This window comes from Vigna unguiculata, chromosome 1, assembly GCF_037176805.1.
Source record: "Vigna unguiculata cultivar grain cowpea cultivar isolate G323 ecotype 2 chromosome 1, ASM3717680v1, whole genome shotgun sequence".
NCBI classification, from domain to species: domain Eukaryota; kingdom Viridiplantae; phylum Streptophyta; class Magnoliopsida; order Fabales; family Fabaceae; genus Vigna; species Vigna unguiculata.
This window is the reverse complement of record NC_140792.1, coordinates 29,495,764-29,598,949: the sequence shown is the minus strand read 5'-3', so window position 1 is coordinate 29,598,949 and position 103,186 is coordinate 29,495,764. Positions and strand designations below refer to the sequence as shown.

The window sequence follows — 103,186 nt, the reverse complement described above, 5'->3', positions numbered from 1 at the left end:
TTTAATAAATTATTATATTTAAAGGGTAAACTTGGTATTTTGAAATATGGACACAAAAAGGAGAATCTCCTTTACATATTGTTATAGATAAAAAAGAGATTCATTAGAATTTAAAAAATTGAAGTAAACAAACATTTAAAATATATTTTAATTTGAATATTTGTTTTCCTTTTATATTTTTTTGAAATATTTTTTAATTTTATCAACTAAGTTTCATTAATGTTGTAGTTTGCAAATTTAATAAATGTTTTGGTTCTCATGAAATTTTATTTGGTATTCTAATATAAAATGTAGACAATTATAATTTATTTCAAAGTATTTGATATGGAAGAAACAATCATCCTCCTAATATTGAATATTTCATAATATTATGTTTTCTTTATCGTAATTTTTTTCTCTTATAAAAATTAATATTGAAGTTATTATAACATGAGGACGGGTATGGGTACGAGATTATACCCGTTACCCGGTGGGGATGGGGATGGGACAAAAGTTTAATACCCGTTCGGTCTGGGTATGGGGATGAGGATGAATTTTTTCTGCAGGGATGGGTATGGGATAGCGAAACCCGTCCCCGCCCTGCCTCGTTGCCATCCCTACCGAAATGAAATACCCACCCCACTCCTGCACCACAAAAGGAAACCCAGACCCACCTCTTGCACCCCCTCTTGACCTAACCCTCTTTCCTTTCTCTCTCACGGTGCACTTCCATAATTTGTATTCCTCTACATTCACATCACAGTGGCCCTTCTCTCCTAGCAGTAGCAGCGCGGCCTCCACATCTGCCTCGACGTTCTCACCCTTCTGATCTCCTTTCTATTATACTTATATCAAAAAGAAAAAAAAATTATGTAGCGGATGTTGACACCCGTTTCAGAATTCTTAATTGCGGATGTCGACATCCGTAGAAGGTTTTTTTAAGGTTTGGTTTTTGCATTATGAATGTTGACATATGCTTCAGAATTCTCAATCATCCGTAGAAGGTTTTTTAAATTTTTTTTACATTGCAGATGTCAACATCCATAGAAGATTTTTTCATTTTTGTTTTGCATTGCAGATGTCGACATCTGCTTCAGAAATTTCTATTGCCGTTTCAGGTTTTTTATATGTTTTCTTGCATTACGGATGTCGACATCCACTTTAGAAATTTCTATTGCGGATGTCGACATCCGTTTCAATTTTTTTATATGTTGTCTTGCATTATGGATGTCGACATCCGCTTCAGAAATTTCTATTGCGGATGTCGACATCCGTTTCATAAATTTCTATTGTGGATGTTGACATCCGTTTCAGGTTTTTTATAAGTTTTCTTATATTACGGATGTTGACATCTGCTTCAAAAAATTATGAAACGGATGTCAACATCTGTTTCAAAGGTTAAAAAAAAAGGTTGCGAATGTCAACATCCACAAACAGAAGGAGAGCAAACGGAACGGGCAGAAATTTGGAAGTACAACATAGCAGAAGAAGTAAAAAGCAAAGCAAAGCAATAACTTCGGTAATTACTGCCAACCACCAAAATAGTTAAAGGTATAACCGTAATCAATACTAACATTTGGGATACTGAACAAATCATTTGTGGTGCAGAGAGAAGCCCATATATTCTTTCTCCACTTTTGTATGTAGGGATGGCAACGGGGCAGGGCGGGGACGGGTTTCACTATCCCATACCCATCCCCGTAAAAAAAATTCATCCACATCCCCATACCCAAACCCAACGGGTATCAAACTTTTATCTCATCCCCATCCCCACCGGGTAACGGGTATAATCTTGTACCCATACCCGTACCCGTTTTCTTACTACTTTAATATTAATTTTAATTAATTTTTATAAAATAATAAAAAATTACGGTAAAGGAAACATAATATTATCAAATATTCAATATTAGGAGTATGGTTGTTTCTTCGATATCAAATACTTTGAAATAAATTATAATTGTTTACATTTTATATTAGAATACCAAATAAAATTTAATGAGAACCAAAATATTTATTAAATTTGCAAACATTAATGAATCCTAGTTGATAAATTTTAAAAATATTTTTAAAAAAATATAAAAGGAAAAAATATAAAAGGAAAAAATATAAAAGGAAAAATATATTTTAAATGTTTGTTTACTTGAATTTTTTAAATTATAATGAATCTATTTTTTATACACTTATAAAAGTTATAATACATCACTTGATTAAAATGACGCAAAGAACAAATAATAAATATAATAATAAAATTTTAACATAGATCTTGTATCTTTTGAACCACAATATATGTTGGATGGTAGTAAAAAAATATTCATGGCAATTACATTAAATTTTTATATTGTAGTAAATAAAAATATTTATACAATTATAGTGAAAGAATTAAAGTATGATTGTAATGAGTTAAAAAATAAAAAATAATTAGATAAAATTTATCGAAACAGTATTCTACATAATAAAAATAAACAAAAAATAAAAATATTAAAAAATTAACAAATGTGTGTCTTATAAACAATTTGGAGACTATTGGAAGGAATTACACAAAGGAAAACAAATATATAATTAAAGGAATGATAAGATGAAAAATATCTTAGAGATTTAAGAAAACTTTTCAAATATCAACATATATACTCAATGGTTGATAAAAAGTGACGCAAAGAACAAATAATAAACATAATAAAATTTTATTAGAGATCTTGTATCTTTTAAACTCCAATATATGTTGGATGGTGATAAAAAATATTCATGGCAATTACATTAAATTTTTATATTGTAGTAAATAAAAATTATTTATACAATTATATTAAAAATATTAAAGTATGATTGTAATGAGTTAGAAAATAAAAAATAATTAGATAAAATTTATCGAAATAATATTCTATATGATGAAAATAAACAAAAATAAAAATATTAAAAAATTAACAAATGTGTGTCTTATGAACAATTTGGAGACTATTGGAAGGAATTACACAAAGAAAAACAAATGTATAATTAATGGTATGATAAGACGAAAAACATCTTAGAGATCTAAGAAAACTTTTTCAAATATCAACATATATACTCAATGGTTGAGAAATAACAAAAATTGTTTTAGCGAAATAAAAGAATTCTTCAAATGAAACAAAAATTAATAATAATAAGTAATTTTTTTTATATTACTTAGTAAATGAAATGTTTATGCTATTAAACACTTAAATTGTGAGTATTAAACATTCTCATGTGAAAGGAAAATATACAATAAATAAAAATATTAAAAAATAATAGAAATATTCAAATGTTAGACATAATTTTTTTTTAATTCACATGCATCATTTTAACATAATTACATAAAAGTTATGACAAGATAAAAAATATATTGGAGATGCGAATGAGTTTCATGACAAACCAAATATTTAGAAGAAATAAAAAATAGAAAGAATATATATATATATATATATATATAAATATATAAATATATAAATACATATATATATATATATATATATATATATATATATATATATATAAGGTTACTTAATTGATTGTGAATATTTTAATAATTTAAATGAGGATGGAGATATGGCGGAGACGGGTATTATGGCAGGGATATATCCATTCCCATCCCCATCCTCATACCCAATTGAAAAAATTGGGTATTCCTCATACCCATATCCATACCCAGTCAATGCAGGGATTCTCCGTCAAAACGAAGACGGGTTTGGACAATACCCACAGAAACATATTTATTTGCCATCTCTATTTATATGTTTATTCTTTCATATAACTTGTCATTTTAATTTTTTTAGACTGTAATTTAGGAGTTAAAGTGATTGTTGGATAGTGTAATTTGAAAATAAAAAATAATATTTAGATTGTATAATCTGAAAATTATTTTTTATTTTTGAATCTGAATGTGATAAAATATCCTTTAAATTGTACAAGCGTAAAATTAGAATTTTTTTATATAAAAATGTGGGAAGAAACTTACCAAGGTACAGGAACAAATTGCTCATTGTCTTGATTCAACTAATCATCTATACAAAAAAGTTTTTCCACCCTAATTATGTGCTTCGGGTATAGGTATTTTTATTAAAACAAAATATTTCTGGCAATTGATGTATATATATCGGCTGACTAATTAAAGATTTTAAAACTAGTTTAAATATGTTTTACTCAAATAATTTTTTAAATAATTTTTTATGATTTTTAATTAAATTATTTGCAGTCATTTAATTTTGTATGTTATTTTAATCTAGATTATGTTAGTGACGTGACGTAAATAATAACTATGTATTCAATATTTGATATGTGAATATAATTGACTAATATGTTATTTTAAAAATTTATTAAATGTTTAAATATATTTTTAGTCTTCTAATTTAAATATAATGTTTATTTTAATTTTTTTTTATCAAAAAATTTTATTTTTCAGTCATTTTAATTATATACAGTGTTATTTTTAACCTACGAGGTTATATAATAACAATGACATTGAAGGTGTGACAACGAGTAATTTATCCGATGTTACACTGATTTAATAAAGTGATATGAACCTTTTAAAAATTTATTAAACTTTTGTTAACTCGCACATTATTCAGAAGAATAATATTTTGACCATTCTGCATACATGAGTTTACTCTAAGAAACATTTAAGTTAATAGATGACAGAACAAACTTGGGTTAATGCCAAACACATTATTCAGCAACAAATATATATATATATATATATACTTTTCTTTAGCAACTAAGTTATCTTTTGCTGAAGTCGCTATTTTTACAATCTTTCCTTATTCTATAAGTACTTTCCTTAATTTATCAATGAGTTGGGATACTTGGTTTCAAATATAATTATGATCTATAAGTCTAAACATTTTTTACACTTGACAAGTCTAGGAGATTGTTCCATGTAGACTTTCTCTTTAAGATCATCATAAAGAAACAAAAATTTTGATATCCGATGAAGGAGGAGATGGTGGCCCAGAGGAATGTTGGTCATGCGACAGTTACATGAAGTCATGAACGATGGTTGTTGGAGTTAGAGAAAGATGTGGAGGAAGAAGAGATGGAGGAAAGGAAGAGGAAAGAGGAAGACAAATAAGAGGAAGAGGATGAGGATGAACTCGAGGTGACAATGATGGTGCTACGATGTGACGACACTGAGGAGGATAGGAGAAAGAAGATGAAGAATAAAGGAAAAAGAAGAGAAGGAGGAAGAAGTAGACCTAATTGCGTATTTTGGCGACAAATGTATTGATGGTTAGAATATGTCAGTAATTATCGACAAATGTTTACTAATAGATACTTATCAATAGATTCGAGACCGTTGGTAATTATTGACAGATGGTGAATCAATTGGTAAAGTTTACCAGCAAAGTTAGGATGGAGTTTTGATCATCAATAGTTCGTCAGTAAAGATGATTTACCGATATATTTTTGTTATTACCAACGAATTGTGCTTGTCAGTAATATTCAATTGGGTTAAATATGTTTTTGGTCTTTCAAGTTTAAGTGAAATTTAGAATTAGTCCTTCAAAAGTTTTGACCAATTTAGTCTTTCATATTTAAAAATGTGAATTTAGTCTTTTTAACCAAATTTTGTTAAGTTTATATGATGTTTCAAGCGCATTTCATTATAATATTTGAATTATTTATACCGTTTGACACATTTCCGCTTCAATGTTAACTCAAATATTATCATAAAATGCGTTTAAAGTGTTAAATAAACTTAAAAAAATTTGGTAAGAATGATTAAATCCACGTATTTCTAAAGATGGAGGACTAAATTGGTATAAAGTTTCAAAGAGGGACTAATTCCAAAGTTCACTGAAACTTGAGGGACCAAAAACATATTTAACCCTATTCAATTTTCATGTAGTGATACCCAATAATTTTTGTTCCACAAACTACCACAACAAGGCATAGAGCTAAAAATCAATTCCCTTCCACTGTACAACTTGCTCATAAGGTACATTACTTCCATCTTGTTAAAGGTGGTCAAGATAATATTGGCCAAGGAACCAAATTTAAATTGAGGTAGGCCAAGAGTGGTAATTTTTTCTATTTAGTTTCTCATAAGTAATGAGAAGACTTCCAAAAAAATGTGACAATAATTCCACCCTAGACATTTTTGAGGAAAAACAAAACAAAAGCCCTAGGTTTAACTAGGAAATCCTAAATAACCTTTAACCACACCAAAAAAGGGTAACCAAGGACCATATGAGGGAGGTGGAGGTTTGAAGGGCTTGGTTAAGCTAATGCAACGATGCTCTAGTGGGTGGAAGACGACGTGTGTGACGACCTAATAATCTTTTTTTTCTACTATTTATTTATTGCCATTATTATGTCATAGTTAATGCTTATTATTATTATTATTAGTATTATTTTCTATAATATACTTCTAAAATTTTGACACCAAATTCTACAATAACATCTAACATACTATATATATATATATATATATATATATATATATATATATATATATATATATATATATATATATATATATATATTTAACAGTATTGTAGGCATTTTATATTTACACAATTTGTTATATATTATATTTTCTATATTAGAAGAGAAAAGAATATTATTTATTTACAGTTTTCTCGTCGTATACTAGCCTTCAAACATGTGGAGGAAAAAAGTTATGAATATGATTCACTTGTACGGATAAAAAGTGACTCCAATATGTTCTTCAAAGATAACTGATGCATTGGAAGCATTTAGGAAGGTGATGGTAGAATTTTTCGTTCCTTGAAATGTTATCGAATTATTTACCGCATTTGTTTGTCATGCATTTCTTGGAAAGAATGCTACAATATCAGCAAAAAATGAGTCAAGCATGTTAGAGGCAGCATCTACGATGATATTATAAGATTTCACAATCATAAAATAAAAAAGTGAGACAAATATCACATAAAAAGTATAACATGTCTTAATAAAATAAAGTGAAAACTCTTCTAATCATTTTTTATATATATTTTTAATTTAAATTAAAGTATAGCGGATACGGGTATCCACGGGTACAAATACTATGATATTCGTACCCGCACTGTTAACAAGCGGATATAAAAATTATTCGTACCTATTACCCACGGGTATCCATTTATAGTATTTATTTTCTACCTGATGCAAATTTTATCCACAGATACCATCATATACAAACTTTTTAACATCCCTAGTTGAGACCGGTGAAACGGGATAAACCTTTTCTAATATCAACTTAAAATTAGAAAAAGAAAGAAAAATATATTATAGAACTTGAAAGACCTCTTTTATAATCTTCTATCTATAATGATAGAAATATTATACAATGAAAAAACGAAATATCAAAAAGACTACGCTAGAATCTTATACAAGGCACAATTCATATGTACAATACACTGGAATCTTAGATACAAAACTAGTACAATTCATATCTACATTAGGAAGTATATCCAAATATTAATACTTATTCTAACAACTATAATGAATGATAATTTATTAAACTAACAAGATAACGTTCCTTTAATATTTTTAGGTGTCAATTAATTATTATTCCAAAATAAATTAATTGTATAAATAATTGTGTAATTCCATTTTTCTAAAATAAATTATTTGTGTAATTAACAATATTTAAAGTTACAAGACAGTATTACACCTATATTTTCATTTGATATACTTTTTTTCCTTCTTTTCTTACATAGTATATTATATATCTATACCATTTCTTATTGATGATTAATTTGGTACCCAGATGGGACACTTTTTTGAGCTTTATCTTAAGTTTTTTTAATTCTAATTTTTTTTTTGATTTTTTTAACATGATCGCACCATTAAAAACATTAATTCAAATGGCAAAATACTTAATCTTATTTTTTATATATTTTCCCCCAACTTATTTTTTATTTACAATTATTTTCGTGTGTTTCTTTTCCCATAATCAAACAGAAGATTAGAGTTGGGGCAGTGGGCTTGACTTTTTGCCCACAAGAACCGCCAAAAAAACATTAGTGGTTTTGTTGGATTGTAGTTTAGGCCAGTCACTCGTTTTAGCGTCATACAACGCAACCTATTACACCTTTTCTTTTGGTATTACGTTTTAGATATTCTTCCATAATTCAAATCAAAAACCACGGTCGCAGTGATTTACACGATACACATACACTTTTAAAATCCTATTAAAATACATTCCTCAAAACCATGAATGTAATAATTAACTGTAAAACATATATTTTTATCTCGTTGATTATACATTAAAATCAAATATAGTTCAATTAATTAATTAATTTAGAATTTATTTATACATATAAAGAGAGATAAATCAGCGGCAAGACACAGCGGAACAGAACAAACCACTGTTTTATGTTTGGGTTTTCCGAAACCGAGTCACATAAAACCAGAGCCAACAGAAAAAAGATGAGTGACTCTGTTTATAAAGCTTTTTCACATCTTTCTCGATCTCAGACCCATCAAAATCAATTTGAACTTGAACAAAGACATTCATATCTGGATCTTGAATCTGAATGGCTTCGCTGGTGCTTCTCTTTTCAGAGCTCGTTCGGAATCACGAGTGGGATGCTGCAACTCTGTTAGCAGCATACCCTCCTCCCAATTTTACCATAACTTCATCATCTTGTGCTGTTGCTGCAAAAACAACACTGAAAGATGAAGGCTTTGTGCAGAAGAAATCCAAAGAAACTGTGACGGAAAACCCTTTGGAGTCGAGGGTGTGTGTGGATCTTGTATGGCCTTGAATCTTGGTCGTTGTCGGAAACTAATTTGCTCCAATGTAAAGTACTTTTTTGATCTTCTTACACGCAAAGTCTCTCTATGTTCTTCATTTATATTATTTCTATTTGCCGTGGTGAAGCCGATGAAGCTTCCGGTAACTTTGTGCACGAGTTAGGTTTACTCGTAATATTAGGATTTTTTTTCCTATTTGCTAAGATTTTGTAAAATAAATAAAAAGCACTTAAGAAGTTTTGTAAAATAAATTTCGGAAAATATGAAAACTCTGACAAAGAACAAGAATGTTGGGAAGTGTTCCAGTAGGTTTTGTTGATCTTTTGCATCTTTTATACACCGACTTCGTAACTATACTACTCCCATGTTCCATTAAGACAAGAAATAAATAAGGAGATTTTAATATTACTTATAGGAGGGTTGAGATTTCGTTATGGATGATGATTATGGGATGGATATTATTCTTATGGGCTGAACACTTCAGTGAAGTCTCACCTTTTTCTGGACATGCACCGCATCATCTTTTACTTAGATCACACCAGACTAATCTACATATATTAAATTATTGCTTAAATATAAAAAAAGTGCTACAAATATATAAGCATGATTTAAAACTACTAAATATTACATTTTTGCTTATACAACATTTTCTAAAATATTGTACATAAAAAAATATGGACTAAAAAAATTATGGCCACTTTATTATATTTTTTCCTTTTCTCAATTGCAAATTATAAATCTTCTTATTGTGTAAAATAAGAATAAGTCACAATTTTTTATTGTTGATTATACAGTGAATTTTATTTGTTTTAAACCTAGAGAGAATACAAAAATTACAAAAATTGTTGTCTATTTATTTAGCAATACATTAGAAAATATTGATAGTTATAAACAAACGTTGTTAAAATGTAGATAGTGTAGACCACTTCTTTAAAACTATGGTAATTTAACTTTAAATATTTTTAAATTACCATTTTGTGACACAATAATAATTAAATTATTGTAAAGTGCATCAATAGTCTTGTGGTAGATCAAGTCAAAATCAAATCATGGCACTTTGGTTCCTACAATCTTAAGTAGAAAGTGTTACACCTTAATAATTGACTATAATTTTTGGCTTAGTGGTAGACGCTCAATCCAATAATTATTATAAGAGCCGAGATCACGTTAATTAAATTATCATTGCCTAAAGAATACACAACATTTTAAAATGTGTTGCATAAAATTATTAAATAACATGTTAGATAAAAAGTGTGGTCATTATTTTCTTCTAAAGCAATGATTTTCAAAACTTTTGTTACCTTAGGAAAAAAACTGTTAACTTTAGGCAATGGTCATGATTGCATACTCCACGACTGAAAAATCGTGGTATAACCGTTGTCTAAAATTAAAGCCATGATATTTTTTTTTAACTTTAGGCAACATTTTAAAGTTGTTTAAACTAAAAAATAGTGTAGTGACAGATTTCTCTATTATTTCTGTTAATGTACCGATGAATATTGACAAAAAAAAAATTGAAAAGTCAAAATAACGCACTCAAAATTTATATATTTAATTATTGTCATTCATACAATAAAAATGAGTACATAATTTAGTATAACTACAAAAGAAATCACACATATATAAAGGATTGTCCTCACTACTAAAAAATACATATTTTTTGTCAATTTTTGTTTTTTTAAAGTTTTTTCGTAAGAAATACTCACAAATGTTGTTATGAAAATAATTTGCAATTATTTTTTTTTTTACAAAAATATTTTGACAACAATTTTCAAAGAAAATTTTTTAAGAAGTACTTGTATATTTTATAATTTTGTAAAATATAATTATTCACAAAGAAATTGTTTGTCAATTAATACTCTTTGAAAAAATGGCACAAAAAATGGGTTTTCTTGCAAAATTTTATAACAAATTGCAAGAAAAATCTCATGAAATATAAAAAAAATATAGTAGTGCCTTCTTCATATTCTAATGCATTCAAAGCAAAATTGGTCTGTATGAAAGGAAGTATCAAGTTTTTGGATTAAGATTGAAAATTGAATGCCAAGGTATTAGTGTTAAGAGCTACCTCAAAAACTTCATCTAGGATATTAACGTCCAAAATGCTGGGAATGATGCCAGCACCAAGTCCTTGGATCAGGTGCTTACCTTTTACGAGAAATAACACACATAAGTAATATCATGGTTCTCTCACACAAATATTCATTATTGGATGAAATTTGTTAAAATCATATAACTATGTTAGTTTGATTCTTGATTAACATAGACTATAAAAAAACAGTAGCAAACAAGAGAAAATGCATACCATTTTCAATGGAGAAAAATCCAACAGGGGAACTCTTATGCCTGAAGAGATTGGAGCAATTTCTGTCACCCATTTTAGATTGAAGGGGATTCTACTAATGCAGAGATCCACCTAATTTTTAGCTTAAAAAACAAAACTTCATTTGTTCAGCTGCTTCGTCTTCATATAGAAAAATATATTAAACTGAGCAAGAAAATCATAAAGCTTTCCAATATCCTCACCGACAATTTTTCATCTTCTAGTACAGGGAAGATTTTATTTTTCATAAAAGTTCCGTGATAATCTATTAACACTAATGACAATCAATTATACAAATGAAATCAAGATTTTCAAAAAAGATTGTAATAATCAATTATTCACTCCTAGTTATCGATTATACAACGAGAAAATATTTTCAGAAAAACTTCTATGATAATCGATTTTCTCTTGAATAATCAATTATTCAAGAGACTTTGAAAGAGAAAAGTCTTTAGGTTCTTGACCTAATTTTTAAAAGAGAAAGTATATATATGTTTGATAAAACCTATTTTGAAAATTAACTTTTGATTCAAAGGTTTAGTATTGTGATTGCAAAAGAAACTCTTTATGTTTATGAAAAGAGGCTTTGAAAAACCTAGTGTGGATAAAAGAATAACTTTCACCAAGTGAGTTTTCGAGAGATTGAGTGTTGCTGCTGTTGCAAGGAGAAGTCGTTCATCTTTTGTGTGACTCAAATGAGGTGTTTCATTCCTTGTGTTATTCAAGGAAGGTATCTTTCATCTCTTGTGTCTTCAAGAGAGGTGTTCTCTAAACCCTAAAACCTTTCTTTTGTGATTGTAAGTATGGTTTAATTTTAGTGTTGAGTTAATATCTCTTTAGAGAGATTAACAACTAGACATATGATCTTTTGATCCAAGCCAGTATAAAAATATTTGTGTAACGAATTTTCTCTTTTCCAACTCTTTTTACCTTACCGAAGTTATTAAAACAAGAGAAAAAGCTTTAATTGAGCAAAAAAATTTGGAGAAAATTTTAAAGTATCAATTTTTATTAAACAAACCAATTCATACCCCCTTGTTTATTTTCAATGTAAACATTATATTGCACAATACTAACAGATGAATGATAACAATTAAAACAAACTAATTGGCGTAACTAGTGCTATGAAAATTAACAAATTGTGACTCTTGATAAAGTAAAAAGTTCAACAACACTATAAAAACAAAACTAGCTAGATCCTTGTGATTAAAACTTAAGACTAATACACCATAAATTGAAATGGAAACTAAATGAATAAAACACAACATCACATTGAGCTGACAATTGCAAAAGAGAAGTCTATTAAACTAGAAATATGGAAAATAACAAAACACAAGTGAGTAAAACTAATAAAATACTAAATAAGCAAACCTATGGAATTAGTGAGAGCTACAACGTGTAAAGCTGAAATTTAAAGTTGGTAAAGATGTAAAGTAACATTGGACTAAGACGGATTCAACACAAATAAGCAATAACACAAAAAAAAAAAAGGCTTTTTATGTCTATTATTTTTTGCCTTTTTTGTCTGTTCTAGGCGAGACATAGATTCGAGAGCCGCCATTGCACTTTCAACGCCCTGGCTACCACATTACAAACCCCACCCAACATCCATTGGAGTACCTGCATTAAAGTGAAGAAAGCAGGAGGGAGGGAGGGGTTTGCTAGCACCTTTGCTAGGTTCTGTTTGTAGGAGCGTCATTGTTGTGTTTTGTGGGAGGGGATCGTGAGAATGAAAAATTAAGGGAGGGATTATAACAAAAAAAAATTACATTAGTTGGCCACGGTCTAATGTAAAATAAGACTTTTTCTGTCTGATGCCTACACATCATATGCAAATTTACATTTGTTATGGAGAATTAGATGTAAATTTACGTTTCATGTGTAGACATCATATGTAAAAGGAACCATCTTACGTCTAACCATGTCCCACTGATGTAAATCTTCAAGTAAGAATTCAAAATTAAACTAATAATTTTATTTTTATAAAAAAATAAAAATAAGTGGTGTGTAAGTTCCTTGGAGAAATGTTCCATACATGCTGGTCGTTGTTTTTTCTTCCTCCTTGTTACATATATGTTTACCCATTTTTGGTCTGTCCATTAAGGTTATTGTTTATCCCGTTGTTAGGACATAATTTAGTTCCCCAAGAATATTTTATTTTTCATGTATTTTCCTCGACAAGAAGATATAATCTTTGTTTCTTATAGCGTTTTGTTGCCATTCACCATAATACATTACGTCAAAACAAGCACTACTAATCAAACCAACACAGCTACACACAGTATTACTCTCACTCTCATAACAATGAATGGATTTTGCAGTTTCCAGTTAATAGAGAGCGACCGTGGTGGAGCCAAAAGTTAAAACTACCTTTTGAGAAAGACAATAGATAAACTATTAAATCTTATGTGACTTTTCAACATGTTCCCAGTTGTTGAAAGTGAGTCATAAACTATATTTGAAAAAAAAAGACATAAAAAATTATCTAATGACCTTAACCATTCAAAAAGATGAAGGGGAAAACATTGTTTTGTAGGATAATATACCAACCAAAGTGTGTGTTGATGCCTGCAGAAAACAGTGTTGTGAAATATATACTAAAGTAAGCACTGATCTGCATGTGTTCTATCAAAATTGATCTCTTAAAGCACATTTAGGCTACCTAGCCAAATTTTGAAATTGCTATTAACGAGGGTGTGATTTGAAATGGTAACAAGGAATCAGATTTAGGCTGCTGAGCCATCAAAGTAAAAGGCAAAAAACATCAAGTAGCACTAAGAGAAGAAAGCAACATTACAGTATTTAATGGATAAACTATGCGACCTTATTAGGTGGCGAAGTAAACAAAAAGGCCACAAAACCCACCTTGATCACTCAGACTTAAACGTATAAAATTTACATCTCGTTCATCACACCGGAATGTTTTTCCAAACGGCCAAACCCAATAATGAAGTAACAGATGTAATAATATAGTATTTGGAAACGCAACTTTCTCAGAATACACAGAAAACAAGGAGGGAAAATAAAATAGAAAACAATGAAAAAGCATCTAGCAGCATTACAATTTTATACTCATTCTTGTGGCAACAAACATCCATATATAATACTATCACCATACGTCAGGATTCATAATTAAAAAACAAAAGTCACCATTTAACAACAAATTGGCCTTTACAATGACAATGACATGCAGAAAGAAGACAGAGATCGGTTATCAGGCTTTTAACTTGCACAACTGTGAGTTGCTGAATAGAGACGCCGAATAGAACAAGTCACCATTGTTTTTTACAGCACCACTTGGCACTTTCTCAGTAATTTAAGCCGGCCCTTCATACATATACATACATAATCCATGCATGTAGCATATATACATATACCCTCTGTTTCCTGTTACACCTTCCTCAAAATCCTTCACCTCCTTTTCATGGCTTTTCCTTCTCCTTCAGAACACTGATCAGAGAGAGTGAGTGAGTGAGTGAGAAGTGAGAAAAAGAAGCATGGACAGGCTAATAAAAGTAGAACCCACGAACACTGTGTCAATAAGGATGGAGCCAGGCCAAAAATGCCACGGCAAAATCACCTTACGCAATGTTATGTACACGATGCCGGTGGCGTTCAGGCTTCAACCGTTGATCAAAACGCGTTACACTGTGAAGCCTCAATCTGGGATCATATCCCCACTAGCCTCGGTAACCGTAGAAATCCTCTACCATCTCCCACAAGGCTCCACTCTCCCTCACTCCTTCCCTCACTCCGAAGACTCCTTCCTCCTCCACAGCGTCGTGGTTCCCGGCGCCACCATCAAAGAACCCTCCTCCATGTTCGAGTCCGTCCCCTCCGACTGGTTCACGGCCAAGAAGAAACAAGTCTTCATCGACAGCGGCATCAAGATCATCTTCGTCGGCTCGCTCATTCTCGCGCAGCTAGTCCACCACGGCTCCATTGACGAAATCAGAGAAGCTCTCGAACACAGTGAAGCTTCATGGAAAGCCGTTGACTCGGTTGACTCAAACGGCGACACGCTCCTCCACGTGGCGATTTCCAAGAGCAGACCCGACCTTGTTCAATTACTCCTCGAGTTCAACGCAGACATCGAAGCAAAAGATCGTTCCGGCATGACCCCTCTGGAAAAGGCCTGCTCTTTGGGAGAAGAACTAACCGTTGAGCTTCTGTTAGCTCACAAGGCCGCCACGGAGAGAACGGAAACGTCGTCGTTGGGAGCGATTCATTTGTCGGCGAGAGAAGGGCACGTGGAGGTTCTTCGGCTGCTGTTACTCAAAGGCGCGAACGTTGACTCGTTGACCAAGGACGGCGAAACCGCGCTCCACCTTGCAGTGAAGCATGGCGAGAGAGATTTCGTGAGGATGTTGCTGGCGAACGACGCGCGAACCGACGTTCGCGACTCGCGAGAGGGTGACACGTGTCTGCACGTGGCGGCGGGTGTGGGGGACGAGGAGATGGTGAAGCTGTTGCTTAAGAAAGGGGCGAACAAGGACGTGAGGAACTTCGCGGGCAGGACTGCGTACGACGTGGCGGCGGAGAACGGGCATGCGGGCGTGTTCGACGCGCTGGGGCTCGGGGACGGGCTGTGCGCGGCGGCGAGGAGGGGGGAGGTGAGGAACATCCAGCGGCTGATCGAGGGCGGCGCGGTGGTGAACGGAAGGGACCAGCACGGTTGGACGGCGCTGCACAGGGCGTGTTTCAAGGGGAGGGTGGAGGCTGTGAGGGTTTTGTTGGAGAGAGGCAGCGACGTGGACGCGAGGGATGAGGAGGGGTACAGTGCGCTGCACTGTGCCGTGGAGTCCGGGCATGCTGACGTGGCGGAGGTGCTGGTGAAGAAGGGGGCGGATGTTGAGGCGAGGACGAACAAGGGCGTGACGGCGCTGCAGATCGCGGAGGCGTTGGGTTACGTTGGGATTACGAGGGTGCTGGTTAGCGGCGGCGCGGAGAGGGTGGGACACGTGGCAGAGGGAGAAGAAGTTGTGGAGTTGAAGAGGAAGAAGAAGAAAATGGGAAGAAGGAGGGAGAGATCGATTCGGGGGAGCTTTGATCGGTCAATGCCTTTGGCTGTGCTCTAGTTATGGTGTGTGTGTGTGTGCACAAAAATTGTAGATTTCTTCAACATCTTCTTTGCTTATAATCATTCAGTGCCATCACCATCACAGATCACAGAGGTGAATGACACTGGTATAAATCTTTTTCACTATTCTTTGTTTTTGCAGTTCATTACAAAAATCACATGCTCTCAACTACAGTTTATGAATTATGTAAGAATTAATTAATCCATGACGAAGCTACACCATAGCCACGGAAAATTTACAAGATTCATGTATAACTTTTAAAAACATTGCCACTGTTGCAAAGTTGTGTCTACGACTTTATTGTAAATAAATAGTGCTTTGACTGCACAACTTTTGAATTCCCAAAATAAAATCTTCTCTGGCCGATCATACTTTAGTGCTACTGAAGAAGTTATGTGATATAAATTATAATCTTGACTTTGATTAGTTTAATCCAGTTTTCTTTTTTTAATCGGACTTATAGTAAAGTTATGTAAGAGAGAATGCTTCAGTTAAACAACTATTTTAAGGTGTGTTAAAGGTGAAGTCGTGGAGGGATGCACAATTTAAGTGAATTTTGAAAATGACATTTTACCTTTTTGAAAAGGTATTTTTGGATTTTCTACAATAAACTTTCTAGAACATACAAAATGACCTTTTCTTCATTATGCATTCTCTCTTCTTCTTTCTCTGTAGTGTTGGCAATGACAGAAGCTACAGTGCTAGTGGTGATTGGTGCAACGAGAAAGAGTATCTTATATCTTTTTTTGGTTAGTATTGGGTGCATTTAATAATGATGGGGTGCCGGAGCAAAAGCCTTTAGAAGAATATTGATTTGTAGTTTGACCTAAGAAAAGTCCGACAACAAATCTTTAGTGTTCTTGGTTGGCCTATGAAAACGGCCCTGTGACATTGATTGGGCCCTGTGACATTCCTCTAAACCCATGGCCCGCAATTTCACAACATTAAAAGTCTTACTAAAATAACACCCACAATTCCAAACACAGTTCTTAGATACTTTATTTGTTTTTAATTATCTCAAATAAATTAGAGACCGAGAATAGTACCAAAACTTGCCTTTTTAAACAAGTAAGATTTCTCTGCTTTGCGAAAAATTCTCTCATATCTAGCCTTCAATTTTCTTTATTTAACTTTTGGATGTAACTCTAAAAATAAAATAGTTTTTATTTTAGATAGACAAAAAAACGTATATAAAGTCGTATTCTATTTTAAATGGATTGTCTCGTTCTAGGTATATTAGTTTCAAAAATAAAATTTGCATCACTTTTTAACGAATCATATTATATTTACGTGTAATTTTGCTATAATTATAAAGTCGTGCAACAACTCATACTTGTATAATTTTTATTTATATTTTAATTTAAAAATTATTGAAATGATGAAAATAGTATTTATCATGCGAATGTATTAATATTAAAATTTAACAATTTAGTTTTAAGATATGTTATATTCATCACATTACGTATGAGTTTTTTCTTTTCTATAGTCTTATAACTCTTAAAGTTGAATTCACCATGTATGATATTTCATTGAATTGTTAATATTATTTTCAACCCAAAATCTTAAAGTAATAAGTTTATTCATCTTTCTATTTATATACTACTCATGTTTTTTATTTTTATTTAATATTAAACTTTCATTGGAAGTCTTAATAGTTACTCTCTAAACGATAGAACTCCTTAATGTTACTTTAAGTTGATTATTGGTATTGATAAGGATTTCTTCATTGAGAGCTGAATAAAGAATTATAAATTGAATTTATTAACATATGACTCTGACTTTTGCAATAAATACGGGAAAAATACAAAAACAGCAGCAAGATAATGAGAAGATGAAAAGTCTTATATATAAAATGAAGATTTGTGCATGAAGTGGAGTTTTGTTGTTGGTTGTAGTAGTAAAACGTAGCACTCAGCGGTTGGTATCAAACATGAAGAAGAAGAAGAGAGAATGAGAAGTAGACGATTACCAACCACGCTATGCAAATTTTTATTCAAAAGTTGGGTTGGTGATCACTTTAGATATACACCATGCTGTGTGGAATGTAAACAAACACTTTGAAATTTTAACTTAGATTTTTTTTTTTTCTTTTTCTCATACCTACTCTCTAGTCACCATTCAACTTTTTGCTTGCCCTACAAGTCACATCTATTTGAAATTTAACTTCCAAATAAACCCAAGTCATGTTCAATGAAATCATGGTTGGTTGCATGACATAATATTTTGGTGACTTTCCTTTTGACTCAAAGGTTTTATATATCAAAACCTAACATAGACATTCATGTCATTTTCATTTTCATCAAGGAGTTACACCAATTTTTCAAAACCATTCTTAAGACAGAAAAATTAAAAAGAAAAGAAAATTAACTTAATTTGCAGAGGTTTTTTAATGTAATTTTAAATTCAACCACTTGTCATTTTATTATTCTGGTTATATATCTTTTGGATCTCATATCGTGTTTTACTTAATTTAAATTACTTAATTAGATGATTTGGTAGTGTTATTATGATAGATAATTTGATCTCATTTATTACTATATTTCCAAAATACTTGGAAGTGGGGAAGATTTTTACTACTCACAAGATACACTAACTTTAATTAAATATAGAAAAGAAAAAAATAAAAACATAGACAGAACTAAAGGTAAAAACACTTTGACTTCACGTGAAAAAAAAAAAAAAAACTTAAATGGTCGACATAAAAAACTTAAAATCCTTAAAAAATTCAATAGTACCTATTAAAATATAAACACTCCATGTACTTTTGTTTCTAGTGTTTGCATAGCTTTGTAGTTTTCAATAAGTACCCCACCAAAGCCTCTCTACCATAGTGAAGCAGAGGCATTAATCATAGTTTCTTGGTAGCATATTCCACCACTTTTGTTCCAAATTATAGCTTCAGGCAAATGCATGTGTTTCAACAACATTGAGATCTAAGAGTGCAAATTCTTCGTCCTCCATTGAAACTTGCTTAAGAAAAAAAAAATGCACACTTTCTTTTTGTAACGTGCATCAACTATTTCCCTGTAGGAGAACCAAACTACAACCAACTATATGAGTAAGAGGGTTTGTTGAACGTCCATTTTCATAATTATATTATAATCAGGTATATATATATTATCATTTATAGAATCATAAATTATTATATAATAAAATACAACATTGTTGTTCAACATACGTATGGACCTGGTTCCCTTTATGATATTACAAATATTGTGATAAGGAGATGCACTTCCACCTTACTAATCCCCTCCAAAATAAGTTACAAATGGTGACTAGACTATGACTTGGACTACTAAATTTTACTATTTTTACAAAATCATAATTTCTTCGCAAGCACTATACCAACATAATATTTGTTTGGTAGAATTTTTCATAATACAAATAGCATGCTCTGATTGCTTTTCCCTAACACAATGTGTAAGGCTCACTTACTTTACTACCTTTATTTTAAATGACTGCCCCAAATAAGTTGGGCCTAGGGTTGGCTCATAAGGAACCAAAGCCCCTAAACCAGCTGAAACACTTTCATTCTTCTCACTTTCAGAAAAATAGTCTCCTTTCTCTTAGAACAGTAACGTTCCTCTGCTAGGGTTTGGGGTTCAACTGAGTTCAACCCATTTCTTTCACTCATGTAAGTTACTTCTGATGCATACTCTTCTCTTTTAGTTTAATCTTCATGCTTGCCGTTAGGGTTCCTCGTAATAATCTCATGCTTCCTCTGTATTGAGATTTTTAGCTCTTAAATATGCTCTTGGAGTTGTCTTGCTCATTCACTTAAGGGTCGGGGTCGTTTTGACTAGCTCTTTCCAAGTAAGGGAAGCTAGGGTTTATGTTTTTAAAGTTATTTTGCCGATTTTTGGTCTGTTGTATGGTTGTGATGCTTGAATCAGGTTGTGAGTCGAATAAAAATGTATGGTGTACAAGTATGTTTGATTGATATGGCGCTACTCTTTTTTTGCACTGCACACTTTTCGTAAAATGAAAGTTACTACTTCGTCAACTGTTGGATCGAGCTGATATTTTAACAGCTGATCCTTAACACATAATTATTGACTTTGACTGGTCGGATCTTTAATTGGAGCCTGTAGTGAGAGCAGTTTTTATCGCAAGGTCACTGAATTTGTGTTGTTGACAACATTGCACACTTTTCGTAAAATGAAAGTTACTACTTCGTTAATCGTTGGATCAAGCTGATATTTTAACAGCTGATCCTTAACACATAGCTTTTGACTTTGACCGGTCCGATCTTGAATTAGATCTCTGTACTGAGAGCAGCTTTTATCGCAAGATCGTTGTAGTTTGGTTGTTTCTCTGGTCTTGTATGGTTATTACTGGCTTGAATATAATTGTTATATTAAAAGCATGTGATAAATGATTATTCATGAGTGATGTGATTTATGGATTTTGGATGATGGGTTTGGTATGAACTTGGCATGTGATTTAAATGAGATGGTTGGTATCAAGGAGACATGGTATTGATATGAAATACAAATATATATTCACTGTTTCGGAAGGATGAGTTGGTATGGATTCAACATTTGGTTATGAATGAGAATGGGTTGTAAATGTTGGCATGAGATATTGTGTATGGTAAACATTACTTGATTGATTGAACATGATTGATCTGTGGTCAGTGCGTAATTCCTTGAAATCTCTATGTGGGATTTTAGGGTCGTGCTTCAGTGGTCGGGACGTAATTCCATGGCTCCTGTTAGTGGGTGTCCATGGTAGTGCCCCATCTATATAATTTGGTAAGGATTCAAGGTAAAGATTTTATCCTGACACTCTAAGGAGTCAGTTAGTCTCACTTAAAGCGGACTGACTCCTGTGGTGAGAGTAGTAGGAGGCCTGAAATTCATTAAGGGTTAACCTTGTGTGTGAGGGAATTGATTCATTGTAACACTTGTAACACTTGTAACACATAGCTCGGGGGTGAGCAGAGGTATCCACCACAAGTGCGAGCATCCGCTGAATCCAACCAGATTATATGTATCCGAATGAGTCGAGTCGAGTCTTAGTGTATTGATTGGGAGGTCATACCATGCTTGGATGATGTATGTATATTGGACTGTGAAAGTATATCTGATTGCATGATAAAACTAATTTTGTCTTTAGCTTACCCTTCTATTGTTTGTTGTATGTTCTGTGGTGTGGTCTTTTCTTTTGCAATGATCATCAACTTGTTGATGTGAGCAGAGGTGAGAACTCCCCGTAATCATCAAGGTGATAGAGGTTTCGCTGCATAGTCTGCTTAGACTGGATCTGAGTTTACTTAGACTTTCCTTTAGGGCTATGGCTCGTGTACCGCTGGTCTTTAGGCTTAAAATTCTAAATGTTGTTGATTTATATTTTATACTTTGTTATGGCATCGTAGTGTGCCATTTTCTTATTCGGATTTTCTCTTGGATAATCGTGAGGAGTAGTGTCTATACTTCAGGACTTTGTTTCTAATACTATTCTGCGTGACATTCCTTTAATTAGCGTTATTAATTAAATAGGGTGTTACACAATGTAAGATTTATTTATGTAAATAACACACTTTTATTTCGTTAATTCTTGGAAGAATTGAATTTTTAACCTTTTTTTTCTTACGGTTCAACCTTTTGAAACATGTCAGTGTCGAACAATAAACTACAAGTCAGGAACGGCAAAATTGTCGCCATGGGTATATCACCACAATTACATGTGAACACACGCTTGCTTAACCAAGTATGTTGTCAAGATTTGAGAATCAGTGTCAACAAGTCGATCAAACATCAATATTACAACCATAAGCCTTAGATTACTTCTTAAATGAAAATTATTGAATGATACTCTCAAAATTACATCTATCAAAAAATAAAAGCCCATTAAAAATAATATAAATAGATGGTCCATGTAAGGTAGTTGAAATATTTTCATCTTCATTTATTACAAACATAATTTGTACTTGTTCTGGTAAAGGTGTGAACGAATCTTAAACCGAAAATAAAAGTAAAGAAATATCTCAATGTTTGCAAATAACACTCAGGTCAAAATAGTTTGTTCCTTGATCGTGGGAGTAACATTTTTATTTATAAGCAATTCGGTTTCAATTATGTAGATATAGATAATTATATCTTTTATCAATAATCTAAAAAATAATGGCAATATCCCATAATATTTTGTTATTGAAATCCTCTTATATTTCCTCGAGTATTTTCCATATATTGTTCTTTTGGAATATTCTCGGCCATCTCGAGACATCCTTCCGCAAAATAGTTTATTGCTTGACTTTTTGCTATGACATCGGCCTTTGGATGACTTACTTCTACGACTTGAACCATCACTTGGTACCTTGTCGCAACCTTGGCTTTCTAAGGATATCTTTCTATATCTTAGACCATCAAATGGCATTTACTAAGACGTCAACCAAATGCCGACATCCTTGATCTGGGAGGGTACAATGAGTGTTAGAGTACCTTGTACAAGTATAATTCAAGAAGACCGACAACACTGATGACACTACATTAATTAAGAAGACCAACAAGACATAATGAATCAGAGAATCAAAACTTAACCTTAACTATTTAAGAAATTTTTATGTATATGATTAAAAAAAATAAAAGTCCAAATATGATAGTAAAAAAATATGTTCAGAATTCGAGTTTTAAAGAATGGAATTCAAACCTATCACAATAAAAAAAATGTCTTATTTACATAAATAAAACTTACAATTTCTTTTCTAGAGAAAACATAAATGGAAGTTGTGCTATTTGCGTGAAAATTCTTGTTTGGTGACGTTTCCAATCAATTGCAATTGTACACTCAAAATTTTTGCACCAATTCATGTCATATTCCTCCATGCCTAACATGTAATTTTTTGGTTAATCTCTGATAAACTTTTTTTCTTTGTAGGTTTATTTAACTTCAAACAACTATGTCATAAAAAAATTACACATTATACATAACTTGTTTGAAGACCTGTCATTTCTTAAGAACAAGTTCCTATCATTTGCAAGATAGAATGACTTCTAATCTATAAAAACGGCACGAACCAAGGAAAAAAATAATTACATTTATTTTTATATTAAAGTTAGATAAAATAGTATCAACACTAATAAAACAATACCAAACTTTACATATACATGACATTTAATAAAAAAAAAAACTACGGATGCGATTCCCATCTGTAAATATAATTTAAAATAAAATAATTTTTGTATTATTCTTGTAAAAACCTAAAAATTAACTAAAAGTAGAAGTAATTTTTACAAATGAAACTTAGATATTTTATTATTAATGTGTAAAGATTATAGAAAAAAATCAATCATTCGAATTTTGTTTTAAAATGATCATTATTTCTCTAAAAACATTATTTCACTATTGTGTAAGATTCTACAGAAAAAAAAAAAAGTAAACACTAAAAATAGAATATAAGTATATTCTAAGAATAAAGCATATTTAAATTTAAAACTATATTACAATTAAAATTCTAAAATCAAATAAATATTTTAAGTATAAAATTTATTTTTAATTGAAACATACGAACAATCATGAAAATAATTTATACAAAACAAAAAATGCTTTTAAGATCATTGTGTGATGCTTGCGTATAATGCACTCTTTGACAGGAGAAGGAAAAACATAGAAAACCAGTAAGAAATTTGTCTATGGGCAGCATTAAATGAGCTTATTCAATACATAAATATAAATATCTTAATAATATTAAATAATATTTGTATAACTAACTATTGATACGATCACCGACTGTTTTTTACTTGGAGTGGGGCCCACGTCACGTGAGTGGTGAGCACCTCATATTGCCTAGGGTACCACCGACATTAATATGGTACCGACACCACAGAATATTAAACTGCAACTGAATCTACCCACATTTCCGTCACTAATTCCATTGTATTTATATTCTCTATAATATATTCAAATATAAAGAATTAGCAAATATTTTCTTTTATTATTATGTCAACTTAGTTTATAGTTGATCCAACATTATCCATCATATAGTATATAATTTTAGGCTTTCTCAAAATTTAGTTAGAATTATCAGTGGCCGGTTATCATAATACAACTTTATTTGCTTAATTTCACAAAACTTTAATTTTTGAAAAAAGTTGTTTAATTCACGCAAGTGGTTAAAGCTGTAGATTTATATTCAACTTTTACACTGGATTGAGTAATAATATTTTTATTCTTGTTTTTTCAAAGGAAATATCTCCAATGAATGCACATGGTGTATATTCTCTAAATATGGTAACCAACTTAAATTGTATCGTAATATATTATAATTTAAGTATTTCTCTTATTCTTTTACCATAGTTTTTGTCATGAAGCATATTTGATAAATTTGAGAATGTAAATTGCAATACTTCAATTGTTAATGTTAACTGCTAATGTTAATGTGAAGAATATTCATAGATTAACCAACAACACTCGGCGTTTAACAACATAGATCTTGTAATAATGAGATAAATGAGTTGTTTATTAGAAATCTAGATCTGAAATGGTTCACATTGATCCAACTTTAACTTTTAAGTTGCCTACATAGGATTACAATAATATATATATATATATATATATATATATATATATATATATATATATATATATATATATATATATATATATATATATATATATATGCCAATTGTGCCTCTTAAAGAATATTTGTAAATTCATAATTTTTTTTTGTTGATTAAGTCATTTCAACATCCAAAATTTATTTCTCACAGTCAAGATATTTGATCTAAAAATGGCTGAATAAATGCTCTTTCAATTGATAAATTCTTAGTAGCATCATTTTCTAAAATAAACATATCATCAACATAGATTACTATATAAACACACCTCCTAAGAGAAATTGAACATTTGTCTCACTTCATTTTAATCCAAAAATATACATAGTATAAATATATTTACCAAACCAAGCCTAAGTTGTTTGATCTAGTATACACAAGGTAACGTAACTTACTAATTACACCATACCCCCTAAGCAACAAATATATAAAGTTTCTTAATGTAAAATTTTTCCTTGAGATTGTCATATAATGAAAATTATTTTTAATGTCAAGATGATAAAATGGATAATGGCAAAAACATCCATAAGAAGGAAAAGTCTAATGTTATGTTTGGATGAGACAATTTAATAAAGTAATTCATTTATTTGAAAAGTTTTGAAATTCACTCAAAAAATAAAAAAATTAAAATTCCCAAGTTATGAAATTGGTCATTGTTAAGGACAAAAAAAATACATCTAAAGGGTCGAGTCGAGTTGGGCAAAAGGTCGAGTTGAGTCAGTCATGATCGAAAGTCAAGTTGGACCGGCTCGAACCAAAGTTCGAGTCGGGCCAGACTGAAGGTTGAACCGGGCCAAAGTTTGAGTCAGACTTATCCTGACTAAAGGTTCAACTGGGCCTAGGTTGGGTCAAAGGTCGACTCGAGCTAATCTAAGGCGGGTCAAAGGTTAAGACAGGTCGGGCTGAAGGTCGAGCCAAGTTGAAAGTCGACTTGAACCAAAAGTCAAAACTCGCAAATGTGGTAATGGGTAGGGGACATGGGTTCTAACTTCGCGAGAGAGAAAGACTAAGACAACAACTAAACTAAATCACTTTGACACACACACACACACATTGTTGCGCATTGCACTTCCACGTGAAATTTTTACAAAAGTCACACGGGTTGTAGGTTGGCCTGTTTTGTCCCGTGAGTTGGCCCATCAAGTTGATCAGGTCGAATTGTTGCAAGCTTGCGGATTGAATTTTCTATCTCGACCTGTGTTTTTCGGATCGGGCTGGCGGACCGGCCCGTCAGACCCGATCCTTTTTGGCATATATATGTAATTTTATTTTGCGTAATTTCTCTTATTAATCAATATTATATAGTTTATTAATTAACATTGATATATTTTATTTAGATATTTATGTTATAAGTTTAAGACATTTTATTTTAGTATTGTAAAAGTATGGTATATAATAATATTATTAAATTATTATTTGTTAAAATCAATCCAATTATAATTCGACATTAAATCTTGAACGGATAATTTGACAAAGTTTAATGACAGGTTTTGTCTTGAAAATATTAAGTTAGAGAGAATACTATACCAAATACTTTCACCAAGTTTAGTGAAAGATAGCTAAAGTTTTCAGTAGATCATTATAAACAAACATATAAAGATTATTGTCATAACCGTCTAAAAAATGTTCATCCTTTTCTTATTTCAAGTGTTTACCCACTAGGAAGCGTGATACAAACTATATTCCTTTATTTCAGAGGGTACATGTGGAGATTTTTGTGTTGGTACGAAATTGAATTACCTCTCTTTCACGTGTTACAAAATATTTTCTTATATGTTTTCTTGAAAATAATTTTCTTGTATAAATACAATATTAGACATAGAAATATATAATATATATATATAATATATAATATCTAATAAAATTCTTCTCTACTTTCTCTAACGCGTGCGCCATGTGACACGCAGGGGCGGAACTTAGTGTTGACATAGGGAGCCATGGCTCTCCCAACACTTTTTTTTTCTAATTTTTTATATATTTTTAAAAAATATTTTATATATTATAATTTTATTTATATTAATTTAGTTTAAAAAAACCTTTTTTAAATTTAAAAATTATGTTTTTCTTTTTTATTATAATTTCTTTTACTTCTTTATTTGGTTTTTATTTCTTTTTTGTGTCTTTATCTCTTTCTCTTTTTTTGTTTCTATTTCAATTTTCATCATCAATTTTTTATTATTTTTAAAATCAAATTGCACCAGACAAAAATTGAGGAGTAAGGAACATTTTGGATTGAACAATTTCTTCTTTTGAATAAATTCATTTTTTACTCTTTTTTTTTTCGAAGTAATATGTGCCTTTTTTTAAGCTTTAGGCATATCTCTATCGGTTAGAGATCATAAAATCATGTTTTAATTGTTCATCAAATTCTTCTTTGAGTAAATAGAGCTATTTTAGACTTTTAAGTCGTATAAGTGAAGAACAAGATTATGAATCTCTAAGATAAATGAATGTAATAATCTAGAAGTTATTATTTTTCTTAGAATATTGAGTCTTGGTTTTAAGATTTAGTTTAAGATATTCATAATTTAATAATTTTCTAAATAGGTGAGAGGTGACAAATTTATATTAAAAAAATTATGGCAAAGAGTAAAATAATTGATTTTTTTTTAAATGGAAGGCTTGTGAGGAAGATGAAAAAAGTACATTTATGTCATATAAACTTGAGAAACTTTATGAGAATCCAAAAATTGAAGAAAATGAAAAACAACTCTCTAAAGTTCCTAAAGTTGTATATAATGAATTTTTAAATGCTTTAGAATGTGATCCCAAAAAATAACTTTTGCTACTCTTTTTTAATATATTATTGTTAATGATAAATTTTATACTACTTTTTTATATATATATATTATTGTCATGTTTTTTGGATTCTATTGTTATAAGTGTTTGTTTTGAATAGAAAAAATGATGTGAAAAAATGAAAACTTTTTTTAAAAAAAAAAAATTTATATATAATAAATATAATTTGATCCCCTAACATTTTTTTTATTAAAGTTTCGTCACTGGTAACAGGTGTAATAATGGATGAAGACATTTCGTACCAAAAAACGAAAGGGGTTTCTTGCCACATGTATGTACCAATAAATCAGTCAAATAAAGGCATATGCTCTCTGTCCATGTATCATGCTTTGTTGCAGGGTTACAGGTTTTAAATTTATACTAAAAATAATAGAAATTCATTTTTTTACAACAATTATTATTAAAAAATAATCCTGAGTACTTAATTAGTTGCATGTATTAAACATCTCTATGTTTTAATTAAAATCTCAATTATTTACGTAATTAAATGTATTTTGAAATAAAATATGAGATCCAAATACTTGGAGGTAATGACTTTTGGTGGTCAACAAGGTTGACCAAAAAAACTATATGGGCATTTTAAAATATATAATTATAAAGTGTCTTAAGAGTTTGAAAAAAATGATATGATATTCATAAATTTTAATAGGGTTATTACATTAGAGACATATTGTATATCAAAACTCATTAATATATTAAATTAAGGAAAGTGTTTTCGAGTGGCTGAATAATAAGAGTTTGACTGTTTAGTATTTATAACGAAAAATGACGAGTTTAGAGTTTTTGATCTTAATGAATATATTATTTATCTCAGTTAAGCTCTTAGGAAGAGAGAGAAGCGTACTCCTATATAATATAATGTAGTGAATAGCTAGTTTAGCTTATTTGGATTGAAAATATGTTGTAATAATTGTAATATCTTGGTCATTATAATTAAAACTCCTTTTTTATTTAATTTTACGTGATATATTTAGAAGATTATTGCTACCCTAATATATATATATATATATATATATATATATATATATATATATATATATATATATATATATATATATATAAAAGAAAGTAATAAATATAAGTAAAATAAATTGTTAAATACAAAAATAATGAAGTAATTTTAATGTGAGGAGTTATATTTCTCTGCATTTCTCTTTATTTTAGAGAATGCTAAAATGTGTAACTCATGTATAAATTCATCATTTCAAATCAGTGCAAATAAACAGAACCAAACACAGTCATAATTTACTTTGCATTCGCATAAACAGTACTCAAACGTTACTTTCTTTTTTACAACTTCATATACTAGCTTTTTATTTAATAATTCAATTTAAATTTACTATATTAATTTAATATTTTATGGTCGAAGTACTTATTACGAACAAGCTAAATGAAACTTACCAACAAATATTAATAAAAATTCTATCAAAACATTATATATACCGTTTTCAAAAGTCAATTCATCGTTTTGAAATAAACAAATACCAAATCTACAAGTCTTAAATCAAAGTTCTTTAACTTCAAAGTTTAAACGCTAATTAACCATAAGTTTGAATAAGATATTTCATAATTTATAACCCATTTCATTTTGTTAAACAATTTAAATTTATTCAAATTTAATTTTTCTAAAAAAATTATAACAATTATTATAAAAGACAAAAAATATTTAATTATCAAACAAATTATTAATAATTAAAATATATTAATATTGATGATTTGTTTTAGTTGATTTCAAAGGATATTATTCTTTGGTCAAGATATATCAATTTTTTTCAATTATCTCGATTAATTGATGTTATTTTATGTTGTTGATTAGGTTTATTTTGTTAACTTTTTTTATTAATGTTGACTAAAATATTTTTCTCAACTAACATTAAAAAAATCTAAATAAATGTTGATTGAAAATTTTCAATTTAGAACAAAATATTTAGTTCATATATATACAAGAAAATAATATCTTTTTTATTTACCAGTAAAAACACATGTAATGTGTTTTTTTTATAATAATAATTTTTATTAGTATTATAAATATAAAAGAAAACATAAATAAATTTAATAATTTTAATATAATAATTCTTTTGATATAAAAATATCAATTATAAAAAACGGTTACTTAAAAGATAAAATTGAAAAAGAATTATTTTAATTTAAAAAATTATCTAAAGAATAAAAATAATAAAACAATTGTGTACTCCAAAATAGAAAATCTTCTCATATAATAATATAGATATTGTAAACATTGTCGAATACAATAATTAGTTATTATATTATTTATTTAATTGGTTACGTCTTTATTATATTACTTTTATTAAATAGATTCTTTATATTAGTCTAAAATACATCTTCTACATTTATTTATATGTTGGATTAAATTAAAGGACATATAATGTAATTACTTTTTTTTTCAGTTTAAATAATTAAGGGAAAATGTAATCATTTTACAAAAAATCACATTAATAGGATAATTGAGATAAATATTGGTTAAATGAATATTGTTGTTCATACATTCAATAAATCTTACATCGTTTCGAAGTCGACATAAGTGCAGTTTAGATACTCTTACCTTACTCCCTTCCACCCTCCGAAACATCTTTTGAAAACAAAATTGTAATAGGCTCCACACTGCTCCAAAACAAGACAACTCCCAAAATTCAATCATAATTAATGTTTTTATATTTTAATTATCACATCTTTATAATTTTTCCTCTTATGGTTTAACAACATTTTCAATTCAGATTTTGATTATATTATTCCTTATCTTTATCTTCTTTTTTATTTTCATTTTTATTTTTTATCTCTTATTTTATTTTGTGTGTATATATATATGTTTTATCTTTTATTTTATTTTTAATTTTATCACTTATATTTATTATTATTTTTTAATTGATTGATTACTAATAATTTACAAAAAATTAAAATATAATCAATGAATTAATTTGGGTTATTTTGTTAAGAAATTAATATTGCAATAAATTAAAGAGTTGATGATGGGAATTTATCAAATTAAACTCAATTACATATATTTTATTTATTATTTTATATCTTTATCTTCTTTATCTTACTTTTATATTTTTTTATCTATTATCTCTTATTTTATTTTCTATCTTTAACTTTTATATTATAACTTATTTTAGTTTTATTTATTATCTCTTGATTTTATATTTTTTTTCTCTGTCTTTTATTTTATCTATATTCTCATTTCTTTATTTTCTACCTTTCATTTCCTCTTGTTTAAATGAAATGTATTTAATCGGAGTAAATCATCATTTCCATTAAAGAGTTTCTTGTAAATATAATCATTTCCTTCCAAGAGTTTTATTGATTTTATATTTTTTTTCTCTGTCTTTTATTTTATCTATATTCTCATTTCTTTATTTTCTACCTTTCATTTTCTCATGTTTAAATGAAATGTATTTAATCGGAGTAAATCATCATTTCCATTAAAGAGTTTCTTGTAAATATAATCATTTCCTTCCAAGAGTTTTATTGAATACACAATCATTTCTCTACAGAAATTTATTCCTTTTTATAAACAATGGATATAGAAACTAAGATCTTCCAAAGATCATCTTCAACTACTTGTAATTATTGAATGAGTGGTAATTGTTCAAAAGGTTAAAAATGTCCTAATTTTTATGGGTGGGTCGACACCAAAACTTTAATAATAACAAGGTGAGTTCTTTTAATTTTTTTAGCCTTTTTCCATTAACATGTCAATACATATTAATTATATAAATTTTTCCTATGTTTTTCTTTATTCTAAAAGAAACATACCACTTCTTAAATTAAAAAGAAAACGATTAGATTTAAGATAACTTGTATCGTTCACAAATTTTGACAATAATGTTTATCTAATAATATTAACAATATGAGATTTTTTGTTTTTGCATTTTCTTCAAATTATAAATCAAATGGTGTATTCATTAATAATAATTAAGCCTTTGAAGTTTAAATTGTGGTAATTTTTAATTATGTTCTCGATATGGTGCCTCATTTTTTTAGTGAAGAAGACATTGGTTTGAAGCATGCTTCTCTTATCATTTTCGTTAATATAAAAATTATTTTCTATTATTATAATTATTATGTTACCATTATGTTATTAGTACTATTATTTTATTTTAATTTTTAGTCATATGTTAAAAATTTATATGTTTATTTCGTGTTTTACATTATTATATTTTATAATTTACTCATCAACTTTTATAAATAAACTTTTTTTAGAGGGATAATTCAAGTGTTGCAAGATTATTCCGTTGGATTCCACCTCCAAAAAGATTTATAAAGATTAATTGTGATGGAGCTTACACGTATTATGTAAAAAAGACGGTTGCTAGAGGTGTTATTAGAGATTCAGATGATGAATTTCTTTTTGTCTTCTCTAGTATTTGAAGGAAGGGTCGACTAACTTAGTAACAGAGACTGAAGTATTTGCCATTAAGTTAGGGATGGATATAACTATATCAATGGGATACAATAATATGATTGTTGAGAGTGATTCTCTAACCGCGGTACAACTTATTAACTGGAGATTCCTCCAACAAAGACATCCATTTATGCTCTAGTCTCTCCAATAATTCAGATGGATGCAAAGGTCGATTACATTAGTTGAAATCATGTGTTTAGAAAAACCAACTTGGTAGTCGATAATCTTGCCAAATATGGACTACCATTATCTTTGAACTCACCTATAATTCTTTTTAAATTTGCTCCCACTTTTCTTCTCTTTCCCTTGTGTATGGATAGGAAAAATGTTATTTCGCTTAATGTATTTTTTTCATGAATAAAATAAATTATTTTAATTTTTCTTACATAAAAAAATGTGTAGACCAAGAAAGAGAATATTCTTTATATAATAGTATCAATAATATAGAAGTATAAATCATAAACAATTATTTTACTCTTTAAAAAAATAAATTTAAATAAATAGTGATTTAAAGGTAAAATAATAAAATAATAATTTTAATTTAAAAAACAATTAATTTAAGTTAGTTATCATTCAAAGAATAAAAATATAAATGTAATTATTTTAATTTAAAATAACGTTTATTTACAACCTAAAATGTATACCAAAAAACTTCTTTTATATATTGGTGCAGATATTAATTATAAATAAAATAAAATAAATAAATTATATCAACATCAATAAAAAAACATTAGTCAACATAGACATCTCAATAATGCATTGACTTTATTAAAATTAATGATATTCCAAATAAAATTGAGTTAAAGGTATAATAGAAAGATAAGCCATGTAAATTTAAAATTATGAAGAAATTTAAATCCTTTCTTTTATAAATCTAGTATATTAGGGTGCAAACCATCTACTACTCTAATGGATTGCTCTCTTCGTCTCCATAAAGATTCGGGTGTATGTTATCTTATCTACTCTCTTACATACATTTGATTGGTTGATTGTTATTGTAGAAATCAAATAAATATATGAAGAAAGAGATTGTGCATTATTGATTGTCTAGAAAATGTTACAAGATGTGTGTTATATAATACACACAAAGCAAACTTTAGAAGCCACAAGTAAATGGGCCTAAAGCATGGGCCTATTCTAACATGCCCCCTTAAACTCACAATGTTATGACTAAATGCATTGAGAGTTTGTCAAATAAAAAATGAAAGTGTAAAATGAAGTGCAGCTTTGTAAACATATATGCAATCTAAAGAGCCGAAGGAAAAAATGGTAAATATATAGTGCCAAGTTGAAGATGATGACCAGTAGAGTGACAATTTGTTTCAATATTGTTGGTTCGATCATGAAAAATAGAGTTGCAAGCAATATGAATAACACTTTTATTGTCACAATGTAGAGGCGTATAATCTTTCAAATAGATACCTTTATCTGCAAGTAACCAACATAACCAAATAATCACATTGGTAGTCAAAGCTATGGCGCGATACTCAACTTCTCTGGACGATTGAGATGTAACATCTTGTTTTTTACTCTTCCATGTTATAAGTGTTGACATGAGAAGCCAAGGTGGTTTGTTTCTTGAAGATTTGATGAAGATTGAATGAAGCTCTTTTGAACTATCTTGAAACCATTAACATTGGAATGAAGCCTACATTGATGAAGGAAAGGAGATTTGATGATATTCATGTTGATCAAGGCTAGAACGTGTGCTCTCCACATTGTTACATCATTAAGAAAGTGTATTTGATGTTTGTAATTCATATTGTAGACCTTGTAGCATTAATTAGATGTATTTGGTCTTAGGTGTGTCTTTTAATCTGTTGAATGATTTTTCAACAGGTTAAAATGTCTCTTTTAGTCAGTTGAATGGTTTTTCAACAGGTTAAAAGGTTGGCTACAATAGTCTTAAACTGCAACAAATTCAATCAGTTGATTTAGTTTTTAATCGACTGATTTCACTTAAGTCAAGTGAAATCAACTGATTGATTTGGAAATTAACCCGTTGAATTTCGTAACAGTTTGACTATAAAAGTTGTGTTTTTCAAAAGAGAGGTAAGTTGATCATTTTTTAGCGTGAATTTGTTCGGAAACTTGTGGAAACTCTCTCCTTTGTGATCATACAGTTTGCAACAGTTGAAGATTGATCTTGGATCAATTCTTGAAGCTTTTGGCTTGGTTTGAAGCTTGGAGAAAGTGGTTTGTGGTAGGCTGGGTTGTGCTACCACTGAGGTTTGATCTTTCTCAAGCTTTGTGTGTGTGCCTAATGGTTTTCCAAGTCTGCAAGAGGGTTCTTGCTATGCTGGTGTGATTCTTTTGTGATTCAAAAGCCTTTTGTAGTGTTTTTGCATATTTTGAAATTGTAAGGGTGGATACTTTGTAAATCTTTTGAAATAGTGCAAAGTCAAGCTTAGGTTGCCTTGATAAACTGGATGTAGCTCAAATTTGAGTGAACCAGTATAAAAATCTCGTGGTTTCCTCTCTTCTCTAACCTTTCTCTCTTGCATTTTCATTTTAAAGTTTCAAGAACTTGTGCTTTAATCATCTTTTTCATGTTTTTGCATGCTTTCATGACATCTACAATACTGAGCATGTTTGTATAATCATTTAGAACTGGTCTTGATCATTCTTGTGCATTGTTCCTGGTTTAAAACTCAAATTTGCATTTCTGCATTTTTCCCAGTATTTCAGTCAATTGTTTTCCTGTTTCAATTGATTGATTATACTAAAACAAAATTTGTTTAGTAAAATCAATTTGTTAATCTGTTTTTGATCGACTGAAAGTATACTGTCCAACACCTTTTGCATCCTAACTTGGTGATCTAATTGATTCAATTAAAGGTGGTTTTTAGCTTGCAAAGATAGCTTAAATTTTTAAATAGTCAATTCAACCCCCCTTCTTAGCTTTTCAACCATTTCAAAACTAACAATAAGTGAATCACTAGGAAAAATACACCACCCAGTAGTGGATTTTTTATCATTACGATCACCATTCCAATCCGCATCACAATAGGCATGCAAGTCTAAAGATGATGTAGAAGAAAGCAAAAGAGACTAAAATTAAGTGCCTCGAAGATACCTGAGAATACGAAGAACAACACCCCAATGAACTGTCGTTGGAGCTAAAACAATTTGGCTACCAATATGAACAACATGTGCAATGTTTGGACAAGTCATAGTAAGATAAACCAGACTCCCAATAATAGTTCGATATAAAGTATAATCAGTAAAAGGAACACCATTTGATGAAGAATAACGTACACTTGTCTCAAGAGGAGTATTAACAATCTTGTTGTCAATAAGTCGATCACGTTCAAATAGGTCAGCAATATACTTGAACTGAAAGAGAAGATAACCTTTGGAAGTAGAAGCAACATCAATACCCAATAAGTAATGCAATGTTAACATAAATGACTTTGATACATGAAGATTTGGTGAAGATATTACATAGTAACTTGGTGAAGATATTGCACAATGACTTGATGATTGATGAAGACTTGACAAAGTAATACACACTTGAAGAAGTTGTGTGTTAATCAATCTTTAAGCGTCCATAATCTGGCTAATTCGTTAGGATCTTAAAGCTTGAAGATCGAAGATCGAAGCTCGTGAAAATAATGTCTCATCTTCAAATTAGAATTTTGATTATTTCAATAATACAACATTTAATATATTATCATTACATACCATCAAATTTATTATAATTCAAAATATTATCTCTTATCAAACAATTATTTATTTCTCAAATAATAAGACAAAAAAAAGTTCAAAACACATCAAATCAATATAAATTTAAGAAAATACCATCATATTAATAAAAATAAAAATATTTGACATATGATGAACCAAGTTAAAAAATTACATTTCTCGACTAATAGAAACTAGTGAAATTTTCTTTCTCAGGTTCAATGTATTTGTACTAATCTATCGATTGCCTTTCTTTTTATTGGTAAGGAGGAAATTGAATTAGAGGAAAATATAAATAAATATTACGTATAATAAGTTATTTTATTTTATTTAGGCTAAAATACCTTTTTCGTCCTCATTTTCGTAGTGTTTGTTGCAGATAGTCCTCATTTTGACAGAATATTTAAAATGGTCCTCATTTTTACTGAATGTTTAAAATGGTTCTCATTTTCGCAATTCGTGTTTTATTTAGTCTTTTTCTGTGACGCCGTTTAAATCAGTAACGGAGCACTGTACAGGTGGCACTATTTGTATTACGTTGCATTGGGATGTGTTACGTGTACTTGTACAAATGGCTAATTAATGTTAACTTTTTAATTTGGGAGAAATTTTGCAATTAGGGCTTAAGTTGGATTGCAGTCGCGCTGTTCATCGTTGGAGGCGATTTCTTCATATTCGTCTTTCTTGAGCTCGGATTTGCAGAGGAAGCAGCTAATACTTGTCATTTCATCGTTGGATTGCAATCGCGCTCTTTATTTCAATTTTCCAGTTAATCATCATCAACAAGGTAAGTGGGTTTAGAGTTTTCTAGATTGTGTTTGCTCGTGGGTTAGGGTTTCGTAATTCTATTTTGGGATTTGTTTGTGTTTGGATTGTTGTGATGTTCTGCATGGTTTATAAATTACCACACCTGTACAGTACACGTAACACACTCCGATGCAACATAATACAAACAGTGCCACATGTACAATGCTCTGTTACTGATTTAAATGACGTCACAGAAAAGGACCAAATAAAATATGAATTGCGAAAATGAGGACCATTTTAAACATTCGGTAAAAATGAGGACCATTTTAAACATTCTGTCAAAATAAGGATCATTCACAACAAACACTACAAAAATGAGGACGAAAAAGTTATTTAAGCCTTTATTATTTTGAAAAAGACTAAGAAAACTCAACATTATTTAAATATGAATTCTATTCATAAAATAAAATAATATTTAAAAAAAATCTTTAAAATATAATATTTATCACATGTCAAAACAGAATTTTGTAAGATAATCCGATCAAGTACAAATTCAAGCTGAGCTAGATTGAAAAATTGAAAATATTTTAGATTATAAATAAAAATAGATTGGACTCATTAAACCCATAAAGAAGAAATGATGGTTTGTAACTCACTTATTTTTTAAAAAATTAATTTTTTATCTTTAAACAAAAGACATATAATTTTATTGTATTTATTTATATTTTTGAGATCTTTTAAATTTCAATATCTGAAAAAGGAGAAAATTATTTTCTTTCTATAAATTTGAATATTTGAAAGTAATTAAAAATTATTTTTTTACTTTTATACGAGTTAATGAATTAAACTACTTAATCCTTCCATTCGTGATAAGTTAAAATTAATTGTAAAATTTGTGACTTAGTGACCAATAAATTTGATACCCAATTAACTTACTTTGAGATTATAGTATTTATGAATATTTTTATTATATAATTCAATATTTTCATTTGTAGTCGTACTTTCAACTTTACCGGGAATATAAGAAAAGCTGTGAAGTATTAATTATGAGATTTTATTGGTGTAATGACACTTATATTGCTTTTGTAATTACACCAACCCTCGCACGTACATGACAAAAAAAAAGGCACATTAATAAAATAATGAAAAAAAAAAAACCTTACTCACCTACCTAGTGTTGAAGCCGCGATTTTTACACCAAACGCAGGGCAATCTGGGTATTCCATCTAAAGTTGGCCAACTAAATAATAATTACCATGATTTTTAAAATTCAGTCTTAAAATAAATCGTGCAAAGAGGTTCTAATTGTGGGGCTCACCACCAATTCCCCACCAACCCCCTTCCTCTCCCACTCACTTCCCAAATACTCATTCCTACATTAATTAATTTACACAACTCAATTAATCAATAATCAAACATTTCTTTTCATTTTCACATGTCTTGTATTAATTACTATAATAGTCATAATAAAGTTGCTAAAACATGAATACTCATAAAATATAGTGATAAAAAACATGTAGAGATGAAATAAAAATGTTTGATTATTGTGCATGATTTTGTTGTGGAGAGAGTGAGGAAAGTGGTGGTTAATGAAGGTGTGGAAGAGGAGTGATAGGTAAAGGAAAATGAAGTGTTGTGGAATGAGTATGACCACACTTGTCACTCACATGTGGGTAGCGGATGAAGTAAGAAAGAAAAAGTGCATGCGTTATGGTTGTCTTGTGTAACAAATGAATGACAAAAATACACACCAAACCAAATCCTTTTCTTTTAAATAAATGTCAGCCACCAGTATTATTCTGTTGCTAATCAACAATATAGTGTTCAATTGTAATGAATTAAAATGTCCACAAGAATTCAACTCAATTCAACCTTTGGCCCAAGACAACTTGATTTGACATAATCTTAAGTCGACTGGATTTGATCTAGACAAGGACTAGCTTAGTTCAACTCGATTCAAGTTGGGCGAGCCCGACTTGTCTTTCAACCACTTGAATTAATACTATTAATTATTTTATCTCTTCACATTAATTGACTTAGGATTTCCTCCCTCACATTTATTAAATAAATATTTATTTATTCATTTAATTTTCCCTCGACCTTACATCAATTTATGGTGACTTGGCACGACCTTTGTCGTAGACCGACTTGACTGAATCTTTGGTCCGGCCCAAGTCTACTCGACATTAGGTTCTACCAACTTGGCTTGACATTAGATCCGCTCAACTCAACTCAACCTTTGACCCAACCTGACTCGAGTGAACTTTTAACCCATTTGGGTCGACCTCAGCGCAACTTAATTTTGAATTTTTATAAATAAAAAATTTATCCAATCTACATCCAATGCAAATCAAATTAAATAGATCATATTTAAAATCCAAAGATATAAATTTAAATTTAAACATAATACATTTTTGTAAACTTAAAATAATATGAATTTAAACAATTCTAAATTTAATTTAAAAAATGTATACTTTAGAGTAAAGATGTAATAATAGATGTTTCAGACAAAAAGAGGGTTGAAGTTGTTTGTTAGATGGTAAAGGAGTAGAGTTGGTGAAGAGGCTTGAGAAAACTAAGCTTATGATAAAGTTATAAGGAGTTTCATTAAAGTTATGAGTTGTGCTCTAAGTAAGTGTGATGAATTTAAAAGAGTGAAATCAATGAAATGGAATGAGAACAATTTTGAATTGTATGATTTTTTGGGCATGTATTGGTCAGAAGTCATCTTATACTCTGCTAGGTTTACAAACTCACATAGAGTGTCGTAGTCTAGGTGGTGAAAGTTGAAGGATATTCTTATGGCGAGATCAAGGGTAAGACCCTTTGTCTAGCAATGCCATAAGTTAACTTACCTTGTCCAGATGAATTTTATCGGTTTGTTAGGTCAGGTGGAGCCAGAGGCTTTATTACAATCCATTAAGAGGTTTTATGATAGGTGTAAGGCTTCTTATGTCCAAGTCAATGCATAAATCTGGATAATCGAGTCTAACTTATGTTTGTATGTGTTGATGAGATTGCCTTGTGATTTTGGAAATGATGAATCGCTAACTTGAGTGTGATATCTTATTGTGTGGACATTTTATGTATGAAGTTAGATTATGTATGTTTAAAGTTATCTTTAGCTTACCCTCACTTTGTTTGGGCATATCTTCTTTTGCGATGATCACCATTAATTGGTATGAGTAGGAGATGATGCTGGAGTGGATGTACTGCAAGATGTAGTAGAACCTCACATTTTAAATAATAGGATATCAAATCTTTCTTTTGTTTATGTATGATTATTTCTTATAAGATAATTGCGTATACTGTATGTTCAAAATTATGTTAACTTTTTTATATTATAAAACATTTAATGTCTCACTTTAGTGGTTTTATTCAATTCAAATGGAATGTTACATTTTATTGAAATATATATATATATATATATATATATATATATATATATATATATATATATATATATATATATATATATATATTAGGTTTGAAAACTTAAAGTTATAATGATTTGTATATGAATTATACAAGTATCGTAGTGAATGTATATTTTATAGTATATATCTACATTTTCTTTACTAGTATAACCATATTAAAGGAATGTTACATTACACTTCACTTAAATATAGAACTAGCTCACATTTCATGTGTAATGGGTATAACTCTAAAATTTGACACACAGGATTACATTTATTTATTTTAAAAAATCAAATTAATAACATTCAAAATACTAAGACAAAGTCTTAAAAAATCATAAATAGAATAAAAAACTATTAAACTCAAATTTAATTAAGTTATCAAATTACTTGACATGCTTATATTACTACATAAAAAGACATTCTTACTAATAATTTTCATTTAAGTTATTAAGAAAATCATATAATTTATATTATATATTGTGAAAGCTATTATTCACCCAAAATCTATATAAATTTTGTGATATAATTTTTAGTATAATTTTAAATGGGTTCACCTATTAAACCATGTGTAGTATATATAGTTATTAATGAATTTAATAGAAAGAGATAGATTTATATCTAACTGAAAATTATTTAAAGTAACTACAAAAATAACTTTATTTTAAAAATAATCATTTTATATAATTTTATAAAATAATAATTTTAATAAACATGTATATAAGGAGAGAGGGATAGAAATAAAAATGCATATACAAGTAATAAAGAAGGAATGTTTATATAGATAACACTTAAACTTTATGTGTGTGGATTGGGGAGAAAACTTTTCATGGTTTCCAAATTTATATACTATAGATAAATAAATTAGAAGTGCTTTTGGACAATTGTGATAAATATCCCTTAGAGAACACACCACCAATCCCACAAATATAAATAAGATTGCATAAGATGCAATAAAATAATATTTTAGAAAATGTTTAGTTTAATTATATCTCAAGGATTTTTTGATGCACATTCAACTTCATAGTTTTTGTAGAAAATGATTATTACATGAAAAAGTAAACCTTACAAAATCACAAAACTAATCGTGCCGACGTTGATGGGTGAAGAAAGAAAGATAAAAGAAAAAGGAACAATGATAGAAATAGTTTCATATTTTAGCTTGCATGCCAGAGTAATGTGACTTTTTCTTTTAATAAAGTACCCAGCATATTCCCTGTGTATTTAATTTGAACTATTTTGTAAATCTTGTAAAAAAAAGCTATTTTTAGATCAACTTACCAAGAAAATTAATTGTACCCAAAAATTAAAAACTTTCTAAATCAACTTATACTGATTAAGAAATGATTATTTGCTTATTTTTTTCTTATAAAGTTTGAATTTGACTTTTATTTCGAGATAATTTGTTGATACAAAATATATAATTTTATAATATAACCCAGTTGAAATTAATGTTTTTTTTTTCTAACACGAATTGTTTAAATAGTAAGGAGTCTAGTTCCTTTAAACCAGATTTTGAATAGTGAATAAAAAAAAAGTTGATTATTCAGAACAATTGACCTTAGTGTAACCATGGATACAATAGTCTAATTTTACAAGATTTTTGAAATAAAATTTGATTTGACATTAATAGTTGATTTAACTACAATTTTACAATTTTATTAATTAGATATTTATATATGATAAGAGGTAGAGTTTTCTTAGGCACTCATTATTAAGATTAATTGGAATTTATTGAAAACTATTATTTGAGTTTCACTCCAAAAAGCCAGATTACCTAACCCGAAATGTTTAATTTAATTGTCATCAATAAATCCATCTTAAGTTTATATATACTTCAAAAAATCATTATCTTATTTATGTTTTATAATGTCTGTCAATAATACGATCCTTGATTAATATTAATTAATAGTATCATTTTTTATTTTTAAATAATAACATTTGAGATGTAAAATTACCAGGTAGGTTTACAGTGAGACGTAATCATGGTTTAAAATTTTCAACCAATTCTGCTTAATAAAAAATGTTGGGAAAGTGCGTTTGTGGCTTTTATGGCAAGTTCACAAGACTGCACAGTTTTGTAAATTGTGCATCTCTCACGTTTTCACTGGTTGCTAATAGCCACAAACGCGCTTAGATATAAAATGATTTCTCACCCACAAATTCTTCACCATTCAGCATGTAACAAACACAGCACAGAAAGAAAATAAAAAATAATATATTATCTTTCAAAATTAATTTTGTTAATTGATAATTAATAATAAAATTAATTAATAAGAAGAGCGAAGAAAATGTGAATAGAAAAGATAGAGACTCAGATCTGGCTTGAAATCCCTATAAATAAACCCGTAAACCATTGCTTATACCTCGCACTCTGTTCTCGGCTTCAACTTGCTCCATAGAAGCTAAGAAGAAGCCACAGAGAGAACTGGTCTCCTACACTCACTCTCAAGGTACGAGACTCTCTCCCTCTTAAGCCATGCTATGCCATGCCTTCTTATCACACTCTCTGACTCGATTCCCGTGTGCTGTTACTCTGTTCTCTTCTATCAACCACTTCAATTTTGCTTCCTAATTCTCCTCAGATCTGGACATAAACGTAATGCTCTGTTTCATCCAATGTTTGTGCCAGTCCTAGATCTGCCGATATTTCTTCCCCTAATGCCTAGATCTACTGGATCTGAATCCGTTTTGCTATGATTTCTCTCTTTTGTTGTCATTCTGTCCAAATCTGCTACTTCATTGTATGGAACCGTTGTTGTTATACTAAATCGTGAGGTGTTTTCATGCTAGTGTGAACTTCTCTTAAGTTGTCAAACTCATATGTGTGGATGATGTCTATAGGGGATGATAATATTGCTTTATAGTCGTCCATGATACTGTCTTATTGTCAGCTTGTTATGATCTACGAGTGTTGTTGTATGTGTCATTATGGAAATGCTTGTTATGATCTACGAGTGTTGTTGCATGTTGCATGTGTCATTACGGAAAATGCTATAACGCCACACACATATATACACACATACACTATCCATTGTCTTCTGTTATTGACCGAAATTTAGTGTAAATCATAAAATTCTGTTTGTTTTGTTTCTCATATATGAGTTTTGCTTATAATTTTGTGTTTTTCGGCAAATTTTAAGTAAGAACTTTTAATGAAGAGTTTTATAGGCAGTGTGGCTCTGGCACTAGATATGAGAAATTATAGCTATGATCTATGAATATCGCAAAATGTGTTATTATGAATATTAGTGCAATGATCTTTGAGTATTGTTGCACGCTTGTGGTATTGTCGGTTTTGGAGTGGGTAGAAGTAAGAGCTGATTTGGGATTTGATCTGTTCTGACAGAACAATGGCATCTCATATCGTCGGATACCCCCGCATGGGTCCCAAGAGGGAGCTCAAGTTCGCTCTCGAATCTTTCTGGGATGGCAAGAGCAGCGCCGAGGATTTGCAGAAGGTAGCTGTTGATCTCAGGGCATCCATCTGGAAGCAGATGGCTTCTGCTGGGATCAAGTATATCCCCAGCAACACTTTCTCTTACTATGATCAGGTGCTTGATGCCACCGCCACCCTCGGTGCCGTCCCACAAAGGTATGGCTGGACCGGTGGTGAGATTGGTTTTGACACCTACTTCTCCATGGCCAGAGGTAATGCTACCGTGCCTGCTATGGAGATGACCAAGTGGTTTGACACCAACTAGTAAGTGATGATGCCTCCTGATGCCCACTGAAATTGCGACTGTTGTGTTATTATGTTGTGTTGTAATGATCTGATTACTGAACTGTTGTGGTTTTGATCCAGCCACTTTATTGTCCCTGAATTGGGACCTGATGTGAACTTCACCTATTCTTCTCACAAGGCTGTTGAGGAATACAAGGAGGCCAAGGCGGTATGTGTTAAAATATAAGGCCATTTGCGTTATCTATCATAGAGAAGCATTGTCTTTTATGAGATGTTATTTAGATCAGGGTGAAATGTGTGAAATGACTATTATCATCGAATATTTGTTTGTCTTTCAGCTTGGAGTTGATACCATTCCTGTCCTCGTTGGCCCAGTCACATACTTGTTGCTCTCTAAGCCTGCCAAGGGTGTGGAGAAATCCTTTAATCTCCTTTCTCTCCTTCCCAAAGTTCTTGCTGTCTACAAGTAAGTCTTAATTTGTCGGGTGTTATTATTTTCTGTGTATATTCATGCTATTTGTCTAACTTGCTTACATGACTAATAAAACAGGGATGTTATTGCTGACCTTAAGGCAGCTGGTGCTTCATGGATTCAATTTGATGAGCCTACCCTTGTCTTGGACCTTGAGTCTCACAAATTGCAAGCATTTACTGATGCATATGCAGAACTTGCACCTGCTTTGTCTGGTTTGAATGTTCTTATTGCGACCTACTTTGCTGACGTCCCAGCTGAGGCATACAAGGTTCTCACATCCCTGAACGGCGTCACTGCATATGGATTTGATTTAGTCCGTGGAACCAAGACTCTTGATTTGATCAAGGGTGGATTTCCAAGTGGAAAATACCTCTTTGCTGGAGTGGTTGATGGAAGGAACATCTGGGCCAATGACCTTGCTTCTTCTCTCGCTACATTACAGGGTCTTGAAGGCGTTGTGGGCAAAGGTATATATTGGGCATGCATTTCACTGTGAATTTTGAGACGCTTTTACGGTCAATATAGTTGTTTGATATATCTATTGTTTAAACTGTATGCAGATAAGCTTGTTGTGTCTACTTCCTCTTCCCTTCTTCACACTGCTGTTGATCTTGTTAATGAGACCAAGTTGGATGATGAGATCAAGTCATGGCTAGCTTTTGCTGCCCAAAAAATTGTTGAAGTTAACGCATTGGCTAAGGCCTTGTCTGGCAACAAGGATGAGGTAATATTACATGCATTAGAATTACTTAAGAAAATTCTGTGTAATGTGGCGTGCCAGTGGTAGGCCAAATATCTAGCATTCGTCATGATTAATTTTGGAACCACGACAATAAATATTGTTTCATCACACAATTCACTAATATCAAATATCTCATGGTTTCATTTTCAGGCTTTCTTCTCTGCTAATGCTGCAGCTCAGGCTTCAAGAAAGTCCTCTCCAAGAGTGACTAATGAGGCTGTTCAGAAGGCTGTGAGTGATTGTACTCTTTATTAATATGGATATGTTGTAAGATGTATTCTGCTGTTACTCATGGCTTCTAATTTTCTTTCCTCTCAGGCTGCTGCATTGAAGGGTTCAGATCATCGCCGTGCAACAAATGTCAGTGCCAGACTGGATGCTCAACAAAAGAAGCTTAACCTTCCAATCCTTCCAACCACCACCATTGGATCCTTCCCTCAGACTGTAGAGCTGAGGAGGGTACGCCGTGAGTTCAAGGCTAACAAGTGAGATGCTGAGACTGCTGATCTTTGCCTTGTTTTCATTTATAATGTGCCTTTCTTTTATTGACCATCATGCTGTTTTCTTCAGGATCTCCGAGGAAGAATATGTTAAGTCAATCAAGGAGGAAATTCACAAAGTTGTTCAACTTCAAGAAGAGCTTGATATTGATGTTTTGGTTCATGGAGAACCAGAGGTCAGCTCTCGTCTCATAATGTCTATATATTAGACTTGAATGTTTCGATATATCCAGCACCACTTTTTGGTGTTGAGCAACCACTCTTGCTAGATTTTCTTTAATTATTGTCACCTCCAACTAATTGTGAAAGCCATTCATTGCAGAGGAATGATATGGTTGAGTACTTCGGCGAGCAGTTGTCAGGGTTTGCCTTCACTGTTAATGGGTGGGTGCAATCCTATGGATCTCGTTGCGTGAAGCCACCAATCATCTATGGTGATGTGAGCCGCCCAAAGCCAATGACTGTCTTCTGGTCATCTGTAGCTCAGAGCTTTACCAAACGCCCAATGAAGGGAATGCTTACCGGCCCTGTTACCATTCTCAACTGGTCCTTTGTTAGAAACGATCAACCTAGGTATGTATAAAGTCCATACCCTTGTAATATGAGTAGCGAGGCGACAATATTCACCAAATTGTTGTTTCTAATTATAGTTTGTGAATCCATCTGCAGATCTGAAACCACCTATCAGATTGCTTTGGCCATCAAGGACGAAGTAGAAGACCTCGAAAAGGCTGGCATTACTGTCATCCAAATCGATGAAGCTGCTTTGAGAGAGGGTCTGCCACTGAGGAAATCGGAGCAAGCTGATTACTTGGACTGGGCCGTTCATTCCTTCAGAATCACCAATGTTGGCGTCCAGGATACCACTCAGGTACTTTTGGATCACCACAAGTCGTCACCCTGGGTTATTATCATTATTTTTCATCCTATTTTGCATCATGTAATAATCAACTTTTCTTATTGACAGATCCACACTCACATGTGCTACTCCAACTTCAACGACATCATCCACTCCATCATTAACATGGATGCCGACGTTATCACCATTGAGAACTCTCGTTCAGATGAGAAGCTCCTCTCAGTGTTCCGTGAAGGTGTGAAGTATGGTGCTGGAATTGGCCCTGGTGTGTACGACATCCACTCCCCAAGAATACCACCAACTGAGGAAATTGCTGACAGAATCAACAAGATGCTTGCAGTGCTGGAGAAGAACATCTTGTGGGTGAACCCCGACTGTGGGCTCAAGACCCGTAAGTACACAGAGGTGAAACCAGCCCTCACAAACATGGTTGCTGCAGCAAAACTCATCCGCAACGAGCTTGCCAAGTGAATGGTATAAGAAAGTAGAATCTCACAAGTCATTGGTTCTGCTTCATATACACCACCAAAGAGAAATTTTCTATATTGGTTGCTTCAATAACTGTGTGTGGAATATTTTAGATGTTTTAGCATATGCTCTATGAGCAATTGATTCTCCCCCTTCCCGTTTCCCTAATATCTGTTGTATTTCTGCGGCTCTGCCGCAATCCTATCGATATGGAATTTTACCAGTTTTGTGCAAATAACATCCAGTATTTCAAAATGCGGCTTGCTAACTGGTTGGGTAAAACCTTTTGAACCTTATCGGAGTTTTTTTCTATCTTAAAAGGAAAACTCAAAAATATGTTTTTCAAAATAAGATATAGTTCAAAATTGAAACCTAGATGTGCTATGTATTTCACTGTTGGAACAGTGTTCTCGGCAAGTAAAAACCAATCAATGTCAGGTCATGATTCTGCAACTGAGGGCATTTTACCAAGGCATAGTCGTTACATGGAAGGGGAAAAAAGCAGCAATTTTGGTGCTAAGAAAAAATAAAGTGATAAAATAAAGATAAATTGGAAAGGAAGTATGAAATGTGTTATTTTGTTTTGTTCCGATTACAATTGACTAACAATGTTTCGATATGGTGTAGATATAAAGAGTATCAGGTATTCCCCTTGGACCAAGACAACAATATTGAGCACAAGTTGGAGTTCTTACAACTTCTGTTGATTTGCTCCTTAAATTACCGTAACACATTCGATCTCGGAAATCTTGTTAGCCTTGCCTTTACAGCATTAGGCAATGATCTGAAGGCTAACAAGCTTTTCGAGTACGAGTGTCTTAAAGTAGCGTGATTCACTATCATGTATCATGTATGTTATGTTACATCGTGCTCGATGTTACAAGAGTTGCTAATACAGTTCTTTTTCCGATTTCAATTACTTGGGTTAAATCTCGTTTCCATATTTAATTGATTATTTTCTTCTGATATTCCTGGTACTTTAAATTGTAGTTTTCAATTTGTATAAGTTAGACTTGATTCTTTAATGTGTGTTTCAATAATAGAAAATAACATGATATGAATCTCCATTTTGTAAGTTTGAACACTAAAAAATTTAAAGTAAATTCTGAAGGGCTATAAATTAAAAAAAAGAAGGTAAACATGTTAAACTAAAAGTTATAATGTATACAACATTCATCACACACTCACGGACATTAGTCACGTATAATAAACTGTTTGTCAAATTACTTTACAACAAGTACTAATTAATATTTAATATTCTGATTTAGAATAAGAAATATAATTGTTTAATAAATGATAATGAGTTCATCCTAAAATATATGTTTCTTTTAATGAAATAATATATAATAGATGCTCGTTAAACAAAAAGTTCTTCATAATATTCATTAAAGTAACAAAATATAATTAAGAAATAACCAGCTTATACAACATAAACATACATCTTACTTTCTTATAACTAAATTTATTCCATTTTCCTCTTATTTTTATTTACCTTTTCGTCCGATTACATATCACATCTATCACTTTCAAATAAACATTATATGTAAGGGCATGAAAAGGGTTATTTTGAAGGACCAACAATGATGCGAAAGTCTTCATTTAATGTTAGTTTTACAATCATGATAATCATTGTGACGACTATATCAACAGATAAATTTTACAATTGTGAGAGCAAGAAATGACAATATAAACAAAACCAATTGCTATAAAAGATGAAACTAGCTACGATGCTAACTGTGATGATGTTAAGCCGTAAGACAAATTTAAATAAAAGATTGATATAAGACAATAGATTTATACATTTTCTTCTTTATATATTGTTTAATTTTTTTATCTTTATTTGATATAAGAACTAATTTTATTGATTTTTTTATATATATTATTTATCTTTTAACTTTTTTCTTTCTAGTTAATAATTAATGTGAAATTTACATTTACACTTTCGTAAGTGTAATAACATAGATGAATTGAATGGCTTGGTTCTTATAATTTAAAATTAACAATCCAAAGGTTTTTATTTTTAAAATGGAACCAAATCTGATTTGAAGTTGAATTAAAAAATTAATTGAACTCTTTTAATTCAATATTATTTCAAATTTAAAACATAAAAACAAACTAGGTGAAATATTTCTTTAATAGAAATATATTTCACACAATTATATAAATTATTTGTATAATATTTTGTTTTTTATTTCTCTTACATTATTTATTACATGTAAAAATAGAAATTCATGTATGTTGTACTTCATCGTTATTTTTTATCACATTCTTTTACACTGCCATGAGATGTCCTTGCCAAATAGTTATCATTAGTATTCCTTAATTATCTTGCAGAATTAAGAACATCTGAACATTTCAAGTCTTAAAAGTTTACAAATCCTAAGCCTCAGTTTCAAGCTTTGGTACTTTGCACTAAAGTATACTGGGCAAGCTTTAGCATGCTCTGCACTTCTCATTCAAAAATACTTTACAACAACTAATGAAGGCAATGACAGTAAAAATTTTCAAAATCATCCTCTAAAATAACAGTTCCTCTTTACCAAAAAAGCATAAAGTTAAGCTACAAAATTGGGTAGAATCCAAATTTTACTTTCACCTCAAAACTCCTTCCACATTATTAAGGGCTTTTTTTGCTAACTTGAACTTTTGAGTTAGATCTCTATTGGTTTTCACAACGTACTCCTTTATGAAAAATTCAAGGCCTTGCCTAAGACTTTCAAGGTCAGGAATCACTGCTGCACGTGTGAATATGTTCCATACCAAGTTTTCCGGATACTCCAAAATGGCCTCAAACAGAATGCGGAAATGCATGACCCTTCTTGGTGTCAACAAGGTGATATCATTCAGATCCACAGTCTTCAAAACATTAAGGGAGAGAGTGAAAGAGGCAACCATTTCAGCCACAAATTTTGCCAAGTGCATTGACCTCATAAGAGGCATTGACTCCAGCTCCTTAAGCTGATCCCACAGGCAAAACTGAAAAAACATGCATGGTAAAAGAATATGTCAACTCCTATTATGCACGGATACGATACATGTATCGGATATAACATATCTGATACACCGATATGTTTATTATGAAATAGATGCCAAATGGAGAAATTCAATACCTGTAGAGTGAACTTGTGATTTTTGTCATGCTCGCATAACTTGGAAGCCAGCACTGTATAATACTTGTTAAAAACTTTCTCTTGCAAACAACACTCCACAAGAACACGCATGACATCTCTGTCCTGTATATCATCACAAGAAGGAAAAGCCACACAAATTGAAATGACACATTACTAAGCTGAAAAATAAGGACAAAGGAAATAAAAGCTTACCTGTTTGCCTGGTAATTCCAATCTTAGAAGTTTCTCAAATGCATCAATATAGTCTTCCCCACTCATTATTATACAAAAGATTGCCCTTCTGGCATCTGTGTTCATCTTTTGAGCAGCAGCGAGCTGGAGCATTCTCTGGGTTTCAAGAACATCTTTGTCTATTCTGTTGGCAACTTCTTCAACATTAACTGTTGAAGATGCTGCATCTCCGGACAACCACCACTGGCCCTTCTTGTCAGGATCAAGAAGCTTGCTCCATTTAAGCCCTCTAATCAAAATGTCATCAACTCTTAACTGAAACAAAATTTTAATTTTCTCAGATGACCAAGTAAGCTATCCAGAAAAACAACAAAGGATTGTCTAAGCAGAGCACATCCTACATGTAGCTCAGCTTTCCTTTTATTCTTTATAGATTCAATTAAACAATGTGAAACAAAGGGTTTATTTTGTTTTGAAAAAAACAATGGAACATAACAGGTAATATTTGGGAAAAGAAACTTCAACGATAGACAATGCCACAAAACACAAATTAGAGATTGGGACCTTCTGTAACCACTTCTTAATCCGAGTGTGATGTGCAGAGTCCTCATTTGGTTTTCTTTTGTTATTCTTGATGTCACATATGATTTCAAGCATGAAGTCCATCTACAAGAATTACAAAGTAATCAGAGTTGAACTATTTGTAGAAAAAAAAAGTAGTTTTCTTTTCTATTTATGATAAAAGAAAGCATGCTCACTCTTTTACTATTTTTCTTTTGACTGTCATCTCCAGAGGAAGCCTTCAACTTTTTTGATGTATCTTGAACGCTAAGAATGAAATCTTTCATGGCAGCTGGATCATCAACCCTTATTTTCATCCCACAACCTATTCAAACAAATACAATAAAAATAAGTCACAGATGGTTCACTCATTGATCTCTTAAAAGGGAAAAGTGCCCATATCACCAGAAATCATTTCAATATTGGTACGTGCTTTAAATGCTCAAGAATACAATGATCTAGCAGTCTGTTAGAGATGAGGATCACCAAGTAACTTCTATATAAACCTCTACCATTTACATACGTGGAAGCTCTAAGCACACACCAAAAACATGGAAGTAAAAATGATAGAACACTTACATTGTAACAACGCCAAAATGATAGAGACATCTGTCTCAGTTAAACGCTTGCTCAGCATGACCAGAAAGTCATATATCAAATCACTGAAAAGCATCACAAGATATATTTTAAGAAAAATGTGGTTAAAATAAGTTCATATCAAATGATTGACGCAATCCAGTTTACCCACCTAGAACAGACTCCAAATATGCATAAATAGGATAAAAGAAGAGTAAGATTCCGCAAGGAGAGATTGTCTTCTTTATTGTACTCATCCTGGCCAGAAAATATATGAAGATTATAACTTTTGTAATTTCTAAAACACTGAGCAAAAGAAGATCTGGAGAAGAAACAAAAACCGGAAAGGGAAACTAATAAAAAAAAATTACAAAATTGGTTTTTAAATTTTAATTTATTTGTTTGCAATTTATACCTCAAAACATTTAGCAAAGGAAGCCAAAAACTTTGCACTGAAGTCAACACCAACCAAACATGCCATCCCAGCAACAAATGCAGCAAAAGTAGCAGCATACCTTGATAAGAAAAAATGTCAGTTACAATGAACACGACAACATAGAATTGTTCGAAAGCTAGACACCACGAAAAATTACAGGAGTTGGGATTGCCATAGGGGAGAACACAGTATTTAGCGGAGGTTCAAGGAAGAAGAATCTAACATATCCAAATACCACACAATACTTTCTGAATCTCTATGCATTCTTTATAAAAATAACAATGCCTCAACCTCGACACCCAAGATTAATTATTCTAAACTAAAGAGACTCCTGCTCAAGTATTTTCAAACATGTTTTCCCTTCTCATCTGGACAAACAATATCCTTAGCCTCTTCCTTTTCCTGTGTCATTATTTTTGTATTTCTTCACATTTCCTGATTGGAGCATCTGAATATAAGGTTTTATCCTATCATTAAAGATTTAAACTAAATTTGATTGAATATCTTCATTTATTTTCTGACCTTCTCCTATAACCAAAATAGAGACGAAAAAATTGCTCTGAACGTAGAAAGCAAAAATAAAAAATAAAAAAATCACGGATTTAGCAACTGCATTGAGGGAGGTAAGAGTAAAATAGAAAGACAAAAATCCTTACTGTTGATTGCCACGAGGACCACCAGAACATGATGCCAAAACTTCCTCAGTCAAGATCTGTGAACCAATACTACGAGCAACAGTCTGCAAAATATTACATCATAGAAGTTAAGTAACTATCATAGCAGTTCCCATTAGTTAATATGATGCTATATGATTCAATTTAAAGCAACACTAGCGAAAAAGTAGTAGAACATATGATTTTACAATGATCACAAATTTTTGTGTGGGAGAAGATAACCAAGGTTTTTCAGAAATAAAAAAATGTGAAACAAAAGGTCTTGGCACTTTACTTCCAAACTAATTCAAACTTGAAATGGCAAACTAGGTCAAATTTCTTTTATAAGATTAATCATTTCATTGTTAGAAATGGGCACGTATGATACTAAAAGGCATCCTCTTTTAATTTAAAACATGTTAAATGCAAAAATTAATAGGAATAAAAAGGAAAAATAAACTTTTTTTAAGACTTCCCAGAATCATTTACATTCTCTTTCTTAACTCTTCTTTTACCTATTTTAAAACAAAATCATATGATGTTTGTTAAAAGAAATCAAACAAGCATTCATTTCAAGACTACTCTATGCCTATGAGTGACATACCTGAAAGATCAAGGACAATTCCCCAGTAACTGACTCAACATTAGATTCAGAAAGCCTGTTAAGAAGCCCTGAAGAAACAAGTTCAAGTAGAAATTAAAATACTCAATGATAAATAGACAGAAATGCAAAAGTCAAAACAAGCCCCACCTCCCTACCTCGCACACGTCTTCGTATTTGAGTATGCTCTTCAGGCTCATTGCCAGCACGAGCTCTCAAGTGAGGCGCAATATATTTCCCTTTGGCTTTCTTTTCCGGAAGTTCAGCAGGAGTGTTACCCAATTTCCCCTCCATTCCACAAGATTCCAAAGGCTTGGACATCCCAACAGCATCATCCTCTTCATTGTCTTCCTGCTGCTCAATTGATGATTTCCTTTTCTTGTGCTTCTTCCTTGAAGGCACACTGTCTGGAACATCATCCAATTCTACATCTTCACTAGAAGTTTGTACATGCTCTGATACATCATCCATTGCTTCCTGTTTCATTCTTTTCCTTGACAACTTGTCCTTCTTACTTGACAAGCTTTTCTTCAATCTATTCACAGGAAATTCATCAATACCAGGAACCTCCCCCTCTCCCATGAAATCAAAAGAAGAAGACATTCCTTCAAGTAATATGTTAAGCCCATCATCCATTCCCCTCAATTTTCCTTCCTTCACCTTTAGCTTCTTGGAAAGCTTCCTTTCCAGTTCTAGATCCTTTTCAGCAGCTATAGAAACATCCTGCATACCAAGCTCCAACATGCTCTTCCTGGAACCTTTGCTAGAACCCTTCTTCACTTTCCTCATTTTCTTTGCAACAGAACCACCCTTTTCTTCCTCTGCCACTACGTGTTCTTCATCTATCTCATGTTTCTTAGAGTAAGACTCTAACTTCCCAGCTTGTGTTTCCTTGACACTAGGACTAACTGATGTATCAGGTGTGTTTTTAGTTTCCATAGCTGAATTACTGCCATGTTTTTTCGTAGCTCTAGATTTCTATAAAACAACAGATTAAAAATAAAATTCGCATTGTTCTGGTAACAGAACAAGACATAAAACTAAAAATAAAACATGATACTATAGAATTACCCGATGAAGGAGCCAGGACTCGTGTTTTGATGCATTCTTTGCCAAGCGGGATTCTTTCCTTCGTTCTCGACGTGATTTTTCTGCGCTTTGTTTATCTGAGACGTAGTTTGTTCAAAAACACACACAAAAAAATTGAAGTTGCTAAGAATTGAATGGAAAAATGAAAAATTAAAATTTTTGAGAGGTTTTAAGGAATGATGGTTACCCATAGTTTGGTTCGGACGTGAAGTAGAGAAAGGGGTGTTTAGAAGAATGGTGGCGCAGTGGGCGTGTGGCGCCGGTGCGGACGGAGAACGGAGAACAATGACTCTGAGAGAAAGAGATGATTATGGGTGGGTTTGAAATTTGGGCAATAGGTCACTTCATTGGGCCTAGAATTGAAGGTCCAATATGAAATAAGGTTAGGGTGAGTTTCGTCTTTTTAATTTTCTAGATGCACCTTCAAAAGTCATCTTGCATTTTTTTTCTTTTTATATTTTCAAAATTTCTAACTAATATTATCTTTTTCTATTTTGATATTCTTGTCCAAGATAACTAGCGTATTCATAAGCTATTCCGTATGTATATACGTATTTTTTAAATATACGTGATATTATAATAGGTGATGATAATGTATTGTTATTAAGTTAATATATAGCATAAAATAATATTTATTAAAAATAAAGTGAAGTATATAAAAAAAGATAAGAGAATAACTATTGATAAATAAAGAAAAAGATGAGAGTAGAGATAAACGATTTTATACAAAAATTTGTAAAAATAACGGTCAATTTTCAAAAATTTTATAAATAACTATATTTTAAAAGATAAAATCAGTATTTTGAAATGTGGACACAAAAGAGAATTATCTTTATATATTGTTATAGATATTTTTATTTTTCAAAAAACTTATTCTATACCCACAATATCATATTTTTTAATCTTGTGTTCCATAATCCATTAAAAAGTAATTATAAAACATATAATATGAAACAAACAATGTCTTATAAAAGCTTTTGACGAATATAAATGTATTCCATAGTTACTTATTTATTTTTATTAATTAATATTATATTCCATAGTAATTATAAATGTATTCCATATTTTAATATTATGATTTATTTTTATTAATTAATTTTACGAATATAAATGTATTCCATAGTTACTTATTTATTTAACTAGTTTCTATTTTTTTACTTGTTTAAGAAATTGTTTAACTTTATGAAAAAAAATTTTAACAATTTTTAGTATTTTTTGAGATATCATTTTAAGTAATATTTTATATTTTATCTTTGTATATTTACTTACTTATTTTCTCCAAATATCTATTGAATTTTCTTTTTACTCTTTTCTCTTATAGCAGGATTTTATTATGTACTTTTTGGTTCTCGTCTTCCTTTCTTAAAATAATATTTTATTATTTTTTACTTTTTCTAACGTAAGATGAAGTTTTATTATTATTTTTTTCATTATGTTATTGATAATTATATATAGTAAGTTTATTTTATCATGTTAGATATTTTTAATTATACTGTTCCTGTAGAGAACAAACAAACAAGATATGTCAGACACAAGTATTACCTTATCCTGGTTTGCCGTCTCCTCAGTAGGCTTCTTCGTAGCTGATATATATCGCTTATGAGTATCTCGAAGTGGTCGGTTTGGACCAGGGAGGGGTTACCTGCATAAGGGACTCCGAAACTCAAGTCAGCTAAATCTCTCAGAAAGTCAAATATGGTGATTAGGGAAGTAATGAATGCATACCTTTAATTCGTGGGGTCCATGCATATTTATAGATTATTAATTATGTCTGGCTAAGTCATGGGCTGGGCCCTTGCTTGGGCTGTAGGTGGGCCTGGGCTCTAGTCCAGGCCCTTAGTTCGATTATTGTGGACCTTGTGAATCTTATTGAAACGTTCTGTTTTTGCCAAGTCCTTGGTTGTTTTCGTGGAGTTATTGGCCTAGGCCGGTTACCCTTTAGCGGTTTAGACTGCTATTGTTGTTTTGGTTTGTTTGATCAGTGTCGCTTCTTAGCGGTTTAGTCCGAGTACCCTAGCATTTATATGGTAATGGTTATTATTCGGCTAGGCCGACTAGGTGTGGTACACCAGTCCCCCAGTCTTTGTCGATATAGTTATGTCGGTAAAGGATGACAAGTGTTTATTGTTATTCGGCTAGGTCGACTAGGTGTGATACATTATTCTTTATTACATATAAAAATATTGATATTAACAAATGATACATTTAGTTTATTTATTGTTTTAGAAAAAATTTAATATATGCAAACATGACTTTATCACATTTTAGTCACTTTAAAAAATGTCAGTTTTAGATGCTTGACATTTTTTAATTATTTTTTTAGTTATCAGTAACTATTGTCAGAATATTATCAGAAAAGTTAAAAATAGTTGAAAAGTTCTGTGATAGAAAAATTATGTCTCAATTTGTGATAATGTTTACAACAAAATATAAGGACAATGTCACATTTTACATTCTTTTATTCTTTTGACACGTTTTTTTCCAATATGTCAAATAAATGTACAAGTGTGTCAAAATATTTTTCTAAATTATAATCTTTGTGACGAATATTAATTTAAGATGAGGTTCAATTGATATAATTTATGACAGATTTTCTAAATCACCGCTAAATTTTCAGTACAGACAATATTATTGTCGAATTGATAAACATTTATGATTATTTATTATTATTAATATTATTATTTATTAATAATAATAATAATAAAAAGTTTGTCAGAAAATACTTATCACTAATATTTCAATGCAAAATAAAATTAAAATATTTTGTGACCCTTTTAAAAATTTTCCTCACAAATTATAAATAGTATAAATAATATTTTGTGTGAAGGATTTTGTTCATTGAAATAATTTTAATTTCTCACTAATATTATCATAGACAAATCCCTTTTAAAATCTTTTAATTACATATTTTATGCATGTCTTTAGCTTTATGAATTATATATATATATATATATATATGTATATATATATATATATATACATACATATATATATATATATATATACTTAAAATTATATACAAATTGTTTATTATTATAATTAAGATGATAACGTGAGTCAGACTAATTCATTTTAACTCTACGTTTTAGTCTGCAAAATAGGGGTTTGACTAGTTCGCCCTGTATTTGGAATCAATGTTATTGATACCGGATAAAGAAAAATATCAATGACCCCAAAAACTCTTATAAAATTATGGCGGAAACCATAACAGGTTATGACGGAAATTTTGCGGTAAAAAAAATATAATAACCACCACATACAATTTTAATGAAAAAGTAATGATATTATGTAAAAAAATTCAATTCATAATAACATCATATCAAAACACCATAAATTTAAATATCAAAACATAAAGGAAAATGATAAAGTGACTCCATATTTTGACTCCGTACTTGACTCCATGACGTGGCATGCACAGGTGAATTTTATTTTTTAAATTAAAATTAATTTTATTAAAGCATCTTACTTGAGACGTGGCACGTTTTGGAGAGTGGGTGTGGGCGTGAAAATTGAGCGGATCAGAAATACGTTTTGGAGAGTGGGTTTGGGCGTGAAAATTGAAAGGGTGGGAAATTAGGTTTTCTTTGGAGAGTGGGTTGTGCAGAGAAAGAAAAAACGAAAAAAGGGAAAAGAAAGAAAGAAAGGGAAAACCCACTCGAAAGGAGAAAGGAAGAAAGGAGAAAGGAAGAAAGGAGAATACGTGTGTTTTAGTGAGTCGAAGAAGACGAAGGGAGAAGACGAAGAGAGAAGATGAAGGGAGAAGACGATCCTCCCAGAGTTAGGGTTTTTGTTCGTCTCCATTGTTGGATTCAGCATCGTGGTTCGTATTTTGTGCGTTTCTCCACTACGCCAACATGTTTGTGGTATTTTTTTTCGAAGTCGTCGTTGTGGGTTTTTTCGTTAAGGAACTGAGATTTTTTTTTTGGTTTTCGCCTGCATAGTCGAGTGAGTTATTGTTTAAAGGCGAATTTATCATATATCTTGTACATGTGAATGACCACAACACTGTAATCGAAGACGAAGCTTGCGAAGTTAGGGTTTTTGGTGCTTTCAGTTGTTCGATTCAAGCGGTGGTTGGTAAGTTTGTGTTATTTTTCTGTTTCTATGATTTTGGTGCTTTGATAGGTGCATCAATACTAGTTTTCTAACTAGGTTGATGAAATCTGTCTTATTTTATTGTGATGACCTGCTTGCTCATAAGTGATGACCTGTGGTGCATTTTGTGCAATAATGTGGTTTGACTCAATTTTTTGAATTCATACCAGTCAATAGTTGATTATGGGGTGATTCTGTTTGGATAATGTGAGTTAATTTGTAATTATCTCTTTGATGTGGTTTCATACCCAAGTGGGTTAAACTTGTATGATTTATTGATGATGACTTGTGTGCATCCAAGTGATGACTTGTGCTGCATTTTTTGCAATCATGTGGTTTGACTCAATCTTTTTAACTTCCATATTATTTTATTCCATAATTGATTATTGGGTGATTCTATTTGGATAATGTGAGTTAATTTGTAATTATCTTTTTAATGTGGTTTCATAGCCAACTTGATTACACTTGTATGATGTATGAGTGATGACCTGTTTGGTCACAAGTGATGATCTGTGTTGAATTTTTTGGAAGCGTGTGGTATGATTGAATTTTTGTGATCTTTCATGTGATAGCACTCAATAGTTGATTATGGGGTGATTAAGTATGGGTAATATGCGTTCATTTGTAGTTATCTCTTTGATGTGGTTTCAAACCCAAGTGGGTTAAACTTGTATGATTTATTGATGATGACTTGTGTGCATCGAAGTGATGACTTGTGCTGCAATTTATGGAATCATGTGGTTTGACTAAATTTTTTTAACTTCCATATTATTTTATTCCATAATTGATTATTGGGTGATTCTGTTTGGATAATGTGAGTTAATTTGTAATTATCTCTTTGATGTGGTTTCATTGCCAACTTGATTACACTTGTGTGATGTATGAGTGATGACCTTTTTGGTCACAAGTGATGATCTGTGTTGAATTTTTTGGAAGCTTATGGTATGACTGAATTTTTTTGATCTTTCATGTGATAACACTCAATAGTTGATTATGGGGTGATTAAGTATGGATAGTGTGATTTCATTTGAAATTATCTCTTTGATGTGGTTTCAAACCCAAGTGGATTAAAGTTGTATGATTTATTGATGATGACCTGTTTGCTCATAGGTGATGACCTGTGTTAAATTTTTTGGAAGTATGTGGTTTGACTCAATCTTTTTAACTTCCATATTATTTTATTCCATAATTGATTATTGGGTGATTACCTGGGGTTATGTATTCAGGTCATAAATATGGCTTCAGTCAGTGAGGGAAGTGAATTGAATGTTGACCGCAAGGTATTGATAAATTTTGGAATTCAATTTATTTTGAAATTTGTTATGATAAAAATGACATAACTATTTTTTTATTGTTCCAGATCTGTTTTAGGCATTCATGTCGGACAAAATTGATTGGTAGTTTGAATAAGAAGTTAACAAATGAGCAAAAGTCATTTATCCGAGGAACACAATTTGGATGGATGGTTGAGTTGAAAGAGTCTATTAAAATATCTAGGAATCTTTTGAGTCCGTTAATTAGTAGGTGGGTGGAAAGGTTGGGGGGGTTTCACATGAGTACAGAAGTTGTTGGATTTACCTATTTAGATGTATGTCTTGGTCTAGGTTTGAGGGTGGTTGATGAGAACATTGATTTAAACCAGGAAGGGTTAAATAGTGATTCAAGGAATTTATTTGGAGCTTCCAAAGTTGTTGATATCTAAATGGTATATGATTACATCTTAAAACATATTAAAGTGCTTTGTTTAGAGGATTTTGGTAAGCTTTACGTTTTGTTAGCAATTTCTGAGTTTTTGTTGTCCAATCGTAGTGGAACGTTTTTTTCTATTTTGTTCAACATTGTTGATGACCTTAGTAGTATTGGAAAATTTAATTGGGGTCGAGTGGTGTATGAGTTTTTGGTTGGCAGTATATGTCAAGCTAAATTGTTCTTGAAGGAGAAACAAAGCAGCAAACACTTCCATGTAGCTGGACGTGTTTATTTGTTACATGTACTGTATGTTAAATTAATTTCAAACTTGTTTGATCAGTTTAAAATATTTGGTTATGAGTTTTGACTGATTTTGATTACAATTGTGGCAGTTATGGTCTTTTGACCATTTTTTGATTCCGAATTTAAAGGATTGTCAGCACACGACAAAGTTTCCCAGAATCTTGCATTGGATGGAAATGAAAGCAGAGGACAATGTAATTAAAAGGAGTTTGACAAATAACACTATAAGTTGGGTATTTTGTTTTTTGATTTTTTTCCTAAATGTGTCATCTATACTGATTGAAGTTTGTTGTGAATTGTTTCAGGTTGTTGCAGATGTTGCTGCCTTTGCAGAAGAGCTGACCAATTCCTTCGTTAAAGAAGGTTTTGAGGTATATGGACGTCAAACTAAGGGTACTGAAATAGTTGACTTAATTAATTTTTTTGAACATCAAAAAAGTGTGCTAGGGGAATTGCAAAAAGAACTTGTAGACTTAAATGCAATGATGATTGAGAGGAAGAACCAGCGCCAACATTAGCATGGCAAAATGAAGTTTTCTGAGTTTGGTGAACCAAGTGTTGGTCATTCGCAAACACCTAATTCCAACCACCCCAGGGGCTGCATTGAATTTGGCAATTCTGGTGAGAGGGGTCATGCGGAAGAAGTTCATTTTCCAAATCAGGAAGCACAAGAATTCGAACAAAGCAACATGTATGTGCGACGAAGGGATGGTCCTCGGTTGCGTGTCAGGAGTATGGCAATAAGAACTCCTTTTGCAACATTTAGTGGGAGGAAGCGCCATAAGTAGTTGATTTAGAGATTTTATGTTTGTTGTAATTTGGATTTCTATTGCTAAATTTGGTATTTTTTATGTTTAAACATTGTGGACGTGATTGATGACAATTTTCTTGTTTGGCTTAGTCATTGATTTATGAAATTTTGAGTGGTTTATGTGAAGTGATAGTTGGATGTTGTTCATCTTAATTTTGATTGAGTTGCAACTAAATTTTATAGCAAGTGAACAACGAATACGTATGTGGTCCAAAATTTAGTAATATTGGTTACCACGAAGATGACAAATAAGTAATTATGTGCAAGATGTTGTTCACAGGTCAACACTTAATATATGATTGATCTACATTTAAAAATCTGAGAGTTATTATGTCCAATTTTTTGGACCAGGTCACTACTTAATTGTTCTTGAGTTATTATATAATTTGAATACAGATAACAAAAATATCATGTTGGAGTTGTGGATGAATTATGCCACACGTAGTCTGTTATTGTTCAATATGTTTCATATACGCATAAAGGTGTTATATTTCATTAAGTATGGAGTAGTTATTATCAATTATCACACACCAACTTTGGTAAGGTTAACTTTCGTTGAATTTATGTTAGCAGAACCCACGAATTTAGAAGGTGTGCAAAATGTTTATTGTAGGTCAGCACTTAATACTTGATTGATAACCATTTATTATTGTCAGTGTTAGGCATGTATGTTATGTTCCACTTGTACCACAATTTTCCCACAGATTCATCATGGGCAGTAGCCTACATTAAATTTTACTCTATTTATGTGATTGATTGTAAGTGAGTTTCATACTATAACCTTTTTCAAAGATCATAAATTATGAAGGTGTGCAAAACATTTGTCGGTGGTCAACAGTTAATTGTACATAGATGATCATATAATAAGTTAAATTGACAGTTACATGGATATCATAGTGATAAAATAAGTTTAATATCATAGATGTAGTAGATACTTCCAACAGTGCCATGAAAATTAAAATTAACAATAGAACCACTAAAGTTAAAAATAAATAGCCTAAAAATTGAAGACATTAAACAGTCATGAGTTACGTAAGTGATATATTATCCAGAACAGAAGATTGAACTTTGGAACTCTCCCTAACCTCAAGACATGGAATATTGGTGGATGGAGGAACCATCCTTTGCAGTATATCCTCCACATTAGCAGTGTTAGTAGGCTCCACATTGGGCTGCAAATTGGGTCCCATATTTATGTTGTCATTTGCGTTTGGATTGGAATTTATACTGGGCTGGGCATTGGCTTCCACATTTTGTTTGACAACATAGTTAAGTTGCACCACAGGCATAGAAGTTTTAACTTCTTCTTCAGTTGGATGAGTTATGTCATACTTGAAAACCTACAAATGTCATGAATGATTATATTGTGTGACTTGAAGACATGGTATGAATTAAGAAAAACATATATTTGTTTCAAGATTAGTTATGTACCTTGACAATGTTCCTAAGTGTGATGTTGAGGTACCCAAAAGGTCTGAATATAGCAACCTATTGAATCAAAATTCATAAAGTTTAATGAGTAATTGTACAAGAAGAGGAAAAACAATCAAGAGACATAATTTCATAGTTTACTTACTTCTTTCAACAATAATACAAAGTCAACACCAATGTCACTACCAAACTCACGATCTGATAGAACTTTATTGTGTAGGCTTGCCTTGGCTGTATCAGTAGGGTGTTGACATAGTCATTTTACACATAAGCAATAACTAAATAATGGACTGCACCAAAATCACTAAATCAAAAATAACCTTAATAGTGATGAGTATGTCCCCTAGACCGTTTGGTTTGCACTCTTTGACAACACAAGCAACAAAAGGCATTCTATTCATTGATTTCCTCTTTGATAGTGGAGTTATATTTTTAATGTCTCCGTCGTCAACTAAACCTGAAAATTATGCGATATTAATTAATTAAAATTTTATCCTATAAACTTCAATAACATTGGTTTTGCAGTAAGGAAAACATGCTAACCGTGGTGTTTGATGAATTTTTCTGCCCATGTCCATGCATTGGTATAGAAATCTCGTGCACGACTAGCAACAACCATGTTGTTCAAAAACTCTTGTGTATTATGTGTTTCATTTAACTCTCTGTTAAGCAAAACAGCTTGGGTATGTCTAGTAGGGCCAGGGATGAAAGTAGTGTTACCATTGCACCTTTCCAAAAATTCTTTCAAAACAGAATCATCAACAGCAAGAGCCTCCCAAGGATCCATTTTTGCACTTTTGCACTTAATACCTAAGACGAAAGACAAAAAAAAATGGTTAGCCACTGATATTTTAACGTAATTAATGAGCAAGGTGGTGTGCGATAATTGAATGCACCTACATAAGTGTGGTTGAAGTATAAGGACCGACAACATGAGGATGCTTTTATAGACTTTAAAACATAACGCTAAATTACCAATGTGCCCTTCTTTTTGAACACGGCAAATTTAAAGCTTTCTCATTTTAATTTGTTTGAAAGAGTGTGCCCTGTTACATTGCTTCTCACCTACCGCACACAGAATCATTAAATGGCATTTACTTCCTCCAACCTCCATCTTCAGAAGACGTTTGCTTTCAATGCGGGAGAAACCAACCATGGCAAAAAGCAATAAATGTTGAAACTAACATTCCGCACCTCCACAAAGAAGTTTCGCATATACCCGTCCAAAGAATCGAGGTACGTACTGTTGTGGTAAACATTATTTGAAGGTTAATACAAAGCTAGAAAACCTAAAAATCATTTTTTTCGTTGAGGGAATGAATGCATTTAATACTTTCTATAGTAAGGTGATGTTGTATGGTTTTCGAAGTACCTTTACTAAAGTGGACATAAAACGATACTTTATCCTACCATGTGTGTTGCTGCATTAGAAATCAGATTACTATGTCATAAATTTTTTCGAACCTAAGCGTGTTTTATGAATTACCTGTAGATGGATTACTTACAAGAAAACAACGCAATAGATTTGAAGGACATCAATTTATTAGAAGAAGATGGTGATAGTGGAACTATCTTGGACGAGGAAGGTATTGATAAGGAAGACAACGAAAAGCACTCTGAGGATGTCGTTTCTTCGTGTGTTGGGATGTATTTTGACAGTGTTGACGACGTCAAGAAATTTTACAAAGAATACGCTATTAGAAGTGGTTTCAGAACAAGAATCAGAACTTCGAGAAAAGACGATGACAATCAATTATGTTACTTCAAATTAGTGTGTTCGCGGGAGGGAAAGTGTGTGTCGTCCATACCACCTGAAATGAAGACACTGCCCACACAAAGAAAACAATGTCCTGCGTGCATTACTGTCGTTAGAAGAGAAGATAAATGGATGATTAGCAATGTGGTCCATGAACACAATCATGACGTAAGTCCCTCCAAGTCAAGACTAATTCGTGGGAATAGGAAGTTGAATATGCAAGCCAAAAGAACCCTTGACATAAATGACGAAGCGGGTGTGCGTATTCACAAGAGCTTTCTTTCTTTGGTGTGTGATGCAGAGGGGTTTGAGAACTTGCATTTTGTCGAAAGAGACGCAAGAAACTATATTGGTCAGCAACGACGCGCTTTAGGGAAGGAAGGTGACGAACAAGCTTTATTAAATCATTTTTCCAGTATGAGGGAGTTGAACAAAGACTTCTTTTTTGAAATTGATGTTGATGTAGATAATCGCATAACCAATATATTTTGGGCAGACGGAAGGAGTCGGGCTGCATGTGCAGATTTTGGTGACATTGTGTCTTTCGACACCACATACTTAACTAATAAGTACGATATGCCTTTTGCACCATTTGTGGGTGTTAATCACCATGGTCAGTTAATCTTATTAGGGTGTGAGCTTATATGTGCTGAAGATACTTGTACGTTTGTGTGACTATTTCGAAGTTGGTTGCGATGCATGGGAAATAAAGTCCTTGTAGGAATTGTCACTGATCAATTCAAGGCCATGCAAAATGCCATTGAAATTGTCTTCCCTAACACACGACATCATTGGTGCCTTTGGCACATCATGAAAAAACTACCTGAAAAATTAGTGGATATACCAAATACAAGGAAATCAAGCATGATGTAAAAGAATTGGTATATGAGTCAGATAGTGCTAAAAATTTTGAGAATGGGTGGGTAAAATTCATTGAAAAGTATGATCTTCAACTTAACGAATGGCTTTACACTCTTTACGAAGAAAGACGTCGATGGGTTCCTTGTTATTTGAAATGTCATTTTTGGGTAGGCATGTCCACAACTCAAAGAAGTGAGAGAATGAATGCTTTCTTTGATGGGTTCATCAACTCTACTACAACACTCCAGCAATTTGTTGTCCAATATGACAACGCCCTTCGTTCTAAGGCGGAGAAAGAGTGCAAATCAGATTTTGCTTCTGCTAATACTACCCTTCCATGTGGGTCTCAGTCATTTATTGAGAGACAATTTCAAGATGAATACACTGATGCGAAGTTTGGTGAAGTGTAAAATGAGCTTAGGTGTAAGATGAATTGTAATATCAAAAGTGTTGAAGTTCATGGTTGTAAGGCAAAATATATTATTAAAGAGGCGTTGATATGGAAAGACCAAAGTGCAGACAAATATAATGAAGTTATATTTGATGTTGTGACAAAAGACATTGAATGCACTTGTCGGCTTTTTGAGTTTAGAGGAGTTCTTTACCGCCACAGCTTGATGGTCCGTGCCCAAGAGGAGGTAAAATTTGTATCACAAAAGTATATTTTGAGTCGATGGAGCAAACGCATATTGCGAAGACATACTTTGATAAGAGCATCATATAACACTAAGAAAGACGAACCCACTGTTCATAGGTATGACTTATTGTGTAAGAAGTTCTATGACATTGCTAAGTTTGCATGCCAAAGCGAGAGGGGTATAGAATTCTTGTGTTCCCAATTAGACTTATTATCAAGGAATCCTTCGTTATCTTGTTCCACAACATTAGAAAACTATGAACAAACAAATGTGCAAATTTCTTCTCCAATTAATAGTGGTGCTCACCAAACAACGATCCGAAGTCCAATTCACGTTAAAAGAAAGGGTCGATCACGAGGTACAAGGATGCAATCAACGGTAGAGAAGATATGCAAAAAAAAAAATGTGCAGCAACTAGGAATAAAGCTTCTCGAAATGCCACTATATGTATTTATTATTTGTATTCAGAGTACCATTTTTTAATATGCAGGTTGTCCAGTTGTTAATTTGATTTGTGGACATGCACTTTAGGATGGGGAACTTCATACTTCAATTGCACCAGCTAATGAAATTTTGAATGCTCAAAGTGGTACCACAACCAACATGGTTAGTATTCGTTTCATAACTACATCTTCTTATGCTATTTAATGGAAATAATTAATTATCCCTATACCATGCCCAAGTTTATGATGTCCAGTGCACAAGCTTTTTATCACTTTTAACATCAATAGAAAGTAATCAACAACTTATTGGTACAGAACAGATCATTAGGTATGCCACAGTATAAACATGTTTAATTTTACCTTATATTTATGATAGCTTAATATTTTAATTGTTATTTTTTTTCAGGAACTAGTATCAACAAGAGCAACATTTTTTTGATCATTTGGGATGATCAACATGGCATAACCAAACACCTTTTGTTATTAGAGTTTGTGTTTGTCAATGATATGTTTATTTATTCACACGGTCAAAGTATTTGTACTGATTACTGTTTACTACGTTCAACTTCAGCAGTAGTGATTAATATTATTCACAGTTTTCATTGTCACCGATTTTGATTGAAAATTCACAATATAGTTGCTCATAAAAAAGTTGTACAACCTTGGCATTTTTATACAATCATGTTATCAGAATTTATAATCATATTGAAGTCATGGTGTTCTTCAGTTAATTTAATTAATAGACTCCAAAATAAGGGATACCAACGTACTTATCATCAGTTACCTGGTAAGAAAAATATAAAGTGGGTACACACTTAGATTGAAGTCGGTCATCACAAAATAAACTGCATGTAACTTTATTATATAACCACAAATTGAATCCATAACAGAACTGTTTGTTAAAACCATAATTTACAAAATTGATTCTAGTCATTGTCACCCTCAACACTGTATAAAGGAGTGCAACTAATAATTCATTTGCACGTCATCCATATCCACAAAGACCTAAAAGTTACGTTATAAATCAACACTAAAATATTGACATCTCTACTTCTTTAAATATGGTTTAAATATTTCAAGGACAACGTCCCTATGCTTATTTTCTGGGTGAAGAATCCAATCACAAATGTACTGCTGCCTGAATTGTTGTAGATCCTCCTGCCACCAAAGAATAACTACTTAATTACATATTCATATCAAAATAACTTTATGCAACTTAAATGTAAACAGTTCCAAGGGTATTATACATACATCAGTGTAAGCTGACATGCTTTTCCCATCAAATCTTTTGACGCCGTCCCATATCTCAAGATACTTCAACACCATAATACCACAACCATGCCTCCAAGTGGTTACCAAAACATTTATTGAAAACTTCCTAATTACGTAACCAAGTTGTATGAATAGCCTACTCAATTAAAGTTGTGCTTACGAATTTGGCTGTTCAGGAACGTCTTCAATGTGGACTTCATATGTTGGCTTCAATTGTTTTTTGTCATTTAATAAGAGCCAAAAAAGGTGTTCCATATTCTGTACCTATAACAGATATAAATCGAACATAAATAATGTGAACACAATAAACATCAGTAATGGAAATTTATAATGTCACACATGGACTTACCACGTGACTATCAATTTGTTTTCGCCTTCGACATTTGTGTGCAAGTGAATCTAAGACAAAGAACTCTTTCGTTTGACAATTAAAAGCATAACACCACCAATGTTCAGCATAAATCACTAGGGCAAACAACTGAATAGAAGTAACATTAACAAACAGATTTCATTTTGTAACAAAATATAACAACATTTAACAAGTAAGGATACTCACAAAATCTATTGTTAATATATCCTGCACTGAAACCAAATCACGTGTCAGGTAATGCCTGTAGTCATCTAGACACCACACACGTCTATTCACCTTTCTTTTGTTACAATCAAGGATAACTGCATTCTGAACCACAACAAATGTCAATACTTATACATTAATTTAAGCATAAATATTAAAAGGAAAAAAAATAAAAAACTTACTGTATAGAAAGGATTGAATATAACACTGCTAATCTTCCCGGTCAGCCTTTTCTGTTTATACATGAACTCGTAGGCTGCAAACATTATAGACTGAACACAAAAATAATAATTATATTAGTACATGGTTGTAGTAACGATATAAATAGTCATAAACTTAAGTTTCATAATTTATCATGTTATCAATCCAACCACGAGGACGAAAACATTGACATTCATCGCTCCTCAATATTTCACCATTCACATGAACATAAATAGTTCTGAAAAGTCAAAAGCAGCAACTTCAAGTATTAACTATTAGTGTGTGTTGACGTTGAATACATTATTAAAAAAAATAGCATACCTGGCACAACCAACAACAGTCACATCCTTATACAATTTAGCCTTATCTATAAATAGTGTATTACTTTGACCTTCAGTGTTAGGCTTAATAGCTTTGTCGTCTCCATTATGGTTGGATTTTGGTTTGTCATTCAGGTCATCTTCCTCACACTGATCAGGTTGCGGACTCTCTTTCCGGTGTGAAGGACAACCCTGGCCTTCATCACACTTCCTTTGCTCAGAAGGACAACCCTCTTCTTCATTAACATCATTTCCTTTACCTACACAGGAGTCAGGTTCAGGAGCATCAAAAAATTCATCACGCATCTTCTTTATCTGTTCTTTCATGTCTAGAATTATCCGTTCATGTTTTTCAAAATTTTCTTCCAAATCCACTTGCTGTTTGGAATGAGAAACACCCTGAATGCCATCATTTTTAACATTGTATTGGTCCTCAATATGAACGACATTTTGCACTATTGGGTTGTTCTTCTCCTCTGCATCTTCCTCACACTGATCAGGTTGCGGACTCTCTTTCCAGTGTGAAGGACAACCCTGGCCTTCATCACACTTCCTTTGCTCAGAAGGACAACCCTCTTCTTCATTAACATCATTTCCTTTACCTACACAGGAGTCAGGTTCAGGAGCATCAAAAAATTCATCACGCATCTTCTTTATCTGTTCTTTCATGTCTAGAATTATCCGTTCATGTTTTTCAAATTTTTCTTCCAAATCCACTTGTTGTTTGGAATGAGAAACACCCTGAATGCCATCATTTTTAACATTGTATTGGTCCTCAATATGAATGACATTTTGCACTATTGGGTTGTTCTTCTCCTCTGCATTTAGGGCCCAACCAAACACAATCTACAAATAAAAAAATTCTGTTTTTGAACACATTTCGTAATAAAACCAAATTTAACCAAACATATACAAAGACAACTCAAATAAAACCTTATTCTTTTCAAAAGCAGACTCAATATTAGGTTTCCTAATCTTCACCGAGGGCCACCACATAAATCTTGGGAATTGAACCTCACCCTCTACATCTTCTAAGCCAAGACGACGAGCATCCCAAACCTATAACAATGTTAGACAAATCAATAAATTATAATAATGCATAAGGAAAATAAAGGTTCTTAAAATAATAATTACCTGAACAACTACAACAGATCCGACTAAGTTAAGGCTACGAGTATTTATCTTTTCTCGTACAACCTTCCATCCACGATTGAGTGCAGAGATAAAAAAACTATGCACTGACTCTACCCAGTTATAGTCGCTTAAGTTGTCAAGGTTGTTTAAGACTTTGAAAGGCATATTGGTCACTGTCCTAGAGGTCCTAGGAAAATAAAATACAGTAAAACAAAGTAACAAATACAACCTACAAACATTGTCTACATCATCATCACTAACCACTAATTTCTTAATCTTTTTAATTATGTCTCACAAGGTGATTGGTTTCTTCTCAAAAAGTGAACCTACTACCCCACTTACATCAACATCAAATTCAACACATTTACCAACCATACTAAGACCTAGGCATATACAAACATCATAAATCGATAACCCCACCAAATGCTAACCTACACGAATGTATTCCTCTTGTGGAACCCATCTACGCAACACTTCCCTCAACAAAGGACAATTTATTTCCAATGCATTGTCCACCTCCAAACACCATCTAAATGGTGTTTCCTGAATCCGCTTATGGTGGGTGTCTTTTAGTACATTGTTTACTTCAACAATATACTTGCTTTCGCACCTATGCACAATTTGCACCTATAACACCATGAACAAAATATTATTTATTATAAATAATAAAAAAAGTTAAATCACTTAAAGATTCTAATTATACCTGATCAGCATTTTTCACCACCTTCTTCTTCTTCCCTTTTTTGCCTGCTTCCGAAATACATTTGCATTCACGTTTACTAGACATCTTACTTAAAATTCCTAAATAACATACCAAGTTCATTGAAATTCATCAAACATATATCCACAAAGGACCAAATATAACTGAAAATTTATCACATGCACCAAAATAATTATTCACTGCTATAACAAAATAGATAAAAAAATTGATTCATAAACTCATTGCAAAAAATTCAGTACAGGTCATCACTTGGGTGCACAAAAGTCATCACCAACAAATCAGACATCTTTAACCCCACTTATTACAAATCACATCTTATTAACCAACGTCATTCACCCCAAAAACATGAATTGACTGCTATAGTATGAGTTCAAAAAATTGAGTCAAACCATATTGTTGCAAAAAATGCTGCACATGTCAACACTAAATTGCACACAGGTCATCACACACAAAAATGTTGCTTATAAGAAAGTGAAATCAATGTTCAAGAGGGTCCAACACAGCAAATGATCCAATGGGGCCTTTAAGGATCAGACGGTCTATAGATCCACACATCAGGTGGTCTAGTCCACTGGACTTGTCATAAATCAAGTTATCCTATCAATCTTCAAAACACTATATTTCTTCATTCAGCTCAAAATCCTAGTTTCCCAAAGTATGGAATTATAGCCATTATTGGAAAATCAATTGTTGATATTGTGACAGAATATATTTACATGAATAACAATTATAAAGTTAAAATCTTAAATGTTTTTTTTTCTATCAATGGTTATAAGTTCACCTTCTCTCTATATCATGCAGTTTTTCTATTAGAGAAGTCAAATCCTAACAATTTACTATCTTAGTATCTATTAATAAAAGGTAATTAAAAAGGTAATATTGTAAATTAAAAAGAAAATTTGAATTTGAATCTGAATTTTGTAGAAAAGGTAATTAAAAAGATGATGAGTAATTACTTTTTTAATAAACATGAATCATTACTGATATAATATAATGAATATAAAACAAGGAAATGCTGTAAATTTTAATTCAATGAGATTTATAATCTGAAGGAAGAATATTTTACACGTTATATATGACAATTTTCACACTTTGTTCAATAACCCATTACCGATGCAAAACTTCAAAGCAAATCAATATATACACAGAGGACTATATATCTTATCTTATTTTATCAATGCTTCTTCCTAAATATCATTCTGTATTAGGAAGGCCCTGAAGTAGACATGATAAAACAAAACCTACATTCTTATTCATTTCATTTTGGGTGAGGTTAGATGTGTTTGATATTTGAATTTGAAAATATATACAGTATTTTTTCTACTGAAGAATGGGGTGGAGCTAAGATGCAGGTGCAAGCATGCTTAGTAGTCAATGTGCCTGTATGGAAAATAGAATGGCCAAGCATACATTTAGAGGTGATATGCAACGAAGCCAGAAAGAGAAAAACAACGGTAATTCCTTAATGTTTCAAACATTACCAAATTCATTTGAAAAAATTGTAAAACCAGCGAGACACAGGGACATAGAGAAACTTATGTGCTACACACAGCACATATATTGATATTCAATAACAACCAAACATTCAAAACTCACACACAGAGTTTGATCCCAGAGAGAACGAAAAAGTTCACATCAAACAAACACACGATATCAGACAAATATTCCAGATTCTAATACTCCTCATTTCCGTCACCATCTTCTCCTTCGCCAGATCCATCAAGTTATCATCTAAGAATTATATTGATGCATTTAAACAACCCTAAGACAACAAATAAAAAAAAATCGTCATACCTACAATCTGCTACAAAGCCGGTCCTTCGTAGAACTGCGACCTTTGAAAACAATGGTTGAACAATGGAGGAGATGCTTCGTCAGAACTCCCTTTCACTCCAAAAACCGCTGCCGTTGATGGTGACAATAGAACTTTCAACTACGACCACAAAAGGGGGTCAAATGAGAACTCATAGCAGTGAGCGCGGGGGAGAAAGGAAAGAATGTTCAAATTTTCGACCAAAAAACCATTCGCTATCTAGAATGAACACCTTGCCAGTGGGAAGAAAAACGACGATTGTGCGGAGAGAAGAGGGTTTTCGACTGAGTGCGCGGGAGAAGGACAAAAGAGAAACGGTTCAACTCCTCCACAACAAACGCCCTCCCTGTCCGCAAACCCTAACCCTTTCAAGGTTTAGCTGCAACAGAGATTCTGCAAACCCACACTGTGTTATCTTCTGCTATCTTCCTTTGCCAGACGAACCACTCCAAAAACCGTTCGCGTTGCCGGTGACAAGAGAACCTACAACTGCGACCACAAAAGGGGGTAAAGTGAGCGCGGGGGAGAAAGGAAAGAATGTTAAAATTTTTGACCAAAAAACTATTCGCCATTTACAATGAACACCCTGCCGGTGAGAAGAGGGTTTTCGTGCGACGACTGTGCGGAGAGAAGAGAGTTTTCGACTGAGTGCGCAGGAAAAGGAGAAAAGAGAAACGGTTCAACTCCTTCACTAAGCCACGTCTGACGTAAAATGCTTCAATAAAATTAATTTTAATTTAAAAAATAAAATCCAACTGTGCATGCCACGTCATGGAGTCAAGTATGGAGTGAAAATATGGAGTCAGGATATCATTTTCCAAACATAAAATAGCAACAAATTATAAAATGTATGTATTAAGTTTCTTTCTAATCATCAAATTCTTCTTTAACTCCAACATAATTGTCTTTAATGTCATAATCCAATGTGGCATATCCCTCCTCCTCTTCCCCTTATGAGAGACTCTTATCAAAGTTAAGTAATCTTTCAAACTCGAAATCATAGTTGTCATGCAATTCATTTTGAACTTGAATTTGAGTCTTCACTTTACCCTTCTTGGGTTGTGTTGGAGTTAGAGTTGGAGTTGCACATGGGCCTTTCTTAGAAGCATGGGAAGTTCCAATAACAATACCACAACTTGATGGTTGCTTTCTTTTATTAGTTGCTTATCTTCTTGTATAAACTATTGGTTCTCCAATACGCGAAGCTTCATAAATAGTTGGCCAATTAAGAGTGAGATCATCATCAAAAACCAAATCATTAAACCCCTTTTCATTATCATTATCTTCATCAACTTCTCCCACTAACCACTCATTACATTCATCAATGTCATTCAATAGAATAGGTTCTATTTCATCCCTAGTATTATATCTTTGAGTAAATTGTTGATTATACTTCATGTAAACCAAATCATGCAACCTTTTATGTTCCAGTCTATTCCTTTTTCTTTGAATGAATCTACATTATGAATAAGTAATATGTGAATTAATTTCTTTCTACAACTTACAAATAAGATAATAATAAAATGAGTCATGTCTTATTACTTGCTAAAAAACACTCCAATTGCGCCCACATCCCGATGAACTACATGTCAAGCTTAAAATCTTGATTGCTAGCTTTTGTAAGTTGAGAGCTGCATGCCCATAATTCTTCCATCATTGAGCTACACAAGTAAAGAAAGTAACTTAGAATGTAACCATTATATCTTAGCGTGATTTAAAAAGTATTTAAGTGTCTCACCTAGGGCTACAAAAAGAGGACCTGACCTGTAAATCGTAGGAGATAGAGGCGTCAACGCTTTCATTGGGGTCGTAGCAGAAGGAAGCATCGCCGCGCTCTCTGGGACTTCTACTCCCAAGGTTGTGCCTAGGGATGGCAAAAATACCCGTACCGCGGATATCCGCAGATAAAATCCGCGACGGATAGTTAGTACCCGCGGGTATTTATTATCCGCGGGTAGCGGGTAGTGAGAATTTTAATACCCGCTTATAAACAGGTCAAGTGCGGGTATCATACTATCCGTACCCGCGGGTACCCGTTACCCGCAAAAAATTAAAATTAAAATTTAATTTATATTTTATTAAGTTAAATTTAATTAAAATTAAAATTAACAGTATATTTTTTTATGTCAAATTTAATTTTAATTAAAATTTAATTTAATTTATATTTTATTTTTATAATTTTATATTAAAAAATTTATAAAATATTTTTTTCAAATATTTGCGGGTATTGGGTATCCACGGGTACCCGCAGGTTTTAAAAATATCTGCGGGTATTTTTGAAGCGGATACCCGGCGGGTAAACGGGCGGGTAACGAGCAGATTTTTTTTGGCGGGTCGAGTTGCGGGTAAGCACTATCTGTGCCCGACCCGACCCGTTGCCATCCCTAGTTGTGCCTTACACAGTGGGTTGTCGTCGTCGCTGTGTACATGTTTCCTGCAAATTATAGGAGATAGAGACATCGACGCATTCGTTGGGGCCGTAGCAGAAGGAACATATGATAAAGTTACTACTGAATTACTAGTGATGAGTTTGAATTAAGAAAAACGTCCTTAAATGTGATAATATCTTAAAAAAAGATGAAATTAAGAGAGTTTATTTAAAAAGATGTTCATATCAAATATAACTTTATAAATTTTGAATGTATTATTTTGACTCCTCCAAAATTATTGGTCAAGATTAGGGATGGTAAAAATACCTGCACCCGCAGGTATCTACTAATAAAATCTGTGACAAGTATTTATTACCCGGGGGTAACGAGTATTTTAATACTCGCTTATAAACGGGTCATTTGCGGGTATCATACTACCTGTACCTGCGAGTACCCAATACCTACAAAAAATTAAAATTAATTTATATTTTATTAAGTTAAATTTAATTAAAATTATGTTTTATTAGCTTAAATTTAATTAAAATTAAAATTTAATTTAATTTAACTTATATTATATTTTATAATTTATAATTTTTTTAAAAAAACTTATAAAATATATATTTTTAAATATTCACTAGTATGCGGGTATTCACGAGTACCCGTGGATACCTGATAAGTTAACGGACAAATAGTGGGTGAATTTTTTTTTTTGCGAGTCGGGTTACGGGTAGGCACTATCCATGCCCGACCTGACCCGTTGTCATTCCTAGCCAAGATTCGTCATTTGTGCATCTCCAAGATATTTTCTTCTTATATCACAACTGTTATGCAATTATTTTCAAATGATGTATGCCAATTAAATATATTTTAAATATCACATTTGAATCTTTCTACTCTTTTTTAATATTTTTATTTATTGTTTATTTTTTTTTCACACAAGAATGTTTAACACTCTCAATTTAAGGGTTCAATAGCATAAACCTTTCATTTACTAGGTTATATAGAAAATTGAAAATTTATCTCATTTATTATATTATTATTAGTTTTTGTTTCCTTTAAAGAACTATTTTGTTTCGCTAAAACAATTTCTTTATCTCTCAACCATCGACTAGGTTGATATTTAAAATTTTTTTCTTACATCTCCAAGGTATTTTTAATGTTATCATACCCATTAATTATACATTTATTTTCCTGTGTGATTTCATTGAATGGTCTATCAAATTGTCTCTAAGACACACATTTTATCATTTTTTAATATTTTTATTTGTTGTTTATTTTTATCATATATAATACTTTTTTAATATTTTTTATATAATTATTTTTTATTTTCTAACTCATTATCATACATGTAATTGTATCACTATAATTGTATAAATAAATTTTATTCACTATAATATAATAATTTAGTGTAATTATCATTAATTTTTTTTATCACCATCCAATATATTGAAGTTCAAAAGATAAAAGATTTATGTTAAATTTATATCATTATTAGTTTAATCTTTGAATATTTTTTGATTTTGATCAAGTGATGTATTATAACTGTTATTAGTGTATAAAAAAAGATATTCCAATAGAATTTAAAAAATTTAAGTAAATAGATTTTTAAATTTTTTAAATTTTGAATATTTGTTTGCTTTTTATATTTAAAAAATATTTAAATTTTATCAACAGGTTTTATTGACATTTGCAAATTTAATGAATGTTTTTGTTCTCATGAAATTTTATTTGGTATTCTAATTTGAAATGTGTACAATTATAATTTCTTTCATAATATTTAAAATTGAAAAAAAAATCGTCTTTTCAATATTTAATAATGGGTTAAATATGTTTTTGGTCCCTGAACTTTCAGTGAATTTTGAAATTAGTTCATTTCGAAACTTTGGACCAATTTAGTCCTTTGTCTTTCAAAATAAGTGGATTTAGTCCTTTTAATCAAATTTTGTTAAGTTTATTTGACATTTCAACATGTTTCATAATAGTATTTAACTTAACATTAAAGCAAAAATATGTCAAACAATATAAACAACTCAGATACAATCCTCAAATGCGTACAAAACATCAAATAAACCTAACAAAATTTGATTAAAAGGACTAAATCCAAGTATTTCGAAAGATGAATAACTAAATTGGTCCAAAGTTTCGAAATGGATAATTTCAAAATTTACTAAAAATTAAGGAACCAAAATCATATTTAATCCTTTAATAATATTATATTTCTTTTACTGTAATTTTGTTTTGTTTTATATAAATTAATTAATTGATATTAGAACAGTAAGAAAACATGTACGAGTACGAGTATATATCCATTATTTATTGAGATTGGGTATAAGGATGATGATAAATTTTTTCTTAAGATGAATATGAAATAATGAAACTCATTCCAATCTTATCACGTTGTCATTCTTAAACTGGACCGAACGACCAGCCGGAATAAAGATCCAAAGATCGAAAAAAATTATTTAAACAGACATTAGACGTTATATCCGGAACATAATTATGTTTTATTTTTCCTTACTTTTTCTTGAACCAAATCCATATATTTCCACTTCATTTCCGCTTCATCTCCCATCTTCCCATAGAAAAGCCAAAACCGATCATGATCGTGATCAGCGGTGGCTATTGTTCAGGGTGTATATGGTGTAAGTCTGCAGGCAAATAGTAGGACACCACAGAAAGCAGGCCGCCGGAACAAATATTCTCTCTTCCAATGCTCTATCCATTCCCCTCCTTCCACATGGCATACATCCATCACCTCATTCTTTCTAAACAAAAAATAAAAATAAATATACAACATATTTTTTTAACACTATTTCTTTTATTTATTAAAAAAACAATATAATCTTCTTCTTCTTCTTTTACATTTTATTATAATTTTAAACGTTTATTTATTGTAAAACAATTGATGTTTTAATATGTCAAAATTAACTAATATTTTTTTTTCTCAAATATAATTATCTAATAATATTCATCATTCGAGATGCAAAGCATCAAAATCAATGCATATGCTTGAGTGAGAATGCGCCAACCTTTTACATAGTAAACATTTCTTAATTTATGCATATTAATTAATTAAGTCTAATTAAAAGGAGAGAGATATAATTTACAATGTCCAGTTTAAGATTAAGTCCAAGAAAAGTTGTACTTGGAAGAGTAAATACAACTCATAGAGGGTAAAAGCCGGCCATGTACGTCGATAAAATCAATACATTACAACTCCTATATATCTAATCCTCATTCAGTTTGAAATCGGTGTGACCTAACAATTCATCTAAGCAACACCATTTGCATAGAAAACATTTGTTAGTTCTTCCCTAATTTACTCTAACTCCTTAGTTCAAATCAAATGGCTTCTTCTTCATCTTCTTCTTCAGCTCCTCTTGCCTTCTTTGCCATCTCCATGGTTCTGCTTTCCTCAGTTGCTATGGCTACTGATTATGTTGTGGGTGACGACAAGGGTTGGACTCTTGATTTCAACTACACAGTTTGGGCACAAGACAAGGTTTTCCGTGTCGGTGACAACCTCTGTATGTTCCGAAAAACCCTACCTACTTCTCGAAATTATCACTATTATTTGCATGGATCTTTTATACTGTTTTATTAAACATAAAACAAAAAACAAGGGTTAGTAATTTACAATGCAAATTTCTAACTGGGTTTTAAGAGTTTCATGATGAGTAGTGTTATTATAAGTGTTTGGAGTTCCTTTCCTAAGACGAAGATGCTCTTTATGGCAGTGTTCAACTATGACAGCTCGAAGCACGACGTGGTGAAAGTGAACGGAACAGAGTTCCAGGATTGCAGTTCCACGTCGGCGAACGAGGTATTCACAAGCGGAAAGGACGGGATCCTGCTGAAATCAGAAGGGAAGAAGTGGTACATTTGCAGCAAAGGCAACCACTGCAGTAATCATGAAATGAAGCTCGTCATCAACGTGGAATCTGCAGCTCCGGCACCGGCTCCCGTTTCCTCCGCTCCCTCTCTCCTTGCTTCTCTCTCTGCTGGGGCCCTCATCGTTGCCGGAGCAGCAATCCTTGCCTGAGATCAAAGCAACTACCATAGAAAACTCTTATTTCCTTGTTGAATGCATTATCATCATTCGTTTTATGTTGTTTTTGTTATAAGCTCGTCTCAATAATATGTCTGATTTCATTTGGACTGCAAGATAAGTGTTTCCGGAGAACACCATGCTTGCTTTGTTACCCACTCTTATTACCTTTTATATTTATAAATAAATCCTAATTCTTTATGCTATGCTGCAAGAAAATCTTTAATAAATAAAAGATAATTACAGTGCCACGTTGTCGGGAGATTGTAGATTGTGAATTGTGAATGTCGATATGGATGTAAAAAAAATTAAATATGTATTTGTCCCATAGTGAATTTTATAATTAATTTATTTCGAATTTTTTGATTAATTTAATTTTTCTTTTTTTGAAATACGTAGATTTAGTTCTTTTAATCAAATTTAGTTAAATTTATTTGCTTAATATTAAAACAAAAATATGTCAAACAGTATAAACAACTCAAGTACAATCCTAAAATACGTATAAAAGATCAAATAAACCTAACAAAATTTGATTAAAATGACTAAATTCACATATTGGTCCAAGGTTTTAAAATGGACTAATTCCAAAATTTACTGAAAGTTAAGGGACCAAAAACATATTTAACCCTACAAAAATGCGTAATCATGGATATTTATGATAAAACTCTTAATGGGTAGAAAATTGATTATGAATGGATATCAATGAATAATAGAAACAGATATTTTTTATACCCGCATGATAATGAGGTGGGTACGCATATCACAATATCCATATCCATGGATACATATACTTTTTATACTCTAATTTAAATTAAAAAAATATGATAAAAATATTAACACATTGATTTTGAATGTGTTATATTTTATCAATTGGTTGTAAAAATTATTTATTTCTTTGTAAACGGTCATTCAACACTATTTTGATGAGTTATTTGAACTTTGTTTGAAATTTATGAATGTTTTGTATTGTATTTTATTTGAATTTATGATTAAAATATGTTATTAAAATTTTAATTTTTTTTATATACCTAATACCTGTGAATATTCGTGGAAATTAAAAAACTATGTGAGTACCTGTATACTGGATACCTACATGAATATGGGGACCAATATAAGGCATATACTTATCCCGCGGGTAGGGTAGGAGGAGTTACTATCCGTACCCTACCCGCCCCGTTGACATCTTTAACTCTGGCGTGTTGTGTGAACTAACAGTGGCCGACGAGTGAGACGATCACTTTTCGTGCGATGAACACAAGATTTAGGAAGTTGTTTGAGTAAATGCTTTGTGTAACCTCTTTAGCGTCAGAACCATCCATCCTTTTTCTAATGTCTTCCTTTCTCTCTTATACTCGGATTGTCCTTGCTCTACCCTTAATTTTCCTGGATTCACAAGCATAATCTGGGGTGGGGTGGTTTACGTGGTGTCGACCCCTATGTGCGAGGCGACCGTTGGCATGTTTCTTGCATCTAGAGATGACAATGGGGCAGAACGGGGACGGGTTTCACAATCCCACACTCATCCCCATAAAAAAAATGCATCCCCATCCTCATACCCAAATCCAACGGGTATCAAACTTTTGTCTCATCCCTATCCCCACCGAGTAACGGGTATATACTTGTACCCATACACATACCCGATTTCTTACTGTTTCAATATTAATTAATTAATTTTTATAAAATAATATAAAATTACGGGAAATGAAACATAATATTATCAAATATTCAATATTAAGTGGAGAGTTGTTTTTTCAATATCAAATATTTAAAAAGAAATTATAATTATACATTTCAAATTAGAATATCAAATAAAATTTCATGAGAACCAAAACATTTATTAAATTTGCAAACTTTAATGATACCTAGTTAATAAAATTAAAAATATTTTTAAAAAATATAAAAGGAAATCAAATAATGAAATTAAAATATATTTTAATTGTCTATTTACTTCAATTTTTTAGATTCTAATGAATATCTTTTTATACATTAATAAAGCTTATAATAGATCACTTAATCAAAATCATGCAAAGAATAAAGATTAAACTAATAATAATAAAATTTCAACATAGATCTTGTATCTTTTGAACTTCAATATATGTTGAATGGTAATAAAAAAACCATAGCAATTATATTAAATTTTTACGTTATAGTAAATAATTTTTTTTTATACAATTATAGTGACAAAATTACAGTTTGATAATGAGTTAGAAAATAAAAAAATAGTTATATAAAATATATAAAAATAGTATACTACATGATAAAATCAAACAACAAATAAAAATATTAAAAATATTTCAAATATGTGTCTTGAAAATAATTTGAAAGATTATTGAATGAAATCGCACAAAAGAAACCAAATATATAATTATAGTTATGATAAAATGAAAAATACCTTAGAGATCTAAGAAAACTTTTCAAATATCAACATAGTCAATGATTGAGAAATAACAAAAATTGTTTTAGCAAACCAAAAAAGTTCTTCAAATGAAACAAAAATTAATAATAATAGAGTAAAAAAAGATAAAGTTTTTATATTATCTAGTAAATGAAATGTTTATGCTATTAAACACTTGAATTAAGATTGTTAAACATTTTAATATGAAAGAAAAATATACAATGAATAAAAATCTTAAGAAATAATAGAAATATAAAAATGTGAGACAAAAAAAATATTTAATTAACATACATCAATTGAACATAAATGGATAAATGTTACGATAATAAAATGAAATATATTAAAGATGAGAATGAATTTCACGAAAAACAAACAATTAGAAGAATTAAAAAATAAAAAGTACGTTGTAAAATATATATATATATATATATATATATATATATATATATATATATATATATATACATATATATATATACATACATATATACATATATGTATATATATACATATATATACATATATATGTATATATATGTATATATATACATATATATGTATACATATATATACATATACATATATATATATACATATATATATATATACATATATATACATATATATACATATATATATATACATATATATGTATACATATATATACATATATATATATATATATATGTATATATATATATACATATATATATATATGTATATATATGTATACATATATATGTATATATATGTATATATATGTATATATATATATATATGTATATATATGTATATATATGTATATATGTATATATATATATATATATGTATATGTATATATATATATATATATCAGTTATTAAATTGATTATGAATATTTTAATAATTTAAACGGGGACGTGGATATGGCGGGTGTGGGGACGGGGCAGATATGTACATCTCCATATTCATACCCAGTCAATGCGAGGATTTTCCATCAAAACAGAGACAGATTTGGACAATACCTATGGGGACGAGTTATTTATCAAAGACGGATTCAAGATGGATTGGGCTGCACATTGTCATAACGTAGCTGGGTCCGAACGCTACTTATTATTTATTAGTTAAGGTAGGACATGGTCGAGACTAGATCAAGTCGAGAGCCCATATCAACTTATCATCGGGCGCGTTGGGACAATCCAATATTTAAAATACTATCTATTATAAATAAAAAATTATAATCAATTTATAAATTAAATTTTAAATTAGTTTCTAATTTAATTTAGTTACAAAGAAAACATAGGACTCCATATATTTAGTAATGTGCTACTTTGCTAAAATTTTAATTTGTGAACTAAATGTTTTAAGTGTGTTTTAGATTTTTAAAATTTATTTTTCTTTCTACCTAAAAGTCCCTTAAAATAAAATCAAATCCACTATATCTCTAGATTGCAATTAATTTATTTTTTTCATTCTCGATTGAAGTAATTGGAGAGAAAAGTCTTCGTTTTTTTTTACTCTATTTCACCTATTAATTGTGTAAATTTCACTCTTTCATTTTTAAAGTTAAATTCGTTACTCAAGCTCGGTTGAGTAGAGATAAACAAATGAAGAGAAAAATAAAATAAAAAGACTGAAAAAAAATGAACGTAGAGTAAAAATTATGGTTATTGAGGTAAAAAGAAACATGTGATGAATGGTGAAAATGGAGATTGTTTGGTTGAAGATAAATAATTGAAAATTAAAGTTATTTAAGTAAAAGGAAATATATTTTTAATTATTTTTATTATTAATAAAAAATATTTTATTTTAATATCATCTCTATATTTAGTTTTTTTATTATAGAAAAAAAACGAGAATATAGAATTGAAAGTGAGAATTGGGGATGCGTTGACTGAGGAGACATACTTCCGTGAGACCCATGCCTTTTCCGTTGGGTTTCTTTGTATTTCCTTCCTTCCAAATAGCAATAAAAGAATTTGAACAGGATGAATATGACGGATATAGTTCAAATTCAAATTTAAGGCTATTTAAATATTCATATAAATGATAGTGTTTGAATCGTTTGATGACTTTTTAATATTCAAACAAGGTTTATAGTACAAAAGTATAATAGAACGAATTGTAAAATATAGTTATAGTCTATCGGTGATGAATTGGTAGAGGTATTAATTTGGCACTTAGTCGTTGGCCAGTTTCGGCCCATTTTTCATTAAGTTTTCTTTAAAGGAGTCCCTAACGAGGAGGCCAAACAAAATCTCTGATCCTAAAAGCCTTCTCTTTAGTGGATTAGGGGCATAAGGTAGGTTTGTCCCCCTCCTAAAAATATTATTTTGAGTCAGAGTAAAAGATCAAATCGAGCGATTTGGAAGAGATTGAGGATCATCGGGCAATCCCGTCCCGTTCGGCATTGGCATGTTCGGCCTGTTCGAATCATCGAGCAAGCTCGTCCTGTTCGGGGTCCGAATCGTTTGACATGTTCGGCTTGTTCGGGTTTTTGAGCTCGTCCGGGTGGTCGGATCCATTTTTTCTGTTCGGGTCATCTGGCCCACCCGATCTGTCTGGGTTGTTGTGCCCGCCCGACTTGTTCGGGTTTTCAGGCACGCCCGAGTCATTGGACCCGCTGGGCTAGCCCTGGTCATCGGGTCTGACAGGGTCGTTTGGGTCGATGGGCCCATTAGAGTCTTCGGACCCACCCGACCCTCCGAGTTGTTGGGCTAGTCTTACTAGTGCAGGTTGTTAGGCACGTCTAAGTCACCGGGCCCACCAAGCCCGTCTTGCTCGCCTAGACCATTCAGGTCGTCAGGCACATCTAGGTCCTCGGACCTACAAGGCCTGTGTTGCTCGCCTGGATTATTTGGGTCGTCAAGAACATTTAGGTCGCTTGGCCCGCCCAACTTGTCTTGCTCGCTCGGACCGTTCGGTCGTCGAACTCGTCTAGGTCTTCAGACTCGTCCAAGTTGTCAAGCCTTCTTGTCCCTTCCGGATCGTCGAGCCTGTCCCTCTCTTCTGGGTCTTCGAGCTTGTTTGGTCTGTCCAGATTGTCGTGCTTGCCCAACTCGTCTTGGCTATCAACATTAAACAATATCTATTAACAATAGACATTACCAACTACTACTATATATACATGCAAAAGATATTATTTGAATGTGCGATGACGATTATTATTTTTTAGTGAAGATAACAATCCATTCATGCAAATAAAAATTTAGATTACGTTCAACATGACACTTAAAGGTTATTAGGAGCAAGCAATTTATCAACGTGGATATGGGAGTACTAGTTTAGGATTTTATGTAAATTTTATATAGATAAAGCAAATGGCAAAGTCTTGATATATATGGAAAAACTTCTTTACATAGTTTTTGCCAAGAATTTATCAAATGAATATTAGGTTTCATAGAGAATTGTACGTATGGATACAACCTTTAAAACTGATGCAGATAAAAAGTATACATATAAATGAAGATAAAAACTACTCAAGAAAAGAAGGTCTTGGTAGGTTCGGTAGAAAGGCCAAACCCAAATGGGAAGAGTGGATCATAGTGAGGATCTCCAACATTCATTGGCAATTGATCAACTGATTTGAACCATGTTCTTGGAAGCTTTCCAGTGAAACCATAGTCACCATATATAACATCAGCCACACCTTGGCCTTCGCTACCAGGAAGCCATGCAGCAACAACTGCATCTACCATACCAACATATGGTTCAATCACCAAAGGACGACCAGAAATTACAATAACCACACATTTTGTTGTTCCACACACGTTTCTTATGATCTCAGGAGCAGGGTCTGGGATTTCCAACTTCATGTTGTCACCATGCGTTTCAGCATAAGGAGGCTCTCCTACTACAACTATGCCATAGGAAAATTCATTGGATTTAACAAATTCTGCATCAGGGTTCTCCTTGTAGATCACTGTGGTTTCAGGATCAACAGTGTTTTTCACAGCAGTCAGAATCGTAGTCCCTGCTCATACAAAGGTTCGCAAGAATAATAAGAAACAAAAGTTGCATTATATAATTGATAGTAAGGATATAACTAAAAAAGAACAAACAAAATACATATATCTTAACCTTCGAGAAGATTGTTCCCACTGACCCCTTGCCATTGTATAGTCCAGCCACCACACTGATATCCTAGATTATCTGCATGGATTCCAGCAACAAGTATTTTTGGTGCCTTTTTAGGAAGAGGCAATAACGGCTTATCAACAGATTCACCATTTTTCAGAAGGACCATTGATTTTCTCACAGCTTCTCTGGCCAAATTTCTGTGCTCCTGTCCAGAATTTTGGTAAACATTGAACATTTACAACGTGATCCCTATATGTATTTGTGAACTTGGTGATGTAAAAGGAAGTGCTTGAGGAAAACAAAAATAGTTCACCTGGATTCCCAAATATTTGGTCATACTGTAATCTGCAAAAGGGTTCTCAAATATACCCATCATGAACTTAACCCACAGAATTCTTCTCACCGCATCATCAATTCGACTCATGGGAATGCGCTCACTTTTCACCAACATGGATAGACCATCTATGAATTCTGTGTAAAGCTTTGGATACATGAACTGCAGAACCAAGCATAGTGTGCGACAATATTAAACGTGTCCTTACTGGAACCATATAAACCAGTTAAGGTTATATCATGTACTTCAATCCTAAATAAACTACCATGTCAATGCCAGCAGAAACTCCTGCTTCGATTGAATAAGTCATGTTTGCACGATGTGGAGTTGTGATCCTATCAATACCCTTAAAATCTGAAATGACAAAGCCCTGATGTAATCCAAGAAAAGGCAAGGGGTTATATAAAAAATGTGCACGTTCGATGATAAACAGGTTTCAAGTAATGTTAATTCAACAAACAAATCGTTTTACCTTGAAATGGAGAGTATTCTTGAGGAAGGAAGTAATAAGATCATGGTGAGCGTGCATTTTGACACCATTCCAACTGGAGTAAGAGACCATTATGCTTGCCACACCTTTATTGATTGAGGTCAAGTAAGGTGGCATGTGAATTTTCATCAATCCATCTCTATCTATAACAGTGTTGTGCTCATTAATCCCATCCACTGTTCCACCGTCACCCACATAGTGCTTAGCACTGCCTATAACTTTTTCTCTGTTCACAGCAACATATATATGAGTATTTCAGAAACTAAAATAATAACTCCAAAATCAGCACATTGCTTTCACCATGTGGAGCAAGAACATCAACTACTATAAGGTTCACAACTAACTGATACTGAAGCAATCATATAAAAATTAAGTTATTTTGTTCTTAAAATTCTTACTTTCCAGAGATAAAAGGAACACCCTTTGGTAAATTATCAGGGATATCCCCTTGCAATCCTGGTATGATTTCGGTCATAGCTTGAACCAGTTCAGGATCTTCACTGTAGCTTTCATAACTCCGACCCCATCTTGGATCTCTACACACCTACAGAGAGTAGAAACCTGTGCTAAAAGATCTGTATAAGTTGAGAGCATAAAAAGTTGGTTGTAATTACTCACTGCTATACAAGGTGCATAAGCATATTGAATTCCTGTTGCTCTAACTTCAAGGGCAGTTGCAGCTCCAATTCTCTTAACTAGTTCAGGGTCCCTAACCAGCAAAATCAAAATATCTGCAATGATCACTTGTAACAATAAAATAAGAATAAAATAATTACGCTTGGTATATATTACCTGGTAGCTCCAAGACCAATATTGTGAGGAAAAATAGTTGCATTGTAAAGGGTGTTGTGGCCATGAACAGCATCAACACCATAAAACACTGGAATTCGAAGGCGGGTTGACAAAGCACCCTTCTGAAACTCATTCACCATGTCAACCCAGCTTTCAGCAGATGCCTGTGGAGCCGGCATACTCCCTCCCTCGCTCATCACACTCCCTACTCAAAACACCAAAGAAATAGAGTGAATATAGCACAGAGAAAAATGGGAAACAAAGAAGAAAGAAAAGGTAAAGTGGTTAGTTACCAATAAAATACTTGTTGACCAAATCAGCAGATGTATGCTTGCGCTCAACCTGCAACATTTGACCAATTTTCTCCTCCAGAGTCATCCTGCTAAGATCCTCAACCCGAGCATCTATTGACTGGTTTGGGTCCTTGTACTTCATTTGATCTACACTTAACAAACCCTGCCCAGTTAAGTAATAGCCAAAGCCCCACCAACAACATGGAGATTTTGGCCGTTCCATCCAGATTCATAGTAAGTACTAACACAAATTCAATAATAGGATACGTAAAATTCAGTCTCCATAAAAAATAAGTCCTCTTTGCACATAACTCAGATGCGCCATATTAACCCTTCAATGTTCAAGAACGCAATCTCCAGCACAGAAAATATGTGGTGCTCACTGTTCATTAAGGCTAAATAAAGAACGCAGCAATCATTACACTGAGCCTTGGAGTTAAAGGCTTATAGAACGAGTAACATGTAAAAGATAAAGTATTGCATGGCTAAGTTAACAGAGAAACATTATTTAGTTGTATTAATTGTACCTCTTTGTGTTTATGGAGGATTATACCAGCTGATGTTTGTCACTGCAGAAAATGAAGCGTAATCCGGAACTGTGAATTGTGACATATGTTGTGAAAACTGGGAAGAGGAGTCACATGAAATTAATAATCCAAAAATGTTTGGTTTGGCTGCATGATTGGATAATATTATAATTCGTGATGGTGAGATGTAGCATGCGAGGGAGTTTCATCAATATTTTAAGCGTAGAGTCATTATTCAAAAAGTATTTTAGAAATTATATATGTTATAACTAAAACAAACCAAAAAATGTGTATATAAGAACTATAAGATTAATTTAATCTTTCAACCATGAAATACAAGGTAAAGTGATTTTAGACAAATATTTATATAATTGAATGTGTATTAAAAAAAAGGACTTTTATGTTCATAAACTGCTGGTTCTCGCCCAGGCTCACGCCCAGCGCCTGCGGGTGGCAATGCAGAATTCGTCCTCACCAAATTTCTTCACTGGCATAATGGTTTGCAGCGGTTCTTGTGTTATTTGTTGAAGTAATTTTTGATAATTTTTACATCGAGTAAAAATATACTTAGATGTCTTATACCGCTCTTTTTTAGAGTAAAAATATTTAGATATAAATTATGTAAATTTTAAAATTATTCTTAACTTAAAACTAATTATAAATAACTCAAACAGTATTTATCGAAATACGTATTTAAGGTAATGTGGTAATTACGACATGTTTATGATATGGGGTAGTGTTAATTTATATGTGAATTAAAATTTACTTTTTAAGAAATTAATAGAAGAAGGATTTTAGAAAGTTTTCTTATGAAAAAAATATTTTTTCCTTAAAGTATGTATAAAGAATGCTTATGGAAATATATCTGTGATATGAATAACGACTTTTAAACACGCCCGTTTGCAATATTATTATAAAATTAATATAATAATTTGAATAGTTAAAATTACATATAATGATAATTTGTAGACGAGAACTTAGGATGTGTTGATGAATCGATGTAATGCATAATAGATTGGGGTTTTTAAAAAGAAATAAAGTTGCTGTGAAATCGTTTTTAAACTATTATTTCTATTGAAAACACAAATTGGTGATGATTCACAAAACACACTGGACTCAATAATTGTTCTTTCTCATTATCACTAAAATACAGTAGAGAGGGAGAACTACGTACGTACCACTGTATAACAAATTAGCACAGATTGAATGTATTGCATTCACTATTTTTAATATACGATCAAGTTGTAGGGATAGATCAAGTTGTGTTACTTTGCTGGTAGTATTGTTGAGAATAGTCCAAGTGTGAGTCAAAGTCCCACATTGGATAAAAAAGACAAAGTTGAACATTATATAAGAATAAAGACCCATAATAACATTGTCTTAAGATTTTGGTGTAAAAGTGGTGTCTAAAGTCTTATATGTATAAGACTAATGTCATATAATTATATAAAACCACAATCTTTCAATAACATCTTTAAACATTTCCGATGTTACTGGGTTCTTCTCATTGCACCGAACTTGGCTCAGATTGTTGCAAACAATCTTTACTTATATAATTGAAGTGATAAGTTTGAACAAAATTAGTATGCATGTAGTTATGATATCAGATTCTGATATTTTATCAAATATTGAATTTTAGAAAGAATAATTTTAGAAACAGAACCAGTGAAACAAAAATACATTGCGTTTAGATATATATCAATTTTCACTCCTATCATGTAGCGTCTGCTAACGAGACACACATCAGGTTAAGAATTTTTAATATTTGGTTCATGTGTGACGTTTTGGTAAAGCATGATGGAATGTTTACAAGCATAAAATAAATCACAACTTAATATGTTGATGTACTATTCAAACCAAAACTCAACGAGGTTAATAAAATGAAAATTTTAAGACCAAATCAAAGAATTTGAAAGATAATTTAAAAAAATAGGTTAAAGAGAGTAAAATTACAACAAAATAAAAAATATGAGAAAAACAAAAACACTTTAAAAAAGACAAAAGTAATATAAATAATTATTTAAAGTTATTAGAAACTGTAAAATAGAATATTAATTTCACATTGAATTCTTTTACCATAGGCGCACGACTTGTGTTTTTAAAATTCAGTGAATTGAATTCACGATTGCGTCAAAGCCATTCACCGAGCTGCTTGGAATTTGAAGTTCAGTTCATAGCGGTTATTATATTAGCTAATAATGTAAATTCAATCTGCCTAATAAGCTGTTTTACAAATCTTCGCTCCATTGAAGTGCATCGTCGTTTTTCCAGAAAATTCAATAAAAAGTAATCTCATTCTAACTGGAATAAAAATATCTCCTCCACACACATGAACTGTAATTCACAATCAGTTGACGCTTAGAAATCAAATGACAATTCAAATTATAGCACGTTACTAAAATCATTGATTCAATTCTGATTTGCCGCTTAATCAATGGTAGAAGAGCACTTAACAATTCAATTTAACTACACAAAGTTAAATGATGAATACAGAACCTGGCTGCAGCGAATCACTGGTAAATGTATATATAAGAACCACAAAATGTATTCATACTTCATGCAAAATTTCTTGTCAATCAAAAGCACAACGTAATTTCCTCCTGTGATGAGCAAAACAATTCACGACAAGAGCGATTGCTAATTACACCACCGCAACTAAAAACTCCATCTCAAAAATATTTCGGGTAGATGTTACATAGATTTTAAAACTTTCATGGAAATGTTGGATTCAAGCTTTATTAGCACAATTAAGAAAAAAATGACGACGAAAATAAGATTCGTCACTTTCAATTAGAGATTTAAAGACAAATTTCTAATGAAGAACTAAGGGAAAGTTTTTACTCAAGAAAAATGATTAAAATTCCAAAACAATTACAAAGAGTTTACAAAAATATCTTATATATTAATTATGAACTTCGTAATGATAAGTGGCTGAGTAAATAAGTGTATTATAAACTAGATGTACTCTAAAATAAATATAGAAAATAAATGCGGGTCCAGTACAAATAAATACAAAATAATTACAAAGCTCAATAAAGACATGAAATATATATATATATATATATATATATATATATATATATATATATATATATATATATATATATATATATATATATATATATATTATAAAATAAAGCTAATGACATAGAGAAGAATAGAAGAAAGTATAGAGAATGAGAGAATATGAAGCAACTTGTGTGTATCTTATTAGTGAGAGGAAGAATCTTATTTATAGATACAACATGCTAACCCAAAAGGATATAAACCAAATAGTTAATACAAAATATTACATAAAGAGTCATAAATCATATGAGTATCAATCATATCAATCATATGAGTAACTGTATCAAATTAATGGACGACGACCATTAATTCATAACACTCCCCTTAAGGGTGTCCATTAATAAAAGAATGTGCATCGTTAAAATCTTACTAGGAAAAATCCTTTAGGATAAAAATCCAGTGAAGGAAAAAAAGTACATCATTCTATATAATATTGTTCTTCACATCTTCTATTTCTCCCCCTCATGTAAACTTACATAATTAAGATGACAAAGTCCAATTTTGTGAACCAATTGCTCAAAAGTTCTCATTGTCAAAGACTTTGTAAATAAATATGCTAGATTTTCACATGAGCAAACCTTTTGGATCTCTACATCACCATTTCTTTGAAGATCATAAGTGAAAAAGAATTTTGAAAGAATATGTTTTGTTCTGTCTTCTTTAATATATCCTTCTTTCAATTGAGTAATGCATGCACTATTGTCTTCATATATGATTGTTAATTTCATTTTTCTCGAGGATAAACATAAGTTTGTCGTAGATGTTGAATTATAGACCTTAACCAAACACATTCACGACTTCTCGTGTAATGCTAAAATTTTCGCATGATTTGACGATGTTGTTGTTATTGTTTGTTTCATAGATCGCTATGAAATCGTTGTGCCACCACATTGAACAAATATCTTGTTTGTGATAAACCATTATGAGGATTTGATAAATAATCTACATCTGCATAACCCATTAGATATGATTCTAAATCATTTGGGTAAAATAAGCCCATATTCATAGTGTCCTTAAGGTAACGTAGTATTTTTTTTACTTCATTCTAATGTCTTCTTGTAGGTGAAGAACTATATCTTGCTAACAAATTTACAGCAAATGCTATATCAGGTCGAGTATAATTAACAAGATACATTAGTGCTCCTATAGCACTAAGATATATGGTACTTCAGGACCAAGAAGTTCTTCATTTTTTTCTTGAGGTCTAAAAGGGTCTTTATCAACATCTAATGACCTCACCACCATTGAAGTGCATAATGAATGTGATTTGTCCATATAGAACTTTTTAAGCACTTTCATTATATAAGCTTATTGATGTACAAAAACACATTTGTTTAAATACTCAATTTGTAATCCCAAACAAAACTTTGTCCTTCCAACATCCTTCATCTCAAATTTTTTCTTTAAACAATCAATTGCTTTTGTGAGCTCATTAAGAGTTCCAACGATATTTATGTCATCTACATAAACATCAATTATGGAAAATTCAATCTTGGATCTTTTCATATAAATACAAGGACAAATAGGGTCATTTTTATACCCTTCTTTTAACAAGTACTCACTACGATGTTTATACCACATACATCCTGATTGTTTCAATCCATAAAGGAACTTATTAAATTTTATTGAATAATCCTCTTTAGAATTTGCTTTATTGGGCAAATTAAATCCTTTAGGGACACTAACACAAAAAGTCCTTATAATGTCTGTTATTTTTGCCTTTTGACGTCTGCATAAATACCGACGCCATATATGGTGACGTTAAAATTAACGTCTGAAAGAAAAACTGACGTTACTTAATGTCAGAAAATAAGAGAATGACATCCCTTAATATCAATTCGAACCCCACCCAACGTTCAACTCACACCATTTGGAGGGGGAAAACTGCTGAAATTGACGTTTGTCCTTGCACTGACAGACGTTAAAGGATGTAGGGTAGTATTATGGTCGACGTCCTTTGACATCTATCAGTGCAAGGACAGACGTCAATTTCAGCAGTTTTTTTTTAAAGTTTCGTTGTATTTACATATTCCCACACTTGAAAAATAGAAAAGTCCTAGAACAATTCATATTTTATTTCAGTAACGTGGTAATTTTAACTCATAATTGTAAAGTTGTCTAAACTTTTACAATTACCAATAAACTAAAAGTTTCATCAAGAAATTGTTCTACAAAGTTTTTAAAATAAAATTCTAACGTTGTTCTAGGGCCTAACTCCATTGTTCTAGTAAATATGTTGCCCACTCTCGTCTTAGTGTCTGGATAGTGTCATAAGATAGAGGTGATGGATTCTTGAAGTGCTGAAAAGATAATACAAATTCATTATGCATGAATATCATTGTTTAAAGTTTGATATGATTTATAATATCTTAAAGATATATACATATATTATTACCTCTATCCATTCATCTTTAACCGCAGCTCGAATGATTGTTCTTATCCAAGACATTACATAATACTCACATTCCCATGAATCTTATTGCTTGTTACACTAAAGAAGACAAAGAAAATAATCACATATCAAGTTCATAAGTTGACATGCGGAAATTAATAACTTGGTAAATGAATGAGTTACAACCTTTGGGTATAATACTTTAATCTGTTGTGCTCTGGGCTTACCCACAACTCTAATGAAATTTTGGAAACATAAAATATAGGATAGTTTTAATAACTAAATACATGATATGAAAAAAAGTAACACTTACTCTTGTAACATGTTTTTCAAAGCAACTTTAATCTTCCAATGCAATGAACAAAACCATATAATCATGCATTGATTTGGAATGATGATCAATAGTTGCCAATGAGACCTATCATCAATCACAAGTACTTAGTTGAATAATCAACAATAATTCATAAAATATTACAAGCAATAACACATACCCATCAATGTACGACGCAATGTAAATCTCTCTGCTTGACTCAACCATCCATGTTTGCAAATAACTTTTCACGTGATCAAGTGTGTTTTCAGAAGCTTGAATGGTCCGAGGTTCAATAAATCCACACATGGAAGCTCGACCTTGTTCCACAATTACTTTGTCCATGTACCTACAATAAAACAGTTATGTATAAATTAAAAAGTACCAATTCCAAGTTCTAAATGTGGAATACAATAAAAAATCTTACATGCACCACAGTTGTAAAATTGAAATATTTAACATTTGTCTCCCGCAATGGTCTCTAGTGCATCATTCAGATTGATGTACAATGGAACATGACAGTGGAGGCCAAATACTCTTAACTCCAACTCTAACACTATCATTCCTCTCTTCAATTTGTGTAATTTTGTGAGCAGCTTCCCCATAGGTTCATCTTCTGCTTCTACCATGTCATCATCTTCACGTATAACACTTTGACACATGACCTGCTGCTTTTTAGGACGGGTGGACTGAAAGAAATATTTTTGAAAGGTATAAGATCAAAAAGTTTATAAATTGTAAAATTGAACTACTAAGAATATGATGCTATGATACCTTTTGTGGGCCAAAGTATGTAACATCCAAGTAGGATATTACTTAAAATAAATAATAAAATAACAATTTATATAAATAAGACCTCATTTATTGTCCAACCATTTCCTTAAAACACGGGAAATTTTAAAACCTTTAAAATTTATTATTCAACATAAAAAGATAAAGTACTAATTAAGTACTTAACTTCTCCTATTACAAATTTGAAGTCCAAAACCATAATTAAATTACAGGAAATTATTTAAAAGGCTTTATAAATAAATCCCCTGTACTCTGCTCCCACACTCCGCCTCTAAGCATCTCTTGGCTCACCTGCAATATCATCTGCTCCCGGATAATAAATTACCAGATCATCGCCACACACAAACAGATAGGGTGAGCTATGCACATAAACATAAATAAATATGAAACAAACCCTAACCCATTCTTAAATATTTATTTGTTTACCAAAAACACCCAATTTCCCACACTCATAACCAATATGAGTTCATGCATGCACTCTAAATCTGGGATTTCATGTGCTTCCACGACCCTCCTCGCTCGTGGTCCAACCTACAAGCCTATCCTGCTTGTAGTCCTGTTTCACGGACTCTCACGCCCGTTCATCCGAACTCCTCGATCAAACCCGGACACGCATACCTGCCTTTCCTACTATGAACTCCCTCGCTCATAGCATTCCCAAGCTGAGCATGAAATGAACTCCCTCGCTCATTCATCCCAACAAGAGTACCTCTGGTAAACTAAACTGTTCACGTTCCACATGTAGTCCACCCATCACGAACTCCTCGTTCGCGACTCATTCCAAGCACATCCCAAAGTCCTATGGGCTTAGTCCTTCAAGTCCTAACACCACAAATAAAAGCATATAATTCCTATACTTTGGGAAATAACAGCAAACCAGCTCAAACAACACATACAATTATAGAAGTAGCAGCATTCTGGCTTAAGCCAGTGATCTTCGCCCAGGCTAGTCCTTCAGCCTCGCTTAAGCTAACCTACCTCGCCTGAGCGAGTGTAAAATAGTGGCTGCACCACATCATCTCGCTTAAGCGAGCCCATCTCGCCTGAGCGAGACCCACGTTCGCCCAAAACACACAGCCCCTCGCCTGGACGAGGATTCAATATAAACAACATCAAGTCTCATCGCGCCCTCGCTTAGGCAAGCCATTCTCGCCTAAGCGAGAGTACCTGTCGTTCAACACCCTAAAACTCCTCGCCTGGACGAGAAGCCGCGCCTAACTCGTACAGGGTTCATCGCGACCTCGCTTAGGCGAGCCATTCTCGCCTAAGCGAGCGTATCTGTTGCTCAACACTGATGCAAGGTGGCCTAAGTGAGCAGCGCGAACCAACAACCAGAAATGAGGTTCTGCAACTCTCGCTTAGACGAGATGGACTCGTTTGGGCGAGACTTGCAGAGTTCCATCTCTGTTCGCGCATACAATTTACCCAAACCATGTCAAAATATAGTTTAAACTACCAAAACACAAGGTTTAGGCATCCACAACCATTCAATACCCCAAAACCCTCATTCCCAAAACATATAATGCATAAAAGGGTTTTGTGCAACTTAAAACCACCCAGCCAATTCATTACTTTGATCACACATACACGAATTCACAACACTTATATTCCAATTGAGAAGACAATGACACAAAACCATAATACATATCATGTAATTTACACACATAAAGGACAGCTCCCCTAACCTGGACTTCTTGCAAAAATTGTAATGCTATAACTCTTCTTCTTGCCCCAAACGAATTTCCCCACCGTGCTCCTACAATTTGCTTCGCACAAACTCTTAATTCTCTTAATCTCTCTCAATTTTGCTCTCCTCTCTATAGGTAAGATAACCAAATCGTTAGCAAAAAAAGAGTTAGATTTGGGTTCACCAAGGTTCGAACCCATACCATGCTTAACATCAAATTAGTGCACAACCACTTAAGCAATTTATGTTTCATGATAATTCACCTCAGTATAGGGTTACATTACCACTCTCATGCTCATACATATTATTAAAATTAATAATAAAACAACAACACATACATAGGACTCGAACCCAAGTCCTCTCACACAATCAAAATACTCTCAACCACTTAAGTTAGTACTTTTCCACGTCAAATCAAACAATATTTAATATCATAAAGGCTCCTACCACTAGCATTTATTAATTAATTAATTAATTAATTAATTTTCACAGGTCTTACAAAGTACGACATCATCAATGCTTTAGGCCAAGCTATAAATGTGCCTAAAGCCTCCCCAACGAATTGGATTTCTGAAGTTGGCAAAGGCACTTGAGCATTGGGATCTCGAATTTCATCAATCGTCACACGTGTGTACTAGAGCAGTAGAGGAACATCGTGGATAGTCTACCCCCTTGAAGTTCTCGTCCTATGGCCATTACGCGCGAAAGATCTCCATAAACCAATAGCTCATACTAACTTATGTAGTTAGTATGATCTGCAGCAGAGCATGAGACTTTTGTGCTCACACGATGTCCTGTAGGAGCTTGAGTGGGGATCTCCATATTCTGCTACTGCATGGACATAAGTTTTTCTTCAAGTGATCTTTTTATTTGTTATTGTTGTTGAAGTTATTATGTGAAGCATTGCTCCATAATTCCCATGCGTTGGTTTATTTTTTCCTCCATTTATTGCTCATTCTTCCTCAAGGCCTCTTGACTCAAGGATTCGTTACTTCTTTATGGACGACCAAAGTAATCTCGAAGACTAATGAAACCTCCAACACCACGAACACGTCCTAGGTGCTCTGGCTTTCCAATCCCATGAAACAATCACAATAGGAATTTTTATTTTGGCCAACATCCCTATATAGCTACGATAATCTTTTTCCCTTAGGCCATTACGATCCACCCGACCAAGGATCAATCTCGACCAACAACCTTTGTTTACCAAGTTGTCGGTTTGTGACACTCGGCAACCGAGTCCCTGATCTACTAGGTCTGTTGTTTTCTGATCCAAAGCTCGTCATACCTGAAAAACACATCATTAGAAAATGTTAATAAGGAAAATATAGTCAATTACCTCTACTATATTACACAAAAAATATAAAATTATAAATTTGAAGATATTAATAAATAAACACCTAATAAGGTATTATTTTCTCCCATATGCCTTCATTGTGATCACTTCGAATAACATGGATGTCATCAGTTACATCATCAACCTTGTCTTGAATGGTTGTTGATGAGATCAAGTCGATCAAGACAATCTTCATCATGATTTCCGTGCATGCTTCTTCCTTCTAATACAATTGACCATTTCTGATTGGTTAGATCAATGACATAAAAAAATTTTCTTGCTTGACTGGCCATAATAAATGGTTCATCCGTATAACTCATCTTGTTAAGATCCACCAAAGTGAATCCGAGGTCATCTGTCCGCACACCGGAATTGCTTTCAACCTATTTACACTTGAAAATTGGCACTCTAAAAGTTACAAAGTCAACTTCCCATATTTCTTGTATTATTCCGAAGTAACTCATGGATGCCGTAATTGGATTTTTATCCTTAGAACTGGCAAAATGTGCAGCTTCAGCTTGAAGCATAACTCCACTATTTTGAACTCTACTTTTGGCATCTTTTATCTTCGAATAGAAATAGTAATTATTTATGTAGTACCCGCCATATGCGATCACATCAGTGTTCGGTCCACGAGCTAACCTCATTAGAGTTTCAAAAACATTTGGAATTGTGTAAATTTTTTTCTTAAACCATGATAAGAAAATTTTGTTATGTTCATTATGTGCCCATTTTTCACTCATACGTGGGTGTTCAAACTTCATTTCATCAATGTGTTGTGAAATGTAAGGAATCACTTCTACAATGTTGTTTAAGATTTACAAATGGGCTTGATCAACTTCTTTTCTACTAACACTTTGAATCTTCACTCCTCAAACACCCTTGCCTTCACATTTACCTTCATGTTTATTCTTAGGAACTCCAGCTGGTTCACAACTTGGCATATAACTTGAATAGAATTCAATGAATTATTTGCAATGTACCGTTTTATAATTGAAGCTTCCGGTCGATATTGATTCTTGACATATCCCTTTAAGATTTTCATGTATCTCTAAACTGGTACATCCATCTCAAGAAAATCGGCCCACATAATCAAATTTCTCTCACTAGATGAACTATCAAATGAACCATGATATCGAAAAATGAGGGTGGAAAATACATTTCCAATTGACACAATAGTCTAATGGCCTCATTTTCCAAATCATTTAACACTCGAGGGTCAATAAATTTCTTGCATATTGCATTAAAAAACATACACAAATGTGTTAGAATACCTCTAACAGAAGGAGGTAAGATGGCTTGAATAGCTACTGGTAACAATTGTTGCATCAGCACATGACAATCATGAGACTTTAAACCAACTAACTTTAAATCTTGCATATAAACAAGGATACTAATATTTGAAGATTAACCTTGGAGAAACTTCACACTTTTTAAACATTGACAAAAAATTTGCTTCTTTTTTCTAGAAAGAGTGTGACAAGCGGGGCGCATGTAAGTACGTCTTCCAATTGATCACATACATTTTTTTCAACGTGCATCATGTCTATAAAATGTCGTACCTCAAGTTTACACCAATATGGAAGATTAAAGAAAATTGATCGTTTCTTCCAAATGTTTTTCTCTGTGGTCTTCTTCTTTTGAAGTTTACCGAATAGAATATTAATGTTTTTCACCTGGTTGTATACTTCTTCACCATTGCGGGGTCTCATCACAACTTCATCCTTAGGACTTCCATTAAATGTTTTTTTCATTCTACGGTAAGGATGATATCGAGGAAGGAATTTTTGATGTTTTGTATACATGGTTTTCTGACCATGTTTCAATTAAATATAACTCGTGTTTTCTTCACAAATGGGAAATGTGAAATGATCTTTAACATTGTAACCGCTCAAGTTTCCATATGCTGGAAAATCATTTATGGTGCAAAACAACATTGCACGCAAATAGAAAGCTTCTTGACAATAAGAATCGTACGCATCAATGCCTTCTTCCCATAACAGTCTTAAATCATCGAACAACGACTTTAGGTACACATCAATGTCATTTTCGGGTTGTCTAGGACCCGATATCATCATAGACAACATCATATATTTTCTCTTCATGCACAACAGAGGAGATAGATTGTAAATCATCAACAAAACTGACCATGAACTATGTTTGCTACTTAAGTTCCCATAAAGATTCATACCATCTGTAGCAAGTCCAAATCTTAAGTTTCTTGGCTCTGCACCAAAGTTTGGAAATGTTTCATCAATCTTCTTCCATTGTAGAGAATCAACTAGGTGTCGAAGAAAATTATCACACTTTCTTCCATCAAAGTGCCATTTCAAGTTCTTTGCATATTCTTTAATGGAAAACAATCGTTTGAATCTAGGTATTATAGGCAGATACCACATCACTTTAGTAGGTGGACCATCTTTGTCTTCATCACCATTTTCATCAATTTTCTTTTTAAACTGCGATAAACCACACACACTTTCAATGAAGCAAAGTCGTCTTTGAATAGAACACAATCATTGGGGCATGCATGTATCTTTTGATATTCCAAATCCATTGGACATAAAATTTTCTTTTCCTTGTAATTACGGATAGGTAACGTGTTATTTTCTGGAAGCATCTCCTTTAGCATTTCCAACAATTCTGTGAAACTTTTATCGGTCCATTCCTTGCTTTTAAACTGAACAATTTCAAAGTTGCCGACAATCGTGTACAGTTAACGTATCCTGGGTACAACTCTTCCTCTGAATCATACTTAAGAGAATCAATTAAATGAACTGTTTCAAAAAAAGTTTCCCCAACATCACGTACCATGTGTTCTAAATGATCATTCATCCATTGGTCTACATAATATGTTCCTCGTGACAAAAATATGTCTCATTAACAGAAATTGTGTGTTCTTGATCATATTGCAAAAAGTCAAAAACCTTATTTTCATACTCTTCACTGATGCGACATTCATTCATCTTGCTTCGATCCATACTATTTTCGTAAAAAACTTCATCAATCTCAAACTTTTAATTCTCACAAGATAAGACCCTACCTATTCGAAAAAAATATTTTCATAATTTCCTAACACATATTCGAAGAAGTCAAACATCATAAATTTGAAAAAATTTCAACAGCATTTCACATTGTTCTCTGAAGTACACAAAATGAAAGAGATCAGTCATTATCACAATCAAGTATACATCCAGAGAACAACACAAATTACCTCAGTCGAAATTTTATCAAATCTATGCATAAACCTCAATATACACGTTATAACGAATTATGAAAAATATTTTTTTCAAACAGTCCGATCGGACAATTCAAGATTTAATACAAACGATTAAAAATTTAATCATTTGTACTAGATCTCAAACGGGAACTAAGGTTCGTTAAAAAATTGTGAACTAGAATTATAATAAATCTTCACATTTAAATCAGCAATGCAATAATTAAAAAATAAAAATAAAATTATTTTAACAAGCAACAAATCTAATAATAAATATAAATTTTATTCCAAATTTATCAACTATCATAAAATTTCAAATAAAAAAGTAAGCAAAAAAAATCAAAAAAATACATTAAAATAATTTTAACATGCAACCCATCTTATAATAAATCTAAATTTTATTTCAAATATATCAAAAATCATAATTTTTCTAATAAAAAAAATAAGCCAAAAAAAATACAAAATAAAATCATACATGAACTAGAGGAAAATAAAATCATACAAGGATGTAGATGAAGGAGGGTCTGCCGACGAAAAAAAGGTTCATGGTGCAAAGAGGAAGAAAACCCTGCATTTATGTGAAATGGAGACCAAAACAAAATTCAATCGGTTCAAAATGCTTAAATCAATGCACAAATCAAAACCTAACAAGATTTTTGGTGGAAAACTCATCTACAGAGGTCACGCTGGCCGGCAGAACACGGAGGAGAGCTCGAAAAGAAGAGAAACAGTGAGGTTTCGCGTTGCTATTCTACAATATATGAAGAGGGATGTCTTGTCTGAGACTACCCGACGTTAAGTGATGTCGGATAAGTGAAAAAACCGACGTCGAGTGACGTCAAGGGCGTGGCGAACAAACTTCAAGCTAGAGTGACGTTAGGCGCATGGGGAACAAACGTTAAGGGACGTCGGGACAGTCCTAGACAAACGTCAAAATTGACGCTTTATTTACAAAAATGCCACCAATCATTTTTGAGGTCTGTGTTCTCTTCATCAGACGTTAACTAGGTGATGTTATAGGAACTTTGTCTGTTAATAGGAGTTTCATATTATATCATTCTCCAGATAGCGATACAAATAGGTTGTAACAACATCCATGAGGTGTAAATTCAGATCAGTTTGTGCAACAAGGCTAATTAAATATCTAAATGTTGTTGCATCCAACATTGGAGAATATGTCTCTTCAAAATCAATACCAAGTCTTTGTGAAAAACCTTGAGCAACTAACCGTGCTTTGTATCTAACAATTTCACCATTCTTATTTCATTTTTGTACAAAAACCCATCTATTATAGGCACCTTTCGTTTAGCAAGCGAATATAATTATGCTTGGATTTCATCTTTCCATTTTGGCCAATCATTTCTTTGTCGACAATCTTCAATTGTCAATGATTCTTGATTCTCATTATCACTTATAACATCCTTTGCTACATTATATGCAAAAGCCTCGTCAATATTGACTTTATTTCGGTTCCATATTATATGATTCATGACATAATTTATTGAGATTTCATCATTTTCAACAATTGCAGGTACCTGAGGTTCTTCTGGAACCGAATCATTAATTATGTCAAAAGAATCTTTTGGGACTTTTACCCCCCTCAATTAGGCCATCTTGCCTTTTTTTCCTTTTTCTCATCCGAGAATTTTTATCTTTGGAACCGACAGACCTACCATGTTTCATGCGTGTTTGAGATTCATTTGCTATCTTAGATTGTCTAACAGGAATATCAATTCTGATTGGAGCATAGCAGCGGGTATATGTGACTTGGTTGCCCTTTTTGTGTCACTAAAATCATCTGGTAATTGGTTGGCCAAATTTTGTAAATAAATTATCTGTTGAACTTCTAGTTCACACTCTTTTGTACGAGGATCAAGATGAGATAATGATAATTCATTCCAACCAACATCCCTTTCCAGTTTCTTTCTTTCTCCCCCTAACGTTAGAAAAACTGATTCATCAAAATGAATATCAGTAAATCGAGTTGTAAATAAGTCACTTGTTGATGGCTCAATATATTTTATTATCAACGGAGAATTATATCCAACATATATCCAAATGTCTTTGAGCACCCATCATAGTCTTTTTTGGTGGGGAAATTGGGACATATACAACGCACCCAAAAATTCTTAAATGAGAAATATTAGGTTGCTGACCAAAAACCAATTGTAGAGGAGAGTATTTGTGATAACTTGTTGGTTTGATGCGAATCAATACTGCAGCATGCAGAATTGCATATCCCCAAGTAGTCATTGGAAGATTAGCTTTCATAAGTAATGGTCTTGCAATCAATTTTAGACGTTTTATCTGTGATTCTGCAAGTCATTTTTGAGTATGAACATGTGCTACTGGATGTTCAACTTCAATTCCAATTGACATACAATACTCATTAAAAGCATGAGATGTAAATTCACAAACATTATCAAGAGGAATTTTCTTATTTGGATAATCTGGGAAGTGGGCTCTTAACTTGATCAATTGTGCTAATAACTTAGCAAATGTCTGATTTCGAGTTGATAGTAAACAAATATGTGACCATCTAGTGGACCCATCAATTAATACCATGAAATATCTAAATGATCCACATGGTGGGTGTATTGGACCACAAATATCACCTTGTATTCATTTTAAAAATGAGATTGACTCATTTCTATTTTTTGTAGTGATGGTCTTATTATCAATTTTCCTTGCGAACATGCAGTACATGAGAAATCATTGGACTGAAGAAGTTTTTGACTTTTAAGTGGATGTCCACATGAGTTTTCAGCTATTTTTCGCATCATGATATATTCAAGATGACCCAACTGATCATCCCAAACACGAAATTCATTTCTATTGTAAGCTTCTGGCTTACAATGACATGCGTCTCAATCTTATTAATATATGTGTAGTACAAACCATAAGAAAAGGCTGATAATTTCTCCAATACACATTTTTTGTTTGACTCAATTCGAGTGATATAAAGATATTCAATATCTCCTTCATTATTTGTCTCAATATGATATACATTTAGACGAATATCCTTGAAACTTAATAAGTTTCTATTGGACTTAGGAGAATAAAATGCATTTTTAATATGCAATCTTGTACCTCTTGGTAGAAGTACAATAGCTCTTCTGAAGCCTTCAATTATATTTGTAGTACCAAAAATAGTACAAACATTGACTTCTTGCATTACCAAACAAAAGAAAAATTTTATTACTCTTGAGAATTGTATGAGTTGTTGCACTATCAGCAAGGCATAGATCCTCATCATTGGTGTTAATGTCAATATTCATTCTTCATATAAACATAAATATCAATATTAGATATTACTTTGTAGGAGGGGAAGAAAAAAAATAAAAATAGAGAATTTTATTC

The 103,186-nt window shown here is 31.9% G+C and overlaps 6 protein-coding genes across 10 annotated transcripts; 4 read left to right on the top strand and 2 right to left on the bottom strand.

Annotated features, from left to right (window-relative positions):
- Positions 1 to 14,177: 14,177 nt before the first annotated feature.
- Positions 14,178 to 16,259, top strand: LOC114173867 (protein VAPYRIN-like). The gene has a single exon (XM_028058520.2). The coding sequence runs from the start codon at positions 14,503 to 14,505 to the stop codon at positions 16,081 to 16,083; it is 1,581 nt and encodes a 526-aa protein (XP_027914321.1). The 5' UTR covers positions 14,178 to 14,502; the 3' UTR covers positions 16,084 to 16,259.
- A 25,750-nt stretch (positions 16,260 to 42,009) lies between these two features.
- ATMS1 (Cobalamin-independent synthase family protein) lies at positions 42,010 to 46,694 on the top strand. Of its 3 annotated transcripts, none has more exons than XM_028065572.2 (12): positions 42,010 to 42,163; positions 43,060 to 43,413; positions 43,516 to 43,603; positions 43,734 to 43,861; positions 43,946 to 44,337; positions 44,431 to 44,594; positions 44,763 to 44,843; positions 44,931 to 45,097; positions 45,183 to 45,288; positions 45,435 to 45,685; positions 45,782 to 45,983; positions 46,080 to 46,694. In XM_028065572.2, the coding sequence occupies exons 2-12, from the start codon at positions 43,064 to 43,066 to the stop codon at positions 46,440 to 46,442; spliced, it is 2,292 nt and encodes a 763-aa protein (XP_027921373.1). In that variant the 5' UTR covers positions 42,010 to 42,163; positions 43,060 to 43,063; the 3' UTR covers positions 46,443 to 46,694. The 3 variants fall into 3 exon arrangements, with proteins under 3 accessions (XP_027921373.1, XP_027921455.1, XP_085527191.1); XM_028065654.1 differs by having other exon boundaries at positions 42,105 to 42,309; XM_085671065.1 differs by lacking the exon at positions 42,010 to 42,163 and having other exon boundaries at positions 43,057 to 43,413.
- Positions 46,695 to 48,762: 2,068 nt separating this feature from the next.
- Positions 48,763 to 54,002, bottom strand: LOC114163143 (MIF4G domain-containing protein / MA3 domain-containing protein). Its single transcript, XM_028047265.2, has 13 exons — positions 53,845 to 54,002; positions 53,640 to 53,734; positions 52,727 to 53,546; positions 52,572 to 52,639; positions 51,971 to 52,053; positions 51,294 to 51,393; positions 51,051 to 51,136; positions 50,882 to 50,964; positions 50,500 to 50,627; positions 50,306 to 50,407; positions 49,763 to 50,056; positions 49,550 to 49,672; positions 48,763 to 49,415 (listed from the first exon to the last, which is right to left on the bottom strand). The coding sequence occupies exons 1-13, from the start codon at positions 53,846 to 53,848 to the stop codon at positions 49,032 to 49,034; spliced, it is 2,370 nt and encodes a 789-aa protein (XP_027903066.1). The 5' UTR covers positions 53,849 to 54,002; the 3' UTR covers positions 48,763 to 49,031.
- Positions 54,003 to 63,478: 9,476 nt separating this feature from the next.
- LOC114190181 (protein FAR1-RELATED SEQUENCE 5-like) lies at positions 63,479 to 65,013 on the top strand. Its single transcript, XM_028078980.2, has 2 exons — positions 63,479 to 64,403; positions 64,775 to 65,013. The coding sequence occupies exons 1-2, from the start codon at positions 63,479 to 63,481 to the stop codon at positions 65,011 to 65,013; spliced, it is 1,164 nt and encodes a 387-aa protein (XP_027934781.2).
- A 12,421-nt stretch (positions 65,014 to 77,434) lies between these two features.
- Positions 77,435 to 78,130, top strand: LOC114190172 (blue copper protein 1a-like). Its single transcript, XM_028078968.1, has 2 exons — positions 77,435 to 77,615; positions 77,826 to 78,130. Exons 1-2 carry the CDS (start codon positions 77,435 to 77,437, stop codon positions 78,128 to 78,130), a joined length of 486 nt encoding a protein of 161 aa, XP_027934769.1.
- A 5,755-nt stretch (positions 78,131 to 83,885) lies between these two features.
- Positions 83,886 to 87,151, bottom strand: LOC114175316 (uncharacterized). Of its 3 annotated transcripts, none has more exons than XM_085671049.1 (10): positions 87,027 to 87,151; positions 86,500 to 86,894; positions 86,207 to 86,411; positions 86,033 to 86,123; positions 85,813 to 85,958; positions 85,397 to 85,640; positions 85,190 to 85,294; positions 84,904 to 85,086; positions 84,591 to 84,795; positions 83,886 to 84,483 (listed from the first exon to the last, which is right to left on the bottom strand). In XM_085671049.1, the coding sequence occupies exons 2-10, from the start codon at positions 86,720 to 86,722 to the stop codon at positions 83,990 to 83,992; spliced, it is 1,896 nt and encodes a 631-aa protein (XP_085527175.1). In that variant the 5' UTR covers positions 86,723 to 86,894; positions 87,027 to 87,151; the 3' UTR covers positions 83,886 to 83,989. The 3 variants fall into 3 exon arrangements, with proteins under 3 accessions (XP_085527175.1, XP_085527177.1, XP_085527180.1); XM_085671051.1 differs by having other exon boundaries at positions 86,500 to 86,646; positions 87,027 to 87,140; XM_085671054.1 differs by lacking the exon at positions 87,027 to 87,151 and having other exon boundaries at positions 86,511 to 86,662.
- Positions 87,152 to 103,186: the final 16,035 nt, after the last annotated feature.

What these genes read in the sequence shown, in the direction of transcription:
- LOC114190172 (XM_028078968.1), top strand. Translation starts at nt 77,435, where the DNA reads ATGGCTTCTTCTTCATCTTCTTCTTCAGCTCCTCTTGCCTTCTTTGCC. An exon ending in CCGTGTCGGTGACAACCTCT is followed by an intron (nt 77,616 to 77,825) that starts GTATGTTCCGAA and finishes TCTTTATGGCAG; the next exon opens with TGTTCAACTATGACAGCTCG.
- LOC114175316 (XM_085671049.1), bottom strand. Translation starts at nt 86,722, where the DNA reads ATGGAACGGCCAAAATCTCCATGTTGTTGGTGGGGCTTTGGCTATTAC. An exon ending in GTTCCTTTTATCTCTGGAAA is followed by an intron (nt 85,641 to 85,812) that starts GTAAGAATTTTA and finishes TGCTGTGAACAG; the next exon opens with AGAAAAAGTTATAGGCAGTG. An exon ending in TGGGAACAATCTTCTCGAAG is followed by an intron (nt 84,484 to 84,590) that starts GTTAAGATATAT and finishes TTGTATGAGCAG; the next exon opens with GGACTACGATTCTGACTGCT.
- LOC114190181 (XM_028078980.2), top strand. Translation starts at nt 63,479, where the DNA reads ATGGATTACTTACAAGAAAACAACGCAATAGATTTGAAGGACATCAAT. An exon ending in TATATGTGCTGAAGATACTT is followed by an intron (nt 64,404 to 64,774) that starts GTACGTTTGTGT and finishes ATTTTTGGGTAG; the next exon opens with GCATGTCCACAACTCAAAGA.
- LOC114173867 (XM_028058520.2), top strand. Translation starts at nt 14,503, where the DNA reads ATGGACAGGCTAATAAAAGTAGAACCCACGAACACTGTGTCAATAAGG.
- ATMS1 (XM_028065572.2), top strand. Translation starts at nt 43,064, where the DNA reads ATGGCATCTCATATCGTCGGATACCCCCGCATGGGTCCCAAGAGGGAG. An exon ending in ATGAGGCTGTTCAGAAGGCT is followed by an intron (nt 44,844 to 44,930) that starts GTGAGTGATTGT and finishes CTTTCCTCTCAG; the next exon opens with GCTGCTGCATTGAAGGGTTC. An exon ending in CGTGAGTTCAAGGCTAACAA is followed by an intron (nt 45,098 to 45,182) that starts GTGAGATGCTGA and finishes TGTTTTCTTCAG; the next exon opens with GATCTCCGAGGAAGAATATG.
- LOC114163143 (XM_028047265.2), bottom strand. An exon ending in TTAAGAAGTGGTTACAGAAG is followed by an intron (nt 50,057 to 50,305) that starts GTCCCAATCTCT and finishes ATTTTGTTTCAG; the next exon opens with TTAAGAGTTGATGACATTTT. An exon ending in ATCACAAGTTCACTCTACAG is followed by an intron (nt 49,416 to 49,549) that starts GTATTGAATTTC and finishes ATGTTTTTTCAG; the next exon opens with TTTTGCCTGTGGGATCAGCT.